Source organism: Lissotriton helveticus, assembly GCF_964261635.1.
Source record: "Lissotriton helveticus chromosome 1_1 unlocalized genomic scaffold, aLisHel1.1 SUPER_1_unloc_46, whole genome shotgun sequence".
Lineage (NCBI taxonomy): Eukaryota > Metazoa > Chordata > Amphibia > Caudata > Salamandridae > Lissotriton > Lissotriton helveticus.
This window is the reverse complement of record NW_027611688.1, coordinates 879,223-1,023,401: the sequence shown is the minus strand read 5'-3', so window position 1 is coordinate 1,023,401 and position 144,179 is coordinate 879,223.

Genomic DNA, 144,179 nt, shown 5'->3' with positions numbered 1-144,179 from the left:
CCCTTCTGGTCTGTTTTCTTCTGGTCACCACCTTGGTTCTGGGGTTTCTGCTTAATCCTTCTTCTGACCCATTTGTCTGCCTTCTTTCCCAATTCTTGGGGAGAGGTCAGATCCGAGTCAATAAGGTATTGATGCAACAGCTGGTTTGTACAGTTATTAAGGATCTGTTCTCTCATCATAAGATTGTACAATCCTGTATAGTCTGAAACTTTACTTCCCTGTAACCAACCCTCCAAAGCCTTAGTGGCACACTCCACAAAATCAGTCCAGTCTTGAGTCTGTGCTTTCTGGGTGTCTCTGAACAACAACCTGTATTGCTCAGTGGTTAGGCCATACCCTTCAATGAGAGCACTCTTCAAAACAGAGTAGTTTTTGGCATCCTCAGGTCTAACTGTGAGGAGCCTGTCCCTCCCTTTCTCAGAAAAGGAGTACCACAAAATTGCAGCCCACTGATTCTCAGGAACCTGCTGTACCATGCAGGCTCTCTCAAGAGCAGTCATCCATTTGTGGATGTCATCCCCTTCTTTAAAGGGGGGCACAATCTTGGTCAGGTTTCTATTGTCATAGGCCCTGTCTTTTTCTCTTGGAAAATTGCTGCCACCAGTGACATCTAAGCCACTTAATTTCTGCTCTCTTGCCAAGGCAAGTTTAGCTTGAGCTAAGGTAAGCTTAGCTTGACTCAGGGCTACCTCCTCTCTCTCTATCTGGAGTCTGACAGCCCTCATTCTAGCCCTATGCTCAGCTTTCTGAGAAGCACTCATGCCTCTCTCTGATTCTCGGGAGGCACTAGAAAGATGAGAGTCCCCTGAGGGAGATCTCACTCTTCTGTTGCCTGGGAGAATCATATGTTGGGTTCTGGGGAGGTGCTGGCCCTCTCCATTCCCCAGTAGGTCCAAGTTGGCCTGGCTAAGCCTACCAACTGGAACCTGGCTACCCTGATCCTGTACTCCTAAGTCCTCAACATCTGAGTCCTCATCCAAGTCATCATCATCCTCCTCTTCAAGGGGATCAACTGCAGGGGGGTTCCCTCCAGTTCCTGTATCTAGGGAAGCTGCTTTTGCCTTCTCCAAGTCATCCTGTTCTAGGATTTCTACCAGGATTAGGCAGGTGGGGCTTCTGCCCCTTTTTAACCCTCTTGCTTTGCACAAGGCAATCAAGTCTCTGCGGGTTAGTTTGTCATATCCAAAAGTTGCCTGGGTAGGGTCAACTGTCACAGGACTAGACCCTGAGGCCTTTCCTGTGTCAGACATGGTTACTAGTGAGGTGTAAGTGGTGCACTTACCTACACTAAGTGTTTTCCTACTGGACCTTGCTAGTGAGTTGTAGTCAGGGGTGTGCTACTCCCTTCAACCTACAACTACTAAGTTCAGTAGAACTTAATATGCTAAGCTTTTGATTTTATATGTACCTAGAGGTACTTGATGTGATCTTTCAATTTGATATAAAGATTGCAATGGTAAAACAACAGCAAGCTCAAATCCGCACCGCTGCTCACCAATGTGAGAAGTTGGCCTGGTAGGGGATGTTTCCAATTCTGGAACCACCTACTACCTGACCAAACAATCCCCTTATGGTGTCTGGTTGTAAGTCAACCTTATTAGACAAGCTATCCTAGGGGTAGCATGGACTAAGCAGCCTAAAGGCTTAACTTAAGAGGTCGTGTTAAGCGAGCTGTTTTACCACATACAATCCTGTAATACCAAATGAAAGGACACCACACAAGTATATATTATAAAAATATATGTGTTTATTACTAAAAACAATCCCCAGTATTCTTTATGAATAAAGGGGCACAAGCGTTAAATCAAAAGCACTGTTTAAACATACAAGTTGCACAATTATGGATGAGGGCGGGTGGCCACTCAAACCATATACTAAACAAGTGGTATAAGAGAGGCCACTCGAACAGTGGTTAGGCCTAGGGCCTAGGGAATCGCTGGGAGCAGTCAGGACAAGCAATGCTGAAGTCGGGAATGGCCCTCGGGATTCGGGAGATGTGCGGAAAGCGCACGCATGCACCAATGTTAACCAATGGTGCGTAAAAGTCAAATAGTTAAAGTTTAAGGACACTTCCGCTGAACCTAGAGGAACAAAACTTAACACACAGACCCTAGAGGTGTGCACCAGTGTGGGAACACCGGCGGAGCAAAGTTACCTCACCCACAGGAAGTGGGTGCACAGGGTCGAAGTGGCGTCGGGTTTTGACACGCAGGCTCTTGGTGCTTGGAGCTGAAAGGGCTGCAGGCAGGGTGAAGACGAAGTGTCCGGTGGAGTCCAAGGGTGGACTCAAGTTGTAGAGTACCTGAAAGCAGAGGGGACAGAGTCTGGGTCACTCAGCAGTGACCAGGGTGGAACCAGGACGGAACCAGGCAATGTCGGGCGCAATCAGGTGGTCGTCGAGGAGCTTCTCTCCGCTGTCACGTGGGCTCTGGGGCATCTGCGACGTCCAGGAGCAGGTCACGATCTGTCCCACGCAGGCTCTCACCGTCGGTGCAGTCGGCTTCAGGTTTGGAGCAAACAAGCCTTGGTAAGAGCAATCCACGCAGGATCGGAAGATTGCTTCTCACTCGGACCAGGAAGGTCAGAGTCGGGGCTCCTTTTCAGGGGAGCTGGTGGGGATCTGGAGCAAACAGATTCACGAGTCTTCTTTGGTAGTTCGTCGGCACAGGGACCACAAGCCAGCTGGCAAGTGACCGGGCCAACGCGTTGAGCCAAATCGTGCCAAAGGGCCCCACGCAGCACTCGTCGAGTGTGGAGGGCTGAACTTCGGCTCAGGAGTAGCTCAGGGTGGGGGCTTCTCAAACCCCGGTGTACAGCTTCGAGGGTCACTCGTGGGCTGCACGGTCAGCGTCTCGTGGTCACTTCAAGATGGCGTGCCCCACGCTTCCGGTCGCCTCCACGGGTCTCAGCTTTGCATGGACTGTGGATCGGGCTGTTAGAAGCTGGGCAGGCTTGATCTCGTCGATCTCAGTCGCTCGAGTTCCGGCGGGAACTGCAACTAAGTAGACGTCGAGGGCTGGATGGTGCCTGCTGCTGCAGGGTGGTCACTCCTTGACCACAAGGGAGATTCTTCGGGCTTCCACGTTGAGATGGAGGGCGAAGGGTCCAGAATATCGTTTCAAATGTTTCTTCCAGGAAAATCTGATGTGCATTGGCACTGCTCCCACTCTTATTCAAATCTGGTGGGCGTGATTACCTGCTAGGTCCCCTCCTATGGGTGGGACCCAGGAAGTGGGTGGATACACCCCCTTCCTTTGATCCAGGCTGCCCTGGCACGAGGGCTGGAGTGCCCCAGAACCGGTTTGGCCGGATTATGCAAGGGGCAGCCTTGTGCGCCCCAGGCAGTGTCTGGTTTCTTTCAAACCTCCCTGCTACAATACACTATCTCCTGTCTGGAGGGCGGTGACACCCTCCTGTGACAGGAAACCCTTTGTCCAGGACCCCCTTGACTGGGTTTCGGTCAGCTCCAGGGGTCCAGACATTTGTCTGTGGCAGAGGCATCCATTTTGTGGATCTTAAGGCCTTTGGAGAAATCAACCGCATTAAAGTGAAGTAACATGTCTTACCCCTCTAGAGGGGTGGAATGCCATCCCCGTCGCCAGAACTGGCGAGGGGATGGTATTCCAAAGCGTATGACACCTTACACGACATGTTTTGATAAAGCCAAACCAGAGTTGCTAAATAACCGCGAGGATTATAAGGCACTTAATAGTATATGGTATGGCATTATCCTGAAACAGCTTAGGGATTTGTTCCCGACGGCTGCAGACAGGCTCAGCTCATGCTAGAGCTCCATCTCACATAAAAACCATGCACCCAGCCTCCAGGATTGGTGAGGCCTGTCTATAGGAGTGGCTCACAGGTTTACATGTGTCCAGATATAGGTTTAGACATAGGTATACTATATCTAAGCAAGGGGTGTGTACACCACCTTACCCCAGCTGAGTGATCAGCCAGTTGTGTCAATTTAAGAACCAGCCAGGGGTGGCAAAAGATATGCTGCAGCCCCTGGTAGGCCTTAGTGGCTCCTGTGCCCTGTGCACCTATAGTGCATTCTACAGGGGCTGACAAGGAGTCCATTTCCAATTGGTATGTGCCTATAGCACATGTGTCATTAATTTAGTGAGAGAACAGCAGGCTGGGGGTCTGATCAGCAGGCCCACAGCCTCAGTAGTCGAAAACCAGTGAAGCAAAAAGCAAAAATTTGGGGTGACCATAGGATAGCAGACCCTACTCTCCTACAGTCAGGTAGTAGGTGGTTCCAGAATTGGAAACATCCCCTACCAGGCCAACTTCTCACATGGACCCTTCGCCCTCCATCTCAACGTGGAAGCCCGAAGAATCTCCCTTGTGGTCAAGGAGTGACCACCCTGCAGCAGCAGGCACCATCCAGCCCTCGACGTCTACTTAGTTGCAGTTCCCACCGGAACTCGAGCAACTGAGATCGACGAGATCAAGCCTTCCTGCCTTCTTACAGCCCGATCCACAGTCCCTGCAGAGCTGAGACCCGTGGAGGCGACCGGAAGCGTGGGGCACGCCATCTTGAATTGACCACGAGACGCTGACCGTGCAGCCCACGAGTGACCCTCGAAGCTGTGCACCGGGGTTTGAGAAGCCCCCACCCTGAGCTACTCCTGAGCCGAAGTTCAGCCCTCCACACTCAACGAGTGCTGCGTGGGGCCCTTCTGCTCTATTTGGCTCAACGCGTTGGCCCGGTCACTTGCCAGCTGGCTAGTGGTCCCTGTGCCGACGAAACTACTAAGAAGACTCGTGAATCTGGTTGCTCCAGATCCACACCAGCTCCCCTGAAAAGGAGCCCCGACTCTGACCTTCCTGGTCCGAGTGAGAAGCAATCTTCCGATCCCGCGTGGATTGCTCTTGCCAAGGCTTGTTTGCTCCAAACTTGAAGCCGACTGCACCGACGGTGAGAGCCTGCGTGGGACAGATCGTGACCTGCTCCTGGACGTCGCAGATGCCCCAGAGCCCACGTGACAGCGGAGAGAAGCTCCTCGACGACCACCTGATTGCGCCCGACATTGCCTGGTTCCGTCCTGGTTCCACCCTGGTCACTGCTGAGTGACCCAGACTCTGTCCCCTCTGCTTTCAGGTACCCTTCGACTTGAGTCCACCCTTGGACTCCACCGGACACTTCATCTTTAACCCGCCTGCAGCCCTTTCAGCTTCAAGCACCAAGAGCCTGCGTGTCAGAACCCGACGCCACTTCGACCCTGTGCACCCACTTCCTGTGGGTGAGGTAACTTTGCTCCGCCGGTGTTCCCACACTGGTGCACACCTCTAGGGTCTGTGTGTTAAGTTTTGTTCCTCTAGGTTCAGCGGAAGTGTCCTTTAACTTTAACTTTACAACTTTTACGCACCATTGGTTAACATTGGTGCATGCGTGCGCTTTCCGCACATCTCCCGAATCCCGAGGGCCATTCCCGACTTCAGCATTGCTTGTCCAGACTGCTCCCAGCGATTCTCTAGGCCCTAGGCCTAACCACTGCTCGAGTGGCATCTCTTATACCACTTGTTTAGTATATGGTTTGAGTGGCCCCCTGCCCTCATCCATAATTGTGCAACTTTGTATGTTTAAACAGTGCTTTTGATTTAACGCTTGTGCCCCTTTATTCATAAAGAATACTGGGGATTGTTTTTAGTAATAAATACATATATTTTTATAATATATACTTGTGTGGTGTCCTTTCATTTGGTACTACAGGACTGTATGTGGTAAAACAGCTCGCTTAACACGACCTCTTAAGTTAAGCCTTTAGGCTGCTTAGTCCATGCTACCCCTAGGATAGCTTGTCTAATAAGGTTGACTTACAACCAGACACCATAAGGGATTGTTTGGTCTGATAACAGGTGGTTCCAGAATTGGAAACATCACCTATCAGGCCAACTTCTCACATTGGTGAGCAGCGGTGCGGATTTGAGCTTGCTGTTGTTTTACCATTGCAATCATTGTATCAAATTGAAAGATCACATCAAGTACCTTTAGGTACATATAAATCAAAAGCTTAGCATATTAAGTTCTGCTGAACTTAGTAGTTGTAGATTAAAGGGATTAGCACACCCTGACTACAACTCACTAGCAAGGTACAGTAGGAAAACACTTAGTGTAGGTAAGTGCACCACTTACACCTCACTAGCAGCCATGTCTGACACAGGAAAAGCCTCAGGGTCTACTCCTGTGACAGTTGACCTTACCCAGGCAACTTTTGGATATGACAAACTAACCCGCAGAGACTTGATTGCCTTGTGCAAAGCAAGAGGGTTAAAAAGGGGCAGAAGCCCCACCTGCCAAATCCTGGTAGAAATCCTAGAGCAGGATGACTTAGAAAGGGCAAAGGAAGCTTCCCTAGAAACAGGAAATGGAGGGAACCCCCCTGTAACTGACCCCCCTCAGGAGGAAGATGAGGAAGAAGAAGAGGAGGAGGAGGACTCAGAAGTTGAGGACTTAGAAGATCAGGATCAGAGGGGTAGCCAGGTTCCAGTTGCCAGGCTTAGCCAGGCCAACTTGGACCTACTGGGGAATGGAGAGGGCCAGCACCTCCCCAGAACCCACCATGGGATTCTCCCAGGCAACAGAAGAGTGAGATCTCCCTCAGGGGACTCTCATATTTCTAGTGCCTCCAGAGAATCAGAGAGAGGCATGACTGCTTCTCAGAAAGCTGAGCATAGGGCTAGAATGAGGGCTGTCAAACTCCAAATAGAGAGAGAGGAGGTAGCCCTGAGTCAAGCTAGACTTACCTTAGCTCAAGCTAAACTTGCCTTGGCAAGAGAGAAAAAATTGTGTGGCTTAGATGCCACTGGCGACCTCTTAAGTTAAGCCTTTAGGCTGCTTAGTCCATGCTACCCCTAGGATAGCTTGTCTAATAAGGTTGACTTACAACCAGACACCATAAGGGATTGTTTGGTCTGATAATAGGTGGTTCCAGAATTGGAAACATCACCTATCAGGCCAACTTCTCACATTGGTGGCAGCGGTGCGGATTTGAGCTTGCTGTTGTTTTACCATTGCAATCTTTTATCAAATTGAAAGATCACATCAAGTACCTCTAGGTACATATAAATAAAAAGCTTAGCATATTAAGTTCTACTGAACTTAATAGTTGTAGATTAAAGGGATTAGCACACCCTGGCTACAACTCACTAGTAAGGTACAGTAGGAAAACACTTAGTGTAGGTAGGTGCATCACTTACACCACACTAGAGTCATGTCTGACACAGGAAAAGCCTCAGGGTCTACTCCTGTGACAGTTGACCTTACCCAGGCAACTTCCAGCTATGACAAACTAACCCGAAAGGACTTGATTGCCTTGTGCAAATCAAGAGGGTTAAAAAGGGGCAGAAGCCCCACCTGTCCAATCCTGATAGCCATTCTAGAACAGGATGACTTAGAAAGGGCGAAGGGAATTCCCCTAGGGTCGGGAAATGGAGAGAACCCACCTGTAACTGGTACCCCTCAGGAGGAAGAAGGAGAAGAAGGAGAAGAGGGGGATGAGGACTCAGAGGTTGAGGACACAGAAGACCAGGATCAGGAGGGTAGCCAGGTTGGAGTTGCCAGGCTTAGCCAGGCCAACTTAAACCTACTGGGGAATGGAGAGGGCCAGCACCTCCCCAGACCCTATAGCATTCTCCCAGGCAACAGAAGAGTGAGATCTCCCTCAGGGGACTCTCATATTTCTAGTGCCTCAAGAGTATCTGAGAGAGGTATGACTGCCTCTCAGAAGACTGAGCATAGGGCCAGAATGAGGGCTGTCAAACTCCAAATAGAGAGGGAGGAGGTAGCCCTGGCTCAAGCTAAACTTACCTTGGCTCAAGCTAGACTTACCTTGGCAAGAGAGCAAAAATTGTGTGGCTTAGATGCCACTGGTGGCAGCAATATTCCTAAAGAGAAACCCAGGTCCTATGATAGTAGAAACCTGACAAAGATTGTGCCCCCCTACAAGGAAGGGGATGACATCCACAAGTGGATAACTGCTCTTGAGAGAGCCTGCATGGTACAGCAGGTTCCTGAGGAACAGTGGGCAGCAATCTTATGGTACTCCTTTTCAGAGAAAGGGAGAGATAAGCTCCTCACTGTCAGACATGAGGATGCAAACAATTACAAAGTCCTGAAGAGTGTCCTAATAGATGGGTTTGGCTTAACCACTGACCAGTACAGGTTGAAGTTCAGAGACACCCAGAAGACACAGACACAGGACTGGACTGATTTTGTAGATTGTGCTACTAAGGCTCTGGAGGGTTGGCTACATGGCAGCAAAGTACATGACTTTACAGGATTGTATAATTTGATTATGAGGGAGCAGATCCTAAGTAATTGTCAGAACCAGCTCTTACACCAGCACCTGGTGGACTCTGATCTGACCTCTCCCCAAGAATTGGGAAAGAAGGCAGACAAGTGGGTCAGAACCAGGATTAGGCCTAAGAATCAGGACAGTAACCAGAAGAAGGAGTCTACCAAGCCTCAAGATAAGGGTGGGGATAAAAGTAAAGAAAAGACTTCCCCAGGGCCCCAAAACTCCAAGGATGGGGGTGGGTCCCAAGACACTTCTTCAACTGAGAAAAAGCCTTATTGTTATCCCTGTAAACAGGTGGGGCATTACAAAACAGACAACTGTTGTCCCAAGAATAACAATAAAGAAAATGTACCTCCAAAGCCAGCTTCAACACCTCCTGTTACTGTCAGCAGTAATCCCCCAGGAAGTGGAAGCACACCCAGGAATCTGGGTGGGTTTACTGTTGGAGCTCAGGTGGACCCTGGCCTATCCAGGTCCCCATCACCCAATGATCTTGTTTACGAGACTGGCATGGGGTTTGCCAACTTCTCTGCTTGCCCAAATACTTTGAGCAAGTATAGACAAGAACCCATCATCAATGGTTTGAAAGTTGAAGCTTTTAGAGACACAGGGGCTAGCATCACCATGGTGGCTGATGGCATAGTCCCCTCTAAGCAACTTTTACCTGATGCAACATACCAGGTTACAAACATTGATGGAATCCAAACAAATCATCCCATGGCAGTAGTAAGTCTCAGCTGGGGAGGTGTCATTGGCCCAAAGAGAGTGGCAGTGTCACCAAACTTGCCTGTAGACTGCCTACTTGGTAATGATTTGGAGATCTCAGCCTGGGCTGAGGTTGAACAGGAAACCCATTCTAGAATGGTGAATTCCAATGGAAAGGTTAGTGGGGCTGTAATGGCTACAGCCCCAATTCAAGATGTCCTTCCTGAAAAGGTTGGTAGGGCTGAGAAACTCCCTGCCCCATCTTTAGCAAAAGCTCTTCCTGAACAGAATAGCAAAGCTGTTATGATAACAGCAGAAACCCAAACTGAGTCTCCTCCTGAAAAGGTTGGTGGGGCTGTGATGGCCACAGCCCAAACTCAAACTGATATGTGTGTTGTGAAGCCTGAAATGATGGATAACTCCACACAAACTGAGAGCATGGAGGAGGAAGAGAAATCTCCCCCTCACCAGACTTTAGGACAGGATCAGCCTCCTCAGGGAACTGATTTTACCCCTGATGAAGGAACTGCCCCAGAGGTTGTTAGGCCTGGCCTGACAGAGCCTCTGATGGCGGTGGACCCTTCTCAGGTGGGACCCAGTCTGGAGCAGGTAACCTGCCCCTCTCTACCTTGCCTTAGCCAGCCCTGGGCTGCAGAGGACAAGAAGGACAGTGAGACCCAGAGGGCCCCCTGTCAAATAAAGCACCCCCATCAAAAGATTAGGTGCACCAAAACTAGTAGCCCTAGTAAGGTGAAAACTTTAAAAACTCCTGAGGGAGCCCCCTTAAAAACAGTCAGGGACCTCCCACAGATGGATTCTGTTGGGCACAGCCAAACCTGGGACCCAAGGGGCCCAAACCTGAACTGTCCCTCCAGCAAGCCAAACAGAGGGACCCAGCCTCCAGCTTTAGGTAGCCAGAGGTTGACCCTGAGAGCACAGTGCAACTCAGTTAAAGAGAGAAAGGCACACATGGTGGAAGATAACTGGAGGAAGCTAAGCCCTAAATTAGTAGAGCCTCGCTTCAATACTCCATATCCAAACCAGCCTTTAACTTTGCATAAACACACCCAAGGTAGTGATTCCCTATGGTGGAGACCCTCTGATACCCCAAGGGTGAGGGACTGCTTAGTGGACCATGAGACAGGGGGTACCCATGCTAGTGCAGGTACTTCCTTATATGGCCACTCAGGCAATATAGGCTTACCTGGCCAAGGATAGCCTTATCTCCTTTCGTTTGGGGGGGGGGGGGTTATGTAGGAAGGTGGCTACCTGACTATGGTTACCCCGGATTTTTTGCCTGTGTTTAGCTGGTTTTTTGACTTAGTTGACCTGGTTCCCTGCTAATCAGGGCCCCAGGCCATCTGCTCTCTCTGTAAAATGGATTCCATGTACCCTAGTGTAGGAAGGTGGCTACCTGACTATGGTTACCCCAGATTTTTTGCCTGTGTTTAGCTGGTTTTTTGACTTAGTTGACCTGGTTCCCTGCTAATCAGGGCCCCAGGCCATCTGCTCTCTCTGTAAAATGGATTCCATGTACCCTAGGTACATACCACAATTGGAAATGGACTCCTTGTCAGCCCCTGTATAATGCACTATAGGTGCCCAGGGCATAGGGGCCACCAAGGCCTACCAGGGGCTGCAGCATATCTTTTGCCACCCCTGGCTGGTTCTTAAATTGACACAACTGGCTGATCACTCAGCTGGGGTAAGGTGGTGTAATCACCCCTTGCTTAGGTATAGTATACCTATATCTAAACCTATATCTGGACACATGTAAACCTGTGAGCCACTCCTATGGAAGGCCTCATCAATCCTGGAGGCAGGGTGCGTGGTTTTATGTGAAATGGAGCTATAGCATGAGCTGAGCCTGTCTGCAGCTGTCGGGAACAACTCCCTAAGCTGTTTCAGGATAATGCCATACCATATACTCTTAAGTGCCTTATAATCCTCGCGGTTATATAGCAACTTTGGTTTGGCTTTATCAAAACATGTCGTGTAAGGTGTCATACGATTTGGAATACCATCCCCTCGCCAGTTCTGGCGACGGGGATGGCATTCCACCCCTCTAGAGGGGTAACACATGTTCCTTTACTAAATGCGGTTAATTTCTCCAAAGACCTTAAGATCCACAAAATGGATGCCTCTGCCACAGACAAATGTCTGGACCCCTGCAGTTGACCGAAACTCAGCAGATGGGGCCTGGACAAAGGGTTTCCTGTCACAGGAGGGTGTCACCACCCTCCAGACAGGAGATAGTGGATTGTAGCAGGGAGGTTTGAAAGAAACCAGACACTGCCTGGGGCGCACAAGGCTGCCCCTTGCATAATCCGGCCAAACCGGTTCTGGGGCACTCCAGCCCTCGTGCCAGGGCGGCCTGGATCAAAGGAAGGGGGTGTATCCACCCACTTCCTGGGTCCCACCCATAGGAGGGGACCTAGCAGGTAATCACGCCCCCCAGATTGGAATAAGAGTGGGAGCAGTGCCAATGCACATCAGATTTCCTGGAAGAAACATTATAAACGAAACTCTGGACCCTTGGACCTCCATCTCAACGTGGAAGCCCGAAGAATCTCCCTTGTGGTCAAGGAGTGACCACCCTGCAGCAGCAGGCACCATCCAGCCCTCGACGTCTACTTAGTTGCAGTTCCCGCCGGAACTCGAGCGACTGAGATCGACGAGATTAAGCTTGCCTGCCTTCCAACAGCCCGATCCACAGTCCCTGCAGAGCTGAGACCCGTGGAGGCGACCGGAAGCGTGGGGCACGCCATCTTGAATTGACCACGAGACGCTGACCGTGCAGCCCACGAGTGACCCTCGAAGCTGTGCACCGGGGTTTGAGAAGCCCCCACCCTGAGCTGCTCCTGAGCCGAAGTTCAGCCCTCCACACTCGACGAGTGCTGCGTGGGGCCCTTTGGCTCTATTTGGCTCAACGCGTTGGCCCGGTCACTTGCCAGCTGGCTAGTGGTCCCTGTGCCGACGAACTACCTAAGAAGACTCGTGAATCTGGTTGCTCCAGATCCACACCAGCTCCCCTGAAAAGGAGCCCCGACTCTGACCTTCCTGGTCCGAGTGAGAAGCAATCTTCCGATCCCGCGTGGATTGCTCTTGCCAAGGCTTGTTTGCTCCAAACTTGAAGCCGACTGCACCGACGGTGAGAGCCTGCGTGGGACAGATCGTGACCTGCTCCTGGACGTCGCAGATGCCCCAGAGCCCACGTGACAGCAGAGAGAAGCTCCTCGACGACCACCTGATTGCGCCCGACATTGCCTGGTTCCGTCCTGGTTCCACCCTGGTCACTGCTGAGTGACCCAGACTCTGTCCCCTCTGCTTTCAGGTACTCTACAACTTGAGTCCACCCTTGGACTCCACCGGACACTTCATCTTTAACCCGCCTGCAGCCCTTTCAGCTTCAAGCACCAAGAGCCTGCGTGTCAAAACCCGACGCCACTTCGACCCTGTGCACCCACTTCCTGTGGGTGAGGTAACTTTGCTCCGCCGGTGTTCCCACACTGGTGCACACCTCTAGGGTCTGTGTGTTAAGTTTTGTTCCTCTAGGTTCAGCGGAAGTGTCCTTAAACTTTAACTCTATGACTTTTACGCACCATTGGTTAACATTGGTGCATGTGTGCGCTTTCCGCACATCTCCCGAATCCCGAGGGCCATTCCCGACTTCAGCATTGCTTGTCCTGACTGCTCCCAGCGATTCCCTAGGCCCTAGGCCTAACCACTGTTCGAGTGGCCTCTCTTATACCACTTGTTTAGTATATGGTTTGAGTGGCCACCCGCCCTCATCCATAATTGTGCAACTTGTATGTTTAAACAGTGCTTTTGATTTAACGCTTGTGCCCCTTTATTCATAAAGAATACTGGGGATTGTTTTTAGTAATAAACACATATATTTTTATAATATATACTTGTGTGGTGTCCTTTCATTTGGTATTACAGGATTGTATGTGGTAAAACAGCTCGCTTAACACGACCTCTTAAGTTAAGCCTTTAGGCTGCTTAGTCCATGCTACCCCTAGGATAGCTTGTCTAATAAGGTTGACTTACAACCAGACACCATAAGGGATTGTTTGGTCAGGTAGTAGGTGGTTCCAGAATTGGAAACATCCCCTACCAGGCCAACTTCTCACACCTAGGTACATACCACAATTGGAAATGGACTCCTTGTCAGCCCCTGTATAATGCACCATAGGTGCCCAGGGCATAGGGGCCACCAAGGCCTACCAGGGGCTGCAGCATATCTTTTGCCACCCCTGGCTGGTTCTTAAATTGACACAACTGGCTGATCACTCAGCTGGGGTAAGGTGGTGTAAACACCCCTTGCTTAGATATAGTATACCTATATCTAAACCTATATCTGGACACATGTAAACCTGTGAGTCACTCCTATGGAAGGCCTCATCAATCCTGGAGGCAGAGTGCGTGGTTTTATGTGAGATGGAGCTCTAGCATGAGCTGAGCCTGTCTGCAGCTGTCGGGAACAACTCCCTAAGCTGTTTCAGGATAATGCCATACCATATACTCTTAAGTGCCTTATAATCCTCGCGGTTAAATAGCAACTTTGGTTTGGCTTTATCAAAACATGTCGTGTAAGGTGTCATACAATTTGGAATACCATCCCCTCGCCAGTTCTGGCGACGGGGATGGCATTCCACCCCTCTAGAGGGGTAAGACATGTTGCTTTAACTAAATGCGGTTAATTTCTCCAAAGACCTTAGATCCACAAAATGGATGCCTCTGCCACAGACAAATGTCTGGACCCCTGCAGTTGACCGAAACTCAACCAAATGGGTCCTGGACAAAGGGTTTCCTGTCACAGGAGGGTGTCACCGCCCTCCAGACAGGAGATAGTGGATTGTAGCAGGGAGGTTTGAAAGAAACCAGACACTGCTGGGGGCGCACAAGGCTGCCCCTTGCATAATCCGGCCAAACCGGTTCTGGGGCACTCCAGCCCTCGTGCCAGGGCGGCCTGGATCAAAGGAAGGGGGTGTATCCACCCACTTCCTGGGTCCCACCCATAGGGGGGGACCTAGCAGGTAATCACGCCCCCCAGATTCGAATAAGAGTGGGAGCAGTGCCAATGCACATCAGATTTCCTGGAAGAAACATTTGAAACAAAATTCTGGACCCTTCGCCCTCCATCTCAACGTGGAAGCCCGAAGAATCTCCCTTGTGGTCAAGGAGTGACCACCCTGCAGCAGCAGGCACCATCCAGCCCTCGACGTCTACTTAGTTGCAGTTCCCGCCGGAACTCGAGCGACTGAGATCGACGAGATCAAGCCTGCCTGCCTTCTAACAGCCCGATCCACAGTCCCTGCAAAGCTGAGACCCGTGGAGGCGACCGGAAGCGTGGGGCACGCCATCTTGAATTGACCACGAGCCGCTGACCGTGCAGCCCACGAGTGATCCTCGAAGCTGTGCACCAGGGTTTGAGAAGCGCCTAACCTGAGCTACTCCTGAGCCGAAGTTCAGCCCTCCACACTCGACGAGTGCTGCGTGGGGCCCTTCTGCTCTATTTGGCTCAACGCGTTGGCCCGGTCACTTGCCAGCTGGCTAGTGGTCCCTGTGCCGACGAAACTACTAAGAAGACTCGTGAATCTGGTTGCTCCAGATCCACACCAGCTCCCCTGAAAAGGAGCCCCGACTCTGACCTTCCTGGTCCGAGTGAGAAGCAATCTTCCGATCCCGCGTGGATTGCTCTTGCCAAGGCTTGTTTGCTCCAAACTTGAAGCCGACTGCACCGACGGTGAGAGCCTACGTGGGACAGATCTTGACCTGCTCCTGGACGTCGCAGATGCCCCAGAGCCCACGTGACAGCGGAGAGAAGCTCCTCGACGACCACCTGATTGCGCCCGACATTGCCTGGTTCCGTCCTGGTTCCACCCTGGTCACTGCTGAGTGACCCAGACTCTGTCCCCTCTGCTTTCAGGTACTCTACAACTTGAGTCCACCCTTGGACTCCACCGGACACTTCATCTTTAACCCGCCTGCAGCCCTTTCAGCTTCAAGCACCAAGAGCCTGCGTGTCAAAACCCGACGCCACTTCGACCCTGTGCACCCACTTCCTGTGGGTGAGGTAACTTTGCTCCGCCGGTGTTCCCACACTGGTGCACACCTCTAGGGTCTGTGTGTTAAGTTTTGTTCCTCTAGGTTCAGCGGAAGTGTCCTTAAACTTTAACTCTATGACTTTTACGCACCATTGGTTAACATTGGTGCATGCGTGCGCTTTCCGCACATCTCCCGAATCCCGAGGGCCATTCCCGACTTCAGCATTGCTTGTCCTGACTGCTCCCAGCGATTCCCTAGGCCCTAGGCCTAACCACTGTTCGAGTGGCCTCTCTTATACCACTTGTTTAGTATATGGTTTGAGTGGCCACCCGCCCTCATCCATAATTGTGCAACTTGTATGTTTAAACAGTGCTTTTGATTTAACGCTTGTGCCCCTTTATTCATAAAGAATACTGGGGATTGTTTTTAGTAATAAACACATATATTTTTATAATATATACTTGTGTGGTGTCCTTTCATTTGGTATTACAGGATTGTATGTGGTAAAACAGCTCGCTTAACACGACCTCTTAAGTTAAGCCTTTAGGCTGCTTAGTCCATGCTACCCCTAGGATAGCTTGTCTAATAAGGTTGACTTACAACCAGACACCATAAGGGATTGTTTGGTCAGGTAGTAGGTGGTTCCAGAATTGGAAACATCCCCTACCAGGCCAACTTCTCACAGGTAACTTTGCTCCGCCGGTGTTCCCACACTGGTGCACACCTCTAGGGTCTGTGTGTTAAGTTTTGTTCCTCTAGGTCCAGCGGAAGTGTCCTTTAACTTTAACTTTACAACTTTTACGCACCATTGGTTAACATTGGTGCATGCGTGCGCTTTCCGCACATCTCCCGAATCCCGAGAGCCATTCCCGACTTCAGCATTGCTTGTCCAGACTGCTCCCAGCGATTCTCTAGGCCCTAGGCCTAACCACTGCTCGAGTGGCATCTCTTATACCACTTGTTTAGTATATGGTTTGAGTGGCCCCCTGCCCTCATCCATAATTGTGCAACTTTGTATGTTTAAACAGTGCTTTTGATTTAACGCTTGTGCCCCTTTATTCATAAAGAATACTGGGGATTGTTTTTAGTAATAAATACATATATTTTTATAATATATACTTGTGTGGTGTCCTTTCATTTGGTACTACAGGACTGTATGTGGTAAAACAGCTCGCTTAACACGACCTCTTAAGTTAAGCCTTTAGGCTGCTTAGTCCATGCTACCCCTAGGATAGCTTGTCTAATAAGGTTGACTTACAACCAGACACCATAAGGGATTGTTTGGTCTGATAACAGGTGGTTCCAGAATTGGAAACATCACCTATCAGGCCAACTTCTCACAGGGACCAAGAGCAACCAGGGGGACCAAGCACAGCCTGGGGGACCAAGCACAGCCTGGGGGACCAAGCACAGCCTGGGGGACCAAGAGCAACCAGGGGGACCAAGCACAGCCAGGGGTACCAAGCACAGCCAGGGGTACCAAGCACAGCCTGGGGGACCAAGCACAGCCTGGGGGACCAAGAGCAACCAGGGGGACCAAGCACAGCCTGGGGGACCAAGCACAGCCTGGGGGACCAAGCACAGCCTGGGGGACCAAGAGCAACCAGGGGGACCAAGCACAACCTGGGGGACCAAGCACAGCCTGGGGGACCAAGCACAGCCTGGGGGACCAAGAGCAACCAGGGGGACCAAGCACAGCTTGGGGGACCAAGCACAGCCTGGGGGACCAAGCACAGCCTGGGGGACCAAGCACAGCCTGGGGGACCAAGAGCAACCAGGGGGACCAAGCACAGCCTGGGGGACCAAGCACAGCCTGGGGGACCAAGAGCAACCAGGGGGACCAAGCACAGCCTGGGGGACCAAGCACAGCCTGGGGGACCAAGAGCAACCAGGGGGACCAAGCACAGCCAGGGGCACCACGCACAGCCTGGGGGACCAAGCACAGCCTGGGGGACCAAGCACATCCTGGGGGACAAAGAGCAACCAGGGGGACCAAGCACAGCCTGGGGGACCAAGCACAGCCTGGAGGACCAAGCACAGCCTGGGGGACCAAGAGCAACCAGGGGGACCAAGCACAGCCTGGGGGACCAAGAGCAACCAGGGGGACCAAGCACAGCCTGGGGGACCAAGCACAGCCTGGGGGACCAAGAGCAACCAGGGGGACCAAGCAGAGCCTGGGGGACCAAGCACAGCCTGGGGGACCAAGCACAGCCTGGGGTACCAAGCACAGCCTGGGGGACCAAGAGCAACCAGGGGGACCAAGCACAGCCTGGGGGACCAAGCACAGCCTGGGGGACCAAGAGCAACCAGGGGGACCAAGCACAGCCAGGGGTACCAAGCACAGCAAGGGGGACCAAGAGCAACCAGGGGGACCAAGCACAGCCTGGGGACCAAGCACAGCTTGGGGGACCAAGCACAGCCTGGGGGACCAAGAGCAACCAGGGGGACCAAGCACAGCCTGGGGGACCAAGCACAGCCTGGGGGACCAAGAGCAACCAGGGGGACCAAGCACAGCCTGGGGGACCAAGCACAGCCTGGGGGACCAAGAGCAACCAGGGGGACAAAGCACAGCCAGGGGGACTGTAGGAGAGTAGGGTCTGCTATCCTATGGTCACCCCAAATTTTTGCTTTTTGCTTCACTGGTTTTCGACTACTGAGGCTGTGGGCCTGCTGATCAGACCCCCAGCCTGCTGTTCTCTCACTAAATTAATGACACATGTGCTATAGGCACATACCAATTGGCAATGGACTCCTTGTCAGCCCCTGTAGAATGCACTATAGGTGCACAGGGCACAGGAGCCACTAAGGCCTACCAGGGGCTGCAGCATATCTTTTGCCACCCCTGGCTGGTTCTTAAATTGACACAACTGGCTGATCACTCAGCTGGGGTAAGGTGGTGTACACACCCCTTGCTTAGGTATAGTATACCTATGTCTAAACCTATATCTGGACACATGTAAACCTCTGAGCCACTCCTATAGTCAGGCCTCACCAATCCTGGAGGCTGGGTGCATGGTTTTATGTGAGATGGAGCTCTAGCATGAGCTGAGCCTGTCTGCAGCCGTCGGGAACAAATCCCTAAGCTGTTTCAGGATAATGCCATACCATATACTATTAAGTGCCTTATAATCCTCGCGGTTATTTAGCAACTTTGGTTTGGCTTTATCAAAACATGTCGTGTAAGGTGTCATACGCTTTGGAATACCATCCCCTCGCCAGTTCTGGCGACGGGGATGGCATTCCACCCCTCTAGAGGGGTAAGACATGTTACTTCACTTTAATGCGGTTGATTTCTCCAAAGGCATTAAGATCCACAAAATGGATGCCTCTGCCACAGACAAATGTCTGGACCCCTGGAGCTGACCGAAACTCAGTCAAGGGGGTCCTGGACAAAGGGTTTCCTGTCACAGGAGGGTTTCACCGCCCTCCAGACAGGAGATAGTGTATTGTAGCAGGGAGGTTTGAAAGAAACCAGACACTGCCTGGGGCGCACAAGGCTGCCCCTTGCATAATCCGGCCAAACCGGTTCTGGGGCACTCCAGCCCTCGTGCCAGGGCGGCCTGGATCAAAGGAAGGGGGTGTATCCACCCACTTCCTGGGTCCCACCCATAGGAGGGGACCTAGCAGGTAATCACGCCCACCAGATTCGAATAAGAGTGGGAGCAGTGCCAAGGCACATCAGATTTCCTGGAAGAAACATTTGAAATGATATTCTGGACCCTTCGCCCTCCATCTCAACGTGGAAGCCCGAAGAATCTCCCTTGTGGTCAAGGAGTGACCACCCTGCAGCAGCAGGCACCATCCAGCCCTCGACGTCTACTTAGTTGCAGTTCCCGCCGGAACTCGAGCGACTGAGATCGACGAGATCAAGCCTGCCCAGCTTCTAACAGCCCGATCCACAGTCCCTGCAAAGCTGAGACCCGTGGAGGCGACCGGAAGCGTGGGGCACGCCATCTTGAAGTGACCACGAGACGCTGACCGTGCAGCCCACGAGTGACCCTCGAAGCTGTACACCGGGGTTTGGGAAGCCCCCACCCTGAGCTACTCCTGAGCCGAAGTTCAGCCCTCCACACTCGACGAGTGCTGCGTGGGGCCCTTTGGCACGATTTGGCTCAACGCGTTGGCCCGGTCACTTGCCAGCTGGCTTGTGGTCCCTGTGCCGACGAACTACCTAAAAAGACTTGTGATTCTGGTTGCTCCAGATCCACACCAGCTCCCCTGAAAAGGAGCCCCGACTCTGACCTTCCTGGTCCGAGTGAGAAGCAATCTTTCGATCCCGCGTGGATTGCTCTTACCAAGGCTGGTTTGCTCCAAACTTGAAGCCGACTGCACCGACGGTGAGAGCCTGCGTGGGACAGATCGTGACCTGCTCCTGGACGTCGCAGATGCCCCAGAGCCCACGTGACAGCGGAGAGAAGCTCCTCAACGACCACCTGATTGCGCCCGACATTGCCTGGTTCCGTCCTGGTTCCACCCTGGTCACTGCTGAGTGACCCAGACTCTGTCCCCTCTGCTTTCAGGTACTCTACAACTTGAGTCCACCCTTGGACTCCACCGGACACTTCATCTTTAACCCGCCTGCAGCCCTTTCAGCTCCTAGCACCAAGAGCCTGCGTGTCAAAACCCGACGCCACTTCGACCCTGTGCACCCACTTCCTGTGGGTGAGGTAACTTTGCTCCGCCGGTGTTCCCACACTGGTGCACACCTCTAGGGTCTGTGTGTTAAGTTTTGTTCCTCTAGGTTCAGCGGAAGTGTCCTTAAACTTTAACTCTTTGACTTTTACGCACCATTGGTTAACATTGGTGCATGCGTGCGCTTTCCGCACATCTCCCGAATCCCGAGGGCCATTCCCGACTTCAGCATTGCTTGTCCTGACTGCTCCCAGCGATTCCCTAGGCCCTAGGCCTAACCACTGTTCGAGTGGCCTCTCTTATACCACTTGTTTAGTATATGGTTTGAGTGGCCACCCGCCCTCATCCATAATTGTGCAACTTGTATGTTTAAACAGTGCTTTTGATTTAACGCTTGTGCCCCTTTATTCATAAAGAATACTGGGGATTGTTTTTAGTAATAAACACATATATTTTTATAATATATACTTGTGTGGTGTCCTTTCATTTGGTATTACAGGATTGTATGTGGTAAAACAGCTCGCTTAACACGACCTCTTAAGTTAAGCCTTTAGGCTGCTTAGTCCATGCTACCCCTAGGATAGCTTGTCTAATAAGGTTGACTTACAACCAGACACCATAAGGGATTGTTTGGTCAGGTAGTAGGTGGTTCCAGAATTGGAAACATCCCCTACCAGGCCAACTTCTCACATTGGTGAGCAGCGGTGCGGATTTGAGCTTGCTGTTGTTTTACCATTGCAATCTTTATATCAAATTGAAAGATCACATCAAGTACCTCTAGGTACATATAAAATCAAAAGCTTAGCATATTAAGTTCTACTGAACTTAGTAGTTGTAGGTTGAAGGGGGTAGCACACCCCTGACTACAACTCACTAGCAAGGTCCAGTAGGAAAACACTTAGTGTAGGTAAGTGCACCACTTACACCTCACTAGTAACCATGTCTGACACAGGAAAAGCCTCAGGGTCTGCTCCTGTGACAGTTGACCCTACCCAGGCAACTTTTGGATATGACAAACTAACCCGCAGAGACTTGATTGCCTTGTGCAAAGCAAGAGGGTTAAAAAGGGGCAGAAGCCCCACCTGCCTAATCCTGGTGGAAATCCTAGAACAGGATGACTTAGAGAAAGCAAAAGCAGCTTCCCTAGACACAAGAAATGGAGAGAACCCCCCTGTAGTTGATCCCCCTGAAGAGGAGGATGATGATGACTTGGATGAGGACTCAGATGTTGAGGACTTAGAAGTACAGGATCAGGGTAGCCAGGTTCCAGTTGGTAGGCTTAGCCAGGCCAACTTGGACCTACTGGGGAATGGAGAGGGCCAGCACCTCCCCAGAACCCAACATATGATTCTCCCAGGCAACAGAAGAGTGAGATCTCCCTCAGGGGACTCTCATCTTTCTAGTGCCTCCAGAGAATCAGAGAGAGGCATGAGTGCTTCTCAAAAAGCTGAGCATAGGGCTAGAATGAGGGCTGTCAGACTCCAGATAGAGAGAGAGGAGGTAGCCCTGAGTCAAGCTAAGCTTACCTTAGCTCAAGCTAAACTTGCCTTGGCAAGAGAGCAGAAATTAAGTGGCTTAGATGTCACTGGTGGCAGCAATTTTCCAAGAGAAAAAGACAGGGCCTATGACAATAGAAACCTGACCAAGATTGTGCCCCCCTTTAAAGAAGGGGATGACATCCACAAATGGATGACTGCTCTTGAGAGAGCCTGCATGGTACAGCAGGTTCCTGAGAATCAGTGGGCTGCAATTTTGTGGTACTCCTTTTCTGAGAAAGGGAGGGACAGGCTCCTCACAGTTAGACCTGAGGATGCCAAAAACTACTCTGTTTTGAAGAGTGCTCTCATTGAAGGGTATGGCCTAACCACTGAGCAATACAGGTTGTTGTTCAGAGACACCCAGAAAGCACAGACTCAAGACTGGACTGATTTTGTGGAGTGTGCCACTAAGGCTTTGGAGGGTTGGTTACAGGGAAGTAAAGTTTCAGACTATACAGGATTGTACAATCTTATGATGAGAGAACAGATCCTTAATAACTGTACAAACCAGCTGTTGCATCAATACCTTATTGACTCGGATCTGACCTCTCCCCAAGAATTGGGAAAGAAGGCAGACAAAGGTGTCAGAACAAGGATTAAGCAGAAACCCCAGAACCAAGGTGGTGACCAGAAGAAAACAGACCAGAAGGGTGGTAATCAGAATCAGAAAGATAAAGAAAAAGACCAGAAGTCTTCAGGCCCCCAAACTAATAGTAAGGAGGGTGGTTCCCAAAATGGTAACAAGAAGAAGAAGAACAAAGGTCCAAAGACACCTTGGTGTAATACCTGCAAATCAGTTTCACACTGGGGCAGTGAGTGCACCAAGGCAAATCCAGTTCCCACCACTACAGCTCCTAAAGCAACTGCAACCCCAAGTACAGTAAGCAGTGGTGGAACACAGTCCAAGGGTGTAGCTGGGTTGACCCTGGGTATTGAAGTAGGATCTGGCCTAGTCAGAGTCCCTACACAGGCAGTTCTCCTGTATGATGTGGACATTGAGTTGCCCACTGCAGTAAGCCCCACTAACCTGGGCAAATACAGGCAGACTCCCTTAATAAATGAGAAACTGGCTCAAGCTTACAGGGACACATGTGCTAGTGTCACCATGGTGACCCCTGGCTTTGTGGACCCTGGACAGATTGTACTAGGAGAGAGCTACCTAGTAACCAATGCAAGCAACTCCACTACCTCCCATAGTGTGGCAGTTGTGAACTTCTCCTGGGGAGGGGTTGATGGCCTAAAGAAAGTTGTGGTGAGTGCAGACCTACCAGTAGACTGTCTGTTAGGCAATGACCTTGAAAGCTCAGCATGGTCAGAAGTGGAGTACAGGACTCATGCAGAAATGCTAGGGATTTCAGAGCATGTCCTTGCCATGACAAGGGCTCAGGCTAAGAAGTGCCTTCCTGAACCAGTGGTGGATCTTGAGACAATAGACCAGCCACAACCCAAGAGAAGGAGCAAGAGAGGAAAGGCCTCGCCTTCCACCTTGCCCCAGGTTGAGGATCAGGTTTCAGAGGAAACTGATTCTGCAGTCCAAGAGGAGACTGTCTCTGAGGAGCTTGAACCTGACCAGGTTGAGTTTCTGGGGACAGGGGGACCCTCAAGGGCAGACCTGAGGCAGGCTCAATTAGATTGCCCTTCCCTTGAACCCCTCAGACAGCAGGCTGCTGCTGAGGCTGCTGGGGATGCCCAAGGTACCCATACTGTGTATTGGGATGAGGGACTCCTTTACTCAGAGGCTAGAGCCCCCAAGCCTGGCATGACCAGGAGGTTGGTGATACCTCTGCAGTTTAGGGGATTCCTCCTTACCTTGGCCCATGATATTCCCCTTGCAGGACACTTAGGCCAGAACAAGACGTGGGACAGGCTTGTTCCACACTTTCACTGGCCTCACATGTCAGAGGATGTCAAGGAGTTTTGTCGCTCCTGTGTCACTTGCCAAGCCAGTGGTAAGTCAGGTGGCACAACAAAGGCCCCCCTAATACCACTACCTGTGGTGGGGGTCCCCTTTGAGAGAGTTGGAATTGATATTGTGGGTCCAATGGACCCCCAAACAGCATCTGGGAACAGATTCATACTGGTGGTAGTGGATCATGCCACCAGGTACCCAGAGGCTATTCCCCTAAGGACCACCACAGCACCTGTGGTGGCAAAAGCCCTCATTGCAGTTTTCTCAAGAGTGGGCTTTCCTAAGGAGGTACTATCAGATAGAGGGACGAATTTTATGTCCAGCTATCTAAAAGCAATGTGGAAGGAATGTGGAGTAAACTATAAGTTTACCACCCCATATCATCCACAATGCAATGGGCTTGTGGAGAGATTTAACAAGACCCTTAAAGGCATGATAAAAGGATTACCAGAGAAGCTCAGGCGGAAATGGGACATTCTTTTACCCTGCCTGCTCTTTGCTTACAGAGAGGTCCCACAGAAGGGGGTTGGCTACAGCCCTTTTGAACTTTTGTTTGGCCACCCTGTGAGAGGTCCATTGTGTTTGGTGAAGGAAGGATGGGAGTTACCTCTCAAAAAGCCCAAACTAGACATAGTGGACTATGTACTTGGTCTCCGCTCCAGGATGGCTGAGTACATGGAAAGAGCATCCAAAAACCTGGAGGCCAGCCAAGAATTACAGAAAGCTTGGCATGACCAAAAGGCTGTGCTGGTAGAGTTCCAACCAGGACAGAAGGTATGGGTACTGGAGCCAGTGGCTCCAGCAGCACTCCAAGACAAATGGAGTGGACCCTATCCTATTATTGAGAAGAAGGGGGAAGTCACCTACTTGGTAGACTTTGGAACACCCAGGAGCCCTCACAGGGTAATCCATGTGAACCGCTTGAAAGCATTTGTGGACAGGGAGGACATGAGCTTGCTCATGGCCACAGATGGGGAACAGGAGGAAGAGAGTGACCCTCTCCCAGACCTGCTTTCTCAGAACCCTGATGATGGTTCAGTTGATGGAGTAGCCTTGGCAGGCAGCCTCACTGACCAACAACAGAGGGACTGCAGACAAGTTTTGCAGGCTCACAGGCAAATGTTTTCACTCACACCCAGCCAAACTGACTGGTGTACCCATGTTGTGGACACTGGTGACAGTCTGCCTGTCAAGAATAAGATCTACAGGCAACCTGATCATGTCAGGGATTGCATCAAGGCTGAGGTGCAAAAGATGTTGGAGCTTGGAGTGATTGAGCCATCAGAGAGCCCATGGGCCAGCCCAGTAGTCCTGGTGCCAAAACCTCATACCCAAGATGGTAAGAGAGAAATGAGGTTTTGCGTGGATTACAGGGGTCTCAATGCTGTCACTAGGACAGATGCTCACCCCATTCCAAGAGCAGATGAGCTCATTGACAGATTGGCTTCTGCCAAGTTTCTGAGCACATTTGATCTGACAGCTGGCTACTGGCAAATCAGACTAGCTGAGGAGTCAAAAGCCAAAACAGCATTCTCTACCCCTAGTGGACATTATCAGTTTGTGGTAATGCCCTTTGGTTTGAAGAATGCACCTGCCACTTTCCAAAGGTTGGTGAACCAAGTCCTTACTGGGTTGGATGACTTTTGTGCAGCTTATCTAGATGATATTGCTGTCTTTAGCTCCACCTGGGAGGATCACCTGATCCACCTGAAGAAAGTTTTGGAGGCCCTGCAAAAGGCAGGCCTAACTATCAAGGCCACAAAGTGCCAGATAGGGCAGAGTAAGGTTGTATACCTGGGCCACCTAGTAGGTGGAGGCCAGGTTCAGCCACTGGAAAGCAAAATCCAGGCCATACAGGACTGGGCTCCTCCAGTTACCCAGACACAAGTCAGAGCCTTCTTGGGCCTGACTGGGTATTACAGAAAGTTTGTGGAAAACTATGGGTCTATAGTGACACCATTAAATGACTTGACATCCAAGAAGATGCCAAAAAAGGTTCAGTGGACAGTTAGCTGTCAGAAGGCATTTGAAGACCTGAAGAAGGCCATGTGCTCTGCACCTATCCTAAAGAGTCCTGACTACTCCAAACAGTTCATTGTTCAGACAGATGCTTCTGAGTTGGGGGTGGGAGCTGTACTCTCACAACTTAATCAAGATGGTCAAGACCAGCCAATTGCTTTCATTAGCAGGAGGCTAACCCCAAGAGAAAAACGTTGGTCAGCCATTGAGAGGGAGGCCTTTGCTGTGGTTTGGGCATTAAAGAAGTTGAGGTCCTACTTGTTTGGAACTCACTTCCTGGTGCAAACAGACCATAAGCCCCTCTTGTGGCTTAATCAGATGAAGGGTGAAAATCCCAAACTGCTCAGGTGGTCCATTTCCCTACAGGGGATGGACTTTACAGTGGAGCACCGCCCAGGGACTGACCATGGTAATGCAGATGGTCTCTCCAGGTACTTCCACTTAGAACATGAAGACTTATCTGGTCAAGGTTAGTTTAATGTCCCTGCGTTTGGGGGGGGGGGTTGTGTAGGAGAGTAGGGTCTGCTATCCTATGGTCACCCCAAATTTTTGCTTTTTGCTTCACTGGTTTTCGACTACTGAGGCTGTGGGCCTGCTGATCAGACCCCCAGCCTGCTGTTCTCTCACTAAATTAATGACACATGTGCTATAGGCACATACCAATTGGCAATGGACTCCTTGTCAGCCCCTGTAGAATGCACTATAGGTGCACAGGGCACAGGAGCCACTAAGGCCTACCAGGGGCTGCAGCATATGTTTTGCCACCCCTGGCTGGTTCTTAAATTGACACAACTGGCTGATCACTCAGCTGGGGTAAGGTGGTGTACACACCCCTTGCTTAGATATAGTATACCTATGTCTAAACCTATATCTGGACACATGTAAACCTGTGAGCCACTCCTATAGTCAGGCCTCACCAATCCTGGAGGCTGGGTGCATGGTTTTATGTGAGATGGAGCTCTAGCATGAGCTGAGCCTGTCTGCAGCCTTCGGGAACAAATCCCTAAGCTGTTTCAGGATAATGCCATACCATATACTATTAAGTGCCTTATAATCCTCGCGGTTATTTAGCAACTTTGGTTTGGCTTTATCAAAACATGTCGTGTAAGGTGTCATACGCTTTGGAATACCATCCCCTCGCCAGTTCTGGTGATGGGGATGGCATTCCACCCCTCTAGAGGGGTAAGACATGTTACTTCACTTTAATGCGGTTGATTTCTCCAAAGGCCTTAAGATCCACAAAATGGATGCCTCTGCCACAGACAAATGTCTGGACCCCTGGAGCTGACCGAAACTCAGTCAAGGGGGTCCTGGACAAAGGGTTTCCTGTCACAGGAGGGTGTCACCGCCCTCCAGACAGGAGATAGTGTATTGTAGCAGGGAGGTTTGAAAGAAACCAGACACTGCCTGGGGTGCACAAGGCTGCCCCTTGCATAATCCGGCCAAACCGGTTCTGGGGCACTCCAGCCCTCGTGCCAGGGCGGCCTGGATCAAAGGAAGGGGGTGTATCCACCCACTTCCTGGGTCCCACCCATAGGAGGGGACCTAGCAGGTAATCACGCCCACCAGATTCGAATAAGAGTGGGAGCAGTGCCAAGGCACATCAGATTTCCTGGAAGAAACATTTGAAACGATATTCTGGACCCTTCGCCCTCCATCTCAACGTGGAAGCCCGAAGAATCTCCCTTGTGGTCAAGGAGTGACCACCCTGCAGCAGCAGGCACCATCCAGCCCTCGACGTCTACTTAGTTGCAGTTCCCGCCGGAACTCGAGCGACTGAGATCGACGAGATCAAGCCTGCCCAGCTTCTAACAGCCCGATCCACAGTCCCTGCAAAGCTGAGACCCGTGGAGGCGACCGGAAGCGTGGGGCACGCCATCTTGAAGTGACCACGAGACGCTGACCGTGCAGCCCACGAGTGACCCTCGAAGCTGTGCACCGGCGTTTGAGAAGCCCCCACCCTGATCTACTCCTGAGCCGAAGGTCAGCCCTCCACACTCGACGAGTGCTGCGTGGGGCCCTTTGGCACGATTTGGCTCAACGCGTTGGCCCGGTCACTTGCCAGCTGGCTTGTGGTCCCTGTGCCGACGAACTACCTAAGAAGACTTGTGATTCTGGTTGCTCCAGATCCACACCAGCTGCCCTGAAAAGGAGCCCCGACTCTGACCTTCCTGGTCCGAGTGAGAAGCAATCTTCCGATCCCGCGTGATTTGCTCTTACCAAGGCTGGTTTGCTCCAAACTTGAAGCCGACTGCACCGACGGTGAGAGCCTGCGTGGGACAGATCGTGACCTGCTCCTGGACGTCGCAGATGCCCCAGAGCCCATGTGACAGCGGAGAGAAGCTCCTCAACGACCACCTGATTGCGCCCGACATTGCCTGGTTCCGTCCTGGTTCCACCCTGGTCACTGCTGAGTGACCCAGACTCTGTCCCCTCTGCTTTCAGGTACTCTACAACTTGAGTCCACCCTTGGACTCCACCGGACACTTCATCTTTAACCCGCCTGCAGCCCTTTCAGCTCCAAGCACCAAGAGCCTGCGTGTCAAAACCCGACGCCACTTCGACCCTGTGCACCCACTTCCTGTGGGTGAGGTAACTTTGCTCCGCCGGTGTTCCCACACTGGTGCACACCTCTAGGGTCTGTGTGTTAAGTTTTGTTCCTCTAGGTTCAGCGGAAGTGTCCTTAAACTTTAACTCTTTGACTTTTACGCACCATTGGTTAACATTGGTGCATGCGTGCGCTTTCCGCACATCTCCCGAATCCCGAGGGCCATTCCCGACTTCAGCATTGCTTGTCCTGACTGCTCCCAGCGATTCCCTAGGCCCTAGGCCTAACCACTGTTCGAGTGGCCTCTCTTATACCACTTGTTTAGTATATGGTTTGAGTGGCCACCCGCCCTCATCCATAATTGTGCAACTTGTATGTTTAAACAGTGCTTTTGATTTAACGCTTGTGCCCCTTTATTCATAAAGAATACTGGGGATTGTTTTTAGTAATAAACACATATATTTTTATAATATATACTTGTGTGGTGTCCTTTCATTTGGTATTACAGGATTGTATGTGGTAAAACAGCTCGCTTAACACGACCTCTTAAGTTAAGCCTTTAGGCTGCTTAGTCCATGCTACCCCTAGGATAGCTTGTCTAATAAGGTTGACTTACAACCAGACACCATAAGGGATTGTTTGGTCAGGTAGTAGGTGGTTCCAGAATTGGAAACATCCCCTACCAGGCCAACTTCTCACAGGGACCAAGCACAGCCTGGGGGACCAAGCACAGCCTGGGGGACCAAGCACAGCCTGGGGGACAAAGCACAGCCTGGGTGTGAGAAGTTGGCCTGATAGGTGATGTTTCCAATTCTGGAACCACCTATTATCAGACCAAACAATCCCTTATGGTGTCTGGTTGTAACTCAACCTTATTAGACAAGCTATCCTAGGGGTAGCATAGACTAAGCAGCCTAAAGGCTTAACTTAAGAGGTCGTGTTAAGCGAGCTGTTTTACCACATACAATCCTGTAATGTCAAATGAAAGGACACCACACAAGTATATATTATAAAAATATATGTGTTTATTACTAAAAACAATCCCCAGTATTCTTTATGAATAAAGGGGCACAAGCGTTAAATCAAAAGCACTGTTTAAACATACAAGTTGCACAATTATGGATGAGGGCGGGTGGCCACTCAAACTAAAGGACTGGACTTTTTAACAGTACCAGCGGTGCCAGGGAACAACACCTATAACCTTCATGGGATACCTGTTTCGGCGCACAAACTACAGAGACACGGGACACTTCCTTCGGCGTCAAAGATTCAAGGTTTATTTACTGCAGGGAACACAGAAGTCACAACAAGTACAACACGTGCAACTTGGGGAGACTGCTTCAAATTGGTTCTGTGGATCGCTCCTTTTATACAAAATTAACTCATAGGACAACATGGTACACAAAAGTTTACAACCTGGTTCCCATAATTATCCCTCAGAGGGGTCGCTTTGGTCACTTTGGTACACATAAGGTCCGGAACATAAGGCGGAAACATTTGGCGGTTCCCAACTGTAAAAACCCATCTTCCCAACATTAGTGAATTCCAATCGGCAGTAAAACAGATCGAAATAGGGACAAAGACAGGTGCAGAGGGAGATGGAGACAGTGGGGAAATCGAAAAGGGTGTAAAAGGGGAGGTATCGGGAAACACGAGATACAGGCATCAAAGGGCTGTGCCTAATGAGATGCACGGCTGAGACAATAAACCGGACGGCAAGATGAGCCTCGAGCGGGGCCATCTGCCTCACAGTATCATCCCCCTCATCGTAAAAGATATTTACAAAGTACATGTGTCTTCCACAAATATCCTGAGAGTCCCAGGGTGACGAAGCGGACAGTGTCCGTTCGCTGGCTACTTGAGGGCAAGAGACAAAATGGATGCCGTATCTAAGATGGAACCCGTGGGTACAGATGAAAAACCCACATATCAAACGAACGGTTTAAGTTAGCACAGCGAAACTGCGCACACTTACTAAACTCGTCATTTGCGGTTCTTAGATACCAGACTCGACCATATTCGTGCGAGTCGAAAACATCACTTAAAATTGTCACGGAACCTCAGACGCTCCTTTTGCCCTCATGTAGGCAAACACTAGTCGGAATCATATTCGATATTCATCAGACCCTCGAGATGTTGCTGTAGCATAGCTCTGTCCAACCGAGACCCTTTGGTAACAGGTGGCTGTCTCATACACGTTGTAGCACAGAGGCCACATAAGGCAGGACCGCACTGCACGCAAAGGCAACACGTGAACAGGAACACTACAACGACTCCAATGATCGTCAGAATTTTCCAACCCCAAGTCGACATCAGGCCCCAAAACCATCCAAGTAGCGTCCAATCCCCTACATCCACGTGTATGGATTCGGAGATCTTATGCAACTTCGAGATGGCTTGATAGACAGTCGGAGCGTTATCAGGAATGAAAATACAGCAGCTCGAATGGAGGCGAGCTTTTAAGCTGTTTTTCACCAGTGAACACACTATATTCGCCTCTACTTAGGACCCTATAGGCTTGTACCTCTTCTTCAGGGATAAGCGAGGGATCATAGATATCGCTATCTAAATCCTCTATTGCTATAGACAAAGATTTTTGGTACGAGGTAGGACCAGAGTAGGGGGAACGTGGTTCTCGATTGGGGTGGAAACCCAGTGCGCTTCGAAACATTGTTTGAAATGCTCGAGCAGACCCTTGGGAGCTATACGGTAACACCAGATATGGAATTCCCTTATCCGTAGTATGTGGCATCAACCCACACACCCAACAATTAGTAGTGTTAACCACTAACTGATGCTGATGAAGGAGCTGAATAAAGGAATTGTTGCGGAATTCTGCACGTCTAGCCTGCTCGTGTTCAGGTAAGATGTGAAAAGAATGAGGAGAAACAGTGGAGGTGAGTTTAAAGTCAGGGGTAGGAGTAGGTATGATAGAGGGCAAGAAGTAAGACATTGTGTAATACACTCCACCCGCCAATAACGCAGAAACAGTCACAAACAGTACGAATATTTGGAACACACAACATTTGGTACGACTGAGTTGCTGCAGCTTGAATCTTTGTGCTTGAGCTCTTTCCAAGTCCATCAGCTTTGAAAATGCCATTTCCTATGACCGTCCGCAACGTTTCTTGACGCACTTCGTTCTGTGTAGCAATAGTCAATTCCTAGGAGTTCCCAGGAACCGACGGTCTTTAACCTAGCGTCAAGACCTACTAACCAGGAGGAAGTACACGCGCGGCCCTACGGCCTTTATTTCACAAATATATATATATGAAAACAATGTCTCTCAGCTGTGGAAACAAAAAATGTAAGGAACAAAGCTCAATGAATATGTACGAAATAATTACAATAGAATGAGTGTTCAAACTGATCATGGAAAACGGGATAATGCATTTGTCAAGGGACAGAACGGGGTTTTTTATTAGTCTTTAGTGCTGGATCTCAAAAAATATCGGGTTTTCCCAGGACGTGTCTGTTCGTTAAACAAAAGATCCGTTGAAGGGACAACGCCCTGTTGATCAGCTGAATGTTCTGGTCTTGAGTCTTCTGATGACAAGTGTTCAATAATGCCTTTTTGCTGCACTGAGGATTCTCCGACAGGTTGTGCGTCGCTGAAAGGTACAAACGCCGGCAATCCTTCGGTTTCAGTTGATGCAATGCCTTTCCTTACCCATGAGTCTGCTGGCAACGGAATGGGGACTTTCTTGGTATGGGTGGCATGCACCCAATTTTTCCGCCCCTCAAGACGAACTGCAGTTCTCGTGGCAAGGAGGACCTGATAGGGTCCAGTGAACCTGGGATCCAAATTGTTCTTGCGTGAAAAATTTCGCGTTACCACCCAATCTCCGGGCTGGAGCTGGTGGCCTGGACCCTCCGTCTGTGTCGGCAATGCTTCGTGAACCTGTTGGTGAATTAACCTCAGTTTAGCAGTCAAGTCATGAAGATAATCGATCAACATTGGATACTCAAGATCACAAAAGGCACCCGGTCTAGGGACCCCCCAAACATTGGCAGGACGACCGAACACTATTTCATAGGGACTGAGCCCTACTCGGGAGTGTACAGTTGCCCTTGTTGACAGTAATGCTAAGGGTAAAGCGTCAGGCCACGAAAGACCTGTCGTAGCCTGAATCTTTGCTAGTTTTAGTTTAAGGGTGCCATTGTACCCTTCAACCAAACCGGCTGACTGAGGATGATTGGCACTATGAAATTTCTGTACAATCCCTAACCCGCGACACACACTCTTCATCACGCTCCCAACAAACTCACTTCCGTTGTCTGACCACACAACCCGAGGCATTCCGTAGCGGGAAAAATACTCTTTGAGTAAAATTTTCGCCGTGGATAAATCCGTATTATCCTTAAGGGGGTAGGCCTCGATCCACCTAGAAAATGCACACACCACAACCAGCACATACTTCAAATTATTACATCTCTCCATGTGGATAAAGTCCAACTGGATAACTTCGAAAGGGTACGCAGGAGGGGCAAAATGGCCAGGTGGAGTGGGAGTGCCCTTACCAGGATTGTGCATCAAACACACCATACAATTCTTAACCAAGCGTTCAGCACATTTCGTAATACCATCATTCTTCCACACAGGAAACAGCAATTTACAGATACCTTTCGCGCTAATATGTGCTAACCCATGTGTCATAGTCACAACAGCCAGCACATATGCATCAGGCAACATCCATCTTTTCTGTTCCGATAAGTCAGTCCAACAACCATTCGCATCCAACTTTCCCGTACTTTCTTTCCACTTCGCCTTTTCAGTCTCGGTGGCCTCATTCTGAATTGCTTTCACACTCTCGATAGTGTTCTCACACATACTTGATTCTGCAGGCCACCTAACCGAACTCGTCACATACATTCGAGTGCTAAGGTTCCGGGCAGTCTCCTTAGCAGTCTCATCCGCAAACGCATTACCACGAGCAACATCATCCGTCACCTTATGATGCGCACTACATTTAACAATTGCCACTTGCTTAGGCAACGTAAGTGCATCCAAAAGATCATTTACAAGCTGTCCATGTTGAATCTTCGTACCATGTGACGTAAGGAATCCTCTCTCTCTCCACAGTCGTCCAAAACTATGTGCCACACCAAACGCATACTGGCTATCTGTAAACACATTCACCCGTTTATCCTTAGACAACACACACGCTCTCGTCAAAGCAATTAACTCAGCAGCCTGAGCCAAATTCTGACTTAATCTTGCACTTTCCACAATTGTACTCAATGTAACTACAGCATACGCAGTCGTCACATCACCGTTCGGTAACTTGAAACAAGAACCATCCACATACAAAGTACCATCGGGATCTGTCAATGGAGTATCTTTTAGGTCAATGCGACCCTTAGTTTCCTCTTCAGTTTTGAGATAGCAGTCATGTACTGCTTCACCACTTGATTCTGCGTCGATCGGCAGCAATGTTGCTGGATTCAACACATTACATCGTTTTATCCGTATATGACTGGCCAGCAACGTCAACTCATATCCAGACAATCTTGCGCTCGTCAGATGTTGAGTTTTCGTTCGGTTCAATAGAGTGTCGACTGCATGCGGAACCATTACCGTGAGCATATTATCCATGACTAGACCTGCGGACTGTCGAATGGACGCCGCAGCTGCCGCTGTTGCCCTTAAGCAACTTGGCAAAGCTCTTGCTACTGGGTCTAAAGTCGAAGAAAAATAGGCACATGGGCGTTGCTTACCACCAAAAGACTGTGTCAAAACACTCAACGCGCAACCATCCCTCTCGTGAACGTATAGTGTAAACGGCTTACTGTAGTCAGGGGTACCCAACACAGGAGCCGAACACAACGCATCACGCAATTCCGAAAAACTTTTCTGACATTCTTCAGACCAGGGTACTGGGGATGAAACATCTTTACATGTAAGAGCTATCAATGGTTTCGCCAACAATGAAAAATTTGGAATCCATTGTCTGCAGTAGGACGTAATACCTAAAAAGGCACGAACATCTATTTGGGTTTTTGGCACAGTCATTCGGGAAATCGCTGCAATTCTCTCTGGGGTCAACCTTCTCCCTTCTTTTGACAATAAGTGACCTAGATAGGTAACTTCTTGACAACAATACTGTAGCTTTGAAGGCGATACCTTGTGGTGCAAGTCATGTAGATAGTGCAATAATGATACTGTAGCTGTTTTGCAAATGGCCTCCGTATCAGCTGCCACTAAAAGATCGTCAACGTATTGAATCAAAGCTGCACCTTTAGGCAATACAAAGGCATCAAGCTGACCTTTAAGTGCTTGGCTGTAGATTGACGGACTCTCACAGTAGCCCTGTGGAGCGCGTTTTAGCCTAAAACTGCGACCTCCTAATGAGAATCCGAACAGGTCTCTGCTTTCCTCTGCAATCGGGATGCTAAAGAAAGCATTCTTTAGATCGATCACTGTGAACCAGGAGGCAGATGCTGGAATCATTGTTAATAAGGCTGTAATGTCAGGGACCACAGGAAATTGCGGAACCACTATTTTGTTTACCTCTCTCAAATCTATTACAAAACGATACACAGGAGGTTTAGTTGGGTCAGTTCGTTTCAGAATTGGTAATACAGGGCTATTGCACACGTTTCCACGCGTTTCTTCAACAACACCTTTTCCAATGAGATCATGAACGATTGCTAACAGCGCTCGTTCGCCCTCAAGAGAAATACGATATTGAGGTAAACGCGGTAATCGCGCATTTTGTTTCAATTGAATCTCATAGGGTGGAATGTCTAACAGGCCCACGTCATTGGGACCTGTGGCCCATAGAGACGCAGGGAGGGAACTCAATTCCGATGGGAATTTATCAACCGATAAATACATGGGAGAGATCACTCTCCGTCCCAATGTAAGTTCCACTCCTTCGGGGGAACAATACAATGTTGCATATAATCGTTTCAACAAATCCAGACCCAAAAGATTTTCACCACAACCTGTAGATAGAATCAGTGGAGCGGTTAGCTCACAAGGTCCAATCATAAGAGGCAAAGGATTAGAGACTGGGTTACTAACAGGGGCGCCAGAGAATCCAACGGAAACATTCGTTAAGCCAGACAAAGGTGCGCCAGGGAGTTTTGAATGCATGATGGAACTTTTCGTCGCACCAGTGTCTAACAGAAAAGGCTCAACTACACCCGATGTAGCCACTGCAACGTAAGGCCCACTCTGATCGACCGGAACTGACACTACTCCCTCTCTTTGTCGTTGGCTGTCCTAGTAATGGTCATTTACAACAGTCTTGTGCTCTACGTAATAGTCATCCACATTATACTGTGCAGATCGAACTGACCCCGCATTTCGCTGGTCAAAGTAATTATTTGCATCTGATTGATTTTGATAACGATCACTCTGATTGTGGGATGAACCACGACCTCTACCACGTGGTGCCTGTTGAGGACCACCACCACGGTTTCCACGTGTCGACACACCATTCAGGCGGTCCCGTAAGGCAAGACAATCATATTTTAGGTGTCCCTCTTTCCTACAATATGCGCACTGATTATACCCAAGTGAAGATCTGGAATCAAAGTTGTCAGAGCGCGGCTGTGTCCTATCGGGCTGTGCTCGCGGTCGATACTGCTGTTGTGCATCATTTTGGTTTGATCGTGGAGGGTATGCTTGTTGCAACAAAACCTTTGTTTTGAGTTATTTCGTTTTCTTTTCTACACGATCACTTTCTTCCTTTTCCCTATTCTCATAATACTGAGCCGTTGCTAGTATTTGCGCAGGGGTTGAAACTGCCCACGCACTTTCTGAATTCTTTAATTTGTTGCATAGCTCAGGCAGCAAATTTGACACAAATTTGTCAACGAATAACCGCTGACCTCCCTCAGCGCCCATGTCCTGGCCGCTGTGGTCGACAAATGCTTCCTCAAACCTTGTAAAGAAATCCGAGACACTCTCGTCTTTCTTTTGCTTACAAGCTGATAACTTATCCCAGTTCACCTTCATCGCTGGCATGAGAGTTTTCATGAGCGTAATGATTTTCTGAGGTAAATCCAAGATCAACTGTTCAGGTTTGGCCCCACCAACTTGTAATGCATCAGCTGCTAGTAGTGCAGCCCAATCACCCCCTAATTCAGCTGCGTGATTGGCTTGACGAATTTTAGCCCAAACTGGTTGCGGTACAACATTGCCAAACAACATGTCGATGTCGGCAATATTCATAATAGAAGCTTCTATCAGTTGTGATAACTCCTTATAATAACCAGCCGGATTTTTACGCGGATCGGGTAAGGATTGCTTCACTTGCAAAACTTCCGATCGTTTCCATGGAAGATGTATCCACACCCTTCGAAAATGTGGTAAAACCGCAGGGTTAGCTTGCGGATCTCCAGGCACCCACAGTGGCGGGACTTCTCTCATGGGATACTGACCAGGAACCGCTTTCCAGTTCTCAGTGGTATCATCTAATGTCACTCGAGAATGTGCTGTGGATCTGAATGCTAATAAGCGTTCCACTGCACGTCGTACATCGTCTCCTATAATCATACCGTTCGAAAAGTGACTTTGAAGTTCAATTATGTCGGACGGTACATCATCTACATCATTATTGTACCATTCTTCCCTCAAAAAGTTACACATTTCCTCAAATACGAATCTCTGTGTAGGCTCATTAAACTGAGTAAACGTATCAAAGACTACCCGCGGAGTGTAATTAGCAGGATGTCTTATCCACCTATGTGCCATTGTTACTAACGTCTCTTTCTCCCTACCACTAGGGATCTGACTCCGTCTCTGAGGAGTGTCAGATGAATCAGACGAAAATAACGGACCAGAAAGAGGTGAATAAAGGGTAGCAACAGAGTTAGGAACACGCTTACGAACAGAAGGAGAAAGAAAAACAGGGGCAACAACACTAGAGGTGAAGGAAGGCATAGTAGGAACGGACAAGGTAGTTGGAGTAGCAGAAACAACAGTCTGCAAAGGTACAGGTACGGGAGCAGTAGGAACGAGGACAGGTGGTGGAACAAACGTAGGGTTAACAGCGGGCTGGCCCGCAGCCGCTGGAGCAACAAGAGGAACAACAGGAGGAGCTATAGGAGGAACTACAGGAGCAGTAGCACCCTGTACATAAGGAGGTGGTGATTTCATCAAGTATGATAACAAGGAATCCTCCTTCAAATCTTCTTCTTTCTTTTCTAGATTATTCGGTAAAACTGGGTAACATTTATCTATTTTCATGTGATGCAATCTAGTAGCGATTTCCATATCTTTTTCTTCTTTGTCTTGTCTACATTCTTTTATAGCTTGCATTACAGGAACGAACTCTTGCTTTTTATCTTTTTTAAGTTGTTTGATTTCTTTCTGTTTGGCCTCTTTACGCCATATCCGAAAGGAATCAAACATAGCTGGCCTAGCTTTCTTTAAAAATAATTTAGCCTCAAGATTATCTAAAATCGAAAGTTCAAAAGTTCCGTGTGGTGGCCATCTAAGGTCACCGTCTTTCTTTGTATAGCGGATCCAGTAATCATTATATATTATAGGACCCACCCCATGTCGACTATAAAGATCATGTATCGGAGTTCCAACTGGAGGTATCGGACATGAGTCCTCCAACCGGGAATCCATTGCGCAACATTTGAAAATACGAAACAAATCACTATGGCTAGGCATCGTGCACACTAACCTAGTATCAAACTTCAAGGATTACCGAAGCAATAAAACCTCGTGTAAGTCAAAACCCTCGGTTTTTGGCAATTGCAACTGTCAAATAATACTAAGGACCAATACTAAGAACCACAAATGCAATGGAACCATGCAACACAACAAAGCCTTAAGGCTATTACAAAGCTCGGAGAGCTAACCACAAAGCCCGAGGAGGCTATTACAAAGCTCAGTGAGCTATTACCACAAAGCCTTAAAGGCTAACCACAAAGCTTTCAAAAAAGCTAGAACAACCACTAAGGACTGGGAGCGACCCACAAATACTTAACTCAGAACTTCAATGGCGTCACCAGGAAGGCCCGTCTATCGTCTCGCTTGTACATAAGGTCTACGCCGGGCGTCGAAGACAGGTCGACAGTCAGGGCATCGGTCCGTTGCAGCCGTCAGGAGGCGGGAATCTTCGCGGGGAAAAACTTCGGGCCACTTATTTCGACAACAGGATCGATGAAGCGGGGTGCACCTTCCCTCGGAGATTTCACACGAAGTTCCTCACGATCATCAGGCTTTGGACCGGACCGGTACCGCTGAAGTCGCCCCACGTTGGGCGCCAACTGAAGGACTGGACTTTTTAACAGTACCAGCGGTGCCAGGGAACAACACCTATAACCTTCATGGGATACCTGTTTCGGCGCACAAACTACAGAGACACGGGACACTTCCTTCGGCGTCAAAGATTCAAGGTTTATTTACTGCAGGGAACACAGAAGTCACAACAAGTACAACACGTGCAACTTGGGGAGACTGCTTCAAATTGGTTCTGTGGATCGCTCCTTTTATACAAAATTAACTCATAGGACAACATGGTACACAAAAGTTTACAACCTGGTTCCCATAATTATCCCTCAGAGGGGTCGCTTTGGTCACTTTGGTACACATAAGGTCCGGAACATAAGTGCGGAAACATTTGGCGGTTCCCAACTGTAAAACCCCATCTTCCCAACATTAGTGAATTCCAATCGGCAGTAAAACAGATCGAAATAGGGACAAAGACAGGTGCAGAGGGAGATGGAGACAGTGGGGAAATCGAAAAGGGTGTAAAAGGGGAGGTATCGGGAAACACGAGATACAGGCATCAAAGGGACGTGCCTAATGAGATGCACGGCTGAGACAATAAACCGGACGGCAAGATGAGCCTCGAGCGGGGCCATCTGCCTCACAGTATCATCCCCCTCATCGTAAAAGATATTTACAAAGTACATGTGTCTTCCACAAATATCCTGAGAGTCCCAGGGTGACGAAGCGGACAGTGTCCGTTCGCTGGCTACTTGAGGGCAAGAGACAAAATGGATGCTGTATCTAAGATGGAACCCGTGGGTACAGATGAAAAACCCACATATCAAACGAACGGTTTAAGTTAGCACAGCGAAACTGCGCACACTTACTAAACTCGTCATTTGCGGTTCTTAGATACCAGACTCGACCATATTCGTGCGAGTCGAAAACATCACTTAAAATTGTCACGGAACCTCAAAACCATATACTAAACAAGTGGTATAAGAGATGCCACTCGAGCAGTGGTTAGGCCTAGGGCCTAGGGAATCGCTGGGAGCAGTCAGGACAAGCAATGCTGAAGTCGGGAATGGCCCTCGGGATTCGGGAGATGTGCAGAAAGCGCACGCACGCACCAATGTTAACCAATGGTGCGTAAAAGTCATAAAGTTAAAGTTTAAGGACACTTCCGCTGGACCTAGAGGAACAAAACTTAACACACAGACCCTAGAGATGTGCACCAGTGTGGGAACACCGGCGGAGCAAAGTTACCTCACCCACAGGAAGTGGGTGCACAGGGTCGAAGTGGCGTCGGGTTTTGACACACAGGCTCTTGGTGCTTGAAGCTGAAAGGGCTGCAGGCGGGTTGAAGATGAAGTGTCCGGTGGAGTCCAAGGGTGGACTCAAGTCGAAGGGTACCTGAAAGCAGAGGGGACAGAGTCTGGGTCACTCAGCAGTGACCAGGGTGGAACCAGGACGGAACCAGGCAATGTCTGGCGCAATCAGGTGGTCGTCGAGGAGCTTCTCTCCGCTGTCACGTGGGCTCTGGGGCATCTGCGATGTCCAGGAGCAGGTCACGATCTGTCCCACGCAGGCTCTCACCGTCGGTGCAGTCGGCTTCAAGTTTGGAGCAAATAACACTTGGCAAGAGCAATCCACGCGGGATCGGAAGATTGCTTCTCACTCGGACCAGGAAGGTCAGAGTCGGGGCTCCTTTTCAGGGGAGCTGGTGTGGATCTGGAGCAACCAGATTCACGAGTCTTCTTTGTAGTTTCGTCGGCACAGGGACCACTAGCCAGCGGGCAAGTGACGGGGCCAACGCGTTGAGCCAAATGGAGCAGAAGGGCCCCACGCAGCACTCGTCGAGTGTGGAGGGCTGAACTTCGGCTCAGGAGTAGCTCAGAGTGGGGGCTTCTCAAACCCCGGTGCACAGCTTCGAGGGTCACTCGTGGGCTGCACGGTCAGCGTCTCGTGGTCAATTCAAGATGGCGTGCCCCACGCTTCCGGTCGCCTCCACGGGTCTCAGCTCTGCAGGGACTGTGGATCGGGCTGTTGGAAGGCAGGCAAGCTTGATCTCGTCGATCTCAGTTGCTCGAGTTCCGGCGGGAACTGCAACTAAGTAGACGTCGAGGGCTGGATGGTGCCTGCTGCTGCAGGGTGGTCACTCCTTGACCACAAGGGAGATTCTTCGGGCTTCCACGTTGAGATGGAGGTCCAAGGGTCCAGAGATTTGTTTCTAATGTTTCTTCCAGGAAATCTGATGTGCATTGGCACTGCTCCCACTCTTATTCGAATCTGGGGGGCGTGATTACCTGCTAGGTCCCCCCCCCCCCCCCACCTATGTTTTACTTTGAAAAAATCTCTTTTCTAAAATTTATGGCGTTACCTTGTTTTTTAATATAGCTAAAAAAACAATTGTTAAAGTCTAACAACACCTTTTCTCTTGATGGCTTCAGCTACTTTAGTATTCCTGCCGTGGCTAGCTCAGCAGGAAGGGCTAAGGGGGGCTTGATTAGCCTGTTTAAACTTGATATTAAGGGATGCCTTAAGGTATTAGCCTCAGGTTCAGAACACTGCCTTATCGTTGAATTGTCTCATACTGAGTCTCCTAATATTTTGTTTATTAATTTTTATAACCCCAATGCTGCCGATTGTACGGTATATAGTCTCGGTAGATTGGATGATTTCTTGTCAGTCTACAGTGAGGATGTTAATGTATTCGAAATTATTTTTTTAGGGGATTTTAATATTCATCCGTGCTTATTATCATGTGTTTGTGATGACGTTGAATCCCCCCCGAACAGTGCAATGGTTCATCTGGCGCACAACAAGCAGGGGGAATGTCTAGAAAACTTTCTTGCTAGATGGAACCTTTATGAATCTAGTTGTGGGGAGGAGGATAGGGCCCCTACTTTTAAGGGCTCAGACAATGGCTCTATCATTGATTATATTTTTATTTCTGCATGTTTTTTATCTAATGTTTTTATGTATAGAACTGTGATATCTGTTTTTAGTGACCACAACCCAGTTTCTCTGGATATAGGAGAGGGTGGATTATTAGGACGCATCCATGGTTCAACCTTTATGGATGGACCAATTAAAGTTAAGGACCAAAGACGCAGACTCAAATGGGACAGTATAACCCCAGAACCATTCATTCAGGAACTTTTGTTAGACTCTGAGGAAGAGGTTGGGGTCTGCTTATCGAATGATGCTAATGATGGGGATGTCATTCTTGCATTTACCAATATATGCTGTAAGATAAGTGGTAGGCTCTCTGTGATCAGTAAGATCAAGACAAAACCTCCTAAAAGATGGTTTGATCACAGTTGTTCCCTAGCACACTCTGTGCTGCTTAACGCCCTCAAATCCGATCCAAAGGATCGTGACCTTATTAGGACTAGTAGGGCCTTATATAAAAAAGCTATTGCAGCCAGAAAGAAAGAGCTTAAAGATGAAGCTTGGGCGCAACTTACAGATTCAGCCATATTAAAAAATAGTGGGGAGTTCTGGAGAATTGTTAATCAACCCCTTCTCACAGGCGAGGATAACTCCCCTCTGGAAGCAAATATTCCAGATCAGGACTGGATTCAACACTTCAGAGAGATATACTCAGGCCAGTCTCTAGCTAAGAATAGTGCTTATGAAGAGTTTACTATCACACTGGGTAACCACTTGCACTTTGAAGTTGAGGACATTTTAGACGCCATTAGTCGAACTCTGACAAAAAAGGCACCGGGACCGGATGGTGTTCCGGCCGATGCTTTTAAATGTTATCCCAACTTCTGGTCAAGATTGCTTTGCAGGGTTTTTAACGCCTTAAACCGTGACAACATTCCGAAGTCCTGGAAAACTTCAACTATTATTCCGGTTTTTAAAAAAGGCAATAGGCAGGACCCTGTATGCTATAGGCCCTTTTCACTGATAGACTCCTCAGTCAAAATCTTGGGGAGAGTTCTATTAGCAAAACTGAATACATGGGCCACCGAGAACAACATCTTGAGCAATGTGCAATACGGGTTTAGACCCAAGAGAAGCACCCTGGACCAGTGCCTCAATCTCCACCTACTGATTGAGAAATACACCAGAGCTAAGGATGGGTCCATGTACCTAGGGTTCATGGACCTCTCCTCTGCATTCGATATGGTCAATAGATCTAAGCTTTGGGGTAAATTGGTTGAGATGGGTCTGGACAGATCTATAGTTAGCTTACTGTCCGACCTGCATTCTGGCCTGTCTGCTAAAGTTAGAGTCTCTACTGATGGAAGATGTACTGAAGTGTTTGCTTCGGAAAGAGGTGTCCGTCAGGGATGCATCTTGGCACCTCTACTGTTCACGCTGTATGTGAATGCCTTAGATCCCGCCCTAAGAGGGGTCACCTGCGATATTCCACGTGCGGGGGAACAGGGTATCCCAGTTCTCCTGTACGCGGATGACGCGGTGCTTCTGGCGCGAACAGGAGTGGGGCTACAACGGCTGCTGGATGCTTTCGAATCCTTTATGGGTTCCTTAGACCTGAAAATTAACGCAAAAAAATCCCAGATTATGCTTATGGGTCTGGCCTCAAGGAAATCCGCCCATAAAACTTTTCTCTGCGGAAGGGAAAAACTTGTTCGGGTTACTACTTTCCCCTATCTAGGGATCACTTTTGACGAAAAAGGTAGTTGGGGCCCTCACGTAAAAAGTAGAGTAGCTACACTGGCTAGAACTTCCGCGGCCCTTCATGGTTTTTCAAAAAGATTAGGGGGCAGGCCTTTTGAAGCTATTAGTAAAATATACAAAGCCAAATGTATTTCTGTAGCTTCATATGGGAGCTCCCTTTGGGGGCATAAAAGAGTTGACCTCATACAGACCGCGGAAAACAGATTTTTCAGATTAGTTTTGGGCGTCCCGCAGTCAACCCCATCCTATACTGTCCACCAGGAGATAGGAGAAGGCTTCATTAGCGATATGGTTAGAATAGCCCCATTAATCGCATGGCTCAAGCTGTGGCTTAATCCTGAAATTTCCCTAAACCATTCCATAATAAGGGACTGTTTGACCCTGGATAATGTACATAAGATTGGATGGTTAAAGTACATTAAGGACAGTTTTTGTAGGTTGGGGAGGCCTGAACTATATACAGCCATTGACTCCATAACATCCAATGACGTTGTATTCATCAAGGCTGCTATGAAAGACCTTCTTTCCTTGGAGAGGGAGGAAGTCGAGCTACAGAAACCCTGTGTTAGGGCCAGCCTCCTGCTGGCTATACCTAGTGGTCCTGACAACTACCTTAATGTGGTGACTAACCCTTATCACAGGTTCATTTTAACCCGTTTTAGACTTAACCTAATTCATTTTAACTTGGGTTTTTACTCTGAGTGGAGTACCCCGGAAAAGGCCCCGCCATGTTCATGTGATCTTTTTTCAGATCAGAGCACAATGCACTTTATAATGTTTTGTAGCCATTATAACGATGCCCGGAGGCAGTTTCTCGTTCCTATACTTAAGGAAGCGGGATTCATTCTGGTCCGACCTGCTCTTATTTACCTACAAATGTTGCAAACTCCCAGGATCATGTTTTTCGTGGCAAATTTCCTGGTAAGAGCAATAAGAAGCAGGAATACTAGACTCAAGAGTGCAGACTTGCTTATTAACTAGTCGGGCTGATGGCAACTTCAGGTTAACGAATTTTAGATCAAAGTGTGTATCTTAGTAGATCAATTATTCGGGGATTATTCCTTGGGATATTGCACTTTATCATGTACTTTACTATTAATGTACTTTAATACCACGCAATTACAAAGTCTTAATGATTTGTACATGGTACATTGCTTTTTATCTGAAATGCTCTTTTTTAAAGTTTTAACTGTTTTTTAATTGTTTTTAATCTGCTTCTTTTTATTCATGTTATTTGTTGTTTTTTATGCCATTGTCTTTGTATGATATTAAGTTATCGCAATAAAGAACTTTGACTGAATTGTTAAAGTCGCTTATAAAAAAGTGATCGTAAATGCTATTTTTTTTTTTTCAGCTTGAGGTTCAGTTTAATATGAGTCTTAATTTGATGTATCACTTGCCCTAGTAAACAATCCCCAAAGTCTATTTTTTTTCAATTTTCCCAAGCTCAATGTTAAACACATGCATCACCAATGATGCAAAAAGTCAAGTCAGAAATTTCAAACAGCAATAAAAAAGTGAGAAAAACAGATATTTGAAAAATTCCTTTTGTTTATGCGGCCTTATGTCCAAAGCCATCCAACAAGAGCATTTTTTTTTAATTCGGTCGATTTAAAAAAAATCTGCGAACTATTTTATTTCTCTCAAAAAAGTGCCAAAAAGTGACTTTTTGTGCAAAAAAGTGCCCGTACAATATTTTTTCATCTAATAAACTTTTTATGACTCAGAATACACTTAGGCTTCAGGTCAATGTGTTTTCGTTTGGGGGAGGGGCCCAGGGAAAAAACACCTTTTTTTTTCTCGGATTGGTCAAAGGTCAGGCTACCAGCTTGACTCTTGTTGCACCAGTGCTGCTTCGGCTGCACCAGTGCTGCTTCGGCTGCACTGGTGCAGCTTCTCAGACTTGAGGCGTTGCACCAGTGCAGCATAGAAAAGAAACTTTTTAATAAAAGGATTTAAAACTAATTCAAGATATACATTATCTAAGGAATGTTATAAAAACTCAGATATGGAGAATATTTTTCATTTTCGTCCATTTTTGACCGTTTTGGAGCACTTTGAAGCACTGATGCAGCTTTGGGATTTTTATGGTTATTTTGATCAGAGATGCTCCTAATGTGTTTAAAATTCATGTGGGATGTATCCAAGACACTGCCATCACACCTATATAGTTTTTAAATGATTTTGATGTATTAAAATTTTGACCTCCATAAGGGGGAAAAGGTTGAACTTTTACCCCGCTCGGAGTTCCATGACTTTCGTGACCTTGTCCCCCTGAAATTTAAAATTGCATTTTCAAAGTAATGTGTACAACTATTCATTCTGTGTCATTCATTGTGTGTTTAGCATGCTATTGGGCCACTGTAGCACTTGTTTTTTTTCGTTTTTATGCATTTTTGACCGTTTTTGAACACTTTGATGCTCCAAATGGTCTTTGGACTTAGTCACTTTTTGCTTCATGGAGATTTCAAAAGTGTTAGAAAGTCACTTTGGAGGCACACAGGACAGTGCAAATGCACCTATATAGCAATCAGGACACTCCAATCACACCTATATAGTTTTTAAATGATTTTGATGAATTAAAAATGTTGACCTCCATGAGGGGTGGAAAGTTTGAACTTTTACCCCGCTCGGAGTTCCATGACTTCTGTGACCTCGTCCCCCTGAAATTTAAAATAGCATTTTCCAAGTAATTTGTAAATATATTCATTCTGGGTCATTCATTGTGTGTTTAGCTTGCTATTGGGCCAGTGTAGCACTTTGTTTTTTTCATTTTTATGCATTTGTGACTGTTTTTAAACACTTTCATGCACCAATGATGTCTTTGTACTTCGTCATTTTTCACTTCATGGGGACTTCAAAAGTGTTAGAAATTCATTTTGGAGGCACACAAAACAGTGCAAATGCAGTTACATAGCATTCAGGACACTGCAATTACACCTATATAGTTTTTAAAAGATTTTGATGTAATAACATTTTTGACCTCCATGGGGAGGGCCCTTAAGCTGAACTTTTACCCAGCTCGGAGTTCCATGACCTTGTCCCCCTGAAATTGAAAATCGAATTTTCAAAGTGTTTAGTAAAACTGTTCATTCTGTGTCATTCATTATGTCTTTAGCCTGCTATTGGACCACTGCAGCACTATGTTTTGTTAATTTTAACCCAATGTTGACCTTTTTTGACCACTTTGATGCACCAGTGAAGTTTTTGGACTTAGTCATTTTTCACTTCATGGAGACTTCAAAAGTGTTAGAAATTCATTTTGTAAATACCTAGAACGGTGCAAATGCAGCCATATAGCATTCAGGGCACTACAATTACACCTATATAGTTTTTAAATGATTTTGATGCAATAACATTTTTGACCTCCATGGGGAGGGCACTCAAGCTAAACTTTTACCCAGCTCCGAGTTCCACGACCTCGTGTGGAAAAAGTAACTTTCCCTCCTTAAACCCAAAAACTTCAAAAAGTCACCCCTGGAGGCCAGAAATGGGTCTTAGACACTCTTGGTATGTCATCTGAGGTATACTATGGTGTTCTTGGGTCCAGAACTAGAAATGTGATGTGACTCTGATATCTAGGGCCTATAATGGAAAAAATGAATTTGACACCAAACACCTCAAATTGTCTGAAATAGGACTCAGACATGTACCTGGAGGCTGGAAATGAGCCCTAGACACTCTTGCTATATCACCTGAGATATAATATAGGGTCCTGGTGGCCACAGGGACCCAAAAACAGTCAGGTGGGTTGATACTGAAAATTAGCAAAAATCGTCCCAAAATTTTTTTTTACAAGATTTGCTAATTTTCCAAATAGCTCAGAATGGATATCAGAGACACTGTTTGAGTGCGCAAGATATGAATACACGTGTTAGAAAGGTCAGCTCTGATGCTTTCATGTGATATATATAACTTTGATATTATATAAAGTTTTTTTTCCGCTACCAACCAAGGGAAACACCTGATATCATACCCGATTTTGAGAGCATTGGGCTGGGTGGAAAAAGTCACTTTGCCCCCTTAAACCCAAAAACTTCAAAAAGTCACCCCTGGAGGCCAGAAATGGGTCTTAGACACTCTTGGTATGTCATCTGAGGTATACTATGGTCTTCTTGGGTCCAGAACTAGAAATCTGATGTGACTCTGATATCTAGGAGCTATAATGGAAAAAAATGAATTTGACACCAAACACCTCAAAATGTCACAAATAGGAGTCAGACATGTACCTGGAGGCTGGAAATGAGCCCTAGCCACTCTTGTTATATAATCTGAGATATATTATGGGGTCCTGGTGGCTACAGGGACCTGAAAACAGTCATGAGGGTTGATACCGAAAATTAGCAAAAATCATCAAAAAAAGTTTTTTTGACAAGATTTGCTAATTTTCCAAATAGCTCAGAATGGATATCACAGTCACTTTGTGAGTACCCAGGACCTAAATATACTTGTTATAAAGCTCAGATCTGATGCTTTCATTTGATCTATCTACCTTTGCTATTATCTGAAGTTTTTTTTTCAGCTTCCAGCCATGGGAAAAACCTGACATTGTACCCGATTTTGAGCACCTTAGGCTGGATGGAAGAAGTGACTTTGCCCCCTTAAACCCCAAAACTTCAAAAAGTCATCCCTGGAGGCCAGAAATGGGTCTTAGACACTCCTGGTATGTCATCTGAGGTATACTAAGGGGTCCTTAGGTCCAGAACTAGAAATTTGATGTGACTCTGAGCTCAATGTGATGTGACTCTGAGCTATATGGCCTATAATGGAAAAAATGAGTTTGACCCCAAACACCTCGAAATGTCACAAATAGGAGTCAGACATGTACCTGGAGGCTGGAAATGAGCCCTAGCCACTCTTGTTATATCATCTGAGATATATTATGGGGTCCTGGTGGCTACAGGGACCCGAAAACAGTCATGAGGGTTGATACCGAAAATTAGCAAAAATAGTCAAAAAAAGTTTTTTTGACAAGATTTGCTAATTTTCCAAATAGCTCAGAATGGATATCACAGTCACTTTGTGAGTACCCAGGACCTAAATATACTTGTTAGAAAGCTCAGATCTGATGCTTTCATTTGATCTATCTACCTTTGCTATTATCTGAAGTTTTTTTTTCAGCTTCCAGCCATGGGAAAAACCTGACATTGTACCCGATTTTGAGCACCTTAGGCTGGATGGAAGAAGCGACTTTGCCCCCTTAAACCCCAAAACTTCAAAAAGTCATCCCTGGAGGCCAGAAATGGGTCTTAGACACTCCTGGTATGTCATCTGAGGTATACTAAGGGGTCCTTAGGTCCAGAACTAGAAATTTGATGTGACTCTGAGCTCAATGTGATGTGACTCTGAGCTATATGGCCTATAATGGAAAAAATGAGTTTGACCCCAAACACCTCGAAATGTCACAAATAGGAGTCAGACATGTACCTGGAGGCTGGAAATGAGCCCTAGCCACTCTTGTTATATCATCTGAGATATATTATGGGGTCCTGGTGGCTACAGGGACCCGAAAACAGTCATGAGGGTTGATACCGAAAATTAGCAAAAATCGTCAAAAAAAGTTTTTTTGACAAGATTTGCTAATTTTCCAAATAGCTCAGAATGGATATCACAGTCACTTTGTGAGTACCCATGACCTAAATATACTTGTTAGAAAGCTCAGATCTGATGCTTTCATTTGATCTATCTACCTTTGCTATTATCTGAAGTTTTTTTTTCAGCTTCCAGCCAAGGGAAGAACCTGACATCGTACCCGATTTTGAGCAACGTAGCCTGGATGGAAGAAGTGACTATGCCCCCTTAAACCCCAAAACTTCAAAAAGTCATCCCTGGAGGCCAGAAATGGGTCTTAGACACTCCTGGTATGTCATCTGATGTATACTAAGGGGTCCTTAGGTCCAGAACTAGAAATTTGATGTGACTCTGAGCTCAATGTGATGTGACTCTGAGCTCTATGGCCTATATTGGGAAAAATGAGTTTGATCCCAACCACCTCGAAATGTCACAAATAAGAGTCAGACATGTACCTGGAGGCTGGAAATGAGCCCTAGCCACTCTTGTTATATCATCTGAGATATATTATGGGGTCCTGGTGGCTACAGGGACCTGAAAACAGTCATACAAAGCAATTTGAATCCATACGAGGCAATTTTTAATTTGCGGCCATCTGGTCACCCTTTGAAATGGATAGGATATACTACAGAGGATGTAGTGCACTCTATTTCTTGAAGCATATGATGTACTGACTTAATTTCAATTGCAGTATGTAGCTAAGACATTTACAATTCATAGTGGTAACTCTCATGGTTGTGGCTTATAGGGACAAGGTACAAATCAAGTGTAACCTTCAGGTAAGTTTTTATTTTTCACTTTCATGTGTGTTGTAGAACACTTTATACTTTTGGCTATAATTCATAGTCTGTACATTATAGAGACATAATTTAAACAGCACTTTGTTCCTAGTGATGTGCATCTTACCCATGTGAATTATTATGTGTGTGGCTTATTGTAAAGTTGTCAAAATTTGAGGTTGAATGTATGACGTTTTTCAATACCGTCGCATGTACGAAAAAGTATGCCTTACATTTTGTCCCATACTTCTAAAACCATACAATCTGGATCCATAATTGGAAGTGCAGCATTAAGATAACATGATGCCACTGTCCTGTGTTCATTTTCATGCATGTGGAAAGCTTCAAAGTGGTGTGAATCTTTCAGCGATTAAACACATATTTAAAAAAAAATTCCTCCAGCTTTTGCAAAATGTGTCACGTATGTTATGTCATCAGTCAAGATCCATATTAGATAGAGCTTGATTTCCAACTGCATCACATTCTATAACATAGCCTACTACAGTGTGCCATTTTATATGCATGTGGCTCACACACAAGGTGCATACAAAGCAATTTGAATCCATACGAGGCGATTTTTAATTTGCGGCCATCTGGTCACCCATTGAAATGGATAGGATATATTACATAGTATGTGGTGCACTATAAATCTTGAACCATATGAGGTACTGACCTAATTTCAATCACAGTATGTAGCTAAGACATCTACACTTTATAGTGGTAACTCTCATATTTGTGGCTTATAGGGACAAGATACAAATCAAGTGTAATCTTCAGGAAAAGTTTTTATTTTTCACTTTCATGTGTGTTGAAGAACACTTTATGCTTTTGGCTACAAAATGTGAAGTTGAATGTATGATGTTTTTCAATAACGTCACATGTGTGAAAAAATATGCCTTACGTTGTGGCCCATAATTCTAAAACCATACAATCTGGATCCATAATTCTGAGTGCAGCATACAGTTACCATCATGACACTGCCCTGTGGTCATTGTCATGCCTGTGCCATGCTTAGAAGTGGTGAGAATCATTCAGTGATTAAACGCATGTTTTATAAAATTTGCCTCCATTTTTTGCAAAATGAGTCACGTATATTGTGTCATCAGTCATGATCCATACTAGATAGAGCTTGATTTCCAACTGCAACACATTCTATAGCATACCCTACTACATTGTGTCATTTTAAATGCATGTGGCTTACACGTAAGGTACATACAACGCAATATGAATCCATACGACGCGATTTTCAATTTGCGGCCATCTGGTCGTCCCATTGAAATGGATAGGATATTATACATAGCAGAATGTGCCCTATAATTCTTGAAGCATATAAGTTAAAGACTTAATTTCAATTGCAGATTCTAGCTAAGATTCGTATGCATTATTGTACCAATTGTTATGCATGTGGCCCACATAGAAAGTGCACGAAATGGAAGTTGAATCCATACGAGGCGATTTTCGATTTCCGGCCATCTGGTCACCCAAATCTCAAAGATTATTGTTAATAATTCAGTGTGTTTTTATGCTATTTAGCTAATAATTCATGAACCTGTTTATTAACATGTGCATAATGAGATACCAAAGAGAAAATAATGAAAATGTATTGGTAAACCGTATTTTGGTAGACTTTAAAAAACCCCATTGAAAAACACATGCATCACCAATGCTGCTTTTTGCTTGTGCCTAAAACGAAAATGTGTTATTAAAAAGTGAATATAACACATAGAGATGTTTTTTCTTTTGTTTATGAAGCCTAATGTGAAGGCAGGTCACACCTATGTTTTACTTTGAAAAAATCTCTTTTCTAAAATTTACGGCGTTACCTTGTTTTTTAATATAGCTAAAAAAACAATTGTTAAAGTCGCTTATAAAAAAGTGATCGTAAATGCTATTTTTTTTTTTTTCAGCTTGAGGTTCAGTTTAATATGAGTCTTAATTTGATGTATCACTTGCCCTAGTAAACAATCCCCAAAGTCTATTTTTTTTTCAATTTTCCCAAGCTCAATGTTAAACACATGCATCACCAATGATGCAAAAAGTCAAGTCAGAAATTTCAAACAGCAATAAAAAAGTGAGAAAAACAGATATTTGAAAAATTCCTTTTGTTTATGCGGCCTTATGTCCAAAGCCATCCAACAAGAGCATTTTTTTTTTAATTCGGTCGATTTAAAAAAAATCTGCGAACTATTTTATTTCTCTCAAAAAAGTGCCAAAAAGTGACTTTTTGTGCAAAAAAGTGCCCGTACAATATTTTTTCATCTAATAAACTTTGTATGACTCAGAATACACTTAGGCTTCAGGTCAATGTGTTTTCGTTTGGGGGAGGGGCCCAGGGAAAAAAACACCTTTTTTTTTCTCGGATTGGTCAAAGGTCAGGCTACCAGCTTGACTCTTATAGCATACCCTACTACATTGTGTCATTTTAAATGCATGTGGCTTACACGTAAGGTACATACAACGCAATATGAATCCATACGACGCGATTTTCAATTTGTGGCCATCTGGTCGTCCCATTGAAATGGATAGGATATTATACATAGCAGAATGTGCCCTATAATTCTTGAAGCATATAAGTTAAAGACTTAATTCCAATTGCAGATTCTAGCTAAGATTCGTATGCATTATTGTACCAATTCTTATGCATGTGGCCCACATAGAAAGTGCACGAAATGGAAGTTGAATCCATACGAGGCGATTTTCGATTTCCGGCCATCTGGTCACCCAAATCTCAAAGATTATTGTTAATAATTCAGTGTGTTTTTATGCTATTTAGCTAATAATGCATGAACCTGTTTATTAACATGTGCATAATGAGATACCAAAGAGAAAATAATGAAAATGTATTGGTAAACCGTATTTTGGTAGACTTTAAAAAACCCCATTGAAAAACACATGCATCACCAATGCTGCTTTTTGCTTGTGCCTAAAACGAAAATGTGTTATTAAAAAGTGAATATAACACATAGAGATGTTTTTTCTTTTGTTTATGAAGCCTAATGTGAAGGCAGGTCACACCTATGTTTTACTTTGAAAAAATCTCTTTTCTAAAATTTACGGCATTACCTTGTTTTTTAATATAGCTAAAAAAACAATTGTTAAAGTCGCTTATAAAAAAGTGATCGTAAATGCTATTTTGTTTTTTTTTTCAGCTTGAGGTTCAGTTTAATATGAGTCTTAATTTGATGTATCACTTGCCCTATTAAACAATCCCCAAAGTCTATTTTTTTTCAATTTTCCCAAGCTCAATGTTAAACACATGCATCACCAATGATGCAAAAAGTCAAGTCAGAAATTTCAAACAGCAATAAAAAAGTGAGAAAAACAGATATTTGAAAAATTCCTTTTGTTTATGCGGCCTTATGTCCAAAGCCATCCAACAAGAGCATTTTTTTTTTTTATTCGGTCGATTTAAAAAAAATCGGCGAACTATTTTATTTCTCTCAAAAAATTGCCAAAAAGTGACTTTTTGTGCAAAAAAGTGCCCGTACAATATTTTTTCATCTAATAAACTTTTTATGACTCAGAATACACTTAGGCTTCAGGTCAATGTGTTTTCGTTTGGGGGAGGGGCCCAGGGAAAAAAAGACCTTTTTTTTTCTCGGATTGGTCAAAGGTCAGGCTACCAGCTTGACTCTTATAGCATACCCTACTACATTGTGTCATTTTAAATGCATGTGGCTTACACGTAAGGTACATACAACGCAATATGAATTCATACGACGCGATTTTCAATTTGCGGCCATCTGGTCGTCCCATTGAAATGGATAGGATATTATACATAGCAGAATGTGCCCTATAATTCTTGAAGCATATAAGTTAAAGACTTAATTTCAATTGCAGATTCTAGCTAAGATTCGTATGCATTATTGTACCAATTCTTATGCATGTGGCCCACATAGAAAGTGCACGAAATGGAAGTTGAATCCATACGAGGCGAGTTTCGATTTCCGGCCATCTGGTCACCCAAATCTCAAAGATTATTGTTAATAATTCAGTGTGTTTTTATGCTATTTAGCTAATAATGCATGAACCTGTTTATTAACATGTGCATAATGAGATACCAAAGAGAAAATAATAAAAATGTATTGGTAAACCGTTTTTTGGTAGACTTTAAAAAACCCCATTGAAAAACACATGCATCACCAATGCTGCTTTTTGCTTGTGCCTAAAACGAAAATGTGTTATTAAAAAGTGAATATAACACATAGAGATGTTTTTTCTTTTGTTTATGAAGCCTAATGTGAAGACAGGTCACACCTATGTTTTACTTTGAAAAAATCTCTTTTCTAAAATTTACGGCGTTACCTTGTTTTTTAATATAGCTAAAAAAACAATTGTTAAAGTCGCTTATAAAAAAGTGATCGTAAATGCTATTTTTTTTTTTTTTCAGCTTGAGGTTCAGTTTAATATGAGTCTTAATTTGATGTATCACTTGCCCTAGTAAACAATCCCCAAAGTCTATTTTTTTTCAATTTTCCCAAGCTCAATGTTAAACACATGCATCACCAATGATGCAAAAAGTCAAGTCAGAAATTTCAAACAGCAATAAAAAAGTGAGAAAAACAGATATTTGAAAAATTCCTTTTGTTTATGCGGCCTTATGTCCAAAGCCATCCAACAAGAGCATTTTTTTTTTAATTCGGTCGATTTAAAAAAAATCTGCGAACTATTTTATTTCTCTCAAAAAAGTGCCAAAAAGTGACTTTTTGTGCAAAAAAGTGCCCGTACAATATTTTTTCATCTAATAAACTTTTTATGACTCAGAATACACTTAGGCTTCAGGTCAATGTGTTTTCGTTTGGGGGAGGGGCCCAGGGAAAAAAACACCTTTTTTTTCTCGGATTGGTCAAAGGTCAGGCTACCAGCTTGACTCTTGTAGCACCAGTGCTGCTTCGGCTGCACCAGTGCTGCTTCGGCTGCACTGGTGCAGCTTCTCAGACTTGAGGCGTTGCACCAGTGCAGCATAGAAAAGAAACTTTTTAATAAAAGGATTTAAAACTAATTCAAGATATACATTATCTAAGGAATGTTATAAAAACTCAGATATGGAGAATATTTTTCATTTTCGTCCATTTTTGACCGTTTTGGAGCACTTTGAAGCACTGATGCAGCTTTGGGATTTTTATGGTTATTTTGATCAGAGATGCTCCTAATGTGTTTAAAATTCATGTGGGATGTATCCAAGACACTGACATCACACCTATATAGTTTTTAAATGATTTTGATGTATTAAAATTTTGACCTCCATAAGGGGGGAAAGGTTGAACTTTTACCCCGCTCGGAGTTCCATGACTTTCGTGACCTTGTCCCCCTGAAATTTAAAATTGCATTTTCAAAGTAATGTGTACAACTATTCATTCTGTGTCATTCATTGTGTGTTTAGCATGCTATTGGGCCACTGTAGCACTTGTTTTTTTTTCGTTTTTATGCATTTTTGACCGTTTTTGAACACTTTGATGCTCCAAATGGTCTTTGGACTTAGTCACTTTTTGCTTCATGGAGATTTCAAAAGTGTTAGAAAGTCACTTTGGAGGCACACAGGACAGTGCAAATGCACCTATATAGCAATCAGGACACTCCAATCACACCTATATAGTTTTTAAATGATTTTGATGAATTAAAAATTTTGACCTCCATGAGGGTTGGAAAGTTTGAACTTTTACCCCACTCGGAGTTCCATGACTTCTGTGACCTCGTCCCCCTGAAATTTAAAATAGCATTTTCCAAGTAATTTGTAAATATATTCATTCTGGGTCATTCATTGTGTGTTTAGCTTGCTATTGGGCCAGTGTAGCACTTTGTTTTTTTCATTTTTATGCATTTGTGACCGTTTTTAAACACTTTCATGCACCAATGATGTCTTTGTACTTCGTCATTTTTCACTTCATGGGGACTTCACAAGTGTTAGAAATTCATTTTGGAGGCACACAGAACAGTGCAAATGCAGTTACATAGCATTCAGGACACTGCAATTACACCTATATAGTTTTTAAAAGATTTTGATGTAATAACATTTTTGACCTCCATGGGGAGGGCCCTTAAGCTGAACTTTTACCCAGCTCGGAGTTCCATGACCTTGTCCCCCTGAAATTGAAAATCGAATTTTCAAAGTGTTTAGTAAAACTGTTCATTCTGTGTCATTCATTATGTCTTTAGCCTGCTATTGGACCACTGCAGCACTATGTTTTGTTAATTTTAACCCAATGTTGACCTTTTTTGACCACTTTGATGCACCAGTGAAGTTTTTAGACATTTTTCACTTCATGGAGACTTCAAAAGTGTTAGAAATTCATTTTGTAAATACCTAGAACGGTGCAAATGCAGCCATATAGCATTCAGGGCACTACAATTACACCTATATAGTTTTTAAATGATTTTGATGCAATAACATTTTTGACCTCCATGGGGAGGGCACTCAAGCTAAACTTTTACCCAGCTCCGAGTTCCACTACCTCGAGTGGAAAAAGTGACTTTGCCCCCTTAAACCCCAAAACTTCAAAAAGTCACCCCTGGAGGCCAGAAATGGGTCTTAGACACTCCTGGTATGTCATCTGAGGTATACTAAGGGGTCCTTAGGTCCAGAACTAGAAATTTGATGTGACTCTGAGCTCAATGTGATGTGACTCTGAGCTATATGGCCTATAATGGAAAAAATGAGTTTGACCCCAAACACCTCGAAATGTCACAAATAGGAGTCAGACATGTACCTGGAGGCTGGAAATGAGCCCTAGCCACTCTTGTTATATCATCTGAGATATATTATGGGGTCCTGGTGGCTACAGGGACCCGAAAACAGTCATGAGGGTTGATACCGAAAATTAGCAAAAATCGTCAAAAAAAGTTTTTTTGACAAGATTTGCTAATTTTCCAAATAGCTCAGAATGGATATCACAGTCACTTTGTGAGTACCCAGGACCTAAATATACTTGTTAGAAAGCTCAGATCTGATGCTTTCATTTGATCTATCTACCTTTGCTATTATCTGAAGTTTTTTTTTCAGCTTCCAGCCATGGGAAAAACCTGACATTGTACCCGATTTTGAGCACCTTAGGCTGGATGGAAGAAGCGACTTTGCCCCCTTAAACCCCAAAACTTCAAAAAGTCATCCCTGGAGGCCAGAAATGGGTCTTAGACACTCCTGGTATGTCATCTGAGGTATACTAAGGGGTCCTTAGGTCCAGAACTAGAAATTTGATGTGACTCTGAGCTCAATGTGATGTGACTCTGAGCTATATGGCCTATAATGGAAAAAATGAGTTTGACCCCAAACACCTCGAAATGTCACAAATAGGAGTCAGACATGTACCTGGAGGCTGGAAATGAGCCCTAGCCACTCTTGTTATATCATCTGAGATATATTATGGGGTCCTGGTGGCTACAGGGACCCGAAAACAGTCATGAGGGTTGATACCGAAAATTAGCAAAAATCGTCAAAAAAAGTTTTTTTGACAAGATTTGCTAATTTTCCAAATAGCTCAGAATGGATATCACAGTCACTTTGTGAGTACCCATGACCTAAATATACTTGTTAGAAAGCTCAGATCTGATGCTTTCATTTGATCTATCTACCTTTGCTATTATCTGAAGTTTTTTTTTCAGCTTCCAGCCAAGGGAAGAACCTGACATCGTACCCGATTTTGAGCAACGTAGCCTGGATGGAAGAAGTGACTATGCCCCCTTAAACCCCAAAACTTCAAAAAGTCATCCCTGGAGGCCAGAAATGGGTCTTAGACACTCCTGGTATGTCATCTGAGGTATACTAAGGGGTCCTTAGGTCCAGAACTAGAAATTTGATGTGACTCTGAGCTCAATGTGATGTGACTCTGAGCTCTATGGCCTATATTGGGAAAAATGAGTTTGATCCCAACCACCTCGAAATGTCACAAATAAGAGTCAGACATGTACCTGGAGGCTGGAAATGAGCCCTAGCCACTCTTGTTATATCATCTGAGATATATTATGGGGTCCTGGTGGCTACAGGGACCTGAAAACAGTCATACAAAGCAATTTGAATCCATACGAGGCAATTTTTAATTTGCGGCCATCTGGTCACCCTTTGAAATGGATAGGATATACTACAGAGGATGTAGTGCACTCTATTTCTTGAAGCATATGATGTACTGACTTAATTTCAATTGCAGTATGTAGCTAAGACATTTACAATTCATAGTGGTAACTCTCATGGTTGTGGCTTATAGGGACAAGGTACAAATCAAGTGTAACCTTCAGGTAAGTTTTTATTTTTCACTTTCATGTGTGTTGTAGAACACTTTATACTTTTGGCTATAATTCATAGTCTGTACATTATAGAGACATAATTTAAACAGCACTTTGTTCCTAGTGATGTGCATCTTACCCATGTGAATTATTATGTGTGTGGCTTATTGTAAAGTTGTCAAAATTTGAGGTTGAATGTATGACGTTTTTCAATACCGTCGCATGTACGAAAAAGTATGCCTTACATTTTGTCCCATACTTCTAAAACCATACAATCTGGATCCATAATTGGAAGTGCAGCCTTAAGATAACATGATGCCACTGTCCTGTGTTCATTTTCATGCATGTGGAAAGCTTCAAAGTGGTGTGAATCTTTCAGCGATTAAACACATATTTTAAAAAAAATTCCTCCAGCTTTTGCAAAATGTGTCACGTATGTTATGTCATCAGTCAAGATCCATATTAGATAGAGCTTGATTTCCAACTGCATCACATTCTATAACATAGCCTACTACAGTGTGCCATTTTATATGCATGTGGCTCACACACAAGGTGCATACAAAGCAATTTGAATCCATACGAGGCGATTTTTAATTTGCGGCCATCTGGTCACCCATTGAAATGGATAGGATATATTACATAGTATGTGGTGCACTATAAATCTTGAACCATATGAGGTACTGACCTAATTTCAATCACAGTATGTAGCTAAGACATCTACACTTTATAGTGGTAACTCTCATATTTGTGGCTTATAGGGACAAGATACAAATCAAGTGTAATCTTCAGGAAAAGTTTTTATTTTTCACTTTCATGTGTGTTGAAGAACACTTTATGCTTTTGGCTACAAAATGTGAAGTTGAATGTATGATGTTTTTCAATAACGTCACATGTGTGAAAAAATATGCCTTACGTTGTGGCCCATAATTCTAAAACCATACAATCTGGATCCATAATTCTGAGTGCAGCATACAGTTACCATCATGACACTGCCCTGTGGTCATTGTCATGCCTGTGCCATGCTTAGAAGTGGTGAGAATCATTCAGTGATTAAACGCATGTTTTATAAAATTTGCCTCCATTTTTTGCAAAATGAGTCACGTATATTGTGTCATCAGTCATGATCCATACTAGATAGAGCTTGATTTCCAACTGCAACACATTCTATAGCATACCCTACTACATTGTGTCATTTTAAATGCATGTGGCTTACACGTAAGGTACATACAACGCAATATGAATCCATACGACGCGATTTTCAATTTGCGGCCATCTGGTCGTCCCATTGAAATGGATAGGATATTATACATAGCAGAATGTGCCCTATAATTCTTGAAGCATATAAGTTAAAGACTTAATTTCAATTGCAGATTCTAGCTAAGATTCGTATGCATTATTGTACCAATTCTTATGCATGTGGCCCACATAGAAAGTGCACGAAATGGAAGTTGAATCCATACGAGGCGATTTTCGATTTCCGGCCATCTGGTCACCCAAATCTCAAAGATTATTGTTAATAATTCAGTGTGTTTTTATGCTATTTAGCTAATAATTCATGAACCTGTTTATTAACATGTGCATAATGAGATACCAAAGAGAAAATAATGAAAATGTATTGGTAAACCGTATTTTGGTAGACTTTAAAAAACCCCATTGAAAAACACATGCATCACCAATGCTGCTTTTTGCTTGTGCCTAAAACGAAAATGTGTTATTAAAAAGTGAATATAACACATAGAGATGTTTTTTCTTTTGTTTATGAAGCCTAATGTGAAGGCAGGTCACACCTATGTTTTACTTTGAAAAAATCTCTTTTCTAAAATTTACGGCGTTACCTTGTTTTTTAATATAGCTAAAAAAACAATTGTTAAAGTCGCTTATAAAAAAGTGATCGTAAATGCTATTTTTTTTTTTTTCAGCTTGAGGTTCAGTTTAATATGAGTCTTAATTTGATGTATCACTTGCCCTAGTAAACAATCCCCAAAGTCTATTTTTTTTTCAATTTTCCCAAGCTCAATGTTAAACACATGCATCACCAATGATGCAAAAAGTCAAGTCAGAAATTTCAAACAGCAATAAAAAAGTGAGAAAAACAGATATTTGAAAAATTCCTTTTGTTTATGCGGCCTTATGTCCAAAGCCATCCAACAAGAGCATTTTTTTTTTAATTCGGTCGATTTAAAAAAAATCTGCGAACTATTTTATTTCTCTCAAAAAAGTGCCAAAAAGTGACTTTTTGTGCAAAAAAGTGCCCGTACAATATTTTTTCATCTAATAAACTTTGTATGACTCAGAATACACTTAGGCTTCAGGTCAATGTGTTTTCGTTTGGGGGAGGGGCCCAGGGAAAAAAACACCTTTTTTTTTCTCGGATTGGTCAAAGGTCAGGCTACCAGCTTGACTCTTATAGCATACCCTACTACATTGTGTCATTTTAAATGCATGTGGCTTACACGTAAGGTACATACAACGCAATATGAATCCATACGACGCGATTTTCAATTTGTGGCCATCTGGTCGTCCCATTGAAATGGATAGGATATTATACATAGCAGAATGTGCCCTATAATTCTTGAAGCATATAAGTTAAAGACTTAATTCCAATTGCAGATTCTAGCTAAGATTCGTATGCATTATTGTACCAATTCTTATGCATGTGGCCCACATAGAAAGTGCACGAAATGGAAGTTGAATCCATACGAGGCGATTTTCGATTTCCGGCCATCTGGTCACCCAAATCTCAAAGATTATTGTTAATAATTCAGTGTGTTTTTATGCTATTTAGCTAATAATGCATGAACCTGTTTATTAACATGTGCATAATGAGATACCAAAGAGAAAATAATGAAAATGTATTGGTAAACCGTATTTTGGTAGACTTTAAAAAACCCCATTGAAAAACACATGCATCACCAATGCTGCTTTTTGCTTGTGCCTAAAATGAAAATGTGTTATTAAAAAGTGAATATAACACATAGAGACGTTTTTTCTTTTGTTTATGAAGCCTAATGTGAAGGCAGGTCACACCTATGTTTTACTTTGAAAAAATCTCTTTTCTAAAATTTACGGCGTTACCTTGTTTTTTAATATAGCTAAAAAAACAATTGTTAAAGTCGCTTATAAAAAAGTGATCGTAAATGCTATTTTGTTTTTTTTTTCAGCTTGAGGTTCAGTTTAATATGAGTCTTAATTTGATGTATCACTTGCCCTAGTAAACAATCCCCAAAGTCTATTTTTTTTCAATTTTCCCAAGCTCAATGTTAAACACATGCATCACCAATGATGCAAAAAGTCAAGTCAGAAATTTCAAACAGCAATAAAAAAGTGAGAAAAACAGATATTTGAAAAATTCCTTTTGTTTATGCGGCCTTATGTCCAAAGCCATCCAACAAGAGCATTTTTTTTTAATTCGGTCGATTTAAAAAAAATCTGCGAACTATTTTATTTCTCTCAAAAAAGTGCCAAAAAGTGACTTTTTGTGCAAAAAAGTGCCCGTACAATATTTTTTCATCTAATAAACTTTTTATGACTCAGAATACACTTAGGCTTCAGGTCAATGTGTTTTCGTTTGGGGGAGGGGCCCAGGGAAAAAAACACCTTTTTTTTTTCTCGGATTGGTCAAAGGTCAGGCTACCAGCTTGACTCTTGTTGCACCAGTGCTGCTTCGGCTGCACCAGTGCTGCTTCGGCTGCACTGGTGCAGCTTCTCAGACTTGAGGCGTTGCACCAGTGCAGCATAGAAAAGAAACTTTTTAATAAAAGGATTTAAAACTAATTCAAGATATACATTATCTAAGGAATGTTATAAAAACTCAGATATGAAGAATATTTTTCATTTTCGTCCATTTTTGACCGTTTTGGAGCACTTTGAAGCACTGATGCAGCTTTGGGATTTTTATGGTTATTTTGATCAGAGATGCTCCTAATGTGTTTAAAATTCATGTGGGATGTATCCAAGACACTGCCATCACACCTATATAGTTTTTAAATGATTTTGATGTATTAAAATTTTGACCTCCATAAGGGGGGAAAGGTTGAACTTTTACCCCGCTCGGAGTTCCATGACTTTCGTGACCTTGTCCCCCTGAAATTTAAAATTGCATTTTCAAAGTAATGTGTACAACTATTCATTCTGTGTCATTCATTGTGTGTTTAGCATGCTATTGGGCCACTGTAGCACTTGTTTTTTTCGTTTTTATGCATTTTTGACCGTTTTTGAACACTTTGATGCTCCCCAAAGTCTATTTTTTTTCAATTTTCCCAAGCTCAATGTTAAACACATGCATCACCAATGATGCAAAAAGTCAAGTCAGAAATTTCAAACAGCAATAAAAAAGTGAGAAAAACAGATATTTGAAAAATTCCTTTTGTTTATGCGGCCTTATGTCCAAAGCCATCCAACAAGAGCATTTTTTTTTTATTCGGTCGATTTAAAAAAAATCGGCGAACTATTTTATTTCTCTCAAAAAATTGCCAAAAAGTGACTTTTTGTGCAAAAAAGTGCCCGTACAATATTTTTTCATCTAATAAACTTTTTATGACTCAGAATACACTTAGGCTTCAGGTCAATGTGTTTTCGTTTGGGGGAGGGGCCCAGGGAAAAAAAGACCTTTTTTTTTCTCGGATTGGTCAAAGGTCAGGCTACCAGCTTGACTCTTATAGCATATGAATTCATACGACGCGATTTTCAATTTGCGGCCATCTGGTCGTCCCATTGAAATGGATAGGATATTATACATAGCAGAATGTGCCCTATAATTCTTGAAGCATATAAGTTAAAGACTTAATTTCAATTGCAGATTCTAGCTAAGATTCGTATGCATTATTGTACCAATTCTTATGCATGTGGCCCACATAGAAAGTGCACGAAATGGAAGTTGAATCCATACGAGGCGAGTTTCGATTTCCGGCCATCTGGTCACCCAAATCTCAAAGATTATTGTTAATAATTCAGTGTGTTTTTATGCTATTTAGCTAATAATGCATGAACCTGTTTATTAACATGTGCATAATGAGATACCAAAGAGAAAATAATAAAAATGTATTGGTAAACCGTATTTTGGTAGACTTTAAAAAACCCCATTGAAAAACACATGCATCACCAATGCTGCTTTTTGCTTGTGCCTAAAACGAAAATGTGTTATTAAAAAGTGAGCATTTTTTTTTTAATTCGGTCGATTTAAAAAAAATCTGCGAACTATTTTATTTCTCTCAAAAAAGTGCCAAAAAGTGACTTTTTGTGCAAAAAAGTGCCCGTACAATATTTTTTCATCTAATAAACTTTTTATGACTCAGAATACACTTAGGCTTCAGGTCAATGTGTTTTCGTTTGGGGGAGGGGCCCAGGGAAAAAAACACCTTTTTTTTCTCGGATTGGTCAAAGGTCAGGCTACCAGCTTGACTCTTGTAGCACCAGTGCTGCTTCGGCTGCACCAGTGCTGCTTCGGCTGCACTGGTGCAGCTTCTCAGACTTGAGGCGTTGCACCAGTGCAGCATAGAAAAGAAACTTTTTAATAAAAGGATTTAAAACTAATTCAAGATATACATTATCTAAGGAATGTTATAAAAACTCAGATATGGAGAATATTTTTGATTTTCGTCCATTTTTGACCGTTTTGGAGCACTTTGAAGCACTGATGCAGCTTTGGGATTTTTATGGTTATTTTGATCAGAGATGCTCCTAATGTGTTTAAAATTCATGTGGGATGTATCCAAGACACTGCCATCCTACCTATATAGTTTTTAAATGATTTTGATGTATTAAAATTTTGACCTCCATAAGGGGGGAAAGGTTGAACTTTTACCCCGCTCGGAGTTCCATGACTTTCGTGACCTTGTCCCCCTGAAATTTAAAATTGCATTTTCAAAGTAATGTGTACAACTATTCATTCTGTGTCATTCATTGTGTGTTTAGCATGCTATTGGGCCACTGTAGCACTTGTTTTTTTTTTCGTTTTTATGCATTTTTGACCGTTTTTGAACACTTTGATGCTCCAAATGGTCTTTGGACTTAGTCACTTTTTGCTTCATGGAGATTTCAAAAGTGTTAGAAAGTCACTTTGGAGGCACACAGGACAGTGCAAATGCACCTATATAGCAATCAGGACACTCCAATCACACCTATATAGTTTTTAAATGATTTTGATGAATTAAAAATTTTGACCTCCATGAGGGGTGGAAAGTTTGAACTTTTACCCCACTCGGAGTTCCATGACTTCTGTGACCTCGTCCCCCTGAAATTTAAAATAGCATTTTCCAAGTAATTTGTAAATATATTCATTCTGGGTCATTCATTGTGTGTTTAGCTTGCTATTGGGCCAGTGTAGCACTTTGTTTTTTTCATTTTTATGCATTTGTGACCGTTTTTAAACACTTTCATGCACCAATGATGTCTTTGTACTTCGTCATTTTTCACTTCATGGGGACTTCACAAGTGTTAGAAATTCATTTTGGAGGCACACAGAACAGTGCAAATGCAGTTACATAGCATTCAGGACACTGCAATTACACCTATATAGTTTTTAAAAGATTTTGATGTAATAACATTTTTGACCTCCATGGGGAGGGCCCTTAAGCTGAACTTTTACCCAGCTCGGAGTTCCATGACCTTGTCCCCCTGAAATTGAAAATCGAATTTTCAAAGTGTTTAGTAAAACTGTTCATTCTGTGTCATTCATTATGTCTTTAGCCTGCTATTGGACCACTGCAGCACTATGTTTTGTTAATTTTAACCCAATGTTGACCTTTTTTGACCACTTTGATGCACCAGTGAAGTTTTTGGACATTTTTCACTTCATGGAGACTTCAAAAGTGTTAGAAATTCATTTTGTAAATACCTAGAACGGTGCAAATGCAGCCATATAGCATTCAGGGCACTACAATTACACCTATATAGTTTTTAAATGATTTTGATGCAATAACATTTTTGACCTCCATGGGGAGGGCACTCAAGCTAAACTTTTACCCAGCTCCGAGTTCCACTACCTCGAGTGGAAAAAGTGACTTTGCCCCCTTAAACCCCCAAACTTCAAAAAGTCACCCCTGGAGGCCAGAAATGGGTCTTAGACACTCTTGGTATGTCATCTGAGGTATACTATGGTGTTCTTGGGTCCAGAACTAGAAATGTGATGTGACTCTTATATCTAGGGCCTATAATGGAAAAAATGAATTTGACAGCAAACACCTCAAAATGTCTGAAATAGGACTCAGACATGTACCTGGAGGCTGGAAATGAGCCCTAGACACTCTTGCTATATCACCTGAGATATAATATAGGGTCCTGGTGGCCACAGGGACCCAAAAACAGTCAGGTGGGTTGATACTGAAAATTAGCAAAAATCGTCCCAAAATTTTTTTTTACAAGATTTGCTAATTTTCCAAATAGCTCAGAATGGATATCAGAGACACTGTTTGAGTGCGCAAGATATGAATACACTTGTTAGAAAGGTCAGCTCTGATGCTTTCATGTGATATATATAACTTTGATATTATATAAAGTTTTTTTTCCGCTACCAACCAAGGGAAACACCTGATATCGTACCCGATTTTGAGAACATTGGGCTGGGTGGAAAAAGTCACTTTGCCCCCTTAAACCCAAAAACTTCAAAAAGTCACCCCTGGAGGCCAGAAATGGGTCTTAGACACTCTTGGTATGTCATCTGAGGTATACTATGGTCTTCTTGGGTCCAGAACTAGAAATCTGATGTGACTCTGATATCTAGGAGCTATAATGGAAAAAAATGAATTTGACACCAAACACCTCAAAATGTCACAAATAGGAGTCAGACATGTACCTGGAGGCTGGAAATGAGCCCTAGCCACTCTTGTTATATAATCTGAGATATATTATGGGGTCCTGGTGGCTACAGGGACCTGAAAACAGTCATGAGGGTTGATATCGAAAATTAGCAAAAATCGTCAAAAAAAGTTTTTTTGACAAGATTTGCTAATTTTCCAAATAGCTCAGAATGGATATCACAGTCACTTTGTGAGTACCCAGGACCTAAATATACTTGTTAGAAAGCTCAGATCTGATGCTTTCATTTGATCTATCTACCTTTGCTATTATCTGAAGTTTTTTTTCCAGCTTCCAGCCATGGGAAAAACCTGACATTGTACCCGATTTTGAGCACCTTAGGCTGGATGGAAGAAGTGACTTTGCCCCCTTAAACCCCAAAACTTCAAAAAGTCATCCCTGGAGGCCAGAAATGGGTCTTAGACACTCCTGGTATGTCATCTGAGGTATACTAAGGGGTTCTTAGGTCCAGAACTAGAAATTTGATGTGACTCTGAGCTCAATGTGATGTGACTCTGAGCTATATGGCCTATAATGGAAAAAATGAGTTTGACCCCAAACACCTCGAAATGTCACAAATAGGAGTCAGACATGTACCTGGAGGCTGGAAATGAGCCCTAGCCACTCTTGTTATATCATCTGAGATATATTATGGGGTCCTGGTGGCTACAGGGACCCGAAAACAGTCATGAGGGTTGATACCGAAAATTAGCAAAAATCGTCAAAAAAAGTTTTTTTGACAAGATTTGCTAATTTTCCAAATAGCTCAGAATGGATATCACAGTCACTTTGTGAGTACCCAGGACCTAAATATACTTGTTAGAAAGCTCAGATCTGATGCTTTCATTTGATCTATCTACCTTTGCTATTATCTGAAGTTTTTTTTTCAGCTTCCAGCCATGGGAAAAACCTGACATTGTACCCGATTTTGAGCACCTTAGGCTGGATGGAAGAAGTGACTTTGCCCCCTTAAACCCCAAAACTTCAAAAAGTCATCCCTGGAGGCCAGAAATGGGTCTTAGACACTCCTGGTATGTCTTCCGAGGTATACTAAGGGGTCCTTAGGTCCAGAACTAGAAATTTGATGTGACTCTGAGCTCAATGTGATGTGGCTCTGAGCTATATGGCCTATAATGGAAAAAATGAGTTTGACCCCAAACACCTCGAAATGTCACAAATAGAAGTCAGACATGTACCTGGAGGCTGGAAATGAGCCCTAGCCACTCTTGTTATATCATCTGAGATATATTATGGGGTCCTGGTGGCTACAGGGACCCGAAAACAGTCATGAGGGTTGATACCGAAAATTAGCAAAAATCGTCAAAAAAAGTTTTTTTGACAAGATTTGCTAATTTTCCAAATAGCTCAGAATGGATATCACAGTCACTTTGTGAGTACCCATGACCTAAATATACTGGTTAGAAAGCTCAGATCTGATGCTTTCATTTGATCTATCTACCTTTGCTATTATCTGAAGTTTTTTTTTCAGCTTCCAGCCAAGGGAAGAACCTGACATCGTACCCGATTTTGAGCAACGTAGCCTGGATGGAAGAAGTGACTATGCCCCCTTAAACTCCAAAACTTCAAAAAGTCATCCCTGGAGGCCAGAAATGGGTCTTAGACACTCCTGGTATGTCATCTGAGGTATACTAAGGGGTCCTTAGGTCCAGAACTAGAAATTTGATGTGACTCTGAGCTCAATGTGATGTGACTCTGAGCTCTATGGCCTATATTGGGAAAAATGAGTTTGATCCCAAACACCTCGAAATGTCACAAATAAGAGTCAGACATGTACCTGGAGGCTGGAAATGAGCCCTAGCCACTCTTGTTATATCATCTGAGATATATTATGGGATCCTGGTGGCTACAGGGACCTGAAAACAGTCATACAAAGCAATTTGAATCCATACGAGGCAATTTTTAATTTGCGGCCATCTGGTCACCCTTTGAAATGGATAGGATATACTACAGAGGATGTAGTGCACTCTATTTCTTGAAGCATATGATGTACTGACTTAATTTCAATTGCAGTATGTAGCTAAGACATTTACAATTCATAGTGGTAACTCTCATGGTTGTGGCTTATAGGGACAAGGTACAAATCAAGTGTAACCTTCAGGTAAGTTTTTATTTTTCACTTTCATGTGTGTTGTAGAACACTTTATACTTTTGGCTATAATTCATAGTCTGTACATTATAGAGACATAATTTAAACAGCACTTTGTTCCTAGTGATGTGCATCTTACCCATGTGAATTATTATGTGTGTGGCGTATTGTAAAGTTGTCAAAATTTGAGGTTGAATGTATGACGTTTTTCAATACCGTCGCATGTATGAAAAAGTATGCCTTACATTTTGTCCCATACTTCTAAAACCATACAATCTGGATCCATAATTGGAAGTGCAGCATTAAGCTAACATGATGCCACTGTCCTGTGTTCATTTTCATGCATGTGGAAAGCTTCAAAGTGGTGTGAATCTTTCAGCGATTAAACACATATTTTTAAAAAGATTCCTTCAGCTTTTGCAAAATGTGTCACGTATGTTATGTCATCAGTCAAGATCCATATTAGATAGAGCTTGATTTCCAACTGCAACACATTCTATAACATAGCCTACTACAGTGTGCCATTTTATATGCATGTGGCTCACACACAAGGTGCATACAAAGCAATTTGAATCCATACGAGGCGATTTTTAATTTGCGGCCATCTGGTCACCCATTGAAATGGATAGGATATATTACATAGTATGTGGTGCACTATAAATCTTGAACCATATGAGGTACCGACCTAATTTCAATCACAGTATGTAGCTAAGACATCTACACTTTATAGTGGTAACTCTCATATTTGTGGCTTATAGGGACAAGGTACAAATCAAGTGTAATCTTCAGGAAAAGTTTTTATTTTTCACTTTCATGTGTGTTGAAGAACACTTTATGCTTTTGGCTACAAAATGTGAAGTTGAATGTATGATGTTTTTCAATAACGTCACATGTGTGAAAAAATATGCCTTACGTTGTGGCCCATAATTCTAAAACCATACAATCTGGATCCATAATTCTGAGTGCAGCATACAGTTACCATCATGCCACTGCCTGCCCTGTGGTCATTGTCATGCCTGTGCCATGCTTAGAAGTGGTGAGAATCATTCAGTGATTAAACGCATGTTTTATAAAATTTGCCTCCATTTTTTGCAAAATGAGTCACGTATATTGTGTCATCAGTCATGATCCATACTAGATAGAGCTTGATTTCCAACTGCAACACATTCTATAGCATACCCTACTACATTGTGTCATTTTAAATGCATGTGGCTTACACGTAAGGTACATACAACGCAATATGAATCCATACGACGCGATTTTCAATTTGCGGCCATCTGGTCGTCCCATTGAAATGGATAGGATATTATACATAGCAGAATGTGCCCTATAATTCTTGAAGCATATAAGTTAAAGACTTAATTTCAATTGCAGACTCTAGCTAAGATTCGTATGCATTATTGTACCAATTCTTATGCATGTGGCCCACATAGAAAGTGCACGAAATGGAAGTTGAATCCATACGAGGCGATTTTCGATTTCCGGCCATCTGGTCACCCAAATCTCAAAGATTATTGTTAATAATTCAGTGTGTTTTTATGCTATTTAGCTAATAATGCATGAACCTGTTTATTAACATGTGCATAATGAGATACCAAAGAGAAATAATGAAAATGTATTGGTAAACCGTATTTTGGTAGACTTTAAAAAACCCCATTGAAAAACACATGCATCACCAATGCTGCTTTTTGCTTGTGCCTAAAACGAAAATGTGTTATTAAAAAGTGAATATAACACATAGAGATGTTTTTTCTTTTGTTTATGAAGCCTAATGTGAAGGCAGGTCACACCTATGTTTTACTTTGAAAAAATCTCTTTTCTAAAATTTACGGCGTTACCTTGTTTTTTAATATAGCTAAAAAAACAATTGTTAAAGTCGCTTATAAAAAAGTGATCGTAAATGCTATTTTGTTTTTTTTTTCAGCTTGAGGTTCAGTTTAATATGAGTCTTAATTTGATGTATCACTTGCCCTAGTAAACAATCCCCAAAGTCTATTTTTTTTCAATTTTCCCAAGCTCAATGTTAAACACATGCATCACCAATGATGCAAAAAGTCAAGTCAGAAATTTCAAACAGCAATAAAAAAGTGAGAAAAACAGATATTTGAAAAATTCCTTTTGTTTATGCGGCCTTATGTCCAAAGCCATCCAACAAGAGCATTTTTTTTTAATTCGGTCGATTTAAAAAAAATCTGCGAACTATTTTATTTCTCTCAAAAAAGTGCCAAAAAGTGACTTTTTGTGCAAAAAAGTGCCCGTACAATATTTTTTCATCTAATAAACTTTTTATGACTCAGAATACACTTAGGCTTCAGGTCAATGTGTTTTCGTTTGGGGGAGGGGCCCAGGGAAAAAAACACCTTTTTTTTTTCTCGGATTGGTCAAAGGTCAGGCTACCAGCTTGACTCTTGTTGCACCAGTGCTGCTTCGGCTGCACCAGTGCTGCTTCGGCTGCACTGGTGCAGCTTCTCAGACTTGAGGCGTTGCACCAGTGCAGCATAGAAAAGAAACTTTTTAATAAAAGGATTTAAAACTAATTCAAGATATACATTATCTAAGGAATGTTATAAAAACTCAGATATGAAGAATATTTTTCATTTTCGTCCATTTTTGACCGTTTTGGAGCACTTTGAAGCACTGATGCAGCTTTGGGATTTTTATGGTTATTTTGATCAGAGATGCTCCTAATGTGTTTAAAATTCATGTGGGATGTATCCAAGACACTGCCATCACACCTATATAGTTTTTAAATGATTTTGATGTATTAAAATTTTGACCTCCATAAGGGGGGAAAGGTTGAACTTTTACCCCGCTCGGAGTTCCATGACTTTCGTGACCTTGTCCCCCTGAAATTTAAAATTGCATTTTCAAAGTAATGTGTACAACTATTCATTCTGTGTCATTCATTGTGTGTTTAGCATGCTATTGGGCCACTGTAGCACTTGTTTTTTTCGTTTTTATGCATTTTTGACCGTTTTTGAACACTTTGATGCTCCAAATGGTCTTTGGACTTAGTCACTTTTTGCTTCATGGAGATTTCAAAAGTGTTAGAAAGTCACTTTGGAGGCACACAGGACAGTGCAAATGCACCTATATAGCAATCAGGACACTCCAATCACACCTATATAGTTTTTAAATGATTTTGATGAATTAAAAATTTTGACCTCCATGAGGGGTGGAAAGTTTGAACTTTTACCCTGCTCGGAGTTCCATGACTTCTGTGACCTCGTCCCCCTGAAATTTAAAATAGCATTTTCCAAGTAATTTGTAAATATATTCATTCTGGGTCATTCATTGTGTGTTTAGCTTGCTATTGGGCCAGTGTAGCACTTTGTTTTTTTCATTTTTATGCATTTGTGACCGTTTTTAAACACTTTCATGCACCAATGATGTAAATGTAAATGTAAATGTATAGGCATTTATATAGCGCACTACTTACCCGTAGGGTCCCAAGGCGCTTCAACCGCTGCGAAACCCTTCCTGGCTTCCCTGAGAGATGGTCCCTTAATGGGTATCTCCAGGGTGAGACCAGGCATCCCCGGCGGTCTGGTGGGGCCGTTAGTGAAGATGAGGCAAGCTAATGCCCAGAGTTGCCGAGTGTGAACGCTGATCAGAGTGGGCACCGAGGCGAGAGAATTATCGAGTCCGCTGACCCTGGTCCAGAAACCTGCCGCGCCGGGAATCGAACTCTGGTCCCGGGCCGTCCTCTGCTCTCGGGTCTGCCGCCTCTAACCAGTGAGCCACACTACTTCACATGATGTCTTTGTACTTCGTCATTTTTCACTTCATGGGGACTTCAAAAGTGTTAGAAATTCATTTTGGAGGCACACAGAACAGTGCAAATGCAGTTACATAGCATTCAGGACACTGCAATTACACCTATATAGTTTTTAAAAGATTTTGATGTAATAACATTTTTGACCTCCATGGGGAGGGCCCTTAAGCTGAACTTTTACCCAGCTCGGAGTTCCATGACCTTGTCCCCCTGAAATTGAAAATCGAATTTTCAAAGTGTTTAGTAAAACTGTTCATTCTGTGTCATTCATTATGTCTTTAGCCTGCTATTGGACCACTGCAGCACTATGTTTTGTTAATTTTAACCCAATGTTGACCTTTTTTGACCACTTTGATGCACCAGTGAAGTTTTTGGACTTAGTCATTTTTCACTTCATGGAGACTTCAAAAGTGTTAGAAATTCATTTTTTAAATACCTAGAACGGTGCAAATGCAGCCATATAGCATTCAGGGCACTACAATTACACCTATATAGTTTTTAAATGATTTTGATGCAATAACATTTTTGACCTCCATGGGGAGGGCACTCAAGCTAAACTTTTACCCAGCTCCGAGTTCCACGACCTTGGGTGGAAAAAGTGACTTTGCCCCCTTAAACCCCAAAACTTCAAAAAGTCACCCCTGGAGGCCAGAAATGGGTCTTAGACACTCTTGGTATGTCATCTGAGGTATACTATGGTGTTCTTGGGTCCAGAACTAGAAATGTGATGTGACTCTGATATCTAGGGCCTATAATGGAAAAAATGAATTTGACAGCAAACACCTCAAAATGTCTGAAATAGGACTCAGACATGTACCTGGAGGCTGGAAATGAGCCCTAGACACTCTTGCTATATCACCTGAGATATAATATAGGGTCCTGGTGGCCACAGGGACCCAAAAACAGTCAGGTGGGTTGATACTGAAAATTAGCAAAAATCGTCCCAAATTTTTTTTTTACAAGATTTGCTAATTTTCCAAATAGCTCAGAATGGATATCAGAGACACTGTTTGAGTGTGCAAGATATGAATACACTTGTTAGAAAGGTCAGCTCTGATGCTTTCATGTTATATATATAACTTTGATATTATATAAAGTTTTTTTTCCGCTACCAACCAAGGGAAACACCTGATATCGTACCCGATTTTGAGAACATTGGGCTGGGTGGAAAAAGTCACTTTGCCCCCTTAAACCCAAAAACTTCAAAAAGTCACCCCTGGAGGCCAGAAATGGGTCTTAGACACTCTTGGTATGTCATCGGAGGTATACTATGGTCTTCTTGGGTCCAGAACTAGAAATCTGATGTGACTCTGATATCTAGGAGCTATAATGGAAAAAAATGAATTTGACACCAAACACCTCAAAATGTCACAAATAGGAGTCAGACATGTACCTGGAGGCTGGAAATGAGCCCTAGCCACTCTTGTTATATAATCTGAGATATATTATGGGGTCCTGGTGGCTACAGGGACCTGAAAACAGTCATGAGGGTTGATACCGAAAATTAGCAAAAATCGTCAAAAAAAGTTTTTTTGACAAGATTTGCTAATTTTCCAAATAGCTCAGAATGGATATCACAGTCACTTTGTGAGTACCCAGGACCTAAATATACTTGTTAGAAAGCTCAGATCTGATGCTTTCATTTGATCTATCTACCTTTGCTATTATCTGAAGTTTTTTTTTCAGCTTCCAGCCATGGGAAAAACCTGACATTGTACCCGATTTTGAGCACCTTAGGCTGGATGGAAGAAGTGACTTTGCCCCCTTAAACCCCAAAACTTCAAAAAGTCATCCCTGGAGGCCAGAAATGGGTCTTAGACACTCCTGGTATGTCATCTGAGGTATACTAAGGGGTCCTTAGGTCCAGAACTAGAAATTTGATGTGACTCTGAGCTCAATGTGATGTGACTCTGAGCTATATGGCCTATAATGGAAAAAATGAGTTTGACCCCAAACACCTCGAAATGTCACAAATAGGAGTCAGACATGTACCTGGAGGCTGGAAATGAGCCCTAGCCACTCTTGTTATATCATCTGAGATATATTATGGGGTCCTGGTGGCTACAGGGACCCGAAAACAGTCATGAGGGTTGATACCGAAAATTAGCAAAAATCGTCAAAAAAAGTTTTTTTGACAAGATTTGCTAATTTTCCAAATAGCTCAGAATGGATATCACAGTCACTTTGTGAGTACCCAGGACCTAAATATACTTGTTAGAAAGCTCAGATCTGATGCTTTCATTTGATCTATCTACCTTTGCTATTATCTGAAGTTTTTTTTTCAGCTTCCAGCCATGGGAAAAACCTGACATTGTACCCGATTTTGAGCACCTTAGGCTGGATGGAAGAAGTGACTTTGCCCCCTTAAACCCCAAAACTTCAAAAAGTCATCCCTGGAGGCCAGAAATGGGCCTTAGACACTCCTGGTATGTCATCTGAGGTATACTAAGGGGTCCTTAGGTCCAGAACTAGAAATTTGATGTGACTCTGAGCTCAATGTGATGTGACTCTGAGCTATATGGCCTATAATGGAAAAAATGAGTTTAACCCCAAACACCTCGAAATGTCACAAATAGGAGTCAGACATGTACCTGGAGGCTGGAAATGAGCCCTAGCCACTCTTGTTATATCATCTGAGATATATTATGGGGTCCTGGTGGCTACAGGGACCCGAAAACAGTCATGAGGGTTGATACCGAAAATTAGCAAAAATCGTCAAAAAAAGTTTTTTTGACAAGATTTGCTAATTTTCCAAATAGCTCAGAATGGATATCACAGTCACTCTGTGAGTACCCATGACCTAAATATACTGGTTAGAAAGCTCAGATCTGATGCTTTCATTTGATCTATCTACCTTTGCTATTATCTGAAGTTTTTTTTTCAGCTTCCAGCCAAGGGAAGAACCTGACATCGTACCCGATTTTGAGCAACGTAGCCTGGATGGAAGAAGTGACTATGCCCCCTTAAACCCCAAAACTTCAAAAAGTCATCCCTGGAGGCCAGAAATGGGTCTTAGACACTCCTGGTATGTCATCTGAGGTATACTAAGGGGTCCTTAGGTCCAGAACTAGAAATTTGATGTGACTCTGAGCTCAATGTGATGTGACTCTGAGCTCTATGGCCTATATTGGGAAAAATGAGTTTGATCCCAAACACCTCGAAATGTCACAAATAAGAGTCAGACATGTACCTGGAGGCTGGAAATGAGCCCTAGCCACTCTTGTTATATCATCTGAGATATATTATGGGGTCCTGGTGGCTACAGGGACCTGAAAACAGTCATACAAAGCAATTTGAATCCATACGAGGCAATTTTTAATTTGCGGCCATCTGGTCACCCTTTGAAATGGATAGGATATACTACAGAGGATGTAGTGCACTCTATTTCTTGAAGCATATGATGTACTGACTTAATTTCAATTGCAGTATGTAGCTAAGACATTTACAATTCATAGTGGTAACTCTCATGGTTGTGGCTTATAGGGACAAGGTACAAATCAAGTGTAACCTTCAGGTAAGTTTTTATTTTTCACTTTCATGTGTGTTGTAGAACACTTTATACTTTTGGCTATAATTCATAGTCTGTACATTATAGAGACATAATTTAAACAGCACTTTGTTCCTAGTGATGTGCATCTTACCCATGTGAATTATTATGTGTGTGGCGTATTGTAAAGTTGTCAAAATTTGAGGTTGAATGTATGACGTTTTTCAATACCGTCGCATGTACGAAAAAGTATGCCTTACATTTTGTCCCATACTTCTAAAACCATACAATCTGGATCCATAATTGGAAGTGCAGCATTAAGCTAACATGATGCCACTGTCCTGTGTTCATTTTCATGCATGTGGAAAGCTTCAAAGTGGTGTGAATCTTTCAGCGATTAAACACATATTTTAAAAAAAATTCCTTCAGCTTTTGCAAAATGTGTCACGTATGTTATGTCATCAGTCAAGATCCATATTAGATAGAGCGTGATTTCCAACTGCAACACATTCTATAACATAGCCTAGTACAGTGTGCCATTTTATATGCATGTGGCTCACACACAAGGTGCATACAAAGCAATTTGAATCCATACGAGGCGATTTTTAATTTGCGGCCATCTGGTCACCCATTGAAATGGATAGGATATATTACATAGTATGTGGTGCACTATAAATCTTGCACCATATGAGGTACCGACCTAATTTCAATCACAGTATGTAGCTAAGACATCTACACTTTATAGTGGTAACTCTCATATTTGTGGCTTATAGGGACAAGGTACAAATCAAGTGTAATCTTCAGGAAAAGTTTTTATTTTTCACTTTCATGTGTGTTGAAGAACACTTTATGCTTTAGGCTACAAAATGTGAAGTTGAATGTATGATGTTTTTCAATAACGTCACATGTGTGAAAAAATATGCCTTACGTTGTGGCCCATAATTCTAAAACCATACAATCTGGATCCATAATTCTGAGTGCAGCATACAGTTACCATCATGCCACTGCCCTGTGGTCATTGTCATGCCTGTGCCATGCTTAGAAGTGGTGAGAATCATTCAGTGATTAAACGCATGTTTTATAAAATTTGCCTCCATTTTTTGCAAAATGAGTCACGTATATTGTGTCATCAGTCATGATCCATACTAGATAGAGCTTGATTTCCAACTGCAACACATTCTATAGCATACCCTACTACATTGTGTCATTTTAAATGCATGTGGCTTACACGTAAGGTACATACAACGCAATATGAATCCATACGACGCGATTTTCAATTTGCGGCCATCTGGTCGTCCCATTGAAATGGATAGGATATTATACATAGCAGAATGTGCCCTATAGTTCTTGAAGCATATAAGTTAAAGACTTAATTCCAATTGCAGATTCTAGCTAAGATTTGTATGCATTATTGTACCAATTCTTATGCATGTGGCCCACATAGAAAGTGCACGAAATGGAAGTTGAATCCATACGAGGCGATTTTCGATTTCCGGCCATCTGGTCACCCAAATCTCAAAGATTATTGTTAATAATTCAGTGTGTTTTTATGCTATTTAGCTAATAATGCATGAACCTGTTTATTAACATGTGCATAATGAGATACCAAAGAGAAAATAATGAAAATGTATTGGTAAACCGTATTTTGGTAGACTTTAAAAAACCCCATTGAAAAACACATGCATCACCAATGCTGCTTTTTGCTTGTGCCTAAAACGAAAATGTGTTATTAAAAAGTGAATATAACACATAGAGATGTTTTTTCTTTTGTTTATGAAGCCTAATGTGAAGGCAGGTCACACCTATGTTTTACTTTGAAAAAATCTCTTTTCTAAAATTTACGGCGTTACCTTGTTTTTTAATATAGCTAAAAAAACAATTGTTAAAGTCGCTTATAAAAAAGTGATCGTAAATGCTATTTTGGTTTTTTTTTCAGCTTGAGGTTCAGTTTAATATGAGTCTTAATTTGATGTATCACTTGCCCTAGTAAACAATCCCCAAAGTCTATTTTTTTTCAATTTTCCCAAGCTCAATGTTAAACACATGCATCACCAATGATGCAAAAAGTCAAGTCAGAAATTTCAAACAGCAATAAAAAAGTGAGAAAAACAGATATTTGAAAAAATCCTTTTGTTTATGCGGCCTTATGTCCAAAGCCATCCAACAAGAGCATTTTTTTTTAATTCGGTCGATTTAAAAAAAATCTGCGAACTATTTTATTTCTCTCAAAAAAGTGCCAAAAAGTGACTTTTTGTGCAAAAAAGTGCCCGTACAATATTTTTTCATCTAATAAACTTTTTATGACTCAGAATACACTTAGGCTTCAGGTCAATGTGTTTTCGTTTGGGGGAGGGGCCCAGGGAAAAAAAACACCTTTTTTTTTCTCGGATTGGTCAAAGGTCAGGCTACCAGCTTGACTCTTGTTGCACCAGTGCTGCTTCGGCTGCACTGGTGCAGCTTCTCAGACTTGAGGCGTTGCACCAGTGCAGCATAGAAAAGAAACTTTTTAATAAAAGGATTTAAAACTAATTCAAGATATACATTATCTAAGGAATGTTATAAAAACTCAGATATGGAGAATATTTTTCATTTTCGTCCATTTTTGACCGTTTTGGAGCACTTTGAAGCACTGATGCAGCTTTGGGATTTTTATGGTTATTGTGAGAAGTTGGCCTGGTAGGGGATGTTTCCAATTCTGGAACCACCTACTACCTGACCAAACAATCCCCTTATGGTGTCTGGTTGTAAGTCAACCTTATTAGACAAGCTATCCTAGGGGTAGCATGGACTAAGCAGCCTAAAGGCTTAACTTAAGAGGTCGTGTTAAGCGAGCTGTTTTACCACATACAATCCTGTAATACCAAATGAAAGGACACCACACAAGTATATATTATAAAAATATATGTGTTTATTACTAAAAACAGTCCCCAGTATTCTTTATGAATAAAGGGGCACAAGCGTTAAATCAAAAGCACTGTTTAAACATACAAAGTTGCACAATTATGGATGAGGGCAGGGGGCCACTCAAACCATATACTAAACAAGTGGTATAAGAGAGGCCACTCGAACAGTGGTTAGGCCTAGGGCCTAGGGAATCGCTGGGAGCAGTCAGGACAAGCAATGCTGAAGTCGGGAATGGCCCTCGGGATTCGGGAGATGTGCGGAAAGCGCACGCATGCACCAATGTTAACCAATGGTGCGTAAAAGTCAAATAGTTAAAGTTTAAGGACACTTCCGCTGAACCTAGAGGAACAAAACTTAACACACAGACCCTAGAGGTGTGCACCAGTGTGGGAACACCGGCGGAGCAAAGTTACCTCACCCACAGGAAGTGGGTGCACAGGGTCGAAGTGGCGTCGGGTTTTGACACGCAGGCTCTTGGTGCTTGAAGCTGAAAGGGCTGCAGGCAGGGTGAAGACGAAGTGTCCGGTGGAGTCCAAGAGTGGACTCAAGTTGTAGAGTACCTGAAAGCAGAGGGGACAGAGTCTGGGTCACTCAGCAGTGACCAGGGTGGAACCAGGACGGAACCAGGCAATGTCGGGCGCAATCAGGTGGTCGTCGAGGCGCTTCTCTTCGCTGTCACGTGGGCTCTGGGGCATCTGCGATGTCCAGGAGCAGGTCACGATCTGTCCCACGCAGGCTCTCACCGTCGGTGCAGTCGGCTTCCGGTTTGGAGCAAACAAGCCTTGGTAAGAGCAATCCACGCGGGATTGGAAGATGGCGTCTCACTCGGACCAGGAAGGTCAGAGTCGGGGCTCCCTTTCAGGGGAGCTGGTGTGGATCTGGAGCAACCAGAATCACGAGTCTTCTTTTGTAGTTCGTCGGCACAGGGACCACAAGCCAGCTGGCAAGTGACCGGGCCAACGCGTTGAGCCAAATCGTGCCAAAGGGCCCCACGCAGCACTCGTCGAGTGTGGAGGGCTGAACTTCGGCTCAGGAGTAGCTCAGGGTGGGGGCTTCTCAAACCCCGGTGTACAGCTTCGAGGGTCACTCGTGGGCTGCACGGTCAGCGTCTCGTGGTCACTTCAAGATGGCGTGCCCCACGCTTCCGGTCGCCTCCACGGGTCTCAGCTTTGCAGGGACTGTGGATCGGGCTGTTAGAAGCTGGGCAGGCTTGATCTCGTCGATCTCAGTCGCTCGAGTTCCGGCGGGAACTGCAACTAAGTAGACGTCGAGGGCTGGATGGTGCCTGCTGCTGCAGGGTGGTCACTCCTTGACCACAAGGGAGATTCTTCGGGCTTCCACGTTGAGATGGAGGGCGAAGGGTCCAGAATATCGTTTCAAATGTTTCTTCCAGGAAATCTGATGTGCATTGGCACTGCTCCCACTCTTATTCGAATCTGGTGGGCGTGATTACCTGCTAGGTCCCCTCCTATGGGTGGGACCCAGGAAGTGGGTGGATACACCCCCTTCCTTTGATCCAGGCCGCCCTGGCACGAGGGCTGGAGGGCCCCAGAACCGGTTTGGCCGGATTATGCAAGGGGCAGCCTTGTGCGCCCCAAGCAGTGTCTGGTTTCTTTCAAACCTCCCTGCTACAATACACTATCTCCTGTCTGGAGGGCGGTGACACCCTCCTGTGACAGGAAACTCTTTGTCCAGGACCCCCTTGACTGAGTTTCGGTCAGCTCCAGGGGTCCAGACATTTGTCTGTGGCAGAGGCATCCATTTTGTGGATCTTAAGGTCTTTGGAGAAATCAACCGCATTAAAGCAAAGTAACATGTCTTACCCCTCTAGAGGGGTGGAATGCCATCCCCGTCGCCAGAACTGGCGAGGGGATGGTATTCCAAAGCGTATGACACCTTACACGACATGTTTTGATAAAGCCAAACCAAAGTTGCTAAATAACCGCGAGGATTATAAGGCACTTAATAGTATATGGTATGGCATTATCCTGAAACAGCTTAGGGATTTGTTCCCGACGGCTGCAGACAGGCTCAGCTCATGCTAGAGCTCCATCTCACATAAAAACCATGCACCCAGCCTCCAGGATTGGTGAGGCCTGTCTATAGGAGTGGCTCACAGGTTTACATGTGTCCAGATATAGGTTTAGACATAGGTATACTATATCTAAGCAAGGGGTGTGTACACCACCTTACCCCAGCTGAGTGATCAGCCAGTTGTGTCAATTTAAGAACCAGCCAGGGGTGGCAAAAGATATGCTGCAGCCCCTGGTAGGCCTTAGTGGCTCCTGTGCCCTGTGCACCTATAGTGCATTCTACAGGGGCTGACAAGGAGTCCATTTCCAATTGGTATGTACCTAGGGTACATGGAATCCATTTTACAGAGAGAGCAGATGGCCTGGGGCCCTGATTAGCAGGGAACCAGGTCAACTAAGTCAAAAAACCAGCTAAACACAGGCAAAAAATCTGGGGTAACCATAGTCAGGTAGCCACCTTCCTACATAACCCCCCCCCAAACGAAAGGAGATAAGGCTATCCTTGACCAGGTAAGCCTATATTGCCTGAGTGGCCATATAAGGAAGTACCTGCACTAGCATGGGTACCCCCTGTCTCATGGTCCACTAAGCAGTCCCTCACCCTTTGGGTATTAGAGGGTCTCCACCATAGGGAATCACTACCTTGGGTGTGTTTATGCAAAGTTAAAGGCTGGTTTGGATATGGAGTATTGAAGTGAGGCTCTACTAATTTAGGGCTTAGCTTCCTCCAATTATCTTCCACCATGTGTGCCTTTCTTTCTTTAACTGAGTTGCACTGTGCTCTCAGGGTCAACCTCTGGCTACCTAAAGCTGGAGGCTGGGTCCCTCTGTTTGGCTTGCTGGAGGGACAGTTCAGGTTTGGGCCCTTTGGGTCCCAGGTTTGGCTGTGCCCAACAGAATCCATCTGGGGGAGGTCCCTAACTGTTTTTAAGGGGGCTCCCTCAGGAGTTTTTAAAGTTTTCACCTTACTAGGGCTACTAGTTTTGGTGCACCTAATCTTTTGATGGGGGTGCTTTATTTGACAGGGGGCCCTCTGGGTCTCACTGTCCTTCTTGTCCTCTGCAGCCCTGGGCTGGCTAAGGCAAGGGAGAGAGAGGCAGGTTACCTGCTCCAGACTGGGTCCCACCTGAGAAGGGTCCACTGACATCAGAGGTTCTGTCAGGCTAGGCCCAACCACCTCTGGGGCAGTTCCTTCATCAGGGGTAAGATCAGTTCCCTGAGGAGGCTGATCCTGTCCTAAAGTCTGGTGAGGGGGAGATTTCTCTTCCTCCTCCATGCTCTCAGTTTGTGTGGAGTTATCCATCATTTCAGGTTTCACAACACACGTGTCAGTTTGAGTTTGGGCTGTGGCCATCACAGCCCCACCAACCTTTTCAGGAGGAGACTCAGTTTGGGTTTCTGCTGTTATCATAACAGCTTTGCTATTCTGTTCAGGGAGAGCTTTTGCTAAAGATGGGGCAGGGAGTATCTCCGCCCTACCAACCTTTTCAGGAAGGACATCTTGAATTGGGGCTGTAGCCATTACAGCCCCACTAAATTTTCCATTGGAATTTACCATTCTAGAATGGATTTCCTGTTCAACCCCAGCCCAGGCTGAGATTTCTAAATCATTACCCAGTAGACAGTCTACAGGCAAGTTTGGGGACACTGCCACTCTCTTTGGGCCAGTGACACCTCCCCAGCTGAGACTTACTACTGCCATGGGATGATTTGTTTGGATGCCATCAATGTTTATTACCTGGTATGTGGCACCAGGTAAAAGTTGCTTAGAGGGGACTATGCCATCAGCCACCATGGTGATGCTAGCCCCTGTGTCTCTAAAAGCTTCAACTCTTAAACCATTGATGATGGGTTCTTGTCTATACTTGCTCAAAGTATTTGGGCAAGCAGAGAAGTTGGCAAACCCCATGCCAGCCTCATAAACAAGATCATTGGGTGATGGGGACCTGGATAGGCCAGGGTCCACCTGATTTCCAAAAGTAAACCCACCCAGATTCCTGGGTGTGCTTCCACTTCCTGGGGGATTACTGCTGACAGTAACAGGAGGTGTTGAAGCTGGCTTTGGAGGTATATTTTCTTTATTGTTATTCTTGGGACAACAGCTGTCTGTTTTGTAATGCCCCACCTGTTTACAGGGATAACAATAGGGTTTTTTCTCAGTTGAAGAAGTGTCTTGGGACCCACCCCCATCCTTGGAGTTTTGGGGCCCTGGGGAAGTCTTTTCTTTATTTTTATCCCCACCCTTATCTTGAGGCTTGGTAGACTCCTTCTTCTGGTTACTGTCCTGATTCTTAGGCCTTATCCTGGTTCTGACCCATTTGTCTGCCTTCTTTCCCAATTCTTGGGGAGAGGTCAGATCAGAGTCTACCAGGTGCTGGTGTAAGAGCTGGTTCTGACAATTACTTAGGATCTGCTCCCTCATAATCAAATTATACAATCCTGTAAAGTCATGTACTTTGCTGCCATGTAGCCAACCCTCCAGAGCCTTAGTAGCACAATCTACAAAATCAGTCCAATCCTGAGTCTGTGTCTTCTGGGTATCTCTGAACTTCAACCTGTACTGTTCAGTGGTTAAGCCAAACCCATCTATCAGAACACTCTTCAGGACTTTGTAATTGTTTGCATCCTCATGTCTAACAGTGAGGAGCTTGTCTCTCCCTTTCTCTGAAAAGGAGTACCATAAGATTGCTGCCCACTGTTCCTCAGGAACCTGCTGTACCATGCAGGCTCTCTCAAGAGCAGTCATCCATTTGTGGATGTCATCCCCTTCTTTGAAGGGGGGCACAATCTTTGTCAGGTTTCTACTATCATAGGACCTGGGTTTCTCTTTAGGAATATTGCTGCCACCAGTGGCATCTAAGCCACACAATTTTTTCTCTCTTGCCAAGGCAAGTTTAGCTTGGGCCATGCTAAGTTTAGCTTGAGCCAAGGCTACCTCCTCCCTCTCTATTTGGAGTTGGACAGCCCTCATTCTGGCCCTATGCTCAGCTTTCTGAGAAGCACTCATGCCTCTCTCTGATTCTCTGGAGGCACTAGAAATATGAGAGTCCCCTGAGGGAGATCTCACTCTTCTGTTGCCTGGGAGAATCACATGTTGGGTTCTGGGGAGGTGCTGGCCCTCTCCATTCCCCAGTAGGTCCAAGTTGGCCTGGCTAAGCCTACCAACTGGAACCTGGCTACCCTGATCCTGTACTTCTAAGTCCTCAACCTCTGAGTCCTCATCCAAGTCATCATCATCCTCCTCTTCAGGGGGATCAACTACAGGGGGGTTCCCTGTGTCTAGGGAAGCTGCTTTTGCCTTCTCTAAGTCATCCTGTTCTAGGATTTCTACCAGGATTAGGCAGGTGGGGCTTCTGCCCCTTTTTAACCCTCTTGCTTTGCACAAGGCAATCAAGTCTCTGCGGGTTAGTTTGTCATATCCAAAAGTTGCCTGGGTAGGGTCAACTGTCACAGGACTAGACCCTGAGGCCTTTCCTGTGTCAGACATGGTTACTAGTGAGGTGTAAGTGGTGCACTTACCTACACTAAGTGTTTTCCTACTGGACCTTGCTAGTGAGTTGTAGTCAGGGGTGTGCTACTCCCTTCAACCTACAACTACTAAGTTCAGTAGAACTTAATATGCTAAGCTTTTGATTTTATATGTACCTAGAGGTACTTGATGTGATCTTTCAATTTGATATAAAGATTGCAATGGTAAAACAACAGCAAGCTCAAATCCGCACCGCTGCTCACCAATGTGAGAAGTTGGCCTGGTAGGGGATGTTTCCAATTCTGGAACCACCTACTACCTGACCAAACAATCCCCTTATGGTGTCTGGTTGTAAGTCAACCTTATTAGACAAGCTATCCTAGGGGTAGCATGGACTAAGCAGCCTAAAGGCTTAACTTAAGAGGTCGTGTTAAGCGAGCTGTTTTACCACATACAATCCTGTAATACCAAATGAAAGGACACCACACAAGTATATATTATAAAAATATATGTGTTTATTACTAAAAACAGTCCCCAGTATTCTTTATGAATAAAGGGGCACAAGCGTTAAATCAAAAGCACTGTTTAAACATACAAAGTTGCACAATTATGGATGAGGGCAGGGGGCCACTCAAACCATATACTAAACAAGTGGTATAAGAGAGGCCACTCGAACAGTGGTTAGGCCTAGGGCCTAGGGAATCGCTGGGAGCAGTCAGGACAAGCAATGCTGAAGTCGGGAATGGCCCTCGGGATTCGGGAGATGTGCGGAAAGCGCACGCATGCACCAATGTTAACCAATGGTGCGTAAAAGTCAAATAGTTAAAGTTTAAGGACACTTCCGCTGAACCTAGAGGAACAAAACTTAACACACAGACCCTAGAGGTGTGCACCAGTGTGGGAACACCGGCGGAGCAAAGTTACCTCACCCACAGGAAGTGGGTGCACAGGGTCGAAGTGGCGTCGGGTTTTGACACGCAGGCTCTTGGTGCTTGAAGCTGAAAGGGCTGCAGGCAGGGTGAAGACGAAGTGTCCGGTGGAGTCCAAGAGTGGACTCAAGTTGTAGAGTACCTGAAAGCAGAGGGGACAGAGTCTGGGTCACTCAGCAGTGACCAGGGTGGAACCAGGACAGAACCAGGCAATGTCGGGCGCAATCAGGTGGTCGTCGAGGCGCTTCTCTTCGCTGTCACGTGGGCTCTGGGGCATCTGCGACGTCCAGGAGCAGGTCACAATCTGTCCCACGCAGGCTCTCACCGTCGGTGCAGTCGGCTTCCGGTTTGGAGCAAACAAGCCTTGGTAAGAGCAATCCACGCGGGATTGGAAGATGGCGTCTCACTCGGACCAGGAAGGTCAGAGTCGGGGCTCCCTTTCAGGGGAGCTGGTGTGGATCTGGAGCAACCAGAATCACGAGTCTTCTTTTGTAGTTCGTCGGCACAGGGACCACAAGCCAGCTGGCAAGTGACCGGGCCAACGCGTTGAGCCAAATCGTGCCAAAGGGCCCCACGCAGCACTCGTCGAGTGTGGAGGGCTGAACTTCGGCTCAGGAGTAGCTCAGGGTGGGGGCTTCTCAAACCCCGGTGTACAGCTTCGAGGGTCACTCGTGGGCTGCACGGTCAGCGTCTCGTGGTCACTTCAAGATGGCGTGCCCCACGCTTCCGGTCGCCTCCACGGGTCTCAGCTTTGCAGGGACTGTGGATCGGGCTGTTAGAAGCTGGGCAGGCTTGATCTCGTCGATCTCAGTCGCTCGAGTTCCGGCGGGAACTGCAACTAAGTAGACGTCGAGGGCTGGATGGTGCCTGCTGCTGCAGGGTGGTCACTCCTTGACCACAAGGGAGATTCTTCGGGCTTCCACGTTGAGATGGAGGGCGAAGGGTCCAGAATATCGTTTCAAATGTTTCTTCCAGGAAATCTGATGTGCATTGGCACTGCTCCCACTCTTATTCGAATCTGGTGGGCGTGATTACCTGCTAGGTCCCCTCCTATGGGTGGGACCCAGGAAGTGGGTGGATACACCCCCTTCCTTTGATCCAGGCCGCCCTGGCACGAGGGCTGGAGGGCCCCAGAACCGGTTTGGCCGGATTATGCAAGGGGCAGCCTTGTGCGCCCCAAGCAGTGTCTGGTTTCTTTCAAACCTCCCTGCTACAATACACTATCTCCTGTCTGGAGGGCGGTGACACCCTCCTGTGACAGGAAACTCTTTGTCCAGGACCCCCTTGACTGAGTTTCGGTCAGCTCCAGGGGTCCAGACATTTGTCTGTGGCAGAGGCATCCATTTTGTGGATCTTAAGGTCTTTGGAGAAATCAACCGCATTAAAGCAAAGTAACATGTCTTACCCCTCTAGAGGGGTGGAATGCCATCCCCGTCGCCAGAACTGGCGAGGGGATGGTATTCCAAAGCGTATGACACCTTACACGACATGTTTTGATAAAGCCAAACCAAAGTTGCTAAATAACCGCGAGGATTATAAGGCACTTAATAGTATATGGTATGGCATTATCCTGAAACAGCTTAGGGATTTGTTCCCGACGGCTGCAGACAGGCTCAGCTCATGCTAGAGCTCCATCTCACATAAAAACCATGCACCCAGCCTCCAGGATTGGTGAGGCCTGTCTATAGGAGTGGCTCACAGGTTTACATGTGTCCAGATATAGGTTTAGACATAGGTATACTATATCTAAGCAAGGGGTGTGTACACCACCTTACCCCAGCTGAGTGATCAGCCAGTTGTGTCAATTTAAGAACCAGCCAGGGGTGGCAAAAGATATGCTGCAGCCCCTGGTAGGCCTTAGTGGCTCCTGTGCCCTGTGCACCTATAGTGCATTCTACAGGGGCTGACAAGGAGTCCATTTCCAATTGGTATGTACCTAGGGTACATGGAATCCATTTTACAGAGAGAGCAGATGGCCTGGGGCCCTGATTAGCAGGGAACCAGGTCAACTAAGTCAAAAAACCAGCTAAACACAGGCAAAAAATCTGGGGTAACCATAGTCAGGTAGCCACCTTCCTACAGTTATTTTGATCAGAGATGCTCCTAATGTGTTTAAAATTCATGTGGGATGTATCCAAGACACTGCCATCACACCTATATAGTTTTTAAATGATTTTGATGTATTAAAATGTTGACCTCCATAAGGGGGGAAAGGTTGAACTTTTACCCCGCTCGGAGTTCCATGACTTTCGTGACCTTGTCCCCCTGAAATTTAAAATTGCATTTTCAAAGTAATGTGTACAACTATTCATTCTGTGTCATTCATTGTGTGTTTAGCATGCTATTGGGCCACTGTAGCACTTGTTTTTTTTTCGTTTTTATGCATTTTTGACCGTTTTTGAACACTTTGATGCTCCAAATGGTCTTTGGACTTAGTCACTTTTTGCTTCATGGAGATTTCAAAAGTGTTAGAAAGTCACTTTGGAGGCACACAGGACAGTGCAAATGCACCTATATAGCAATCAGGACACTCCAATCACACCTATATAGTTTTTAAATGATTTTGATGAATTAAAAATTTTGACCTCCATGAGGGGTGGAAAGTTTGAACTTTTACCCGCTCGGAGTTCCATGACTTCTGTGACCTCGTCCCCCTGAAATTTAAAATAGCATTTTCCAAGTAATTTGTAAATATATTCATTCTGGGTCATTCATTGTGTGTTTAGCTTGCTATTGGGCCAGTGTAGCACTTTGTTTTTTTCATTTTTATGCATTTGTGACCGTTTTTAAACACTTTCATGCACCAATGATGTCTTTGTACTTCGTCATTTTTCACTTCATGGGGACTTCAAAAGTGTTAGAAATTCATTTTGGAGGCACACAGAACAGTGCAAATGCAGTTACATAGCATTCAGGACACTGCAATTACACCTATATAGTTTTTAAAAGATTTTGATGTAATAACATTTTTGACCTCCATGGGGAGGGCCCTTAAGCTGAACTTTTACCCAGCTCGGAGTTCCATGACCTTGTCCCCCTGAAATTGAAAATCGAATTTTCAAAGTGTTTAGTAAAACTGTTCATTCTGTGTCATTCATTATGTCTTTAGCCTGCTATTGGACCACTGCAGCACTATGTTTTGTTAATTTTAACCCAATGTTGACCTTTTTTGACCACTTTGATGCACCAGTGAAGTTTTTGGACTTAGTCATTTTTCACTTCATGGAGACTTCAAAAGTGTTAGAAATTCATTTTTTAAATACCTAGAACGGTGCAAATGCAGCCATATAGCATTCAGGGCACTATAATTACACCTATATAGTTTTTAAATGATTTTGATGCAATAACATTTTTGACCTCCATGGGGAGGGCACTCAAGCTAAACTTTTACCCAGCTCCGAGTTCCACGACCTCGGGTGGAAAAAGTGACTTTGCCCCCTTAAACCCAAAAACTTCAAAAAGTCACCCCTGGAGGCCAGAAATGGGTCTTAGACACTCTTGGTATGTCATCTGAGGTATACTATGGTGTTCTTGGGTCCAGAACTAGAAATGTGATGTGACTCTGATATCTAGGGCCTATAATGGAAAAAATTAATTTGACACCAAACACCTCAAAATGTCTGAAATAGGACTCAGACATGTACCTGGAGGCTGGAAATGAGCCCCCCAGATTGGAATAAGAGTGGGAGCAGTGCCAATGCACATCAGATTTCCTGGAAGAAACATTAGAAACGAAACTCTGGACCCTTGGACCTCCATCTCAACGTGGAAGCCCGAAGAATCTCCCTTGTGGTCAAGGAGTGACCACCCTGCAGCAGCAGGCACCATCCAGCCCTCGACGTCTACTTAGTTGCAGTTCCCGCCGGAACTCGAGCGACTGAGATCGACGAGATCAAGCTTGCCTGCCTTCCAACAGCCCGATCCACAGTCCCTGCAGAGCTGAGACCCGTGGAGGCGACCGGAAGCGTGGGGCACGCCATCTTGAATTGACCACGAGACGCTGACCGTGCAGCCCACGAGTGACCCTCGAAGCTGTGCACCGGGTTTGAGAAGCCCCCACCCTGAGCTGCTCCTGAGCCGAAGTTCAGCCCTCCACACTCGACGAGTGCTGCGTGGGGCCCTTTGGCTCTATTTGGCTCAACGCGTTGGCCCGGTCACTTGCCAGCTGGCTAGTGGTCCCTGTGCCGACGAACTACCTAAGAAGACTCGTGAATCTGGTTGCTCCAGATCCACACCAGCTCCCCTGAAAAGGAGCCCCGACTCTGACCTTCCTGGTCCGAGTGAGAAGCAATCTTCCGATCCCGCGTGGATTGCTCTTGCCAAGGCTTGTTTGCTCCAAACTTGAAGCCGACTGCACCGACGGTGAGAGCCTGCGTGGGACAGATCGTGACCTGCTCCTGGATGTCGCAGATGCCCCAGAGCCCACGTGACAGCGGAGAGAAGCTCCTCGACGACCACCTGATTGCGCCCGACATTGCCTGGTTCCGTCCTGGTTCCACCCTGGTCACTGCTGAGTGACCCAGACTCTGTCCCCTCTGCTTTCAGGTACTCTACAACTTGAGTCCACCCTTGGACTCCACCGGACACTTCATCTTTAACCAGCCTGCAGCCCTTTCAGCTTCAAGCACCAAGAGCCTGCGTGTCAAAACCCGACGCCACTTCGACCCTGTGCACCCACTTCCTGTGGGTGAGGTAACTTTGCTCCGCCGGTGTTCCCACACTGGTGCACACCTCTAGGGTCTGTGTGTTAAGTTTTGTTCCTCTAGGTTCAGCGGAAGTGTCCTTAAACTTTAACTCTATGACTTTTACGCACCATTGGTTAACATTGGTGCATGCGTGCGCTTTCCGCACATCTCCCGAATCCCGAGGGCCATTCCCGACTTCAGCATTGCTTGTCCTGACTGCTCCCAGCGATTCCCTAGGCCCTAGGCCTAACCACTGTTCGAGTGGCCTTTCTTATACCACTTGTTTAGTATATGGTTTGAGTGGCCACCCGCCCTCATCCATAATTGTGCAACTTGTATGTTTAAACAGTGCTTTTGATTTAACGCTTGTGCCCCTTTATTCATAAAGAATACTGGGGATTGTTTTTAGTAATAAACACATATATTTTTATAATATATACTTGTGTGGTGTCCTTTCATTTGGTATTACAGGATTGTATGTGGTAAAACAGCTCGCTTAACACGACCTCTTAAGTTAAGCCTTTAGGCTGCTTAGTCCATGCTACCCCTAGGATAGCTTGTCTAATAAGGTTGACTTACAACCAGACACCATAAGGGATTGTTTGGTCAGGTAGTAGGTGGTTCCAGAATTGGAAACATCCCCTACCAGGCCAACTTCTCACAATGGTCAAGACCAGCCTATTGCTTTCATTAGCAGGAGGCTGACTCCCAGAGAGAAACGTTGGTCAGCCATTGAGAGGGAGGCCTTTGCTGTGGTTTGGGCATTAAAGAAGTTGAGGTCCTACTTGTTTGGAACTCACTTCCTGGTGCAGACAGACCATAAGCCCCTCTTATGGCTTAATCAGATGAAGGGTGAAAATCCCAAACTGCTCAGGTGGTCCATTTCCCTACAGGGGATGGACTTTACAGTGGAGCACCACCCAGGGACTGACCATGGTAATGCAGATGGTCTCTCCAGGTACTTCCACTTAGAACATGAAGACTTATCTGGTCAAGGTTAGTTTAATGTCCCTGCGTTTGGGGGGGGTTGTGTAGGAGAGTAGGGTCTGCTATCCTATGGTCACCCCAAATTTTTGCTTTTTGCTTCACTGGTTTTCGACTACTGAGGCTGTGGGCCTGCTGATCAGACCCCCAGAATGCTGTTCTCTCACTAAATTACTGACACATGTGCTATAGGCACATACCAATTGGAAATGGACTCCTTGTCAGCCCCTGTATAATGCACTATAGGTGCCCAGGGCATAGGGGCCACCAAGGCCTACCAGGGGCTGCAGCATATCTTTTGCCACCCCTGGCTGGTTCTTAAATTGACACAACTGGCTGATCACTCAGCTGGGGTAAGGTGGTGTAATCACCCCTTGCTTAGATATAGTATACCTATATCTAAACCTATATCTGGACACATGTAAACCTGTGAGCCACTCCTATGGAAGGCCTCATCAATCCTGGAGGCAGGGTGCGTGGTTTTATGTGAGATGGAGCTCTAGCATGAGCTGAGCCTGTCTTCAGCTGTCGGGAACAACTCCCTAAGCTGTTTCAGGATAATGCCATACCATATACTCTTAAGTGCCTTATAATCCTCGCGGTTAAAAAGCAACTTTGGTTTGGCTTTATCAAAACATGTCGTGTAAGGTGTCATACGATTTGGAATACTATCCCCTCGCCAGTTCTGGCGACGGGGATAGCATTCCACCCCTCTAGAGGGGTAAGACATGTTCCTTTACTGTAATGCGGTTAATTTCTCCAAAGACCTTAGATCCACAAAATGGATGCCTCTGCCACAGACAAATGTCTGGACCCCTGCAGCTGACCGAAACTCAGCCAAAGGGGTCCTGGACAAAGGGTTTCCTGTCACAGGAGGGTGTCACCACCCTCCAGACAGGAGATAGTGGATTGTAGCAGGGAGGTCTGAAAGAAACCAGACACTGCCTGGGGCGCACAAGGCTGCCCCTTGCATAATCCGGCCAAACCGGTTCTGGGGCACTCCAGCCCTCGTGCCAGGGCGGCCTGGATCAAAGGAAAGGGGTGTATCCACCCCCTTCCTGGGTCCCACCCATAGGGGGAGACCTAGCAGGTAATCACGCCCCCCAGATTCGAATAAGAGTGGGAGCAGTGCCAATGCACATCAGATTTCCTGGAAGAAACATTAGAAATGAAACTCTGGACCCTTGGACCTCCATCTCAACGTGGAAGCCCGAAGAATCTCCCTTGTGGTCAAGGAGTGACCACCCTGCAGCAGCAGGCACCATCCAGCCCTCGACATCTAATTAGTTGCAGTTCCTGCCGGAACTCGAGCGACTGAGATCGACGAGATCAAGCTTGCCTGCCTTCCAACAGCCCGATCCACAGTCCCTGCAGAGCTGAGACCCGTGGAGGCGACCGGAAGCGTGGGGCACGCCATCTTGAATTGACCACGAGACGCTGACCGTGCAGCCCACGAGTGACCCTCGAAGCTGTGCACCGGGGTTTGAGAAGCCCCCACCCTGAGCTACTCCTGAGCCGAAGTTCAGCCCTCCACACTCGACGAGTGCTGCGTGGGGCCCTTCTGCTCCATTTGGCTCAACGCGTTGGCCCGGTCACTTGCCCGCTGGCTAGTGGTCCCTGTGCCGACGAACCTACAAAGAAGACTCGTGAATCTGGTTGCTCCAGATCCACACCAGCTCCCCTGAAAAGGAGCCCCGACTCTGACCTTCCTGGTCCGAGTGAGAAGCAATCTTCCGATCCCGCGTGGATTGCTCTTGCCAAGTGTTGTTTGCTCCAAACTTGAAGCCGACTGCACCGACGGTGAGAGCCTGCGTGGGACAGATCGTGACCTGCTCCTGGACGTCGCAGATGCCCCAGAGCCCACGTGACAGCGGAGAGAAGCTCCTCGACGACCACCTGATTGCGCCCGACATTGCCTGGTTCCGTCCTGGTTCCACCCTGGTCACTGCTGAGTGACCCAGACTCTGTCCCCTCTGCTTTCAGGTACCCTTCGACTTGAGTCCACCCTTGGACTCCACCGGACACTTCATCTTCAACCCGCCTGCAGCCCCTTCAGCTTCAAGCACCAAGAGCCTGCGTGTCAAAACCCGACGCCACTTCGACCCTGTGCACCCACTTCCTGTGGGTGAGGTAACTTTGCTCCGCCGGTGTTCCCACACTGGTGCACATCTCTAGGGTCTGTGTGTTAAGTTTTGTTCCTCTAGGTCCAGCGGAAGTGTCCTTAAACTTTAACATTATGACTTTTACGCACCATTGGTTAACATTGGTGCTTGCGTGCGCTTTCCGCACATCTCCCGAATCCCGAGGGCCATTCCCGACTTCAGCATTGCTTGTCCTGACTGCTCCCAGCGATTCCCTAGGCCCTAGGCCTAACCACTGCTCGAGTGGCATCTCTTATACCACTTGTTTAGTATATGGTTTGAGTGGCCACCCGCCCTCATCCATAATTGTGCAACTTGTATGTTTAAACAGTGCTTTTGATTTAACGCTTGTGCCCCTTTATTCATAAAGAATACTGGGGATTGTTTTTAGTAATAAACACATATATTTTTATAATATATACTTGTGTGGTGTCCTTTCATTTGATATTACAGGATTGTATGTGGTAAAACAGCTCGCTTAACACGACCTCTTAAGTTAAGCCTTTAGGCTGCTTAGTCCATGCTACACCATAAGGGATTGTTTGGTCTGATAATAGGTGGTTCCAGAATTGGAAACATCACCTATCAGGCCAACTTCTCACACTGGGGGACCAAGCACAGCCTGAGGGACCAAGAGCAACCAGGGGGACCAAGCACAGCCTGGGGGACCAAGCACAGCCTGGGGGACCAAGCACAGCCTGGGGGACCAAGAGCAACCAGGGGGACCAAGCACAGCCTGGGGGACCAAGCACAGCCTGGGGGACCAAGAGCAACCAGGGGGACCAAGCACAGCCTGGGGGACCAAGCACAGCCTGGGGGACCAAGAGCAACCAGGGGGACCAAGCACAGCCTGGGGGACCAAGCACAGCCTGGGGGATCAAGAGCAACCAGGGGGACCAAGCACAGCCTGGGGGACCAAGAGCAACCAGGGGGACCAAGCACAGCCTGGGGGACCAAGCACAGCCTGGGGGACCAAGAGCAACCAGGGGGACCAAGCACAACCTGGGGGACCAAGCACAGCCTGTGGGACCAAGCACAGCCTGGGGGACCAAGAGCAACCAGGGGGACCAAGCACAGCTTGGGGGACCAAGCACAGCCTGGGGGACCAAGCACAGCCTGGGGGACCAAGCACAGCCTGGGGGACCAAGAGCAACCAGGGGGACCAAGCACAGCCTGGGGGACCAAGCACAGCCTGGGGGACCAAGAGCAACCAGGGGGACCAAGCACAGCCTGGGGGACCAAGCACAGCTTGGGGGACCAGGAGCAACCAGGGGGACCAAGCACAGCCTGGGGGACCAAGCACAGCCTGGGGGACCAAGAGCAACCAGGGGGACCAAGCACAGCCTGGGGGACCAAGCACAGCCTGGGGGACCAAGCACAGCCTAGGGGACCAAGAGCAACCAGGGGGACCAAGCACAGCCTGGGGGACCAAGAGCAACCAGGGGGACCAAGCACAGCCTGGGGGACCAAGAGCAACCAGGGGGACCAAGCACAGCCTGGGGGACCAAGCACAGCCTGGGGGACCAAGAGCAACCAGGGGGACCAAGCACAGCCTGGGGGACCAAGCACAGCCTGGGGGACCAAGAGCAACCAGGGGGACCAAGCACAGCCAGGGGTACCACGCACAGCCAGGGGGACCAAGAGCAACCAGGGGGACCAAGCACAGCCTAGGGGACCAAGCACAGCCTGGGGGACCAAGCACAGCCTGGGGGACCAAGCACAGCCTGGGGGACCAAGAGCAACCAGGGGGACCAAGCAGAGCCTGGGGGACCAAGCACAGCCTGGGGGACCAAGCACAGCCTGGGGTACCAAGCACAGCCTGGGGGACCAAGAGCAACCAGGGGGACCAAGCACAGCCTGGGGGACCAAGCACAGCCTGGGGGACCAAGAGCAACCAGGGTGTAGGAAGGTGGCTACCTGACTATGGTTACCCCAGATTTTTTGCCTGTGTTTAGCTGGTTTTTTGACTTAGTTGACCTGGTTCCCTGCTAATCAGGGCCCCAGGCCATCTGCTCTCTCTGTAAAATGGATTCCATGTACCCTAGGTACATACCACAATTGGAAATGGACTCCTTGTCAGCCCCTGTATAATGCACTATAGGTGTCCAGGGCATAGGGGCCACCAAGGCCTACCAGGGGCTGCAGCATATCTTTTGCCACCCCTGGCTGGTTCTTAAATTGACACAACTGGCTGATCACTCAGCTGGGGTAAGGTGGTGTAATCACCCCTTACTTAGATATAGTATACCTATATCTAAACCTATATCTGGACACATATAAACCTGTGAGCCACTCCTATGGAAGGCCTCATCAATCCTGGAGGCAGAGTGCGTGGTTTAATGTGAGATGGAGCTCTAGCATGAGCTGAGCCTGTCTGCAGCTGTCGGGAACAACTCCCTAAGCTGTTTCAGGATAATGCCATACCATATACTCTTAAGTGCCTTATAATCCTCGCGGTTAAATAGCAACTCTGGTTTGGCTTTATCAAAACATGTCGTGTAAGGTGTCATACGATTTGGAATACTATCCCCTCGCCAGTTCTGGCGACGGGGATAGCATTCCACCCCTCTAGAGGGGTAAAACATGTTGCTTTACTTAAATGCGGTTAATTTCTCCAAAGACCTTAGATCCACAAAATGGATGCCTCTGCCACAGACAAATGTCTGGACCCCTGCAGCTGACCGAAACTCGCCCAAATGGGGCCTGGACAAAGGGTTTCCTGTCACAGGAGGGTGTCACCGCCCTCCAGACAGGAGATAGTGGATTGTAGCAGGGAGGTTTGAAAGAAACCAGACACTGCTTGGGGTGCACAAGGCTGCCCCTTGCATAATCCGGCCAAACCGGTTCTGGGGCACTCCAGCCCTCGTGCCAGGGCGGCCTGGATCAAAGGAAGGGGGTGTATCCACCCACTTCCTGGGTCCCACCCATAGGGGGGGACCTAGCAGGTAATCACGCCCCCCAGATTCGAATAAGAGTGGGAGCAGTGCCAATGCACATCAGATTTCCTGGAGGAAACATTAGAAATGAAACTCTGGACCCTTGGACCTCCATCTCAACGTGGAAGCCCGAAGAATCTCCCTTGTGGTCAAGGAGTGACCACCCTGCAGCAGCAGGCACCATCCAGCCCTCGACGTCTACTTAGTTGCAGTTCCCGCCGGAACTCGAGCGACTGAGATCGACAAGATCAAGCTTGCCTGCCTTCCAACAGCCCGATCCACAGTCCCTGCAGAGCTGAGACCCGTGGAGGCGACCGGAAGCGTGGGGCCCGCCATCTTGAATTGACCACGAGACGCTGACCGTGCAGCCCACGAGTGACCCTCGAAGCTGTGCACCGGGGTTTAAGAAGCCCCCACCCTGAGCTACTCTTGAGCCGAAGTTCAGCCCTCCACACTCGACGAGTGCTGCGTGGGGCCCTTCTGCTCCATTTGGCTCAACGCGTTGGCCCGGTCACTTGCCAGCCGGCTAGTGGTCCCTGTGCTGACGAAACTACAAAGAAGACTCGTGAATCTGGTTGCTCCAGATCCACACCAGCTCCCCTGAAAAGGAGCCCCCACTCTGACCTTCCTGGTTCGAGTGAGAAGCAATCTCCCGGTTCTGCGTGGATTGCTCTTGCCAAGTGTTGTTTGCTCCAAACTTGAAGCCGATAGCGCCGACGGTGAGAGCCTGCAAGGCGCAGAACGTGACCTGCTCCTGGACGTCGCTGATGCCCCAGAGCCCACGTGACAGCGGAGAGAAGCTCCTCGACGACCACCTGATTGCGCCCGACATTGCCTGGTTCCGTCCTGGTTCCACCCTGGTCACTGCTGAGTGACCCAGACTCTGTCCCCTCTGCTTTCAGGTACCCTTCGACTTGAGTCCACCCTTGGACTCCACCGGACACTTCATCTTCAACCTGCCTGCAGCCCTTTCAGCTTCAAGCACCAAGAGCCTGCGTGTCAAAAGCCGACGCCACTTCGACCCTGTGCACCCACTTCCTGTGGGTGAGGTAACTTTGCTCCGCCGGTGTTCCCACACTGGTGCACATCTCTAGGGTCTGTGTCTTAAGTTTTGTTCCTCTAGGTTCAGCGGAAGTGTCCTTAAACTCTAACTTTACACTTTTTACGCACCATTGGTTAACATTGGTGCATGCGTGCGCTTTCCGCACAGCTCCCGAATCCCGAGGGCCATTCCCGACTTCAGCATTGCTTGTCCTGACTGCTCCCAGCGATTCCCTAGGCCCTAGGCCTAACCACTGCTCGAGTGGCATCTCTTATACCACTTGTTTAGTATATGGTTTGAGTGGCCCCCTGCCCTCATCCATAATTGTGCAACTTGTATGTTTAAACAGTGCTTTTGATTTAACGCTTGTGCCCCTTTATTCATAAAGAATACTGGGGATTGTTTTTAGTAATAAATACATATATTTTTATAATATATACTTGTGTGGTGTCCTTTCATTTGATATTACAGGATTGTATGTGGTAAAACAGCTCGCTTAACACGACCTCTTAAGTTAAGCCTTTAGGCTGCTTAGTCCATGCTACCCCTAGGATAGCTTGTCTAATAAGGTTGACTTACAACCAGACACCATAAGGGATTGTTTGGTCTGATAATAGGTGGTTCCAGAATTGGAAACATCACCTATCAGGCCAACTTCTCACATTGGTGGCAGCGGTGCGGATTTGAGCTTGCTGTTGTTTTACCATTGCAATCTTTTATCAAATTGAAAGATCACATCAAGTACCTCTAGGTACATATAAATAAAAAGCTTAGCATATTAAGTTCTACTGAACTTAGTAGTTGTAGATTAAAGGGATTAGCACACCCTGGCTACAACTCACTAGTAAGGTACAGTAGGAAAACACTTAGTGTAGGTAGGTGCATCACTTACACCACACTAGAGTCATGTCTGACACAGGAAAAGCCTCAGGGTCTACTCCTGTGACAGTTGACCTTACCCAGGCAACTTCCAGCTATGACAAACTAACCCGAAAGGACTTGATTGCCTTGTGCAAATCAAGAGGGTTAAAAAGGGGCAGAAGCCCCACCTGTCCAATCCTGATAGCCATTCTAGAACAGGATGACTTAGAAAGGGCGAAGGGAATTCCCCTAGGGTCAGGAAATGGAGAGAACCCACCTGTAACTGGTACCCCTCAGGAGGAAGAAGGAGAAGAAGGAGAAGAGGGGGATGAGGACTCAGAGGTTGAGGACACAGAAGACCAGGATCAGGAGGGTAGCCAGGTTGGAGTTGCCAGGCTTAGCCAGGCCAACTTAAACCTACTGGGGAATGGAGAGGGCCAGCACCTCCCCAGACCCTATAGCATTCTCCCAGGCAACAGAAGAGTGAGATCTCCCTCAGGGGACTCTCATATTTCTAGTGCCTCAAGAGTATCTGAGAGAGGTATGACTGCCTCTCAGAAGACTGAGCATAGGGCCAGAATGAGGGCTGTCAAACTCCAAATAGAGAGGGAGGAGGTAGCCCTGGCTCAAGCTAAACTTACCTTGGCTCAAGCTAGACTTACCTTGGCAAGAGAGCAAACATTGTGTGGCTTAGATGCCACTGGTGGCAGCAATATTCCTAAAGAGAAACCCAGGTCCTATGATAGTAGAAACCTGACAAAGATTGTGCCCCCCTACAAGGAAGGGGATGACATCCACAAGTGGATAACTGCTCTTGAGAGAGCCTGCATGGTACAGCAGGTTCCTGAGGAACAGTGGGCAGCAATCTTATGGTACTCCTTTTCAGAGAAAGGGAGAGATAAGCTCCTCACTGTCAGACATGAGGATGCAAACAATTACAAAGTCCTGAAGAGTGTTCTGATAGATGGGTTTGGCTTAACCACTGAACAGTACAGGTTGAAGTTCAGAGACACCCAGAAGACACAGACTCAGGACTGGACTGATTTTGTTGATTGTGCAACTAAGGCTCTGGAGGGTTGGCTACATGGCAGCAAAGTACATGACTTTACAGGATTGTATAATTTGATTATGAGGGAGCAGATCCTAAGTAATTGTCAGAACCAGCTCTTACACCAGCACCTGGTGGACTCTGATCTGACCTCTCCCCAAGAATTGGGAAAGAAGGCAGACAAGTGGGTCAGAACCAGGATTAGGCCTAAGAATCAGGACAGTAACCAGAAGAAGGAGTCTACCAAGCCTCAAGATAAGGGTGGGGATAAAAATAAAGAAAAGACTTCCCCAGGGCCCCAAAACTCCAAGAATGGGGGTGGGTCCCAAGACACTTCTTCAACAGAGAAAAAGCCTTATTGTTATGCCTGTAAACAGGTTGGGCATTACAAAACAGACAACTGTTGTCCCAAGAATAACAATAAAGAGAATATACCTCCAAAGCCAGCTCCAACACCTCCTGTTACTGTCAGCAGTAATCCCCCAGGAAGTGGGAGCACACCCAGGAATCTGGGTGGGTTTACTTTTGGAGCCCAGGAGGACCCTGGCCTATCCAGGGCCCCATCCCCAAATGATCTTGTTTATGAGACTGGCAGGGGGTTTGCCAACTTCTCTGATTGCCCAAATACTTTGAGCAAATATAGACAAGAACCCATCATCAATGGTTTGAAAGTTGAAGCTTTTAGAGACACAGGGGCTAGCATCACCATGGTGGCTGACTGTATAGTCCCCTCTAAGCAACTTTTACCTGGTGCCACATACCAGGTAACAAACATTGATGGCATCAAAACAAATCATCCCATGGCAGTAGTAAGTCTCAGCTGGGGAGGTGTCATTGGCCCAAAGAGAGTGGCAGTGTCATCAAACTTGCCTGTAGACTGCCTACTTGGTAATGATTTGGAAATCTCAGCCTGGGCTGAGGTTGAACAGGAAATCCATTCTAGAATGGTAAATTCCAATGGAAAGGTTAGTGGGGCTGTAATGGCTACAGCCCCAATTCAAGATGTCCTTCCTGAAAAGGTTGGTAGGGCTAAGAAACTCTCTGCCCCATCTTTAGCAAAAGCTCTTCCTGAACAGAATAGCAAAGCTGTTATGATAACAGCAGAAACCCAAACTGAGTCTCCTCCTGAAAAGGTTGGTGGGGCTGTGATGGCCACAGCCCAGACTCAAACTGATATGTGTGTTGTGAAACCTGAAATTATGGATAACTCCACACAAACTGAGAGCATGGAGGAGGAAGAGAAATCTCCCCCTCACCAGACTTTAGGACAGGATCAGCCTCCTCAGGGAACTGATCTTACCCCTGACGAAGGAACTGCCCCAGAGGTGGTTGGGCCTAGCCTGACAGAACCTCTGATGTCAGTGGACCCTTCTCAGGTGGGACCCAGTCTGGAGCAGGTAACCTGCCCCTCTCTACCTTGCCTTACTCAGCCCAGGGCTGCAGAGGACAAGAAGGACAGTGAGACCCAGAGGGCCCCCTGTCAAATAAAGCACCCCCATCAACAGATTAGGGGCACCAAAACTAGTAGCCCTAGTGAGGTGAAAACTTTAACAACTCCTGAGGGAGCCCCCTTAAAAGTAGTTAGGGACCTCCCACAGATGGATTCTGTTGGGCACAGCCAAACCTGGGACCCAAAGGGCCCAAACCTGAACTGTCCCTCCAGCAAGCCAAACAGAGGGACCCAGCCTCCAGCTTTAGGTAGCCAGAGGTTGACCCTGAGAGCACAGTGCAACTCAGTTAAAGAAAGAAAGGCACACATGGTGGAAGATAATTGGAGGAAGCTAAGCCCTAAATTAGTAGAGCCTCACTTCAATACTCCATATCCAAACCAGCCTTTAACTTTGCATAAACACACCCAAGGTAGTGATTCCCTATGGTGGAGACCCTCTAATACCCAAAGGGTGAGGGACTGCTTAGTGGACCATGAGACAGGGGGTACCCATGCTAGTGCAGGTACTTCCTTATATGGCCACTCAGGCAATATAGGCTTACCTGGCCAAGGATAGCCTTATCTCCTTTCGTTTGGGGGGGGTTGTGTAGGAAGGTGGCTACCTGACTATGGTTACCCCAGATTTTTTGCCTGTGTTTAGCTGGTTTTTTGACTTAGTTGACCTGGTTCCCTGCTAATCAGGGCCCCAGGCCATCTGCTCTCTCTGTAAAATGGATTCCATGTACCCTAGGTGTAGGAGAGTAGGGTCTGCTATCCTATGGTCACCCCAAATTTTTGCTTTTTGCTTCACTGGTTTTCGACTACTGAGGCTGTGGGCCTGCTGATCAGACCCCCAGCCTGCTGTTCTCTCACTAAATTAATGACACATGTGCTATAGGCACATACCAATTGGAAATGGACTCCTTGTCAGCCCCTGTAGAATGCACTATAGGTGCACAGGGCACAGGAGCCACTAAGGCCTACCAGGGGCTGCAGCATATCTTTTGCCACCCCTGGCTGGTTCTTAAATTGACACAACTGGCTGATCACTCAGCTGGGGTAAGGTGGTGTACACACCCCTTGCTTAGATATAGTATACCTATGTCTAAACCTATATCTGGACACATGTAAACCTGTGAGCCACTCCTATAGACAGGCCTCACCAATCCTGGAGGCTGGGTGCATGGTTTTTATGTGAGATGGAGCTCTAGCATGAGCTGAGCCTGTCTGCAGCCGTCGGGAACAAATCCCTAAGCTGTTTCAGGATAATGCCATACCATATACTATTAAGTGCCTTATAATCCTCGCGGTTATTTAGCAACTCTGGTTTGGCTTTATCAAAACATGTCGTGTAAGGTGTCATACGCTTTGGAATACCATCCCCTCGCCAGTTCTGGCGACGGGGATGGCATTCCACCCCTCTAGAGGGGTAAGACATGTTACTTCACTTTAATGCGGTTGATTTCTCCAAAGGCCTTAAGATCCACAAAATGGATGCCTCTGCCACAGACAAATGTCTGGACCCCTGGAGCTGACCGAAACCCAGTCAAGGAGGTCCTGGACAAAGGGTTTCCTGTCACAGGAGGGTGTCACCGCCCTCCAGACAGGAGATAGTGTATTGTAGCAGGGAGGTTTGAAAGAAACCAGACACTGCCTGGGACGCACAAGGCTGCCCCTTGCATAATCCGGCCAAACCGGTTCTGGGGCACTCCAGCCCTCGTGCCAGGGCGGCCTGGATCAAAGGAAGGGGGTGTATCCACCCACTTCCTGGGTCCCACCCATAGGAGGGGACCTAGCAGGTAATCACGCCCACCAGATTCGAATAAGAGTGGGAGCAGTGCCAATGCACAGCAGATTTCCTGGAAGAAACATTTGAAACGATATTCTGGACCCTTCGCCCTCCATCTCAACGTGGAAGCCCGAAGAATCTCCCTTGTGGTCAAGGAGTGACCACCCTGCAGCAGCAGGCACCATCCAGCCCTCGACGTCTACTTAGTTGCAGTTCCCGCCGGAACTCGAGCGACTGAGATCGACGAGATCAAGCCTGCCCAGCTTCTAACAGCCCGATCCACAGTCCATGCAAAGCTGAGACCCGTGGAGGCGACCGGAAGCGTGGGGCACGCCATCTTGAAGTGACCACGAGACGCTGACCGTGCAGCCCACGAGTGACCCTCGAAGCTGTACACCGGGGTTTGAGAAGCCCCCACCCTGAGCTACTCCTGAGCCGAAGTTCAGCCCTCCACACTCGACGAGTGTTGCGTGGGGCCCTTTGGCACGATTTGGCTCAACGCGTTGGCCCGGTCACTTGCCAGCTGGCTTGTGGTCCCTGTGCCAACGAACTACCTAAGAAGACTTGTGATTCTGGTTGCTCCAGATCCACACCAGCTCCCCTGAAAAGGAGCCCCGACTCTGACCTTCCTGGTCCGAGTGAGAAGCAATCTTCCGATCCTGCGTGGATTGCTCTTACCAAGGCTTGTTTGCTCCAAACTTGAAGCCGACTGCACCGACGGTGAGAGCCTGCGTGGGACAGATCGTGACCTGCTCCTGGATGTCGCAGATGCCCCAGAGCCCACGTGACAGCGGAGAGAAGCTCCTCGACGACCACCTGATTGCGCCCGACATTGCCTGGTTCCGTCCTGGTTCCACCCTGGTCACTGCTGAGTGACCCAGACTCTGTCCCCTCTGCTTTCAGGTACTCTACAACTTGAGTCCACCCTTGGACTCCACCGGACACTTCGTCTTCACCCTGCCTGCAGCCCTTTCAGCTTCAAGCACCAAGAGCCTGCGTGTCAAAACCCGACGCCACTTCGACCCTGTGCACCCACTTCCTGTGGGTGAGGTAACTTTGCTCCGCCGGTGTTCCCACACTGGTGCACACCTCTAGGGTCTGTGTGTTAAGTTTTGTTCCTCAAGGTTCAGCGGAAGTGTCCTTAAACTTTAACTCTTTGACTTTTACGCACCATTGGTTAACATTGGTGCATGCGTGCGCTTTCCGCACATCTCCCGAATCCCGAGGGCCATTCCCGACTTCAGCATTGCTTGTCCTGACTGCTCCCAGCGATTCCCTAGGCCCTAGGCCTAACCACTGCTCGAGTGGCCTTTCTTATACCACTTGTTTAGTATATGGTTTGAGTGGCCACCCGCCCTCATCCATAATTGTGCAACTTGTATGTTTAAACAGTGCTTTTGATTTAACGCTTGTGCCCCTTTATTCATAAAGAATACTGGGGATTGTTTTTAGTAATAAACACATATATTTTTATAATATATACTTGTGTGGTGTCCTTTCATTTGGTATTACAGGATTGTATGTGGTAAAACAGCTCGCTTAACACGACCTCTTAAGTTAAGCCTTTAGGCTGCTTAGTCCATGCTACCCCTAGGATAGCTTGTCTAATAAGGTTGACTTACAACCAGACACCATAAGGGGATTGTTTGGTCAGGTAGTAGGTGGTTCCAGAATTGGAAACATCCCCTACCAGGCCAACTTCTCACATTGGTGAGCAGCGGTGCGGATTTGAGCTTGCTGTTGTTTTACCATTGCAATCTTTATATCAAATTGAAAGATCACATCAAGTACCTCTAGGTACATATAAAATCAAAAGCTTAGCATATTAAGTTCTACTGAACTTAGTAGTTGTAGGTTGAAGGGAGTAGCACACCCCTGACTACAACTCACTAGCAAGGTCCAGTAGGAAAACACTTAGTGTAGGTAAGTGCACCACTTACACCTCACTAGTAACCATGTCTGACACAGGAAAGGCCTCAGGGTCTAGTCCTGTGACAGTTGACCCTACCCAGGCAACTTTTGGATATGACAAACTAACCCGCAGAGACTTGATTGCCTTGTGCAAAGCAAGAGGGTTAAAAAGGGGCAGAAGCCCCACCTGCCTAATCCTGGTAGAAATCCTAGAACAGGATGACTTAGAGAAGGCAAAAGCAGCTTCCCTAGATACAGGAACTGGAGGGAACCCCCCTGCAGTTGATCCCCTTGAAGAGGAGGATGATGATGACTTGGATGAGGACTCAGATGTTGAGGACTTAGGAGTACAGGATCAGGGTAGCCAGGTTCCAGTTGGTAGGCTTAGCCAGGCCAACTTGGACCTACTGGGGAATGGAGAGGGCCAGCACCTCCCCAGAACCCAACATATGACTCTCCCAGGCAACAGAAGAGTGAGATCTCCCTCAGGGGACTCTCATCTTTCTAGTGCCTCCAGAGAATCACAGAGAGGCATGAATGCTTCTCAAAAGTTAGAGCATAGGGCCAGAATGAGGGCTGTCAAACTCCAGATAGAGAGGGAGGAGGTAGCCTTGGCTCAAGCTAGACTTGCCTTGGCAAGAGAGCAGAAATTAAGTGGCTTAGATGTCACTGGTGGCAGCAATTTTCCAAGAGAAAAAGACAGGGCCTATGATAATAGAAACCTGACCAAGATTGTGCCCCCCTTTAAAGAAGGGGATGACATCCACAAATGGATGACTGCTCTTGAGAGAGCCTGCATGGTACAGCAGGTTCCTGAGAATCAGTGGGCTGCAATTTTGTGGTACTCCTTTTCTGAGAAAGGGAGGGACAGGCTCCTCACAGTTAGACCTGAGGATGCCAAAAACTACTCTGTTTTGAAGAGTGCTCTCATTGAAGGGTATGGCCTAACCACTGAGCAATACAGGTTGTTGTTCAGAGACACCCAGAAAGCACAGACTCAAGACTGGACTGATTTTGTGGAGTGTGCCACTAAGGCTTTGGAGGGTTGGTTACAGGGAAGTAAAGTTTCAGACTATACAGGATTGTACAATCTTATGATGAGAGAACAGATCCTTAATAACTGTACAAACCAGCTGTTGCATCAATACCTTATTGACTCTGATCTGACCTCTCCCCAAGAATTGGGAAAGAAGGCAGACAAATGGGTCAGAACAAGGATTAAGCAGAAACCCCAGAACCAAGGTGGTGACCAGAAGAAAACAGACCAGAAGGGTGGTAATCAGAATCAGAAAGATAAAGAAAAAGACCAGAAGTCTTCAGGCCCCCAAACTAATAGTAAGGAGGGTGGTTCCCAAACTGGTAACAAGAAGAAGAAGAACAAAGGTCCAAAGACACCTTGGTGCAATACCTGCAAATCAGTTTCACACTGGGGCAGTGAGTGCACCAAGGCAAATCCAGTTCCCACCACTACAGCTCCTAAAGCAACTGCAACCCCAAGTACAGTAAGCAGTGGTGGAACACAGTCCAAGGGTGTAGCTGGGTTGACCCTGGGTATTGAAGTAGGATCTGGCCTAGTCAGAGTCCCTACACAGGCAGTTCTCCTGTATGATGTGGACATTGAGTTGCCCACTGCAGTAAGCCCCACTAACCTGGGCAAATACAGGCAGACTCCCTTAATAAATGAGAAACTGGCTCAAGCTTACAGGGACACATGTGCTAGTGTCACCATGGTGACCCCTGGCTTTGTGGACCCTGGACAGATTGTACTAGGAGAGAGCTACCTAGTAACCAATGCAAGCAACTCCACTACCTCCCATAGTGTGGCAGTTGTGAACTTCTCCTGGGGAGGGGTTGATGGCCTAAAGAAAGTTGTGGTGAGTGCAGACCTACCAGTAGACTGTCTGTTAGGCAATGACCTTGAAAGCTCAGCATGGTCAGAAGTGGAGTACAGGACTCATGCAGAAATGCTAGGGATTTCAGAGCATGTCCTTGCCATGACAAGGGCTCAGGCTAAGAAGTGCCTTCCTGAACCAGTGGTGGATCTTGAGACAATAGACCAGCCACAACCCAAGAGAAGGAGCAAGAGAGGAAAGGCCTCGCCTTCCACCTTGCCCCAGGTTGAGGATCAGGTTTCAGAGGAAACTGATTCTGCAGTCCAAGAGGAGACTGTCTCTGAGGAGCTTGAACCTGACCAGGTTGAGTTTCTGGGGACAGGGGGACCCTCAAGGGCAGACCTGAGGCAGGCTCAATTAGATTGCCCTTCCCTTGAACCCCTCAGACAGCAGGCTGCTGCTGAGGCTGCTGGGGATGCCCAAGGTACCCATACTGTGTATTGGGATGAGGGACTCCTTTACTCAGAGGCTAGAGCCCCCAAGCCTGGCATGACCAGGAGGTTGGTGATACCTCTGCAGTTTAGGGGATTCCTCCTTACCTTGGCCCATGATATTCCCCTTGCAGGACACTTAGGCCAGAACAAGACGTGGGACAGGCTTGTTCCACACTTCCACTGGCCTCACATGTCAGAGGATGTCAAGGAGTTTTGTCGCTCCTGTGTCACTTGCCAAGCCAGTGGTAAGTCAGGTGGCACAACAAAGGCCCCCCTAATACCACTACCTGTGGTGGGGGTCCCCTTTGAGAGGGTTGGAATTGATATTGTGGGTCCAATGGACCCCCAAACAGCATCTGGGAACAGATTCATACTGGTGGTAGTGGATCATGCCACCAGGTACCCGGAGGCTATTCCCCTAAGGACCACCACAGCACCTGTGGTGGCAAAAGCCCTCATTGCAGTTTTCTCAAGAGTGGGCTTTCCTAAGGAGGTACTATCAGATAGAGGGACAAATTTTATGTCCAGCTATCTAAAAGCAATGTGGAAGGAATGTGGAGTAAACTATAAGTTTACCACCCCATATCATCCACAATGCAATGGGCTTGTGGAGAGATTTAACAAGACCCTTAAAGGCATGATAAAAGGATTACCAGAGAAGCTCAGGCGGAAATGGGACATTCTTTTACCCTGCCTGCTCTTTGCTTACAGAGAGGTCCCACAGAAGGGGGTTGGCTACAGCCCTTTTGAACTTTTGTTTGGCCACCCTGTGAGAGGTCCATTGTGTTTGGTGAAGGAAGGATGGGAGTTACCTCTCAAAAAGCCCAAACTAGACATAGTGGACTATGTACTTGGTCTCCGCTCCAGGATGGCTGAGTACATGGAAAGAGCATCCAAAAACCTGGAGGCCAGCCAAGAATTGCAGAAAGCTTGGCATGACCAAAAGGCTGTGCTGGTAGAGTTCCAACCAGGACAGAAGGTATGGGTACTGGAGCCAGTGGCTCCAGCAGCACTCCAAGACAAATGGAGTGGACCCTATCCTATTCTTGAGAAGAAAGGGGAAGTCACCTACTTGGTAGACTTTGGAACACCCAGGAGCCCTCACAGGGTAATCCATGTGAATCGCTTGAAAGCATTTGTAGACAGGGAGGACATGAGCTTGCTCATGGCCACAGATGGGGAACAGGAGGAAGAGAGTGACCCTCTCCCAGACCTGCTTTCTCAGAACCCTGATGATGGTTCAGTTGATGGAGTAGCCTTGGCAGGCAGCCTCACTGACCAGCAACAGAGGGACTGCAGACAAGTTTTGCAGGCTCACAGGCAAATGTTTTCACTCACACCCAGCCAAACTGACTGGTGTACCCATGTTGTGGACACTGGTGACAGTCTGCCTGTCAAGAATAAGATCTACAGGCAACCTGATCATGTCAGGGATTGCATCAGGGCTGAGGTGCAAAAGATGTTGGAGCTTGGAGTGATTGAGCCATCAGAGAGCCCATGGGCCAGCCCAGTAGTCCTGGTGCCAAAACCTCATACCCAAGATGGTAAGAGAGAAATGAGGTTTTGCGTGGATTACAGGGGTCTCAATGCTGTCACTAGGACAGATGCTCACCCCATTCCAAGAGCAGATGAGCTCATTGACAGATTGGCTTCTGCCAAGTTTCTGAGCACATTTGATCTGACAGCTGGCTACTGGCAAATCAGACTAGCTGAGGAGTCAAAGGCCAAGACAGCATTCTCTACCCCTAGTGGACATTATCAGTTTGTGGTAATGCCCTTTGGTTTGAAGAATGCACCTGCCACTTTCCAAAGGTTGGTGAACCAAGTCCTTACTGGGTTGGATGACTTTTGTGCAGCTTATCTGGATGATATTGCTGTCTTTAGCTCCACCTGGGAGGATCACCTGATCCACCTGAAGAAAGTTTTGGAGGCCCTGCAAAAGGCAGGCCTAACTATCAAGGCCACAAAGTGCCAGATAGGGCAGAGTAAGGTTGTATACCTGGGCCACCTAGTAGGTGGAGGCCAGGTTCAGCCACTGGAAAGCAAAATCCAGGCCATACAGGACTGGGCTCCTCCAGTTACCCAGACACAAGTCAGAGCCTTCTTGGGCCTGACTGGGTATTACAGAAAGTTTGTGAAAAACTATGGGTCTATAGTGACACCATTAAATGACTTGACATCCAAGAAGATGCCAAAAAAGGTTCAGTGGACAGTTAGCTGTCAGAAGGCATTTGAAGACCTGAAGAAGGCCATGTGCTCTGCACCTATCCTAAAGAGTCCTGACTACTCCAAACAGTTAATTGTTCAGACAGATGCTTCTGAGTTGGGGGTGGGAGCTGTACTCTCACAACTTAATCAAGATGGTCAAGACCAGCCAATTGCTTTCATTAGCAGGAGGCTAACCCCAAGAGAAAAACGTTGGTCAGCCATTGAGAGGGAGGCCTTTGCTGTGGTTTGGGCATTAAAGAAGTTGAGGTCCTACTTGTTTGGAACTCACTTCCTGGTGCAAACAGACCATAAGCCCCTCTTATGGCTTAATCAGATGAAGGGTGAAAATCCCAAACTGCTCAGGTGGTCCATTTCCCTACAGGGGATGGACTTTACAGTGGAGCACCGCCCAGGGACTGACCATGGTAATGCAGATGGTCTCTCCAGGTACTTCCACTTAGAACATGAAGACTTATCTGGTCAAGGTTAGTTTAATGTCCCTGCGTTTGGGGGGGGGTTGTGTAGGAGAGTAGGGTCTGCTATCCTATGGTCACCCCAAATTTTTGCTTTTTGCTTCACTGGTTTTCGACTACTGAGGCTGTGGGCCTGCTGATCAGACCCCCAGCCTGCTGTTCTCTCACTAAATTAATGACACATGTGCTATAGGCACATACCAATTGGAAATGGACTCCTTGTCAGCCCCTGTAGAATGCACTATAGGTGCACAGGGCACAGGAGCCACTAAGGCCTACCAGGGGCTGCAGCATATCTTTTGCCACCCCTGGCTGGTTCTTAAATTGACACAACTGGCTGATCACTCAGCTGGGGTAAGGTGGTGTACACACCCCTTGCTTAGATATAGTATACCTATGTCTAAACCTATATCTGGACACATGTAAACCTGTGAGCCACTCCTATAGACAGGCCTCACCAATCCTGGAGGCTGGGTGCATGGTTTTTATGTGAGATGGAGCTCTAGCATGAGCTGAGCCTGTCTGCAGCCGTCGGGAACAAATCCCTAAGCTGTTTCAGGATAATGCCATACCATATACTATTAAGTGCCTTATAATCCTCGCGGTTATTTAGCAACTCTGGTTTGGCTTTATCAAAACATGTCGTGTAAGGTGTCATACGCTTTGGAATACCATCCCCTCGCCAGTTCTGGCGACGGGGATGGCATTCCACCCCTCTAGAGGGGTAAGACATGTTACTTCACTTTAATGCGGTTGATTTCTCCAAAGGCCTTAAGATCCACAAAATGGATGCCTCTGCCACAGACAAATGTCTGGACCCCTGGAGCTGACCGAAACCCAGTCAAGGGGGTCCTGGACAAAGGGTTTCCTGTCACAGGAGGGTGTCACCGCCCTCCAGACAGGAGATAGTGTATTGTAGCAGGGAGGTTTGAAAGAAACCAGACACTGCCTGGGGCGCACAAGGCTGCCCCTTGCATAATCCGGCCAAACCGGTTCTGGGGCACTCCAGCCCTCGTGCCAGGGCGGCCTGGATCAAAGGAAGGGGGTGTATCCACCCACTTCCTGGGTCCCACCCATAGGAGGGGACCTAGCAGGTAATCACGCCCACCAGATTCGAATAAGAGTGGGAGCAGTGCCAATGCACAGCAGATTTCCTGGAAGAAACATTTGAAACGATATTCTGGACCCTTCGCCCTCCATCTCAACGTGGAAGCCCGAAGAATCTCCCTTGTGGTCAAGGAGTGACCACCCTGCAGCAGCAGGCACCATCCAGCCCTCGACGTCTACTTAGTTGCAGTTCCCGCCGGAACTCGAGCGACTGAGATCGACGAGATCAAGCCTGCCCAGCTTCTAACAGCCCGATCCACAGTCCATGCAAAGCTGAGACCCGTGGAGGCGACCGGAAGCGTGGGGCACGCCATCTTGAAGTGACCACGAGACGCTGACCGTGCAGCCCACGAGTGACCCTCGAAGCTGTACACCGGGGTTTGAGAAGCCCCCACCCTGAGCTACTCCTGAGCCGAAGTTCAGCCCTCCACACTCGACGAGTGTTGCGTGGGGCCCTTTGGCACGATTTGGCTCAACGCGTTGGCCCGGTCACTTGCCAGCTGGCTTGTGGTCCCTGTGCCAACGAACTACCTAAGAAGACTTGTGATTCTGGTTGCTCCAGATCCACACCAGCTCCCCTGAAAAGGAGCCCCGACTCTGACCTTCCTGGTCCGAGTGAGAAGCAATCTTCCGATCCTGCGTGGATTGCTCTTACCAAGGCTTGTTTGCTCCAAACTTGAAGCCGACTGCACCGACGGTGAGAGCCTGCGTGGGACAGATCGTGACCTGCTCCTGGATGTCGCAGATGCCCCAGAGCCCACGTGACAGCGGAGAGAAGCTCCTCGACGACCACCTGATTGCGCCCGACATTGCCTGGTTCCGTCCTGGTTCCACCCTGGTCACTGCTGAGTGACCCAGACTCTGTCCCCTCTGCTTTCAGGTACTCTACAACTTGAGTCCACCCTTGGACTCCACCGGACACTTCGTCTTCACCCTGCCTGCAGCCCTTTCAGCTTCAAGCACCAAGAGCCTGCGTGTCAAAACCCGACGCCACTTCGACCCTGTGCACCCACTTCCTGTGGGTGAGGTAACTTTGCTCCGCCGGTGTTCCCACACTGGTGCACACCTCTAGGGTCTGTGTGTTAAGTTTTGTTCCTCAAGGTTCAGCGGAAGTGTCCTTAAACTTTAACTCTTTGACTTTTACGCACCATTGGTTAACATTGGTGCATGCGTGCGCTTTCCGCACATCTCCCGAATCCCGAGGGCCATTCCCGACTTCAGCATTGCTTGTCCTGACTGCTCCCAGCGATTCCCTAGGCCCTAGGCCTAACCACTGCTCGAGTGGCCTTTCTTATACCACTTGTTTAGTATATGGTTTGAGTGGCCACCCGCCCTCATCCATAATTGTGCAACTTGTATGTTTAAACAGTGCTTTTGATTTAACGCTTGTGCCCCTTTATTCATAAAGAATACTGGGGATTGTTTTTAGTAATAAACACATATATTTTTATAATATATACTTGTGTGGTGTCCTTTCATTTGGTATTACAGGATTGTATGTGGTAAAACAGCTCGCTTAACACGACCTCTTAAGTTAAGCCTTTAGGCTGCTTAGTCCATGCTACCCCTAGGATAGCTTGTCTAATAAGGTTGACTTACAACCAGACACCATAAGGGGATTGTTTGGTCAGGTAGTAGGTGGTTCCAGAATTGGAAACATCCCCTACCAGGCCAACTTCTCACACTAGGTACATACCACAATTGGAAATGGACTCCTTGTCAGCCCCTGTATAATGCACTATAGGTGCCCAGGGCATAGGGGCCACCAAGGCCTACCAGGGGCTGCAGCATATCTTTTGCCACCCCTGGCTGGTTCTTAAATTGACACAACTGGCTGATCACTCAGCTGGGGTAAGGTGGTGTAATCACCCCTTACTTAGATATAGTATACCTATATCTAAACCTATATCTGGACACATATAAACCTGTGAGCCACTCCTATGGAAGGCCTCATCAATCCTGGAGGCAGAGTGCGTGGTTTAATGTGAGATGGAGCTCTAGCATGAGCTGAGCCTGTCTGCAGCTGTCGGGAACAACTCCCTAAGCTGTTTCAGGATAATGCCATACCATATACTCTTAAGTGCCTTATAATCCTCGCGGTTAAATAGCAACTCTGGTTTGGCTTTATCAAAACATGTCGTGTAAGGTGTCATACGATTTGGAATACTATCCCCTCGCCAGTTCTGGCGACGGGGATAGCATTCCACCCCTCTAGAGGGGTAGGACATGTTGCTTTACTTAAATGCGGTTAATTTCTCCAAAGACCTTAGATCCACAAAATGGATGCCTCTGCCACAGACAAATGTCTGGACCCCTGCAGCTGACCGAAACTCGGCCAAATGGGGCCTGGACAAAGGGTTTCCTGTCACAGGAGGGTGTCACCGCCCTCCAGACAGGAGATAGTGGATTGTAGCAGGGAGGTTTGAAAGAAACCAGACACTGCTTGGGGCGCACAAGGCTGCCCCTTGCATAATCCGGCCAAACCGGTTCTGGGGCACTCCAGCCCTCGTGCCAGGGCGGCCTGGATCAAAGGAAGGGGGTGTATCCACCCACTTCCTGGGTCCCACCCATAGGGGGGGACCTAGCAGGTAATCACGCCCCCCAGATTCGAATAAGAGTGGGAGCAGTGCCAATGCACATCAGATTTCCTGGAAGAAACATTAGAAACGAAACTCTAGACCCTTGGACCTCCATCTCAACGTGGAAGCCCGAAGAATCTCCCTTGTGGTCAAGGAGTGACCACCCTGCAGCAGCAGGCACCATCCAGCCCTCGACGTCTACTTAGTTGCAGTTCCCGCTGGAACTCGAGCGACTGAGATCAACAAGATCAAGCTTGCCTGCCTTCTAACAGCCCGTTCCACAGTCCCTGCAGAGTTGAGACCCGTGGAGGCGACCGGAAGCGTGGGGCCCGCCATCTTGAATTGACCACGAGACGCTGACCGTGCAGCCCACGAGTGACCCTCGAAGCTGTGCACCGGGGTTTGAGAAGCCCCCACCCTGAGCTACTCTTGAGCCGAAGTTCAGCCCTCCACACTCGACGAGTGCTGCGTGGGGCCCTTCTGCTCCATTTGGCTCATCGCGTTGGCCCGGTCACTTGCCAGCCGGCTAGTGGTCCCTGTGCCGACGAAACTACAAAGAAGTAGTAGGCCTGGTAGGGGATGTTTCCAATTCTGGAACCACCTACTACCTGACCAAACAATCCCTTATGGTGTCTGGTTGTAAGTCAACCTTATTAGACAAGCTATCCTAGGGGTAGCATGGACTAAGCAGCCTAAAGGCTTAACTTAAGAGGTCGTGTTAAGCGAGCTGTTTTACCACATACAATCCTGTAATACCAAATGAAAGGACACCACACAAGTATATATTATAAAAATATATGTGTTTATTACTAAAAACAATCCCCAGTATTCTTTATGAATAAAGGGGCACAAGCGTTAAATCAAAAGCACTGTTTAAACATACAAGTTGCACAATTATGGATGAGGGCGGGTGGCCACTCAAACCATATACTAAACAAGTGGTATAAGAGAGGCCACTCGAACAGTGGTTAGGCCTAGGGCCTAGGGAATCGCTGGGAGCAGTCAGGACAAGCAATGCTGAAGTCGGGAATGGCCCTCGGGATTCAGGAGATGTGCGGAAAGCGCACGCATGCACCAATGTTAACCAATGGTGCGTAAAAGTCATAAAGTTAAAGTTTAAGGACACTTCCGCTGAACCTAGAGGAACAAAACTTAACACACAGACCCTAGAGGTGTGCACCAGTGTGGGAACACCGGCGGAGCAAAGTTACCTCACCCACAGGAAGCGGGTGCACAGGGTCGAAGTGGCGTCGGGTTTTGACACGCAGGTTCTTGGCGCTTGAAGCTGAAGACGCTGCAGGCGATGTGAAGGAGAAGTGTCCGGTGGATCCAAGGGTGGATCTGAAGTGGTGAAGACCTGAAAGCAGAGGGGACAGTGTTCAAAGTCACTGGCCAGTGACCACCGTGGAACCAGATTGGAACCAGGCAAAGTCGGGTGCAAACAGGTGATGAGGGGTTGCTTCTCTCTGCAGCCACGTGGACACGAAGAGGTCAAGGACGTCCAGGAGTCGATCACGAACTGTCCCTTGAAGGTTCTAGCTGATGGCGGTGTCAGCAACTCGATTGAAGCAAACAAGCCTTGGCAAATGCAAGCCACGGGGACAGTGAAAAAGGCTTATTACTCGGACCAGCAAGGTTAGAGCGGGTACTCCTTTCTACAGGAGCGAGGGCAGGTCTGGAGCAACCAGACCCACAGTGTAAATTGTAGGTTTCGTCGCCAAGATGGCCGCTGACCACGTGACAAGCGGCCGGGATGGCGAGTCAAGTGGCACAAAGCAAAAGGGCCCCACGCAGATCGTGGAGATGCTGGAGGGCTGATCTTTGGTGCAGATGCTGCTCGATTGTGGGGCTTCTCAAACCCCAAAGCACAGAGTCAAGGGTGCCTCGGGTGCTGCGCGGTCAGCGTCTCGGGGGTCTTTCAAAATGTCCGCTCCCACGTCTCTCGGTGCCTCCACGGGTCCCTTCTTTGCAGGGACTGTGGATCGGGCTGGGATAAGTCTGGGAAGCTGGGTCTTGTCAGGCTCTGCACTCGGGCTCCGGCGGGAGGCGGCGGCAAAGCAGACGTCGAGGTGCTGGGTGGTGCCTGTGTTCACAGGGTGGCCCCTCCTAGGCCACAAGGGAGATTCTCTTCAGTCTTCTATCATCAGAATGTCGAAGTCCAGTCGTCTTCTTAGTTTAAAGGTGATTTCAGGATGATCTGCTGTGCTAGGGCACTGCTCCCACTCTTATTCCAATCTGAGGGTAACCTACACCCAGTACACCGCAGGAGGACATTACAATTACGTTGAAGGCCTGCAGGACGCATTCACCTAGCCCCTGCGTGTCCGACGCTCCCCCCCCTGTGGGGGCAGGGGCGTGCAGGAAGCCGAGGCCGCCTCGCTGCGTGGGGGCGGGGGTATTTTTGCCGCCGTTTGTCGGTCGACCATAACATTCCTGGCACATGCACAATTGTATTGCCTTACTAAAGCACTGCCACTACGGGCCTCAAAAGCGCTGTAACCAATGCCTCCCCCCGCAGAAAGGGCCGCTGGTACATGTATAATCCGGTTAACTACGAGATCTAAACTTGCGACCCCATGCTACCTTACGGGCCTTAAGGTGCCAAGCACGATGTGTGGACCCCCCAGCGACGGCCCCGTCATAGGTTAGTCGTTAGAGATGAGACCGTAAACAGTAATATTTAACAAGGCGCCGCTGAAAGCCACTGCAAACTCTCCCATGCGGGCTTCCAAGCGCTGTAGAAATGCCTAACCTACCAGCACGCCCCAGGCATAGGCGCATCCGACTGGCCCCTGGGAAATAAAACCAAACGCGCCTCTGGCGCCATTGGCACATTCTCTTCCAGGGCTACCTAAAGGCGAATGAACTGACTAGTTTATCAACGCCGCTCCTTATTCCCCCCAAACGCAGCCCTGCCGAATCTCATTTGAAGCTCTGGGGTTGCTCAACTAATTAGTCTAAAACAACATGGTGATGTTCCTTTTTGTTTCTGTTTTCACGTCTGTGGCTCGCCCGCAACGAAGACGTAATGTCGCGGGCATACAGCGCAATGCATGCTCCGGGCATAATTAGCGATGGCATTTTACTAAGAGATGCCACCATTGTCTACATATGTTGTAACTGTAGCGTGCTGTTCGGGAAATTAATTTGATGACCAATCCATCCATTCAACATGCCTCGAAGGTCGAGGCAGTGAAGGCTGCCTGCATTGTGCTGTGTTTCTGGGGGTGCTGTTTATTTTACTTTCATTAATCGTTTTTGTGTTTTTAAACGCCACTGTCTGGCGCAACGCTTACCTGGGCTCATTTCCATCCCCGCTCAGGACACCGATCCGCCACGGCTTCTGTGCCGCTAGTTGCGGCGGGTCCTTGAAGAGCGGCACTTCCGCCCATTGTACTCACTTCCGCCCTGCCATTTGCATCGCAGGTGAGCGGGCTAGTCTTCGGAATTGACAGGCTTTCCTGAGGCTATTTTTAGGCGCTCTGGGGACCAGTACTCGAGAAGATCGAGGCAGTGAAGGCTGCCTGCATTGTGCTGTGTTTCTGGGGGTGCTGTTTATTTTACTTTCATTAATCGTTTTTGTGTTTTTAAACGCCACTGTCTGGCGCAACGCTTACCTGGGCTCATTTCCATCCCCGCTCAGGACACCGATCCGCCACGGCTTCTGTGCCGCTAGTTGCGGCGGGTCCTTGAAGAGCGGCACTTCCGCCCATTGTACTCACTTCCGCCCTGCCATTTGCATCGCAGGTGAGCGGGCTAGTCTTCGGAATTGACAGGCTTTCCTGAGGCTATTTTTAGGCGCTCTGGGGACCAGTACTCGAGAAGATCGAGGCAGTGAAGGCTGCCTGCATTGTGTTGTGTTTCTGGGGGCGCTGTTTATTTTACTTTCATTATTCGTTTTTGTGTTTTTAAACGCCACTGTCTGGCGCAACGCGTACCTGGGCTCATTTCCATCCCCCGCTCAGGACACCGATCCGCCACGGCTTCTGTGCCGCTAGTTGCGGCGGGTCCTTGAACAGCGGCACTTCCGCCCATTGTACTCACTTCCGCCTTGCCATTTGCATCGCAGGTGAGCGGGCTAGTCTTCGGAATTGACAGGCTTTCCTGAGGCTATTTTTAGGCGCTCTGGGGACCAGTACTCGAGAAGATTGAGGCAGTGAAGGCTGCCTGCATTGTGCTGTGTTTCTGGGGGCGCTGTTTATTTTACTTTCATTAATTGTTTTTGTGTTTTTAAACGCCACTGTCTGGCGCAACGCTTACCTGGGCTCATTTCCATCCCCCGCTCATAGTGGGGATATCTCGTGCCATTCGCTCAACACCCCTGGCTCACCCCCCCCCAGTAAAACACTTACAAATGATTGATGTCCTCTGCGTAGCTTTATTATTATACCAAAACACCATTTCAGTTGTGGGTAAAACTTCCCACATTGACCATTTATTAAATTCACACATAAATGCTGCGCCCATACATATGCGCCACAGTTTACCATATATATACAAATTGGCATCTCTCGAGGCGTGTTGTACCAGCAGGACACAACACCACCCCCTTTCAAGCCACCAGCTACTAGGGTAGAGCCAGAGAGTCCAGGACCACCAGCAGGACGGCCCCCTCTCCCGCCAGCCTAGAGCCGCCATAACTGCCTCCCCTGCTCCAGGGGCAACCATTTTTCCATCCAAAAAGGGTCCCCCAGCCTTTTCTCTTATCAGGGACCCCGCCACCCCGCCCCCTACAATTGAACTTAGGGATGGGTGGGTGGGCAACTATTTTCCCGGCCAGCCTTCTTGTAATCAGGCGAGAGACGAAAGAGGGCTACTCCCAGGGGTGCTGCTCTTCTTATTGCCTTGGAGGGAGGGTCCTCAGACGCCCACCAAGCGTCTCACATTACTGAGAGACCCTCCCCATGACGTATCTCTCTAGAAACGAAACTCACCTACTGAGGCGGGCACGGAATGCCCACTAAAGGCCCCCCTCCCCTAGTCGCGGGGGTGGCCTCTCATAGTGGGGATATCTCGTGCCATTCGCTCAACACCCCTGGCTCACCCCCCCCCAGTAAAACACTTACAAATGATTGATGTCCTCTGCGTAGCTTTATTATTATACCAAAACACCATTTCAGTTGTGGGTAAAACTTCCCACATTGACCATTTATTAAATTCACACATAAATGCTGCGCCCATACATATGCGCCACAGTTTACCATATATATACAAATTGGCATCTCTCGAGGCGTGTTGTACCAGCAGGACACAACACCACCCCCTTTCAAGCCACCAGCTACTAGGGTAGAGCCAGAGAGTCCAGGACCACCAGCAGGACGGCCCCCTCTCCCGCCAGCCTAGAGCCGCCATAACTGCCTCCCCTGCTCCAGGGGCAACCATTTTTCCATCCAAAAAGGGTCCCCCAGCCTTTTCTCTTATCAGGGACCCCGCCACAGGGCAAGGAGCCCCACTGGCACCCTTGCCCTCCCCCCACGCTAACGCCCTGCCACTCTTCCAGGATGCAAAGCAATGGCCCCCAGAATGATTTGCACGAACACTTCCAACCTTACCCTAGACAGGTGCAGCCCCCCTGTCCAATGCTCATCTGAAGTCAATGTCTGCAGCACGCTATGTCTAAGTCTAACCTGCCAAAGCCACCCATATGACATTCCACTTTTATCAGCCAGCCCCCAGGCTCCCTATACCCTCAGCTGGCGCCACCAAACATACCGCCTTAACAACCTGGCACCCCAGAGTCCTCAGAAACGACTCTGCTATGCTACATATTTTGTGTCCACCAGGAAACCCTCTCATGCAGGACTTTAACTGGCCTGTACTCCTGCCTTCTGCCCTCTGAATGCTAATTGTATTGCACCCCATTGGCCCTCACTAAAAACTGTTAACATGTAAAATGACATATCACTAGCCCCTGACCCAAGCAACCCTACTGATGATTGATTTGGTAGCTATTCACATCGCTCGGGGTTTATGCCACAAATAAATCCCCACCCATTATGGGATGCACTTTAGCATGCCAAGGCCCACTCTTTGATAATAGTGTTGCACCCTACCAGTCCTCCCCAAGGACTGCCGCTGCGTAAAAGGAAATGAGGAAGTCTGCATATAAATATTTGGCCATTCAAGGTTTCCTTCCCCACGTCCACTCTATTAATTGTGTTGTACACCGCACATCCTCAATCTGATATGCTGATTCCATCCCCCACAGTACCTGTGGAGTACACCACATTTCAATTGCCACCAGTTATTGGGATGAGGTTTAAAATGCTTTCTCCTCCCCAGGCCCACTCTTTGTGAATTGCATTGTACCCCATATGTCCCTTACGAGAGACTGCCGTAGTTGAAGGAAAAAGAGAAGCTCTGCATAAAAGTACTTGGCAATTAGGCCAAACCCAATGAGTCACCACCTTGTATTAGGATGCGATGGGAGCTCCTTACCAGGAGAAGAAGTGCTGCATAGCAGTGTTAAGCATTTAAGCAAGTCCCAATGCATCTCCACATTTTATTGGGATGAGCTTTACAATAGAGTACCTTCCAAAGGCCCACTCCATGCACCTTGTGTTGCACACCCTCAGTCCTCGGTAAGGACTTACTGGCACCGTTCCTCACATTGCCTGAGAATCTGTCGCAATTAATCCCAGGGAATGTGTCACCAAAATATTTCCATCAGTTGTGATGAGTTTTCACACTGAGATGATCTAGTCATTGGCTAACTCCCTTAATGACGCACAACAACCGGCAAAAATGCCCCTGTAGCACCAACTGCTGGCTACCTCCGCACCCTAGGTGACTAATTACCATGTAGTGAAAAACTGCATTCCGTGTCCCCTTACACCTATTGCCCCAACAAACCTGCAGATGTGGCATCTCTAAGCATCCCCAAACCATAGTCAGCCACACAATGCTTTCAGAATTGTATCTCGTCTTCCAATAACTGCAACCAATTCACCCCTTGTGAACCAATCTTGAAATGTAACCTGAAAAAACGGCAGGATAGAAACCTAACCTTTCGAGTAAAATCAGATTTTTGCCACAACCACAGTGACGCAGATTCTCAGACTCTTCATTGATGAATTGTCTGCCATTATATCGACTTCAACACACCGGCAACCGTTAACTCTTACCACAGATGGCCCCCTGTAAACCAGGAGCTCCTTGCAGTAGATCTGGCATGAATGAGCAGATTAGGTTGATTGTTCTGACTTGTCATGGACATTCCATAATGTATGCCTTTACTCTGGTTATGGAAGCAACTGTTATGTCAGCATTACACATCCTTCCTGCAGATAGCCCTTCCAAGATCACGCCACAATCACTAACCAGCAAACCTAAATAATCAGTAACAAATGCATTTTCACATGTTTCTCCCAGCCCTACTGCTGTTTTTAAACGACTGATATAGCTGGCAATACCCCAGAGCAATGCCACCCCCAGTCCCAGTACTACCGCAGTTTTTTTTTTTTTTTTTTTTAAACGACTTATATAGCTAGGAATACCCCAGGGCCATGCCACCCACAGATGGAAGGAAGTGACGCATGCATTTCACCGGAGAGAAGAATTGTGAAAGGCCTCCTACTGCCGCCTGTGTACAATACACCACGTTCTCAAACTTTTAACAAGGAGAGACCTGAATGCAGTCAGGCCCTTTGTGGAAGCAATTGCTATTTGCCCTTTTCAATGTGCCCTCGGCCTCGTCCTGTGCATCAGCCCCGCTGAGACGGCTTCCCGAGCCTCCACACAGACGCCCGTTGTTGGGTTTCACCCTTTCGCCGTCCCCCTACATGTCCATTCTGTCTATTGATGGACAACGGAAAGCTGGAAATGACTAGCAAACATGACTGCGCCTATCTTGGCCCTGTGCCAAGAGGACCCGGCAGAGCAGCGGCTACTAGCTGCTCCATCCTTGCAAATGCCCGACCAGCGCGGAGGCTCCCTTCCGCGCAATCACCGTCATCAATCACAGAGGCGCCACCACCCGTGCGCGCTCCCCAACCCCGTACCTTGAAGCTTAAAGACTCCCTCATGATGTCTCAATATCCCCACATCTTTAAAGAAAAGCAGTACTCCGAGTGACTCTAGGGGACATATATTTGGAAAGCGCCAGATGCCTTGTCGTGTTTTGCATTACATGAATACTACAATTAGTTTACTGGCGTTAGCTATTGGAAATTGCGACCCCTTCATGTTGAAATGCACATGTAACAACCAACCTGCCCTACCCCCTCGGTTGTTGGCATCTTCTTTAAATGTACATTCATTTATAAACCAGTGTCCCAGAGAAACTACATCAATTTATTTCCATCTAATAAAAGCAGGTTCCCAGGCTGGCAACGAAACCCTGCCCACTCTGCCTGCTCTTCCTTTAAAATTCACCTCTCCGCTTTCCTAGAAAAAGGGGGTCCATTAGCATGCACCCCCGACCCGAAGACTGAGCAATGCGCACCAAAGCACGGTCCCATACCGCAATCACCCGCAGTTTGCACTACCCCTTAGCCACTGACCTATTACTTAAAAATAGACTTATCATTTTTAAAACCTTTTGAAAAGGAAAATAGCATCCATCTGTGTGCAGCACGTAAAAGAGCATTTGACGGTTTTTAATTACAACCCCATGATTGGCTGTCTTCTGTTAGGATTGCACCTGTGTTCTCTAGCCCTCATTTTATGGGCCTAAAGGGTTTAAATTAACAATTAGCATAAATCAACAGCAGTCAAAAAACCTGCTTTGTTATTCTTTTATCGATGGAACCAGGAGATAGTAAGGCCTGACCCCCAAAGCACTTAAACATGGTCACCGATGATGCACGCCTGTCTGGTCTCAATTGTGTTTTCTACTTTATTCCAACCACAGTTCCTGAACATTAAAACAAAAGACCATTTCCGATTGCTGAATGTCACCCTTCACTGTGCACTGATATAGATCTATACCTACACGGGGGGCCTTTCTCTCACCTGCTCTGAGCCAAAAACATTCTGAACAATCCGTCCTGTTCCCACCAATTAGAGCTGATCCCCAAAATTTGCACGAACTAGGCGCTGCATTAATGGCCATTCCTTATCAATACGGATAACAAATAAGTTCCTGCCTGCTTGTCCAGGCTACGGTAGATATCTAGGTTTTCTGTCCTCAAGAGGCGACTGTCCCGATTAAAAACGACTGAAAAACAACCCGTACCCAAGTTGTGTATGAAAACGGCCGCGTGGCCATGAAAGAGTTTAATGATCAGCTTAGCTTACAAGTCACATCGCCCACGAATGAGTAGAGTGTATACTTGGCACATAGATCGTCTTGCACTTTTAGCCCAAAAGTCCCATGACATTTTATTCCCGTGTCTAACGCTTTTCAGTCAGCAGAAAAAACCCTCCGCTGAAACCCGGGATCGAACCAAGGAACCCACGGGGGAAGCAGCGCCCCCGTGCGAGTGCAAACAATCATTAGCAACCCGCCCGAAAATACCACCTCCTCGCAGCCTGCCCGGGCAGGCCCCTTTGTTCCCCCGTCCTGCTATAGGGTCCTCAGAGCCCAATCAATACCTCCTTACTTTGCGGCCTCCCACAATGCCGCCAATGAACGGAATTCCTCTGTTGCTGCTGGGGCCTCCTTGCCCCCTGTGTCCGCTTGAGCGGCACTCCGCCTACTAAGAAAGAAAATAAAATCATTAATTGGTTAATTGGCCGATACATATATGCCCCTTACAACCGGTCGTGCACTAGCGCGCCTCCTTCTATCTGCGCCAGCCATGCCCTTTCACCCCCGGGCACCATGCCCGTCAATGACGTAAGCTGCGGCCCCTTTGCACCGTACCGCTTGCGCGCCTCTAGTCGAATCAAAGCCATCTACCCTAATTTACCGTTTGAAATTCTGTAGGCTTTCAAAAATGGGGAAATGCCACCTTGTAATATATTTTAAACTGTCCGAGAATACAGGCCATGCTGGTGAACCATTGATCAGGTGACACCCCTGGTGGAGAAGTGGTGTCAATCGTGGATGAAGTGGTGTTACTCGCACCATCACTGCAGCACGCCATATAATATACTCTGCTGCAGAGATTGCAAATGTCGATGACACTTGCCTGCCGGCCCAAAACTTTTCCCATTTCTATTAAGCAAAAGTTGGCATATTATTCCCCAAAAATCTCCCCATGTCTTATTGTTTACTGGACCCTCTTGTCCCCGCCCGCACACACAATCATATATATTGCCGCCAGTATTCCCTGTCTTTGTAATCACTGGACTCCCTTGACCCCGCCCCTACACACGATCATTGCATTGCAGCCAGTTTTCCTCATCATGATTGACGCCGTATCACCCCTCAGGCTGTTCCCCTCCATGCCTCCGAGACGCGTATTTTAAAAACGCATAGCAATCGCGGGGAAATTCGCCTATTAATCAAAATGACATTGCGCTCTGCGCTTCCCACCCCATTTCTACAAAGTAAGAAACCACAAAGAGTTAACAAGATTAGCGCTGAGGTCCCATAAAATTTAAACGGGGATGTGTATTGTTTCCGTACTTGATCGGCAGAACAAAACACAAAGGTGGAACACACACAGCTGTACCATACCCGGGCTTCTCGCGAACGCGCTTCTTAATTGTGCGAGACCATGATTTCCTAAACATTGCACACCCTGCATAACGCTGTGCTTTTATTTTTATTTTTTATTTATTTTAAAAAGTCATCCCTAAGTATTCGAACTCCGCTCTCCTCTGGCCCGTAGCCCGACGCGCACCCCATCCCGCCACGTGGCTCGGAAGGGAACGCCCCCTCCCTCCACCTACCTAATACGCTGCACTCGCTCTGTCCGCGATATCGCTGCTCGTTTCCCTCACCCGATGACTTACCACAAACCCTTATCGCCCGCTTACTTGGGCTAATCACCCACGCTACACGGGGCGCTTTTACCAGCATATATTGCATCCTTGCTGAAAACAGGAAAAATACCCCCACAATTAAAATGCTTCTCCGGGGCCCGAACCCGAGGCTCCCGCCACCATCACATATGCCCTTAGACGCTACGCTATGGCCTCTCACCTGTCTACAAAGTAAAGCCGACCGGCCTGACTCCACCGCTCGCCAACTATTTTCCCGGCCAGCCTTCTTGTAATCAGGCGAGAGACGAAAGAGGGCTACTCCCAGGGGTGCTGCTCTTCTTATTGCCTTGGAGGGAGGGTCCTCAGACGCCCACCAAGCGTCTCACATTACTGAGAGACCCTCCCCATGACGTATCTCTCTAGAAACGAAACTCACCTACTGAGGCGGGCACGGAATGCCCACTAAAGGCCCCCCTCCCCTAGTTGCGGGGGTGGCCTCTCAGGACACCGATCCGCCACGGCTTCTGTGCCGCTAGTTGCGGCGGGTCCTTGAAGAGCGGCACTTCCGCCCATTGTACTCACTTCCGCCCTGCCATTTGCATCGCAGGTGAGCGGGCTAGTCTTCAAAATTGACAGGCTTTCCTGAGGCTATTTTTAGGCGCTCTGGGGACCAGTACTCGAGAAGATCGAGGCAGTGAAGGCTGCCTGCATTGTGTTGTGTTTCTGGGGGCGCTGTTTATTTTACTTTCATTAATCGTTTTTGTGTTTTTAAACGCCACTGTCTGGCGCAACGCTTACCTGGGCTCATTTCCATCCCCGCTCAGGACACCGATCCGCCACGGCTTCTGTGCCGCTAGTTGCGGCGGGTCCTTGAAGAGCGGCACTTCCGCCCATTGTACTCACTTCCGCCCTGCCATTTGCATCGCAGGTGAGCGGGCTAGTCTTCGGAATTGACAGGCTTTCCTGAGGCTATTTTTAGGCGCTCTGGGGACCAGTACTCGAGAAGATCGAGGCAGTGAAGGCTGCCTGCATTGTGCTGTGTTTCTGGGGGCGCTGTTTATTTTACTTTCATTAATTGTTTTTGTGTTTTTGAACGCCACTGTCTGGCGCAACGCTTACCTGGGCTCATTTCCATCCCCGCTCAGGACACCGATCCGCCACGGCTTCTGTGCCGCTAGTTGCGGCGGGTCCTTGAAGAGCGGCACTTCCGCCCATTGTACTCACTTCCGCCCTGCCATTTGCATCGCAGGTGAGCGGGCTAGTCTTCGGAATTGACAGGCTTTCCTGAGGCTATTTTTAGGCGCTCTGGGGACCAGTACTCGAGAAGATCGAGGCAGTGAAGGCTGCCTGCATTGTGTTGTGTTTCTGGGGGCGCTGTTTATTTTACTTTCATTAATCGTTTTTGTGTTTTTAAACGCCACTGTCTGGCGCAACGCTTACCTGGGCTCATTTCCATCCCCGCTCAGGACACCGATCCGCCACGGCTTCTGTGCCGCTAGTTGCGGCGGGTCCTTGAAGAGCGGCACTTCCGCCCATTGTACTCACTTCCGCCCTGCCATTTGCATCGCAGGTGAGCGGGCTAGTCTTCGGAATTGACAGGCTTTCCTGAGGCTATTTTTAGGCGCTCTGGGGACCAGTACTCGAGAAGATCGAGGCAGTGAAGGCTGCCTGCATTGTGCTGTGTTTCTGGGGGCGCTGTTTATTTTACTTTCATTAATTGTTTTTGTGTTTTTGAACGCCACTGTCTGGCGCAACGCTTACCTGGGCTCATTTCCATCCCCGCTCAGGACACCGATCCGCCACGGCTTCTGTGCCGCTAGTTGCGGCGGGTCCTTGAAGAGCGGCACTTCCGCCCATTGTGCTCACTTCCGCCTTGCCATTTGCATCGCAGGTGAGCGGGCTAGTCTTCGGAATTGACAGGCTTTCCTGAGGCTATTTTTAGGCGCTCTGGGGACCAGTACTCGAGAAGATCGAGGCAGTGAAGGCTGCCTGCATTGTGTTGTGTTTCTGGGGGCGCTGTTTATTTTACTTTCATTATTCGTTTTTGTGTTTTTAAACGCCACTGTCTGGCGCAACGCTTACCTGGGCTCATTTCCATCCCCCGCTCAGGACACCGATCCGCCACGGCTTCTGTGCCGCTAGTTGCGGCGGGTCCTTGAAGAGCGGCACTTCCGCCCATTGTACTCACTTCCGCCCTGCCATTTGCATCGCAGGTGAGCAGGCTAGTCTTCGGAATTGACAGGCTTTCCTGAGGCTATTTTTAGGCGCTCTGGGGACCAGTACTCGAGAAGATCGAGGCAGTGAAGGCTGCCTGCATTGTGTTGTGTTTCTGGGGGCGCTGTTTATTTTACTTTCATTAATCGTTTTTGTGTTTTTAAACGCCACTGTCTGGCGCAACGCTTACCTGGGCTCATTTCCATCCCCGCTCAGGACACCGATCCGCCACGGCTTCTGTGCCGCTAGTTGCGGCGGGTCCTTGAAGAGCGGCACTTCCGCCCATTGTGCTCACTTCCGCCCTGCCATTTGCATCGCAGGTGAGCGGGCTAGTCTTCGGAATTGACAGGCTCCCCTGAGGCTATTTTTAGGCGCTCTGGGGACCAGTACTCGAGAAGATCGAGGCAGTGAAGGCTGCCTGCATTGTGCTGTGTTTCTGGGGGCGCTGTTTATTTTACTTTCATTAATTGTTTTTGTGTTTTTGAACGCCACTGTCTGGCGCAACGCTTAACTGGGCTCATTTCCATCCCCGCTCAGGACACCGATCCGCCACGGCTTCTGTGCCGCTAGTTGCGGCGGGTCCTTGAAGAGCGGCACTTCCGCCCATTGTACTCACTTCCGCCTTGCCATTTGCATCGCAGGTGAGCGGGCTAGTCTTCGGAATTGACAGGCTTTCCTGAGGCTATTTTTAGGCTCTCTGGGGACCAGTACTCGAGAAGATCGAGGCAGTGAAGGCTGCCTGCATTGTGCTGTGTTTCTGGGGGCGCTGTTTATTTTACTTTCATTAATCGTTTTTGTGTTTTTGAACGCCACTGTCTGGCGCAACGCTTAACTGGGCTCATTTCCATCCCCCGCTCAGGACACCGATCCGCCACGGCTTCTGTGCCGCTAGTTGCGGCGGGTCCTTGAAGAGCGGCACTTCCGCCCATTGTACTCACTTCCGCCCTGCCATTTGCATCGCAGGTGAGCGGGCTAGTCTTCGGAATTGACAGGCTTTCCTGAGGCTATTTTTAGGCGCTCTGGGGACCAGTACTCGAGAAGATCGAGGCAGTGAAGGCTGCCTGCATTGTGCTGTGTTTCTGGGGGTGCTGTTTATTTTACTTTCATTAATCGTTTTTGTGTTTTTGAACGCCACTGTCTGGCGCAACGCTTAACTGGGCTCATTTCCATCCCCCGCTCAGGACACCGATCCGCCACGGCTTCTGTGCCGCTAGTTGCGGCGGGTCCTTGAAGAGCGGCACTTCCGCCCATTGTACTCACTTCCGCCCTGCCATTTGCATCGCAGGTGAGCGGGCTAGTCTTCGGAATTGACAGGCTTTCCTGAGGCTATTTTTAGGCGCTCTGGGGACCAGTACTCGAGAAGATCGAGGCAGTGAAGGCTGCCTGCATTGTGCTGTGTTTCTGGGGGTGCTGTTTATTTTACTTTCATTAATCGTTTATGTGTTTTTAAACGCCACTGTCTGGCGCAACGCTTACCTGGGCTCATTTCCATCCCCCGCTCAGGACACCGATCCGCCACGGCTTCTGTGCCGCTAGTTGCGGCGGGTCCTTGAAGAGCGGCACTTCCGCCCATTGTACTCACTTCCGCCCTGCCATTTGCATCGCAGGTGAGCGGGCTAGTCTTCGGAATTGACAGGCTTTCCTGAGGCTATTTTTAGGCGCTCTGGGGACCAGTACTCGAGAAGATCGAGGCAGTGAAGGCTGCCTGCATTGTGTTGTGTTTCTGGGGGCGCTGTTTATTTTACTTTCATTAATCGTTTTTGTGTTTTTAAACGCCACTGTCTGGCGCAACGCTTACCTGGGCTCATTTCCATCCCCGCTCAGGACACCGATCCGCCACGGCTTCTGTGCCGCTAGTTGCGGCGGGTCCTTGAAGAGCGGCACTTCCGCCCATTGTGCTCACTTCCGCCCTGCCATTTGCATCGCAGGTGAGCGGGCTAGTCTTCGGAATTGACAGGCTTTCCTGAGGCTATTTTTAGGCGCTCTGGGGACCAGTACTCGAGAAGATCGAGGCAGTGAAGGCTGCCTGCATTGTGCTGTGTTTCTGGGGGCGCTGTTTATTTTACTTTCATTAATTGTTTTTGTGTTTTTGAACGCCACTGTCTGGCGCAACGCTTAACTGGGCTCATTTCCATCCCCGCTCAGGACACCGATCCGCCACGGCTTCTGTGCCGCTAGTTGCGGCGGGTCCTTGAAGAGCGGCACTTCCGCCCATTGTACTCACTTCCGCCTTGCCATTTGCATCGCAGGTGAGCGGGCTAGTCTTCGGAATTGACAGGCTTTCCTGAGGCTATTTTTAGGCTCTCTGGGGACCAGTACTCGAGAAGATCGAGGCAGTGAAGGCTGCCTGCATTGTGCTGTGTTTCTGGGGGTGCTGTTTATTTTACTTTCATTAATCGTTTTTGTGTTTTTGAACGCCACTGTCTGGCGCAACGCTTAACTGGGCTCATTTCCATCCCCCGCTCAGGACACCGATCCGCCACGGCTTCTGTGCCGCTAGTTGCGGCGGGTCCTTGAAGAGCGGCACTTCCGCCCATTGTACTCACTTCCGCCCTGCCATTTGCATCGCAGGTGAGCGGGCTAGTCTTCGGAATTGACAGGCTTTCCTGAGGCCATTTTTAGGCGCTCTGGGGACCAGTACTCGAGAAGATCGAGGCAGTGAAGGCTGCCTGCATTGTGCTGTGTTTCTGGGGGTGCTGTTTATTTTACTTTCATTAATCGTTTTTGTGTTTTTAAACGCCACTGTCTGGCGCAACGCTTACCTGGGCTCATTTCCATCCCCCGCTCAGGACACCGATCCGCCACGGCTTCTGTGCCGCTAGTTGCGGCGGGTCCTTGAAGAGCGGCACTTCCGCCCATTGTACTCACTTCCGCCCTGCCATTTGCATCGCAGGTGAGCGGGCTAGTCTTCGGAATTGACAGGCTTTCCTGAGGCTATTTTTAGGCGCTCTGGGGACCAGTACTCGAGAAGATCGAGGCAGTGAAGGCTGCCTGCATTGTGTTGTGTTTCTGGGGGCGCTGTTTATTTTACTTTCATTATTCGTTTTTGTGTTTTTAAACGCCACTGTCTGGCGCAACGCTTACCTGGGCTCATTTCCATCCCCCGCTCAGGACACCGATCCGCCACGGCTTCTGTGCCGCTAGTTGCGGCGGGTCCTTGAAGAGCGGCACTTCCGCCCATTGTACTCACTTCCGCCCTGCCATTTGCATCGCAGGTGAGCGGGCTAGTCTTCGGAATTGACAGGCTTTCCTGAGGCTATTTTTAGGCGCTCTGGGGACCAGTACTCGAGAAGATCGAGGCAGTGAAGGCTGCCTGCATTGTGCTGTGTTTCTGGGGGCGCTGTTTATTTTACTTTCATTAATTGTTTTTGTGTTTTTGAACGCCACTGTCTGGCGCAACGCTTACCTGGGCTCATTTCCATCCCCGCTCAGGACACCGATCCGCCACGGCTTCTGTGCGGCTAGTTGCGGCGGGTCCTTGAACAGCGGCACTTCCGCCCATTGTACTCACTTCCGCCTTGCCATTTGCATCGCAGGTGAGCGGGCTAGTCTTCGGAATTGACAGGCTTTCCTGAGGCTATTTTTAGGCTCTCTGGGGACCAGTACTCGAGAAGATCGAGGCAGTGAAGGCTGCCTGCATTGTGCTGTGTTTCTGGGGGCGCTGTTTATTTTACTTTCATTATTCGTTTTTGTGTTTTTAAACGCCACTGTCTGGCGCAACGCTTACCTGGGCTCATTTCCATCCCCCGCTCAGGACACCGATCCGCCACGGCTTCTGTGCCGCTAGTTGCGGCGGGTCCTTGAAGAGCGGCACTTCCGCCCATTGTACTCACTTCCGCCCTGCCATTTGCATCGCAGGTGAGCGGGCTAGTCTTCGGAATTGACAGGCTTTCCTGAGGCTATTTTTAGGCGCTCTGGGGACCAGTACTCGAGAAGATCGAGGCAGTGAAGGCTGCCTGCATTGTGTTGTGTTTCTGGGGGCGCTGTTTATTTTACTTTCATTATTCGTTTTTGTGTTTTTAAACGCCACTGTCTGGCGCAACGCTTACCTGGGCTCATTTCCATCCCCCGCTCAGGACACCGATCCGCCACGGCTTCTGTGCCGCTAGTTGCGGCGGGTCCTTGAAGAGCGGCACTTCCGCCCATTGTACTCACTTCCGCCCTGCCATTTGCATCGCAGGTGAGCGGGCTAGTCTTCGGAATTGACAGGCTTTCCTGAGGCTATTTTTAGGCGCTCTGGGGACCAGTACTCGAGAAGATCGAGGCAGTGAAGGCTGCCTGCATTGTGCTGTGTTTCTGGGGGCGCTGTTTATTTTACTTTCATTAATTGTTTTTGTGTTTTTGAACGCCACTGTCTGGCGCAACGCTTACCTGGGCTCATTTCCATCCCCGCTCAGGACACCGATCCGCCACAGCTTCTGTGCGGCTAGTTGCGGCGGGTCCTTGAAGAGCGGCACTTCCGACCATTGTACTCACTTCCGCCCTGCCATTTGCATCGCAGGTGAGCGGGCTAGTCTTCGGAATTGACAGGCTTTCCTGAGGCTATTTTTAGGCGCTCTGGGGACCAGTACTCGAGAAGATCGAGGCAGTGAAGGCTGCCTGCATTGTGTTGTGTTTCTGGGGGCGCTGTTTATTTTACTTTCATTATTCGTTTTTGTGTTTTTAAACGCCACTGTCTGGCGCAACGCGTACCTGGGCTCATTTCCATCCCCGCTCAGGACACCGATCCGCCACGGCTTCTGTGCCGCTAGTTGCGGCGGGTCCTTGAACAGCGGCACTTCCGCCCATTGTACTCACTTCCGCCTTGCCATTTGCATCGCAGGTGAGCGGGCTAGTCTTCGGAATTGACAGGCTTTCCTGAGGCTATTTTTAGGCTCTCTGGGGACCAGTACTCGAGAAGATCGAGGCAGTGAAGGCTGCCTGCATTGTGCTGTGTTTCTGGGGGCGCTGTTTATTTTACTTTCATTATTCGTTTTTGTGTTTTTAAACGCCACTGTCTGGCGCAACGCTTACCTGGGCTCATTTCCATCCCCCGCTCAGGACACCGATCCGCCACGGCTTCTGTGCCGCTAGTTGCGGCGGTCCTTGAAGAGCGGCACTTCCGCCCATTGTACTCACTTCCGCCCTGCCATTTGCATCGCAGGTGAGCGGGCTAGTCTTCTTCTACGTTAGGGCTATTTAGCATGGGCATGTGGCGGAAGCGCAGCGGACGAGCGCAGCGGGCGTGCCGACTTCGCGCCGAAGTTGCGCCTAAGTTAAGCCCGTCTGCGCTCGTCCGCGACCAGACGGGACCAGGGGCCACCCCCCCCCTGCTTCAGAACACCTCACTGCCAGACTCACTTATTCTCGTGCTTCCTTGTGGAGTCTGCGGCCCTCGCCCTGTACTCACTGTCCCCTCTTCCGTTGTCAGGATGCCCCTTTGAGCTGCCCTGAGTGCACTCTTTCTCTCAGTTCCACTCCCTCTGAGTTGTGCATTACATCTTCATCTTTTTGGAATACCACTCCAACCCGAGTTACTGTGTCACCATCGGATTCTTCTTCTGAACTCTGTTTTGTTAGCTTAAATTGTAGGTCTCTGCCGAAACACAAGAGAGACATTTTTGACCTACTGATGTCTGTGAGCCCTGCTGTTTTGTTTCTTACAGAGACTTGGCTTAACGATAGTTCTGGCCCTGACATTGCCACTGCTCTCCCTGATGATTACACTTTTGTGGGGAGAAATAGAGCTCTCAAAGAGGGTGGTGGCATCGCCATTGTCTATAAAAGGGTCTATTCCTGCAAGTGGGAAGATCTTGACATCCCTAATTGTGAAGCAGGTTTGTTTAAGCTACTATTGTCTCCTAATTTCACACTATCTGGTGCTCTTCTCTATCGTCCTCCTGGTGCCGCTGGTGCTTGGGCTGCTGCCCTCCCCGAGCTTATTGCCCCTTTTTTGTTGGAGTCTACCAATTTTCTGTTATTGGGTGATCTTAATATACACTTCAATAACACTTTGTGCCCTGTTAGTACACATCTTTTACAGGACCTGGCAGCCCTCAATCTATGTCTTCTTAACTCTGGCCCCACTCATAAAGCTGGTAACTTACTGGACCCAGTCTTCTCTAACCTTAACACTCTTACTTGCTCACCGCCCAGACCTATCACCTGGTCGGATCACTTCATCGTTGATTTTCGCATAAATATAGCTGGTCCCCTGAACCCTTCTGGTAATTTACATCTTCCTAGGACCAGTAGAAATTGGAAAAGACTAAATTCCGTGCAATTTAACATCTGTTTAGAGAAGACCATGCCATCTCTTCCTAATATCACCACTAAAGATGAGGCTGCTATTGGTTCCTGGCTTATTTCTGCAATTGACTCCTGTCTTCCTGCACTGAGGAGCAAGCATAATATTCTTCACCCTCCAGCTCCTTGGTTCGATGAACAACTTAAACAGGAGAAGTCACGTTGTAAAAGATTAGAACGTATTTGGAGGGCTAACTACTCTTCTGCTGACAAAGAAAAATATAAATCTGCCCTTCACAAATACCATTCTTTATGTGACACTGCCAGGGCTAACCATGTTAATGCTACTATATTGAAAGCCCAAAATCGACCCAAAGCTTTATTTAAAGTAGTGCAGGAATTATCTGGTATGTCTTGTGTGCCAAAAGCCCCTTGTCTCGACAGTGCACAATGTAATTCCCTGGCTGATTTCTTCACGGAGAAGATCGATACCATCTATGCTGGTTTTGGAGCTCCTTCGCCTGTTTCATCCAGCCCCTGCATGCAGGAACAGGATTTATTGTCTGTCCAGGAAGAATCTGTACCGTCCTCCCTTCCCCAATTAAATGCGTGGGACCTGATCTCTCTACCTTCTTTTCGTAACTTACTCGCGGGTATTAAATCTGGTTCCCCCCTGGATCCCATGCCTCCCCAAATTCTTTGTGTTCTGGATACTCCCACACTCCAGCTGATTCTGGCTCTTTTGAATGCTTCTCTTAGTGAAGCAACTGTCCCAAGTTCATGGAAGCATGCAATGGTAGTTCCGCTTTTAAAAAAAGCCAATGCCGACCCTAATAATCCAGCTAACTTTCGGCCCATTTCACTGCTCCCTTGTTTCTCGAAAGTATTGGAGAAGCATATCAATAGTCACTTAACTACCCATATTGAATCTTCGAACATTCTTCACCCGTCCCAGTCTGGCTTTAGGGCGGGTTTCTCTACGGAGACTACCCTCCTCGGAGTCACGGAGACCATCAGACGCCAGGTTGATAGAGGGGAGACGGTGGCACTCATCCTTTTGGATTTGAGTGCCGCTTTTGACACCGTCTCCCATGCCATCCTTCTGTCTTCTCTGAAATCTGTTGGTGTCTGTGGCTCTGCTCTTGCCTGGATTGCCAGCTTCCTTTCAGACCGCACTTTTCAGGTCTTTTCCCCCTCCTCTGTGTCCACAATTCATAGTTCCACTCACGGTGTTCCCCAAGGTTCTATTCTTAGTCCTTTGTTTTTCAATCTTTACGTTAGACCCCTTGCTTTTCTTGCTGAACAATCTGGGCTTTCCATCTACTCTTACGCAGATGATACTCAAATCATCTTCTCTCTTTCATCTAATCAACATCTTCCCTCGTCTTCCCTCAGATCTGGTCTTAATAAAATCGCCAACTGGCTGCTTGACAATAAACTGAAGCTGAACGCTGATAAAACGGAGTTGCTTCTGTTTGGGCCGAATTCAGCTCTCTGGGGCCCCCAACATTGGCCTCAGCAAATGGGACCCCCGCCAGTTCCCTTCACGACAGCACGCAATCTTGGTATCCTCTTTGATAACCAGCTATCTATGAGGCAACATGTGATCAAAGTCTCAGCCACCTGTACTACCATCATTAGGTGGCTGAGGAAGATCACATGGATGCTTCCTTCAGACACCCAGAAAACAGTAGTCCAGGCCTTAATCACATCCCGGCTGGACTACGGGAACATACTTCTTCTGGGTGCCTGCAAAGAGGCTAAGCTCCAAGTAGTCCAGAATATGGCAGTCCGATTACTTTGTAATCTTTCCAATACTTCCTCAGTCTCCTCTTCCTTGCGCAGCCTGCACTGGCTGCGCATAGAATGCTGGTCCAAATTTAAAGCCCTTTGCTTTTTGCATCGCATCAAATCTGGGAAATCCCCTCACTACTTAACCACTTTTGTCCAACACTATTGTCCCTCTCGTACCCTCAGATCCTCCACTCAAAGCAGATTTCATGTCCCTCGCTTCAAGCGAGCTAGAGTCGGCGGGCGCTCGTTCTCTTATTTGGCGCCCACACTCTGGAACACGCTGCCCATCCCTCTGTGGTCCGAAGTGTGTTATCTTAAGTTCCGCAAAGGAGTGAAGACCTGGTTGTTCAACCTCTAATCCCGGTTCCTTTGCACATTCTGTTTCTTCTCTGCCTCTGTTCTTCTGTGAGCGCCGTGAAACCCCCTGGTAGCTGTGCGCTGAATAAATACTAATATAATAATAATAATAATAATAATAATAATAATGGCCGCGCTGGGCGCCATTAACCCTCGGCACTGGTCACACGTGTCCCTCAAAATGGCCGTTCCTCAGTAGCCATCCCCACGTGGTGGCCAAATGAAACAAACCCAAACAGAACAACCGCTACGGCCAGTTACATTTCTACATAAAACACACCCATACGCTTGCAACCACACGAGGGTGTAACTTACACTCAGTGGTATTGACGACTTTTTCACAAACAGGGCCCATGCTTTCCCGACTGAGAAAACAACCCGGGGCTAAGCTGCAATCCCGCCCCATACCCCTCGCTTCTCCCGCCTACCCTGATCCCTCTATGGAATCATTTGCATCTAAGGCCAATAGCCCACCGTTGTCCGTTGCCACCACTAACCCCCCCAGTGGCCGATACCATTGGGCCCCATCAACCTGGACATGCCCAGGGAAGGGGCCGGGAGGAGGCAAGTTGGGGCACATACCTCGCATTAAGATATGTCCACCGACGCGATGAGACGCGATCCGGAACAGCGCAGAGCCTGCGGGAGAATCCAGGGGCAAGAGAGGCCGAGCAACTGTTGCTGCGGCCCTAAGTAGAGGAGGCGCCCCTCCCCTCCAGGTAAGCCCTACCCTTGGGTAGAGATCGAGAGGGGACTACCAGATTTAGGCGCAGGTAAGCCCTCCCCCTATGTTGCTGGAGAGGGGACTCCGTGATCGGTCCGCTAGCCGTGTGGGACTAGGGCGCTGCCCTGCCCATGCTCACCTGCGGGTCGCGCGGTCAGCGGCAGAGATAAGGCCCAGTGGGTCCATTCGGAGGTAGCCCGATGCCTTGTCATATTTATTCGTATTTTTGCTTATTCATCCTGTGCTTGCTGCGTTTGTCCTTGTGTCCCTTTCGCCTGCGTCGCTTCGGCTCCATGGCCGCTGTTCTTGTGTGCTCTGTTCCTGCAACAGGTCTCTCTATGCAGGACACACGCTGCAGGGCCAGCGAGGCGTCTTATCTGCCCGGCCCTCCTGCCCCTTCGCCGGCCCGTCATGAGTGGTAAGAGTTGAGGTGAAACCGCCTCTTCTTTGGCAATCACCCACCTGCGCGGGGGCTTTAATGACTGCCCGATCCGAGGTGCAAACCGAGCCAAGGGCTTTATAAACGCCCCACTGTACTCGACAAGAGCCCCCCCCAGTCCGGCCCATTCAAGTCCCCACTCTGACTGCACATTTCACCCCCGCACTCACGCCACGCGTCCCCCCGCACTCACGCGTGAACCTTCTCGCACACTTGCTATGGCGGAGTCTGCACCCCCCCCCCCACTGGCCCCGGTGCCCGCCTTTACAGTAAGGGTTGGAGCCCATTACTGGCATGTGACACGTGTCACTCTGTCATGTGGCATATGCCACATCTGATGTGACATATGCCACAGATTTTTTACATGCTCTTTCATGATTATCAATTGATGATTTCCAAAGGACTATCTTTCACTCTTCTAAAATAAATAAATTGTTTAAAAAAATAAAAATAATATAAAAAAATAATTTCCCGAGGTGGGGTTTGAACCCTTGTCAAAAAGCGCTCACAGCCCCTGTGAACTGCCAGTGAGTCATCTATTTTGCTGGATTTTGCCTTCTGCCAAAGGAGTATTTGACATGGAAAAATGATGTTGCTCCCTCCTCTATTTCCATGGTGTTTGGACTTTAGCTGCTACAAAACCTTGCTCTATTTATATGCTTTAAATAAAAATATCCTTCCTTTTTTAAAGGCTGCCACTAGCCCCATGCATTCCTTATTGTTACACAATCATCCCCAAATTCTCATTCCACTAAATAAGTGATTTCTTTTATAGCAAACCTGTCCCCCTCTTACACATGCCACACAGCATGCCATCAATGCCTGACATGCACTATAAATAAGGAGGCCATAGTTCTCCCAGACACTGCTAGGGGGTTATTTACAAAGGCACAGCTTTCATTTGTGGAATTTATAAAACAAATAAAAAAAAAAAAACGATCTTTCCCAGCTGGGGTTTGAACCCAGGTCAAAAAGCACTCACTGCCCCTGTGCACTACCAGTGAGCCATCTCGTTTTGCTAGAAGGTGCATAGCCAAAAGCGTTTTTGGCAATTAAAAATTGATGCAGGTCCCTCCTCTATTTCCATGGTGTTTGGAGTTCACATGCCAGAAATCATCCCTCGTTTCACATTCTTTAAATACAAATATCCCTTCCTATTTTACAGTCTGCCACTAGCCCCATACATTTCCAATTGTTACACAATCATCCCCAAATTCTCATTCCACTAAATAAGTGATTTCTTTCATAGCAAACCTGTCCCCCTCTTACACATGCCACACAGCATGCCATCAATGCCTGACATGCACTATCAATAAGGAGGCCATAGTTCTCCCAGACACTGCTAGGGGGTTATTTACAAAGGCACAGCTTTCATTTGTGGAATTTATAAAAACAAATAAAAAAAATAAATAAAATGATCTCTCCCAGCTGGGGTTTGAACCCAGGTCAAAAAGCACTCACTGCCCCTGTGCACTACCAGTGAGCCATCTCGTTTTGCTGGAAGGTGCATAGCTAAAAGTGTTTTTGGCAATGAAAAATTGATGCAGGTCCCTCCTCTATTTCCATGGTGTTTGGAGTTCACATGCCAGAAATCCTCCCTTGTATTACATTCTTTAAATACAAATAGCCCTTCCTTTTTACAGTATTTACAAAGGCACAGCTTTCATTTGTGGAATTTAGAAAACAAATAAAAAAATAATAAAATCGATTTATGCTTCTCACAAACTCTTTCTTTATAACTTCTGCCAAAATTGTACATGTATGTTAAATGCCTCAAGGACAATTGCCTTTCCTCTCCTCCTTTTCACTGTGCCACCAGTCCCCACCTTTTCAGTCTTAATATCTTTTTGCTTTTACTTTTTAAAGTCTTTGATCTGCAAAATTGTTCTCTATGCATTCTATACAATTTGGTTTCTAAACATTTTCAATTATGTTTAGGCTGTCCGGAATTCGGTTTAAACCGAATGTAAATGATAGTACCCTACGGAGTGAAAATAAGGTGACCTGGTTTAAACCGAGTGTCACTGTTTTTTTACATATTTCGAGTGTCACTGATTTTTTTTTACATATTTGTTGCTCCGCTTGGCCACTTGAGGGAGCCAAAGGAGCACAAAAAAGAACTATCCTTGAGGAATGTCCTCCCACTGCTGCGGATTTAAGCCAGCAGGGTCGCGGGACAGCAGAGAGAAGCCCACACCCCGCATTCGCTGGACAAAGGCAGCAGAGTGTCTCCTGTCGCGCCTCTGTCTGAGAACAGCCCGAGGGGCGCCACCAACAAAAGGAGCTTTCACAGCTCATAAAGGGACACGGACTATCCTGGAACTTGCTTTGTGGAAGCAAACAGCGGGGAAACAATGAGTCACCCCCATTAAATTAGGGGCATCCAATTGGTTGGCAACTGCGTACTGAGCAACCCCTATAAGTGTCAGTTTTATTTGCGCTAGGTTTTGTGGTGTTCCACAGTGGGGTGCTCTGTGGGTAATGTATTCATTGTTAAAGTTGCTAAACTCCCTAATTAGGGTGGGCGCATAATGATTTGATTGCTTTCCAGCTTTCGTACCAAGAGCAAAGATGAAATACAAGGATGGGGGCGGGAGGGCAGTGTGGGAGGTAACCAGCTTCCAGGGAGGTCAATCCGGCACTCACCTCGAACAATAACAGAGTCACTCCCTCTAAAAAAAAAAAAAGCACAGGCACACATGTATTACCATACAGATCGTATTTTAATTGATGTCATGATTATTTGTCCCCAAACATCTCTGCCCGCATTGAATATCAAGAGGAGAAGACGACTGCTGGTGCTCCAAGACTCAGCAGATAAATACTGCGAGGGAGCTGTTTCACAGGAAAGGTGGCAGGGCATCGTTCAGTGGTGCATTAATTGACCTGCCTTTGCGTTATTATTATCAATAATAAAATTAACGGAGTTAGTCAGTGAGCAGTAAGGAGGCTGTGTCAAAAGGTCAAGATGCTGGCAGGCAGACCCACAACGCCGATGGAGCTCAAAGGGCTGCAGTCTAAACCCTCCCCCCAGCCCCTGCTTAGAAAACCTCCCTGGCACAGACAGAGCCGCACCCGAGTACTTCACAGGTCTTTGAAAAGACCATTTACATATTATCGGAGTGCTTTACATGAGCGCCAGAGTGCAGGGGGTGAAGACAGACAAGAGAATGACAAACAGCCTCTGCCTTTGTTGCCTTCACATACACGCATGTTTTTTTTAATTTTATTTTTTATTATGCACCTTTACTTTTTTAATGTGGAAATGCAATGTATTTATGGATATTTTAAAAAGTATCATTTTTCATCACATAGTGAAACTGAGACGTAAGCTTAAGGGCAAAACTACTTTTAGCTACCGAATCTCCTGTAGAGAAAGGCTTGTCAAGGGCTTACCCGACAATGGATTTATCTGCAGAGACGAGTTTTGAAACCTTCATTTGTAAACCAACCATCATTGTATGCACAAACTTCAAAGGACGCACGTCACCTGAGACCAGGCATTACTTTAAGGAACCTGTAAATTATAGCCACTGCCTCAGATGCATACTTAAGTACTAAAATGGCAGTAAAGTGAAAGGTGAAATACGAACGCTACTACACAAAGCAACATACATCTATGATGAATAGCTACATTGTTTGTCAGTCAATTATTTAAATTTCCATTCGAGCTTATCTGGAATATTAATCTAGAGGAGATGTCACCAGTTTGCGATATATTGCAACAACAAAATGGAATTGTATTGTGTGCCCACATACACGCATGTTTTAAGTGCTGACTTACGCTGCTTATGGGACAGTGCTGAGAATAACAAAGAGCAAGGCATGGGTGTATCAGCTGCAGCTCCACAATTCTAGCATTAAACAGAAGAATTCTGCAGCGAGCGCATTAACCCACTGAGTTTTCTTTGAAACATGTCAAGTGCGCCACTGTGTGTGTGTGTTTATTGTGCAGCCCTAACAAGAGAAGTTGCCTTTTCATAAGATCATAGGCGTCGTGAGTTCCAGAGGAGGTCTGAAGTGGAGTGCTGCACACAACTCCAGGGGTACTGACAGGAGAGCCGTGACAAGTTCTGGGGGTGGCCCTGGGCACAATGGCGAGTCTAGAAGCGTTTTTAGGGTGGAGGCTTTTATATAGCGCACACAAAACCCGGAGGTATCAGAGCGCTTTACATGAGCGCCAGAGTGCAGGGGGCGAAGACAAACAAGAGAATGACAAACAGCCTCTACCTTTGTTGCCTTCACATACACGCATGTTTTAAGTGCTGACTTACACTGCTTATGGGACAGTGCTGAGAATAACAAAGAGCAAGGCATGGGTGTATCAGCTGCAGGTCCACAATTCTAGCATTAAACAGAAGAATTCTGCAGCGAGCGCATTAACCCACTGAGTTTTCTTTGACCAGAGATACAACTCACAAGTGATTCCTCTGTCCGAAGCTGCCCTACAGTAGAATGTCGTTCCTGAAGCCTCTCTAAGACCTGTTTCTTCCTGATATTGTTATTGTAATATCTTGTCTGTGAATGGTCTGTGCCATAGGAAGAGAAGGTCTGTGGGGGATCGAAAACGTACATCAGTTCTGTCTTGCTTTTTAATATCCCTGAGGCAGTGTGTGGTCATCTTCTTTTTGAGTTCTCACTACATGGCAAGGTGTTTACCTTCAGTGGGAGTTCTCACTGCATGGCTAGGTGTTGCCCTTCTGTCTGGCCACATGCATTACAGAGATGGATAGAGCAACAACATTCTTCTCAGCCCACTGAGTGAAATAGATCTTCCTGGCTGCCAGTTTTAGAGATAGTGACAAATTAGGGATCAGTGTTCCGCTTGTGTTTTAACCTCATAAGTGCTGCGCCCAGTCCAACGGCCGACGGCACCACTACCTCGGGAGTGCTGTCGTCAGCCATTGGACGTTCCAACTGCACCTGCGCAATGGAACGTTCAGCACTGGAGCTGGACGTTCCATAGCTGCTAAGGTGTTAATAGACCTTTGAATAACAAAACATCCCATTTTTAAGCGTTTGCTTACTGTTTGTCTTTGACCTGGTCTTTCGATGGGGTGTTTTAGTTTATTGCAAGTGTGCTCGATCTTGTGCCACTCTATGGTGCACATTAGGATAGCGGGCGGAAAACGTCCCCGACCGCCATGGTGGCGGAAATCTACCGCCCGCCATGACCGCGGAAATACCGGCATGCGAATTAGTAACAACCGCCGAAAAAATCCGACCGCGGCGGTAGCTGCCGAAATAAAACCGCCCGACGCGTGCGGTGATGGCAAAACTCCGACCGCGGCGGCCGGAAATGCAGCGGATAATACAAAACCGTCCACAGGTCCATCGGAGATACCGCACGAGCAATTAGGACAATGCCGAGAGTGTCGCGGTCGGGACCGCTGTTACCGACCGCCACAGACGCACCCAGGAGTGATTCGAAGAAATGGCGACCAGGCAGCAGCGAAGCCACCGCACCGGACGAACATTATAAACATGGCGGACGATGTGAAAAGACCGCAGTGATGCCCAAAACTGCATAAACAAAGTAGCCCTGCACCCAAAACATACAACACATACACAGAAACACAAAATAATATAATAATACACTGAACCACTCCCACAACACTAATGACCACCTAAATCCATTTGGACACACCCACACAGCTGAGTATAAAGCCACCCCCTGCACTGACCACAATCCATTGCTACACTCCAGAAGACAAGGCATACACCACATCTGACAGGAGAGGCAAAACAGCACGGCACACCCATCCATCCACCAACCACCACCACAACAACCACCATCACTAACAAACACCACCACACAACACCCCACACACATCATCACCACACCCCTGCACCCAGACACCACTGCACACACACACACCTCAACCCCCCCACACCATGACTGCACAAAAAATGCCAAAATTCACTGAGAGTGAGTTGACAGTCATGGTCGACGAGATTGTAAGAGTAGAGCCGCAAATATTTGGTAGCCTGGTCCAACAGACACCATTAGCCACCAGGACACAAATGTGGCAAAGGATAGTCCAAAGGGTGAATGCAGTAGGGGCCACCCCAAGATCAAAGAAGGAGATCCAGAAAAGGTGGAATGATCTCAAGAGGGTGGTCAAGGAGAAGAGGAGCAAGAACTGGACGCTGGCAAACGTGACTGGCAGTGGCCCTCCCCTCCCACTAAAGACATTCACACCATGGGAGGAGAAGGTGCTTGCCATCATGCTACCGGAGAGTTTCACAGGAGTAGCCGGGGGAGTGGAGGCTGGTAAGTACAGACAAATGTCCCACACCACAATGACAAGTACCTCCTTGCAATACCCAAACACCATTGTAATGTCCATCCCCACCCAACATGTAGCCAGCCACCCTGCATAGGAGGCCTACATGGCCGAGTGAGGTCTGTACAACAACTCACACCATACCCCCTGTATGAAAGCTGAGCATCATGGAGGACTCAGCCACCCAGCAGCATGTGTCAGCCATTGCACTGTTTCACAAACAGACATACAGGTTGCCAGCCATCTTCACTGGGAGGGTGTTGGAGGGAGGGAGGGAGGGAGGCCTGCACTACTACTCCCACCATTCCCCCTGGCCCACACCCCAGCATCATGGAGGACTCCCCCACCCAGCAGCATGTGTCAGCCATTGCACTGTTTGACAAACAGACTTACAGGTTGCCAGCCATCTTCACTCAAAGGGTGTTGGAGGGAGGGAGGCCTGCACTACTACTCCCACCATTCCCCCTGGCCCACACCCCAGCATCATGGAGGACTCCCCCACCCAAGCAGCATGTGTCAGCCATTGCACTGTTTAACAAACAGACTTACAGGTTGCCAGCCATCTTCACTCAAAGGGTGTTGGAGGGAGGGAGGCCTGCACTACTACTCCCACCATTCCCCCTGGCCCACACCCCAGCATCATGGAGGACTCCCCCACCCAGCAGCATGTGTCAGCCATTGCACTGTTTGACAAACAGACTTACAGGTTGCCAGCCATCTTCACTCAAAGGGTGTTGGAGGGAGGGAGGCCTGCACTACTACTCCCACCATTCCCCCTGGCCCACACCCCAGCATCATGGAGGACTCCCCCACCCAAGCAGCATGTGTCAGCCATTGCACTGTTTGACAAACACACTTACAGGTTGGTAGCCATCTTCACTCAAAGGGTGTTGGAGGGAGGGAGGCCTGCACTACTACTCCCACCATTCCCCCTGGCCCACACCCCAGCATCATTGAGGACTCCCCCACCCAAACAGCATGTGTCAGCCATTGCCTCCTGCACAGCGACTTAACAGGTACGTTTCTACAGTAAATCCGCACGAAGTGTGTGTGTGTGACCTGCATCCAGTTAACCTACAACAATCCAAAATAAAGCATTGACAATCAATATGTATGACTCCATGATGTCCCCCAGCACTATTAAATGTTACACAATGTTGCCATCATAACTACAACTGATGACTGCACATGTAAGTAGTGTACAGACAGATGATGATACGCAGATGACACAAACACTAACCACTCCCCATCTACTCCACAGGTGACGAACATCTCACTGCTGAGGACAACACCAACGACCAGCAGAGCCAGTCTCCACCCCCGGCCCATGGACTCTCTGAAGCCGACTCCCAGGACAGTATGGATGATGAGCTCCGGGCCGGCCCATCAGGTGTTCCACAGACCCAGAGGTCCCATGACCCCATCCTCCCCACCTCCACCTCTGCTGCCACTACAACGCAGCAGACCCCTGCAGCCACGGCCTCTACCACCGCTACCACCACCGCCACAGCCACCAATACCACCAGGTCCACCAGTACCACCTGCAGCAACCTCCCTGTCCCCAGGGACGACCGACCCACACCAACAGATGTGGAGGGCAGGGAGAGAGTGCGTGGTCCCCAAGTGGCGAGGGAAGAGGTCCGTGGCGGCAGAACAAGTGGGAGGGCCAGGGTCAACACCAGACCTCGGGAGGAGTGGACACCATCCCCGGACCACTTCACAAGAGTTGTGGAGGCCTACCAAGAGGTCCAGGGACAAAGTGGCCGGTCCGATGAATTTATGAGGGAGCTCATCCAGCTGATCAGGTCCATCGATAACCGTCTGGGACAGATGGTGGACCTCATGGGCTAGCAAGTGGCGTTGCAGAGGGACAGGCCTGTGTCCCAACCACCACCTCCGTCCTCTCCTGTTGTGCCGCAGGATGACAGTGCTCCAACAGAGAGGGACGATTCCCCTGACGTCGCTGGCCAATCAGCAGCCCCCCCCCCAAAAGAACCAGGGGGCGTCCTAAGAAGAGCCTGGGAGTCACTGGAGGCACAGCACCTACCACATGCCAGTCACGGAGCCAGCCGTGAAGACAACCCTCTTCCCAACTGCATTCACAGTTTGGACTATCCAACCCCACATTGCCCTTGGCAATGGCACCTCACTGTTGGACTGGGTCACCACATCCATGTGGTCTCTACTCGTACAACTCATTGAACTGGACTGTCAACTCACTGCACATTCCACACCTTCCTGTAAATATCACCGCACCAATCACATGTACACTCCAAAAATAAAATACCTGATGTACAAGAATATGTGTTGTGATTTTTATGGTGCAGTATTTACGTAGTTGCAGATGTCCATGATGTGTACGAATGATGTACAGTATGCAGGCCAGGGACCCCCTGTAGCACCTAGGGAGGCACAACAGAACAACAGTCACTGGTGTGATCGTGGCAACACACAGATCACAGCACACAAAATAACACAAACTACACAGCCATATCACACAATGTCTAGCAGATGTGCACTAACAAAGTCCTATACACATCTCGGCACTGAGCTTCCATTTCACAAACTACACACATGGCTGACAGTACTTGTGGCCATTGGTTACTGCCACGCATAGCCATTCACAACAAGAACAACAACATCAGACAATGTTCACATTGTACCTAGTCACCCACCTTCAAGTGAAGTAGCGTGCGATGAGCTGCTGGCGATGGTCAAGTCCTTCCTCCTCTCCACTGTCCTCATCACTGGATTCTGGTCCCTGAGCAGGTTGTGGCCTTGGGTCATCACCATCATCCAGGAGCAGGGGGACCCTCCTGTAGATGGCCAGGTTGTGCAGCATACAGCATGCCACGAATATCTGGCACACCTTCCCAGGCAAATATGCTAGTGCGCCTCCGGTCCTGTCAAGGCACCGGAACCTTGACTTAAGCAGTCCAAAAGTCCGCTCTATCACCCGTCGGGTCCTGCCATGGGCATTATTGTAGCGGATGTCTGCTGGTGTCCGGGGATTCCGTAGTGGGCTCAACAGCCATGTGCGACTGGGATATGCTGAGTCACCTGTGAACGGAAAACACACATTGCAATGTTGTACAGCCAGAGTGCAGCAAGTGACACACAGTACGCCATTGCAGTAGTGAAACTCACCCACAATCCAGGCACGTTCAGGATGCATATTCTCCATCATCCGTGGCACCATGCTGTTCCTCATGATGTAAGAATCATGGGCCGAACCGGGAAACTCAGCACACACATGAGAAATAGTCATGTCTGCAAGGCACACCACCTGCATATTCATGGAGTGGTAGTGTTTGCGATTGTGATAAATGTGCTCCGTCGCTTGCGGTGGCAACAGACCTACATGTGTGCAATCAATGGCACCGACTACATGTGGAATGCCCCCAAGGGCATAGAAGTCAGCCTTCACAGCAGCCAATTCACGTCCCCTGGGGAAATGTATGTATTGATTGCAATATTGCATCATAGCCGCAAGAACATCTCTCAGCACCATGCTGAACATGGGTTGCGACATACCCCCAGCGTTGGCCACGGTCTCCTGGAAGGAACCAGTCGCAAAAAAGTGGAGTGCCGCCATCACCTTGTAGGTGGGTGTGAATACCGTAGGATAGTGACGGCGAGGCTGCAGGTGGGGCTCCAATAGATCACACAGGATCTTCAGTGTCGGTCTGTCCAGCCTGAATTTTCTGATGATTGCCTCATCCTCCATGTCCTGCAGCACTGTCAGGTGATGGAGTAGATTCGGCCTCCTCCTAGTCAAGGAGTGAAATGAAAATGTCAGTGACAAGCAACATGTGATGAGCATGGCACAGAGCATAAATGATGTAATGTGAAACAAAGGAGTACCAGAGAGATGCATGGCACTTCAGGTGACTTGGCTGGCCAATATCAACACACAGAGGGCACGCCTCTCCAGTGTCAATACACAAGTGCCACAAACACATCTGGGACAGTGGAAGTGGAAAGAATGGAATGACAATTCACATGTGCATACAAGGTGCAGCTAGACCCTCCAATTTATTGTGATTCGCCATGTCTATCATACCCATCTGGTGTACCAGCGACACCTCAAAGCATCATGTGAGGTCAGAACACATTCATCAACACAATGATCACTGTGGCAGGGACACATCTGGTTGTGTGCATGAGCAGTTGTGAAAGCAGAAATCCTGTCCGATACA